We start from the raw sequence: 128,297 nt of genomic DNA, 5'->3' as shown, positions 1-128,297 counted from the left end.
CCCAACCACTTATTTCTCAAGATGAGTACATGCAAGGACCATCGCAGCACGTCTCCGATGATGACGAAACACAGGTGCCAACTGCTGCGGCTCTCAGAATTGTGGAGACCGACAAGGAGGGCAGGGGTGAAGACTGGGTGGAAGATGATGTGGAGGACGATGAGGTCCACGACCCCACATGGAATGAAGGTCATGCAGGTGACCTGAGTAGTTTGGAGGAAGAGGCGGTGGTCGCACAGAGCCACCAGCACAGCAGAAGAGGGAGCAGGGTGTAGAAGCGGAGCGGCCGTGCCCTAGACACTACACCTGCTACTGCCCAACGCAGCAAGGGAACGAGCGCACCAAAGTCAGCTCAAAGGAGTTCTCTAGCGTGGAAGTTCTTTAGAAAATGTGCTGATGACAGGACACGAGTGGTTTGCACCCTGTGCAATCAGAGCCTGAAGCGAGGCATAAACCTTCTCAACCTGAGCACAACCTGCATGATCAGGCATCTAAGTGCAAAGCACGAGCTGCAGTGGAGTAGACACCTTCAAAACCAAGAAACGTCTCTGGCTCATCCTGCTTCCTCTTCTGCTGCAGTTTTAGCCGCTCCATCCACATCTGTAGTGATACCGGTACCTGCCACCCCGCAAACAGACGATCTGTCAGCAACACCACCACCTGGGTCACCAACCATCTCCACAATGTGGAAGCGTTCAGTTTTCCATATCCCAAACACTTGAGAGGAAGAGGAAGTACCCCCCTACCCACCCGCGATCCCTGGCCCTGAATGCCAGCATTTCAAAATTCTTGGCCTTTGAAATGCTGTCATTCCGTCTGGTGGAGACGCACAGTTTTAAAAACCTTATGTCGGTGGCTGTCCAGGGGTAAACGACAGCAGGCAGTTTTAAAACTTGCCTGTTTGGGGGAAAAACCACACACCGCGCAGGAGTTGTGGAGGAGTATGGAACAGCAGACAAATGAGTGGTTGCTGCCAGCGAGCCTCAAGCCCGGCCTGGTGGTGTGCGATAACGGGCGAAATCTCATAGCAGCTCTGGGCCTAGCCGGTTTGACGCACATCCCTTGCCTGGCGCATGTGCTGAATTTGGTGGTGCAGAGGTTCCTTAAAAACTACCCCGATATGTCAGAGCTGCTGCAGAAAGTGCGGGCCGTCTGTGCGCACTTTCGGCGTTCTCACCCTGCTGCTGCTCGCCTGTCAGCGCTGCAACATAACTTCGGCCTTCCCGCTCACCGCCTCATATGTGACGTGCCCACATGGTGGAACTCCATCTTGCACATGCTGGAAAGACTGTGCGAGCAGCAGCAGGCCATAGTGGAGTTTCAGTTGCAGCACGCATGCGTGAGTCGCTCTGCGGAACAGCACCACTTCACCACCAATAACTGGGCCTCCATGCGAGACCTGTGTGCCTTGTTGCGCTGTTTTGAGTACTCCACCAACATGGCCAGTGCCGATGACGCTGTTGTCAGCTTAACTATCCCACTTCTATGCCTCCTTGAAAAAACAATTCGGGCGATGATGGAAGAGGATGTGGCACAGGATGAGGAGGAGGAGGAGGAGGAGGAGGATGAAGAGGTAACATTTCCAAGGCTTTCAGGGCAGTCATTCACAAGGGGCTCCGAGGGTGGGTTCCTGCACACACAAACGCCAGGGACACAATTGTCCAGCAGGGGCACAGTTCTGGAGGATGAGGAGGAGGAGCTGGAGGAGGAGATGGAACCATGTTCACAGCAGGGTGGCACCCAGGCCAGCTCATGGCCATCACTGGTGCGTGGCTGCGGGGATACAGAGGACACAGACGATACACCTCCCACAGAGGACAGCCTTTCGTTGCCTCTGGGCAGCCTGGCACACATGAGCGATTACATGCTGCAGTGTCTCCACAACGACCGCCGAGTTGCCCACATTCTAACTTGTGCTGATTACTGGGTGGCCACGCTGCTGGATCCCCATTACAAGGACAACGTATCGTCCTTAATTCACTCACTGGAGCGCGATCGCAAGATGCGCGAGTACAAGCGCACGCTGGTAGACGCGATGCTGCTGGCATTCCCACCTGACAGCGGGGCCACAGTGGAAGCACAAGGCAGAGGAGGAGGAGGAGGAGGAGGAGGAGGAGGAAGAGGTCGCCAATGTAACCAGGGCACCGCCAGCACCTCAGAAGGCAGGGTTAGCATGGCCGAAATGTGGAAAAGCTTTGTCAGCACGCCACAACAAACAGCAGCACCAGCAGCTCATATGGAACGTCTTAGCAGAAGGCAGCATTTCACCAACATGGTGGAGCAGTATGTGTGCACACGCCTAGACGTACTGAATGACGGGTCTCCCCCCTTCAACTTCTGGGTCTCCAAGTTGGGCACATGGCCTGAGCTTGCCCTTTACGCCTTGGAGGTGCTGGCGTGCCCTGCAGCCAGTGTATTATCTGAACGGGTATTTAGCACGGCTGGGGGCGTTATCACAGACAAGCGCAGCCGCCTGTCCAGAGACAATGTGGACAAGCTCACGTTCATTAAAATGAACCAGGCATGGATCCCACGGGACTTTTCCGTACCTTGTGCAGAATAGCGATGGATACCTTACCCAGCCATTGTTCTATTTTTGCTCTGTCTCACTCTTTTGGGGTGTATCCTCGTTTAAAATTTCTGAAAAAAAGCAGTGTTGGCTACCTCGTCCTCCTCAGGGCCAGATTAACATAGGGGCTATTGGAGCTGCAGCTCCAGGCCCCTACCTTAATATAGGCCCCGGGTTGGCCATATTCACTGTTACCGCTCTTCTGTCACTTGTAAACACAGAAGTCTGGCTTCTATGCTCGCTTCCCCAGGCAGCTCCCTCAGAACCTCCCCACACAGCACGAAGGCCGGACAAGGAGGGACAGTTGCCGATGCATGGATGTGTTTATGGGCTTCAGAGACAGCATCCCATGTTGAATTAGGCATGCATGGCTGCACCCTTCCTCCTCTGGGTGCATGCCAAGGTATGGCCCTTAAGGCCCTTCAAAATCCTCAGCACCAAGCCCATGATGCTCTTAATCCGGCCCTGGTCCTCCTCCACCGCCGCTTCCACCTACACCGCCCATAGGTGTGCGCAGCCTATTGCATTAGGGTGTGCACCCCAAAGTTGAAATACACATGCATGTGTTTGCCTACATGTACATGGCCCCGATACATTACTCTCCCTGTTGGCAAAGAGAAATAGAGCAGAGCAGGTCCGAGGGAGATCTTTCCCATCTCCTTACTGGCAAACAGAGCGATAATGCTATGTGCCCTAGGTGATTAGGGTGTGCCCAGGTACACCCGGCACACCCTGTGCGCACGCCTATGACACCGCCACATCCACCACCACCTCAACCTCCCTCCTACTCCATATGGGCCTCGTCCTTCAGAGATGAAGAACATTGTTTTATTTTTCTGGGTTTTTTTTTGTTGTTTTAAGTTATTTCCCTATCCACATTTGTTTGCAGAGCACTTGCCATGCTCTTAACTATGTTTTGCTGCCATTTGCAGCACTCTAGCCCTTTCCATTGGTGTTTTAGAGCCATTTTAGTGCCTGAAAGTTCGAATCCCCATTGACTTCAATGGGGTTCGGTGTCCGGGAAAAGTTCGGCAAAAGTCCGGGACACGCCGAACACGGACATCCAGGTGTCCGCTCAACTCTATTTGTGAGAAGCCATGTGGGGGACACAGCAAACATGTGGAAGAAGGTGCTCTGGTCAGATGAGACCAAAATTTAACTTTTTGGCCTAAAAGCAAAACACTATGTGTGGCCGAAAACTAACACTGCACATCACCCTGAACACACCATCCCCACCGTGAAACATGGTGGTGGCAGCATCATGGTGTGGGGATGCTTTTCTTCAGCAGGGACAGGGAAGCTGCTCAAACTTGATGGGAAGATGGATGGAACCAAATACAGGGCAATCTTAGAAGTAATCCTGTTAAGAGTCTGCAAAAGACTTTAGACTGGGATGGAGGTTCACCTTCCAGCAGGACAACGACCTGAAACAGTCAGAGCTACAATGGAATGGTTTAGATCAAATCACATTCATGTGTTAGAATGGCCCAGTCAAAGTCCAGACCTAAATCTAATTAAGACTCTGTGGCAAGACTTGAAAATTGCTGTTCACAGACTCTCTCCATCCAATCTGACAGAGCTTGAGATATTTTGCAAAGAAGAATGGGCAAAAATGCATCCTCTCCAGATGTGCAAAGCTGGTAGAGACATCCGCAAAAAGACTTGCAGCTGTAATTGCAGGGAAAGGCGGTTCTACAAAGTATTGACTCAGGGAGGTGAAACCAAAAATGCACACCACACTTTTCACATATTTATTTGTAACAAAGTTTGAGACCCATTTACCATTTTTCTTCCACTTCACAATTATGTGCCCCTTTGTGTTGATCTATCACATAAAATCCCAATAGATAACATTTACGGTTTTGGTTGTAACATGACAAAATGTGGAAAACTTCAAGGGGTATGAATACTTTTTCAAGGCACTGTATGTGTTACCATGCGTGCTGCATGCACATGTAACTGTGTGAATCCAGTCTTGATCTAATTTTAAATGGTAGTTGATGTAATATCAAGCAAAAGGACAGCCGGCAACTCTGTAAATCTTTACTCTGTAAATTCTTTATTATCACGCCTCAGTGAGTAAAAAGACAAGGCGGCTAACGCGTTTCGGCGATGAGCCTTGATTAAGGCTCATCGCCGAGACGCGTCAGCCACCTTGACTTTTTACTCACTGAGGCGTGATAATAAATGAATTGGAAGACATACAGAGTTTCCGGCTGTCCTTTTGCTTGATATTGTATCCTATGGTGTTTGGAGAGATCACCGCAGCCTGTGCACCTGATGGACTTTTCCATTCACCTGATGTTTCCACTATTTTGAACGATGTGGTTTTTGTTTGATGGTAATTGATGTATTAGAGACAAAGAGGCTGTTCACTTTGCAAGGGAAATTGTCCTTTGAAAGAGAATTTGCACCAGGGCTTAGTGAATGTGAATACCTTTCACTTTGCGAAGAATGTCAAATCACATGCAAGTTAACCACTTGCCGACCGCCGCAAGAACATATACTGCGGCGGTCAGCCCCGGCCAGGCAAAGTGACGTACCGGTACGTCACTAGCAATCGCCGCTCTGGCACGCGCGCATGCTCCCGCGGTCCCACCGATGACTCGATTGGGTTCAGAACCGATCAGTCATCAGGTCCAGGCCAATCATTTTTGGCCTGGACCTGTAGATCGGTTCTGCCCAATCAGATCCTGTGCTGAGCCTGTGAAATGTAAACACATCCTTTTTGGATCCAGCGTGAGAGGAGAGCACATCTAACTGTAAGTACTGCACCAAGCACACACTTGTACACTTAGATAGGCACATTTAACCCCCGATCGCCCCCCCCCCCCCCCAGTTAACCCCTAAACCCCCTGTCACAACACACAATGTATACAGCATATAGCATTTTTCCTTTATACCTGTATAAGTGTGATTTGTGACCAGGTGTAGCGCTTGCGACCCCCCCTTTTTCACTAAAAATACCCGCCACCCCCCCAATAAAGATTTAACCCCCTGATCATCCCCTGATCACCCCCAGTTAACCCCTTCTCCCCTGTCACATTGAACACTAATACAAACGTAATATACTGTATTTCTGTATTTTGTATTAGTGTGATTGTGACTTGACTTAGCGCTAGCGACTTCGTTTCTGTCCCAAAGGAGGTTTAGGGTCCCCGCCAACCACCCAATAAAGATTTAACCCCCTGATCCCCCCCTTATCACCCCTACACCCCCTGTCACAACACACAATGTATACAGTATATAGCATTTTCCTATATACCCATATAAGTGTGATTTGTGACCAGGTGTAGCGCTTGCGGCCCTCCCGTTTTCACTTAAAATACCCGCCACCCCCCCAATAAAGATTTAACCCCCTGATCCCCCCTGATCACCCCCAGTTAACCCCTTCCCCCTTGTCACATTACACCCTAATACAAACGTAATATACTGTTTTTCTGTATTTTGTATTAGTGGGTTTGTGACCTGAATTAGCGCTAGCAAGTTAGTTTCTGTCCCAAGGAGGTTTAGGGTCCCCGCCACCTTCCCAATAATGATTTAACCCCCTGATCCCCCCGATCACCCCTACACCCCCTGTCACAACACACACTGTATACAGTATATACCATTTTCTATATACCCGTATAAGTGTTACATATGACCAGGTTTAGCGCTTGCGGTCGTTCCTTTTATCCTTAGGATACCCGCCACCCCCTCCCAATAAAGATTTAACCCCCTGATCCCCCCCTGATCACATCCAGTTAACCCCTTCCCCCCTGTCACATTACCCACTAATACACACGTAATATACTGTTTTTACTGTATTTTGTATTTGTGTGATTGTGACTTGAGGTTGCGCTAGCGAGTTAGTTTCTATCCCACAGGAGGTTTAGGGTCCCCGTCACCCCCCAATAAAGATTTAACCCCCTGACCCCCCCTGATCCCCCCCCCCAGTTAACCCCTTCCATGCCCTGTCACAGTGTCACTTTTATAGCGTACAGTTTTTTTTCCTGATCACTATCATTAGTGACACAGGTGACATTAGCTAGTGTTAGTGTCATAGCTAGAAATAACCCCTTGATTACCACACACACACACACACAAACACACACACATACGCACACATACACTTCCATTACTAGTATAGTGTTTGAACAGATCAATATCTGATCAAAACTATACTGGCGTCCCCATAGTTTAGGGTTTCCAAAACACGGTGTTTGCACGTCTAGCACTGATTACTGCCAGCGCCTGCGTTTAACCCCTCTGCTCAGCCCACCCCACCCCACCCAGGCAAGTGTAGTAATCAATAGATTACTGTCACTTCTAAAAAAACACAACACACAAAACCGCTGCGTTAGCAGAGTCAGGCCTGATCCCTGCTAGCATTAGCAGTTTTTTTGATAGCGCTTGAAATAGTACTTGATAACCAGGTGCTTTTATTACCTGTGAGTCAACACTACTGTACCGGTAAATTTAGTTACCAAAATGAACAAACGTTGGTACAGTGGTGAAGAGGCTTATAGTATGCTGGCTGTGTCAGATGATAGCGACGGGGAAGCTACACTGGCAGAATCAGGGTCAGTATACGAACCTGATGACGGCAGCGGCTCCCTGACAGATAGCTCCGATGACAGATGGGTCCCTGTTAGACCCAGGCGTACCCGACCCCATTCTGGAGTTGTTGAGATGCAGGAATCGCAGGGTGCTCGTATGGAGCAGAGTGTGGTTACTAGTGCCGCTCATCCTTCTGGCGACCTGGCAAGCGCCAGCGGCCTAGTACACCCTGGACCTAGTACAACCAGCACTGCAGTATCACTTGGTGACGTGGCGAGTCCCATGAGTGCAGTTGAAGCTGGTGCGGTGGCTAGCACGAGTAGTGGCCCGCAGCCACCGCATATTCGAAGACAGGCCCGTAGAGCCCATAGTGCCCTCCCTGATGCGCTGGCATATCCCAATTGGCAACCCACTGATTCTAAAGTGCCAGTACTTCCCCATTCACTGCCCAACCTGGAATCCACGTGGAGACAGCTGGTTTTACGCCTCTGAACTTTTTTGAGCTGTTCTTCACGGAAGATCTTTACGGATCTATTGTGGATCAATCGAATTTATACGCACAACAATTCATCGCCGCCAACCCAAATTCGCCCCTTGGCAGACCATTCGGCTGGAAACTTATAATGGTTTCCGATTTAAAAATCTTTCTGGGCCTTTCCCTCCACATGGGCTTAACTAAACAGAGTGAATTGCGGCTATATTGGTCCACTAGCCCACTTCACCATATGCGCATGTACTCTGCCTCCATGTCCAGGGCGAGATATGAGCAAATTCTGTGATTTATGCATTTCAGCGACAATTAAATCTGTCGTCCTCGGGGAGACCCTGAATATCATCGGCTCCACAAAATTCAGCCCCTCATAGACCAGTTCAATCAGCGGTTCTCAGCCTTGTTTACCCCCAAACAAGTTGTCTGCGTTGACAAGTCCCTGATTAAATTTACTGGCCGCCTTGCTATGAAACAGTACCTCCCCAGCAAGCGTGCCAAGTACGGGGTCAAGCTGTATAAACTACTGTGTGACAGGGCCACAGGTTATACAGTTAGTTTCCGGGTCTATGAGGGAAAAGATAGCTGTGTGGTGCCCCCCAACTGCCCAGACTACATTGGGAGCAGCGGCAAGATAGTTTGGGACTTGGTGTCACCCTTATCCGGAAAGGGGTACCATTTGTACGTGGACAACTTTTACACAAGCGTGCCACTATTTATTCATCTTTCTGAATTACAAATTGGCATATGTGGCACTGTGTGACCTAATCATGGGGGTTCCCCCAACGGCTTGTAAATTCCCGTCTTAGTCGGGGGGCAAGAGCCTGCTTGAAAACAGACAAATTGCTTGCAGTGAAGTGGAGGGATACACGGGATGTTTATGTTCTGTCCTCCCTTCACGCAGACACGACGATTCAAATTCCTACGGCAACTGGCGTTATGGAGAAAACCCTCTGTGTCCACGAATATAACCTTAATATGGGAGGGGTGGACCTTAACGACCAGCTTTTGGCGCCATATTTAGTTGCCCGTAAAGCCAGACGCTGGTACAAAAAAGTGTCTGTTTACCTTTACCAATTGGCTATGCTGAACGCCTTTGTCCTATACAGGGCGTCAGGACGAACTGCATCCTTCCGGGAATTCCAGGGTGAGCCGGCTGCATGAGAGACATTTTCCATACAGTGGGTACGGAAAGTATTCAGACCCCCTTAAATTTTTCACTCTTTGTTATATTGCAGCCATTTGCTAAAATCATTTAAGTTCATTCTTCTTCCTCATGAATGTACACATAGCACCCCATACTGACAGAAAAACACAGAATTGTTGACATTGTTGCAGATTTATTAAAAAAGAAAAACTGAAATATCACATGGTCCTAAGTATTCAGACCCTTTGCTCAGTATTTAGTAGAAGCCCCATTTTGATCTAATACAGCCAGGAGTCTTTTTGGGAAAGATGCAACAAGTCTTTCACACCTGGATTTGGGGATCCTCTGCCATTCCTCCTTGCAGATCCTCTCCAGTTCTGTCAGGTTGGATGGTAAACGTTGGTGGACAGCCATTTTTAGGTCTCTCCAGAGATGCTCAATTGGGTTTAAGTCAGGGCTCTGGCTGGGCTATTCAAGAACAGTCACGGAGTTGTTGTGAAGCCACTCCTTCGTTATTTTAGCTGTGTGCTTAGGGTCATTGTCTTGTTGGAAGGTAAACCTTCGGCCCAGTCTGAGGTCCAGAGCACTCTGGAGAAGGTTTTTGTCCAGGATATCCCTGTACTTGGCCGCATTCATCTTTCCCTCGATTGCAACCAGTCGTCCTGTCCCTGCAGCTGAAAAACACCCCCACAGCATAATGCTGCCACCACCATGCTTCACTGTTGGGACTGTATTGGACAGGTGATGAGCAGTGCCTGGTTTTCTCCACACATACCGCTTAGAATTAAGGCCAAAAAGTTCTATTTTGGTCTCATCAGACCAGAGAATCTTATTTCTCACCATCTTGGAGTCCTTCAGGTGTTTTTTAGCAAACTCCATGTGGGCTTTCATGTGTCTTACACTGAGGAGAGGCTTCCGTCGGGCCACTCTGTCATAAAGCCCCGACTGGTGGAGGGCTGCAGTGATGGTTGACTTTCTACAACTTTCTCCCATCTCCTGACTGCATCTCTGGAGCTCAGCCACAGTGATCTTTGGGTTCTTCTTTACCTCTCTCACCAAGGCTCTTCTCCCCCGATAGCTCAGTTTGGCCGGACGGCCAGCTCTAGGACGGGTTCTGGTCGTCCCAAACGTCTTCCATTTGAGGATTATGGAGGCCACTGTGCTCTTAGGAACCTTAAGTGCAGCAGAAATCTTTTTGTAACCTTGGCCAGATCTGTGCCTTGCCACAATTATGTCTCTGAGCTCTTCAGGCAGTTCCTATGACCTCATGATTCTCATTTGCTCTGACATGCATTGTGATCTGGCAGGTCTTATATAGACAGGTGTGTGGCTTTCCTAATCAAGTCCAATCAGTATAATCAAACACAGCTGGACTCAAATGAAGGTGTAGAACCATCTCAAGGATGATCAGAAGAAATGGAAAGCACCTGAGTTAAATATATGAGTGTCACAGCAAAGGGTCTGAATACTTAGGACCATGTGATATTTCAGTTTTTCTTTTTTAATAAATCTGCAACAATGTCAACAATTCTGTGTTTTTCTGTCAGTATGGGGTGCTATGTGTACATTTATGAGGAAGAAGAATGAACTTAAATGATTTTAGCAAATGGCTGCAATATAACAAAGAGTGAAAAATTTAAGGGGGTCTGAATACTTTCCGTACCCACTGTATGTCCTCCCGAGTACCCCTACCCAAAGACGACTCCAAAGAAGATGTCGTGTCTGTAGCAGGCGCGGATGTAGGCGTGACACCCGCTATTATTGTCCCAAATGTCCTGACCAACCTGGTCTCTGCATCGTGGAATGTTTTGAGCGCTACCATACACTAGTGGAGTTTTAGTGTAGGGTACAGCACGACACAGTGTAGGGCACACAAACACAGGGTCTCAAAAGATGTTGGATGGCTATCGACATTTTGAGAGACCCAAGCTGGAAAATCGCAGTCGCAAATCGAGAAAAAACAGTTAGAAAAATAAAAGAATCCAAAAACAGTTGTTGTGTCAGTCATTTTATATGTTCTTCTACTCTTCCTACTGTACTTTTACTGTACTTTGTTTTACATTCTTTTGTGACCTGTTTCTCTTGCAGGTACTCGTCGGCTGCCACATTGATTTTATATATTCTGACACAAACAGCATTTTTGCTGGCAGCAGCTGTGGTGATTTTCTGATTTCAGCACTGCAGTTAAAATACTTTTTAGGTATACGTGGAATATTGTCATGTATACCCGTGATTAAATTAAGTGGGTGGATGTTTGGGCGGTTAATGATGGGTAATACTACAAATTATTCCTGTGCTGATTTCTGATAGGTTCTCTTTTTTTTTTCGTTCAGCCCACAGGCTGCATGAAAAAAACCAAAAAAAAAAACCTATACTATATGCCAAACAAGGACCAGCAATGTACTGGTATGTTGCTGGACTTTGAGTGGTTATACCAGGATGATGCCTGCAGATTTAGGCATCATCTTGGTATCATTTTTTACAGCCAGCGGTCGGCTTACATGTAAAAGCAATCCTAGCAGATAATTGGCCACCAGACTGCTTTTACATGCAGTGGGAGGGGACTCCCCCCCCCCCCCACCGCCGCCTTCCGCTGCTTTCCGTGTTTTTCTCGGGCTCTCCTGTCCCACCGGTTAACCCGAGAGTGCAGCCGGTGGTTCAATTATCTAACCATAGAGCTAATTGGAGATGAGAATAGCTCCAATCATCTCTATGGCCTAAGATACCGGAAGCTTCGAGCATTTCATGACTTCTGTTTTGCCAGAAATAAACAGGGCCATTGGGAAATTGGGAAAGTATTTTATCACACCAATTTTGGTGTGGTCAGATGCGTTAAGGTCAGAGGAGAGATCTAGCGTCTAAAAGACCCCAATTTATTTTTTAAAAGAGTACCTGTCACTACAGATTGCTATCATATGGGATATTTAAATTCACTGTGATAACAATAAAAATTATTAAAAAAAAAAAAAAAAAATTAAAGGAAAGTGTCAAAATAACATAAAAAAGCAAAAAAAAAAAAAAATCAAGCCCCCCCTGTCCCCCCTGTGCCTGCGTGTAATGGCGCTGGTCTAGTGTGATATGTAAACCGCAATTGCAGCATGCATGTGAGGTATCGCCACGAACGCCAGGTCGAGTGCAGTAATTCTTGCAGTAGACCTCCTCTGTAAGTCTAAAGTGGTAACCTGTAAAGACTTTTAAAGTCTTTTAAAAATGTACGTAGTTTGTTGCCGCTGCACAGGCGTGCGCAATTTTTAAAGCATGTCATGTTTGGTATCTATGTACTCGGCGTAAAATCATCTTTTAAATTTTACCAAACAAATTGGAATTAAACTTGGAAAAACTTTGAGAATATAATCTTTGATGAAACTAGTCAGGTCACGGCGTGCTGACGTCACACCTACGCATTTGTCTACGAAGGACGGGCGAGCGGAGCCGTCCGGCCGGCGGCTGTTACCTCCCTTCTACCCACGTATTGTCATCTGATGTTTGTAAGTGTAACCTTTATGTTTTGAATAAATTACCGTTGGATTTTATGCTATGGCTCTCCCCTCCTTATTCCTCGGTTAACCTTCACTACTTCCTGAGCCTTGGTTGGAGGAGTCCTATTGGAGATAGCCCGATGTTACTCTGAACCCCCGCTCATATACCACCTGGAGTCGGTAAGAGTACCCATCCTTACTGGTGCCCTCTTGGTTGCATGATCGGGACCCCCTATCTCTACATGTTTATATACTAGTCCATCTGGTAAGCGGACAATCACACTGGGGAGTCTATCTGATTTTCCTCTTGCTTTATTTGGTAAGGGGTATATACTCAGTTTGGTGGTGGTTGTCACTCATTCACTATTCAATTACCACATTTAGTACTGGTATTCCAGTTTCACAAATTTCGGGTGTTATTACCTATTGTTTTTGGTTTTACGCTATGGCGTTTGCCCTTTTTTTCCTTTTTACATAATACCCATTTCTGGAGATTTGCATCACAAGAGTGCAGGCTTGCTGTTCATTCTTTGAGACCTGGTGGAGTCATCATACTACATTTTGGCTACAAAATCAGTAATTTCTGTAATGTTTCACTGAGGAGAACCATATTGGAGTCCTTTGAAGTTTACCGCGCCTCACTATTTGAAGACACCTGCCTTCACCCATTTGGCTCTTAATTGTTTGGAATCTGGTAAGCGGTACCTGCACAAGTGTCATCACTTTATATTTACACCTATGGACATTCATATGGACTGTTTCAATTTCTAGCGCAGCTTGTTTTTTATATTTTTACTTTTGGGGTGTTGGTCGCACTTGAAGTTGCTGCTTCTGTTTTGAATTAGCGCAGTTGTTTTTTTCCTATATTCTGTCCCACCGGTTAACCCGAGAGTAGGGTTGAGCGAACACCTAGATGTCCGTGTTCGACGGGTTCGGCCGAACTTTAAAAAAAAGTCCGGGTCCGTGTCCCGGACTTTTACCGAACTTTTCCCGGACACCGAACCCCATTGAAGTCAATGGGGACCCGAACTTTAAGGCACTAAAATGGCTCTAAAACACCAAAGGAAAGGGCTAGAGTGCTGCAAATGGCAGCAAAACGTAATTAAGAGCATGGCAAGTGCTCTGCAAACAAATGTGGATAGGGAAATAACTTAAAATAACAAAAAAAAAACAGAAAAATAAAACAATGTTCTTCTTCATCTCTGAAGGACGAGGCCCATATGGAGTAGGAGGGAGGTTGAGGTGGTGGTGGATGTGGCGGTGACATAGGCGTGCGCACAGGGTGTGCTGGGTGTGCCTGGGCACACCCTAATCACCTAGGGCACATAGCATTGCCAGTGAGGAGATGGGAAAGATCTCCCTGGGACCTGCTCTGCTCTATTTCTCCTTGCCTACAGGTACATGGCCCCGATACATTACTCTCCCTGCTGGCAAACACATGCATGTGTATTTCAACTTTGGGGTGCACACCTTAATGCAATAGGCTGCGCACACCTATGGGCGGTGTAGGTGGAAGCGGCGGTGGAGGAGGACCAGGGCCGGATTAACAGCATCATGGGCTTGGTGCTGAGGATTTTGAAGGGCCTTAAGGGCCGTGCCTTGCCATGCACCCAGAGGAGGAAGGGTGCAGCCATGCATGCCTAATTCAACATGGGATGCTGTCTCTGAAGCCCATAAACACATCCATGCATCGCCAACTGTCCCTCCTTGTCCGGCCTTCACGCTGTGTGGGGAGGTTCTGAGGGTGCTGCCTGGGGAAGCGAGCATAGAAGCCAGACTTCTGTGTTTACAAGTGACAGAAGAGCGGTAACAGTGAATATGGCCAACCCGGGGCCTATATAAAAGGTAGGGGCCTGGAGCTGCAGCTCCAATAGCCCCTACATTAATCTGGCCCTGAGGAGGAGGACGAGGTAGCCAACACTGCTTCTTTTCAAAAATTTTAAATGAGGGTACACCCCAAAAGAGTGAGAAAGAGCAAAAATGGAACAATGGGTGGGTAAGGTCGGTATCCATTGCTATTCTGCATAAGGTACGGAAAAGTCCCGTGGGATCCATGCCTGGTTCATTTTAATGAACGTGAGCTTGTCCACATTGTCTCTGGACAGGCGGCTGCGCTTGTCTGTTATAACGCCCCCAGCCGTGCTAAATACCCGTTCAGATAATACACTGGCTGCAGGGCACGCCAGCACCTCCAAGGCGTAAAGGGCAAGCTCAAGCCATGTGCCCAATTTGGAGACCCAGAAGTTGAAGGGGGCAGACCCGTCATTCACTACATGTAGGCGTGTGCACACATACTGCTCCACCATGTTGGTAAAATGCTGCCTCCTGCTAAGACGTTCCATCTGAGCTGCTGGTGCTGCTGTTTGTTGTGGCGTGCTGACAAAGCTTTTCCACATTTCGGCCATGCTAACCCTGCCTTCTGAGGTGCTGGCGGTGCCCTGGTTGCGTTGGCGACCTCCTCCTCCTCCTCCTCTGCCTTGTGCTTCCACTGTGGCCCCGCTGTCAGATGGGAATGCCAGCAGCATGGCGTCTACCAGCGTGCGCTTGTACTCGCGCATCTTGCGATCGCGCTCCAGTGAGTGAATTAAGGACGGTACGTTGTCCTTGTAACGGGGATCCAGCAGCGTGGCCACCCAGTAATCAGCACAAGTTAGAATGTGGGCAACTCGGCGGTCGTTGTGGAGACACTGCAGCATGTAATCGCTCATGTGTGCCAGGCTGCCCAGAGGCAACGAAAGGCTGTCCTCTGTGGGAGGTGTATCGTCCGTGTCCTCTGTATCCCCCCCAGCCACGCACCAGTGATGGCCATGAGCTGGCCTGGGTGCCACCCTGCTGTGAACATGGTTCCATCTCCTCCTCCAGCTCCTCATCCTCCTCATCCTCCAGAACTGTGCCCCTGCTGGACAATTGCGTCCCTGGCGTTTGCGTGTGCAGGAACCCACCCTCGGAGCCCCTTGCGAATGACTGCCCTGAAAGCCTTGGAAATGTTACCTCTTCATCCTCCTCCTCCTCCTCATCCTGTGCCACATCCTCTTCCATCATCGCCCGAATTGTTTTTTCAAGGAGGCATAGAAGTGGGATAGTTAAGCTGAGAACGGCGTCATTGCCACTGGCCATGTTGGTGGAGTACTCAAAACAGCGCAACAAGGCACACAGGTCTCGCATGGAGGCCCAGTTAAATTAAATAGCGGAATAGAAAATATGATCCAAAAAAAGTGTATGTATATCACACGTACACAACCACACTGGGCCCCAATTACTATTGTTTGTACCCCTAAAAGGCTAGATGAGGAGTAGGGGGAGTATGGAACAGGCAGCACCCTCAAACCTTCAGAAGTATGAGATGAACCCCAACAACTTGGAAAGGTGGATCTCTCTCACACGTACCGACACAGACTATCCCGCAATTCAATTGATCCTCAAAGGTTTTTATTGAATAGCGGAATAGGAAATATGATCAAAAAAAGTGTATGTATCTCGCACGTACACAACCACACTAGGCCCCAATTACTATTGTTTGTACCCCTAAAAGGCTAGATGAGGAGTAGGGGGGGTATGGAACAGGCAGCACCCTCAAACCTTCAGAAGTATGAGATGAACCCCAACAACTTGGAAAGGTGGATCTCTCTCACACGTACCGACACAGACTATCCCCCAATTTAACTGATCCCCAAAGGTTTTTGATTAAATAGCGGAATAGAAAATATGATCCCAAAAAAGTGTATGTATATCACACGTACACAACCACACTGGGCCCCAATTACTATTGTTTGTACCCCTAAAAGGCTAGATGAGGAGTAGGGGGAGTATGGAACAGGCAGCACCCTCAAACCTTCAGAAGTATGAGATGAACCCCAACAACTTGGAAAGGTGGATCTCTCTCACACGTACCGACACAGACTATCCCCCAATTTAACTGATCCCCAAAGGTTTTTGATTAAATAGCGGAATAGAAAATATGATCCAAAAAAAGTGTATGTATATCACACGTACACAACCACACTAGGCCCCAATTACTATTGTTTGTACCCCTAAAAGGCTAGATGAGGAGTAGGGGGAGTATGGAACAGGCAGCACCCTCAAACCTTCAGAAGTATGAGATGAACCCCAACAACTTGGAAAGGTGGATCTCTCTCACACGTACCGACACAGACTATCCCGCAATTCAATTGATCCTCAAAGGTTTTTATTGAATAGCGGAATAGGAAATATGATCAAAAAAAGTGTATGTATCTCGCACGTACACAACCACACTAGGCCCCAATTACTATTGTTTGTACCCCTAAAAGGCTAGATGAGGAGTAGGGGGGGTATGGAACAGGCAGCACCCTCAAACCTTCAGAAGTATGAGATGAACCCCAACAACTTGGAAAGGTGGATCTCTCTCACACGTACCGACACAGACTATCCCCCAATTTAACTGATCCCCAAAGGTTTTTGATTAAATAGCGGAATAGAAAATATGATCCAAAAAAAGTGTATGTATATCACACGTACACAACCACACTGGGCCCCAATTACTATTGTTTGTACCCCTAAAAGGCTAGATGAGGAGTAGGGGGAGTATGGAACAGGCAGCACCCTCAAACCTTCAGAAGTATGAGATGAACCCCAACAACTTGGAAAGGTGGATCTCTCTCACACGTACCGACACAGACTATCCCGCAATTCAATTGATCCTCAAAGGTTTTTATTGAATAGCGGAATAGGAAATATGATCAAAAAAAAGTGTATGTATCTCGCACGTACACAACCACACTAGGCCCCAATTACTATTGTTTGTACCCCTAAAAGGCTAGATGAGGAGTAGGGGGGGTATGGAACAGGCAGCACCCTCAAACCTTCAGAAGTATGAGATGAACCCCAACAACTTGGAAAGGTGGATCTCTCTCACACGTACCGACACAGACTATCCCCCAATTTAACTGATCCCCAAAGGTTTTTGATTAAATAGCGGAATAGAAAATATGATCCCAAAAAAGTGTATGTATATCACACGTACACAACCACACTGGGCCCCAATTACTATTGTTTGTACCCCTAAAAGGCTAGATGAGGAGTAGGGGGAGTATGGAACAGGCAGCACCCTCAAACCTTCAGAAGTATGAGATGAACCCCAACAACTTGGAAAGGTGGATCTCTCTCACACGTACCAACACAGACTATCCCCCAATTTAACTGATCCCCAAAGGTTTTTGATTAAATAGCGGAATAGAAAATATGATCCAAAAAAAGTGTATGTATATCACACGTACACAACCACACTAGGCCCCAATTACTATTGTTTGTACCCCTAAAAGGCTAGATGAGGAGTAGGGGGAGTATGGAACAGGCAGCACCCTCAAACCTTCAGAAGTATGAGATGAACCCCAACAACTTGGAAAGGTGGATCTCTCTCACACGTACCGACACAGACTATCCCGCAATTCAATTGATCCTCAAAGGTTTTTATTGAATAGCGGAATAGGAAATATGATCAAAAAAAGTGTATGTATCTCGCACGTACACAACCACACTAGGCCCCAATTACTATTGTTTGTACCCCTAAAAGGCTAGATGAGGAGTAGGGGGGGTATGGAACAGGCAGCACCCTCAAACCTTCAGAAGTATGAGATGAACCCCAACAACTTGGAAAGGTGGATCTCTCTCACACGTACCGACACAGACTATCCCCCAATTTAACTGATCCCCAAAGGTTTTTGATTAAATAGCGGAATAGAAAATATGATCCAAAAAAAGTGTATGTATATCACACGTACACAACCACACTGGGCCCCAATTACTATTGTTTGTACCCCTAAAAGGCTAGGAGTAGGGGGAGTATGGAACAGGCAGCACCCTCAAACCTTCAGAAGTATGAGATGAACCCCAACAACTTGGAAAGGTGGATCTCTCTCACACGTACCAACACAGACTATCCCCCAATTTAACTGATCCCCAAAGGTTTTTGATTAAATAGCGGAATAGAAAATATGATCCAAAAAAAGTGTATGTATATCACACGTACACAACCACACTGGGCCCCAATTACTATTGTTTGTACCCCTAAAAGGCTAGGAGTAGGGGGAGTATGGAACAGGCAGCACCCTCAAACCTTCAGAAGTATGAGATGAACCCCAACAACTTGGAAAGGTGGATCTCTCTCACACGTACCAACACAGACTATCCCCCAATTTAACTGATCCCCAAAGGTTTTTGATTAAATAGCGGAATAGAAAATATGATCCCAAAAAAGTGTATGTATATCACACGTACACAACCACACTAGGCCCCAATTACTATTGTTTGTACCCCTAAAAGGCTAGGAGTAGGGGGAGTATGGAACAGGCAGCACCCTCAAACCTTCAGAAGTATGAGATGAACCCCAACAACTTGGAAAGGTGGATCTCTCTCACACGTACCAACACAGACTATCCCCCAATTTAACTGATCCCCAAAGGTTTTTGATTAAATAGCGGAATAGAAAATATGATCCCAAAAAAGTGTATGTATATCACACGTACACAACCACACTAGGCCCCAATTACTATTGTTTGTACCCCTAAAAGGCTAGGAGTAGGGGGGAGTATGGAACAGGCAGCACCCTCAAACCTTCAGAAGTATGAGATGAACCCCAACAACTTGGAAAGGTGGATCTCTCTCACACGTACCAACACAGACTATCCCCCAATTTAACTGATCCCCAAAGGTTTTTGATTAAATAGCGGAATAGAAAATATGATCCCAAAAAAGTGTATGTATATCACACGTACACAACCACACTAGGCCCCAATTACTATTGTTTGTACCCCTAAAAGGCTAGGAGTAGGGGGAGTATGGAACAGGCAGCACCCTCAAACCTTCAGAAGTATGAGATGAACCCCAACAACTTGGAAAGGTGGATCTCTCTCACACGTACCAACACAGACTATCCCCCAATTTAACTGATCCCCAAAGGTTTTTGATTAAATAGCGGAATAGAAAATATGATCCCAAAAAAGTGTATGTATATCACACGTACACAACCACACTAGGCCCCAATTACTATTGTTTGTACCCCTAAAAGGCTAGGAGTAGGGGGAGTATGGAACAGGCAGCACCCTCAAACCTTCAGAAGTATGAGATTGTGTTCACTGTACCCCACAAAGATTGAGTTCACTGCACCCCACAATGATTGTGTTCACTGCACCCCACAAAGATTGTGTTCACTGCACCTCACAAAGATTGTGTTCACTGTACCCCCCAAAGATTGTGTTCACTGCACCCCACAAAGATTCTGTTCACTGTACCCCACAAAGATTGTGTTCACTGCACCCCAAAAAGATTGTGTTCACTGCACCCCAAAAAGATTGTGTTCACTGCACCCCAAAAAGGATGTTGTTCACTGCACCCCAAAAAGGATGTTGTTCACTCCAGCCCAAAAAGATTGTGTTCACTGCACCCCACAAAGATTGTGTTCACTGCACCCCAAAAAGATTGTGTTCACTGCACCCCAAAAAGATTGTGTTCACTGCACCCCAAAAATGATTTTGTTCACTGCACCCCAAAAAGGATTTTGTTCACTGCACCCCAAAAAGGATGTTGTTCACTCCACCCCAAAAAGATTGTGTTCACTGCACCCCACAAAGGATTTTGTTCACTGCACCCCAAAAAGATTGTGTTCACTGCACCCCAAAAAGGATGTTGTTCACTGCACCCCAAAAAGGATTTTGTTCACTGCACCCCAAAAAGATTGTGTTCACTGCACCCCACAAAGGATTTTGTTCACTGCACCCCACAAAGATTGTGTTCACTGCACACCAAAAAGGATTGTGTTCACTGCACCCCAAAAAGATTTTGTTCACTGCACCCCAAAAAGATTGTGTTCACTGCAGCCCAAAAAGATTGTGTTCACTGCAGCCCAAAAAGATTGTGTTCACTGCAGCCCAAAAAGATTGTGTTCACTGCAGCCCAAAAAGATTGTGTTCACTGCAGCCCAAAAAGATTGTGTTCACTGCAGCTCACACACAGAAAAATGGATGTGGATCACTGACACCTGCCTATCTCCAATCCCACACCACACAGCAATATCGATTGTAGTTTGTAGAACACAGTTTCCCTAAAATTCAGCAGACTCTGTCCCTAACAGGATTGAGAAGAGATCGTAGATCAGGATTGAGTGCAGATTCACCCCACCCCCCACACAGCAATATCGATTGTAGTTTGTAGAAGACACTGACCCTATAATTCAGCAGACTCTATCCCTAAAATGCCTACAACTCGCCCTGCCTAAACACTCCGACCTGTCCCTCAATTCTATCCGGACACAAATGGTTTTTTCCTGCCTATCTTTCCCTAATCAGCAGCCAGCACGTTGATGTGTGCTCTGTCCCTGAATCTAAGCAGCATAATGACGCCGCTGCGGCTGCCTCGAACTTATAAAGACTTGGTCACATGCTTCAGACGGCCAATCACAGCTACTGAGACATTTGCAGGCATGGCTGGGATGGCTTAAGGCACACCAGTTAAACGATTGTTGATTGGCTGTTGAAAGCCCGCCATGAAAAGAGCGCCAAAGCATGCAAAACCCGGAAATAAAACGACCGAACACGGATTTTTACCCGAACATACAGTAAAGTGTCCGTGTCCTTGTTCGGGTACAAAAAATCCAATTATTCGGTACGAACACGAATAATACAGTCCGTGTTCGCTCAACACTACCCGAGAGTGCAGCCGGTGGTTCAATTATCTAACCATAGAGCTAATTGGAGATGAGAATAGCTCCAATCATCTCTATGGCCTAAGATACCGGAAGCTACGAGCATTTCATGACTTCTGTTTTGCCAGAAATAAACAGGGCCATTGGGAAATTGGGAAAGTATTTTATCACACCAATTTTGGTGTGGTCAGATGCGTTAAGGTCAGAGGAGAGATCTAGCGTCTAAAAGACCCCAATTTATTTTTTAAAAGAGTACCTGTCACTACAGATTGCTATCATATGGGATATTTAAATTCACTGTGATAACAATAAAAATTATTAAAAAAAAAAAAAAAATGAAAGGAAAGTGTCAAAATAACATAAAAAAGCAAAAAAAAAAAAAAAAAATCAAGCCCCCCCTGTCCCCCCCGTGCCTGCGCGTAATGGCGCTGGTCTAGTGTGATATGTAAACCGCAATTGCAGCATGCATGTGAGGTATCGCCACGAACGCCAGGTCGAGTGCAGTAATTCTTGCAGTAGACCTCCTCTGCAAGTCTAAAGTGGTAACCTGTAAAGACTTTTAAAAATGTACGTAGTTTGTTGCCGCTGCACAGGCGTGCGCAATTTTTAAAGCATGTCATGTTTGGTATCTATGTACTCGGCATAAAATCATCTTTTAAATTTTACCAAACAAATTGGAATTATATAGTGTATTTTTGCAATAAATTAAAAAAAAAATTTTTTTTTTCGCAGAAATTGCGTTTGGAAAATCTGTGCGCAAATACCGTGTGACAAAAAAATTTGCAATATCCACCATTTTATTCTACAGGGCCCCTGCTTTAAAGAAATATATAATGTTTGGGGGTTCAAAGTAATTTTCTAGTAAAAAAAATAATTTTTTTCGTGTAAACAAAAAGTCACAGAAAAGGCTTGGTTTTCAAGTGGTTAGAAGAGTGGGTGATGTGTGGATACGATTGAGCATAAAATTCCGGGACAGTTCAAACAACCTCCAAATGACCCCTTTTTGAAAAGTAGACACCCAAAGATATTTGTTGATAGGCATATTGAGTCCATGGAGTATTTTATATTTTGCCCTAAGTTTCGGGAAGATGACAATTTGTTTTTTTTACAGAAAGTTGTCACTAAATGATATATTGCTCACGCATGCCATAGGAATATGTGAAATGACACCCCAAAATACATTCTGTTGCTTCTTCTAAGTACAGGGATACCACATGTGTGAGACTTTTTGGGAGCCTAGCTGTGTACGCGACCCCGAAAACCAATCCCCATCTTCAGGTTTTCTAATGGCATAAATTGCTGAATTTACCACTGCGCTACATGTCACAGTTTCAGAGGCCCTGAAATATCAAGATAGCACAAAACCCCCCCAAATGACCCCATTTTGCAAAGTAGACACTCTAAGCTATTTTCTGAGAGGCATGGTGAGTCCATGGAATATTTTATATTTTGCCACAAGTGTCAGGCAAGTTATTATTTCTTTTTTTTGTGTTGTTTTTTTACACAAAGTTGTCACTAAATGATATATTGCTCACGCATGCCATGGGTATATGTGAAATGACACCCCAAAATACATTCTGAAATGTATTGAAATGGCAAGATGGCACAAAACCCCACCAAATGACCCCATTTTGCAAAGTAGACACTCCAATCTATTTGCTGAGAGGCATGGTGAGTATTTTGCAGCTGTCATTTTTTTGGGAAAATGAAGAAAAAACAGGAAAATGCACTTTCCCTCTTTTTTTCAATTTCCAAAACTTTGTGACAAAAAGTGAGATCTGCAAAACACTCAACATGCCTCTCTGCAAATAGCTTAGGGTGTCTACTTTCCGAAAGGGGGTCAATTGGGGGGGGGGGGCGGTGTGTTGTGCTGTCTTGGCATTTCATGGCCTACGAAACTGTGATAGGTAGTCAGGAGTGAAATCAACAATTTACGCCCTTGGAAAGCCTGAAAGTGAGGTTGGTTTTCGGGGTCCTGTACTCGGCTAGACTGCAAAAAAGTCTCACACATGGGGTATCCCTGTACTCAGGAGAAGCAGCAGAATGTATTTTGGGGTGTCATTTCACATATACCCATGGCATGTGTGAGCAATATATCCTTTACTGACAACTTTGTGTAAAAAAAAAAAATATATATATATATATTTCCTGGAAATTGTGGCAAAATATAAAATATTCCATGGACTCACCATGCCTCTCAGCAAACAGCTTGGGGTGTCTACTTTCCAAAGTGGGGTCATTTGGGGGGGGGGGGGTTTGTGCTATCTTGGAGTTTTAGGGCCTCCGAAACTGCAACAGGTAGTGCAGAGGTGACATGCACAATTTACACCATTAGAAAACCTGAGAGTGTTGATTGGTTTTCACGGTCCTGTACACAGCTAGGCTCCCAAAAAGTCTCAGACATGGGGTATCCCTGTACTCAGGGGAAGCAGTAGAATGTATTTTGGGGTGTCATTCCACAGATACCCATGGCATGTGTGAGCAATTTATCATTTAGTGACAACTTTGTGTTAAAAAAAAAAAAATGTAATTTTCCCGAAACTTGTGGCAAAATATAAAAATATTCCATGGACTCACCATGCCTCTCAGCAAATAGCTTGGGGTGTCTACTTTCCAAAATGAGGTCATTTGGGGGGGGGGGGGGTTTGTGTTATCTTGAAATTTCAGGGCCTTCAAAACTGTGAGGGGTAGTGAGGAGTAAAATCCAAAATTTACGCCATTAGAAAACCTGAAGATGTGGATTGCTTTTCGGGGTCCCGTACACAGCTAGGCTCCCAAAAAGTCTCACACATGGGGTATCTCCATACTCAGGAGAAGTGGCAGAATGTATTTTGGGGTGTCATTCCACATATACCCATGTCATGTGTGAGAAATGTAAAATATAAATATGAAAAAAATATAAATATGATAGAATCTTGTGTAAATATGAGATTGGGATTCAATCCTATACCATCAGCAGCCAACTCTAGTATTTTCACAAAATACAGATAGAGAAATAGAACAAAAAATGAATTGGCGCCAGTGGAAGAAATCTCAAAAAGCTCTCAATCAGCTCACTATATGTTTTAAAATCTCAATTAAACGCGTCTAAAGGATAAGATCAATCAAATAAAATACCAATGGTATGTCTGGGGCTTATATATCCAAAGTTGTCCCAAACAGATGCGAGTGAATTATATAACAATTAATAGAATTACCCAGACTTTATATCCGATAATTCGAATTATAAAACTGGATGTGTGTCTGTCTTCAATCCAATCTTTTAAAATCAAATAATTAAAATAAGCAGCAAAAGTCGCATCAGGCGATTCAAATCGCAGGATCAACTGTTTTCAATAAATACTGATCTAATAATCTCTTAATCCATCACAGAAAGTATAAACCAAGTAACTACAATAAACAGCAAAATCGCTTCAGGCGATTCAATTTGCAGGATCAGCTGTTTTCAATAAATATTGATCTAATAATCTCCTAATCCATCACAGGAAATATAAATATCAAAAATAAGTGGCTAGGAATGAGAAAGTCACGTGATCTGTGACGCAACACGTCGGGAGGCATCGGGTGACGTCAACTGCAGGTTTTTTGGCCATAGCCGGAAGTACCCAGAGGATCTACACCGCAATATTGCGGCTGCTTGTAACTGCTCGTATCTTTAATTGCAAATGTGAGTGTTTTCCCTGCGTTTTTCTTAATAAAGTAAGTTGAAGACATACTTCACTATTAGTACCAATATATTTTTTTGAGTGTACTGGGACCCTTGGAGCGTTCCTGGGAGAGGTGGAAGTCAAACAAGTAGTAGAGGTCAGAGATACCTGAATTGGAATATAAGTCCACAAGCCACCGGAGAGACCCAGCATCCCTATCTCAGGGTTAGATATCAGCAAAAGTGCCTTTAATGGTGCAGCGGCCATTGCACTCAAATTATTCCTGCTCACTCCGGATCACATCACTGGAATTGCACAATTGTTTTTTAAGAGCAAAATCACTTTTTGTCATTTTATGTGCACATATGAACTTCACTTGATCACTATATTGCACATGGACTATTAATTGCACAAGGACTATTATTTATTATTATTATTTATTCACCTTATTCATCTATTTATTTATCTATTGGTATATACGCTTTGTGGAGTTTTTATATATATTTATATTTACATCTATTTTATTTATATTTATCCATATATTCACATCATTAAGTAGATTTATTTTTTGTATTTATGAATTCGCTACACTCATATTGCACTTTATATATGACACTTCAATATTTACAATTCATGTTCATTGCTATGCACTTATTTTTTATATTTATATTTTCTGTGATGGATTAGGAGATTATTAGATCAATATTTATTGAAAACAGCTGATCCTGCGGTTTAAATCACCTGAAGCGATTTTGCTGTTTATTGTAGTTACTTGGTTTATACTTTCTGTGATGGATAAAGAGATTATTGGATCAGTATTTATTGAAAACAGTTGATCCTGCGATTTGAATCGCCTGATGCGATTTTTGCTGCTTATTTTAATTATTTGATTTTAAAATATTGGATTGAAGACAGACACACATCCAGTTTTATAATTCAAATTATCGGATATAAAGTCTGGGTAATTCTATTAATTGTTATATAATTCACTTGCATCTGTTTGGGACAACTTTGGATATATTAGCCCCAGACATACCATTGGTATTTTATTGGATTGATCTTATCCTTTAGACGCTTTTAATTGAGATTTTAAAACATACAGAGAGCTTTTTGAGATTTCTTCCACTGGCGCCGATTCATTTTTTGTTCTATATCAAATAATGTACTTCAATGTCTTTGAGTGGCATAACAGAGATGTGCAAGACACAAATACGCAAACAAATAGATTAGAAGTTGTTATCTACTTTATCTTATCAACAAGAAATGTAAAGACATTTTAATTGACCTTGTTCTTTTCTAGACGATTTTTAAATCTAACCTCCAATTTTATTTTTCTTGGTTTTTCAGACTTTCAAAATATCCATGTGCTATGCTGCACTTAGAAACAGAAGGCAAACCCAGAGCCTAGAATCCACATATATTCAGTCCAATGAGAGTGACAAACATATGTCCAGGCGTGTCTCCGTTTTGTGAAGCAGATCTAGTGTGTCCAGTGATAATTCATTTAATCCATTGAAAATTTTTATCCAGCACTTCATTTTCTTTACTAATCTGAAGTAAAGTTGACGCACATTTCTCTTGCTGTTGTTTGGTGGTATTGTTCTTTCACCTGACTGTACTGACTTTTAAATCATTTGCGATGGAAAGAACAAATCTAACCTCCGGCTTTATTCTTCTGGCCTTCTCAGAACTTCACTACAACCATGCTGTTCTTTTCTCTATCATTCTGGTCATATACAGCCTCACATGGACTGCTAACTTACTTTTACTAAGTTCTATTAAACTTTCTTCACAGTTGCATACACCAATGTACTTTTTTTTAGGGAATCTGTCCGCAGTGGACATCTCTTTCTCTACAGTGACTGTTCCCAAGCTTCTGTCCTGCATTCTTCATGGAGAAGCCTCCATCTCGATTGTTGGCTGTTTCGTGCAGCTGTTCTTCTTCCTGTTTTTGGGCAGCACCGAGAGTTTTCTTCTGGCAGTCATGGCTTTTGATCGATATCTGGCTATCTGTAATCCCTTACGATACACCTCATTATTGAGTTATAATGTAGTGCTCATGCTGACTAGTAGCTGTTGGTTTGTATCTTCTCTACATTCATTATTGCATACTTATATTTTCTCACATTTAACGTACTGTGAGGACAGACTGATCCACCACTTCTTCTGTGACCTGACACCCCTTATCAAACTGTCCTGCTCCAGTACTACGCTAGCTGAGCTCCTAATTTACACTGAAGGCTCTCTGGCTGGTAACATTCAGTTCCTTCTAATTTTCATCTCCTATGTGCTCATTGGACGGGCTGTAGTAAAAATGAAGAGCAACAGTAGCCGCAGCAAAGCATTTTCTTCCTGTTCTTCTCATCTCATGGTTATTTTCCTCTTCTATGGTTCCATAATTTTCATTTACCTCCGTCCTCCATCAGACTACTCTTTCCAGTATGATAGCATTGTTAGCATGGCTTACACTGTCATTACTCCTATGTTGAATCCTTTTATTTACAGCCTAAGGAACCAAGATGTGAAAAGGAGTCTGAAAAAACACATAATGCTTTTCTCATTGCTAAATAAATAACTTTTCTGCTATAACGTTGTGATGCTGAGATGAGTATAAGATGGTTAGATGAGTATGTGGCACTGGGTTTGATTTACTGAAGGAGTACACTCTGTTTACTTTGCAAAGTGAATTTCCACGTTGCAAGGGAATATTCCCTTATTCCCTTATTTTCAAGCATTTTTTGCACACGATTGGGTAAATTCTCACAACATTCATAAAAGCTCTCATGTAAAGATACAATTAACTTTGCAAAGTGAACATGCTCTACTTCTTTAGTTAATCAAACCCAACCCAACACCATTGTCTACTTTATTTTATTGAGTAACATCTAGAACTGCATTCCTACTTGTGACACGCCTTCCATAAATTGAGACTACAACTTTCCTGCCCATTCAAACTTCGTCCATCAAGTTACGTTGGACCATGCACATCTCAGGGTTTGCAACTGGACTTCTACTTCCAAAACAGAGCTCTGCCATTACACTGTGCTCTGGAATAAGCATCTAGATCATGGGTGTCCAACCTATTGGCTTCTCTGGCCCACATTGAGTGTAGAGAAAATTTCTCGGGCTGCATATGAAATATAAACTATAGTTAAGGTATATAAGTAATAAAATGCCGCCACGCCCTTCAGTGATTTGAGGCCGTCATGGTGGTAAGAGTCAGAAACACTGCACATGCTCGCCCCCCCCTCCCCTCCAAGGCAGCCTCTGCCTACCGTTAGTTGGAAGCCGCTGTGGTCAGACCCCGACCAGACTTCCTTCCTCACCAGCAAAAAAACAATTGGCAGGAGGCAGTGGGCCACATTGCCTGGGGTTCCGGGCCGCATGTGGCCCCCGGGCCACAGGTTGGACATGCCTGATCTAGATGAAGACATATTTTTCCAGCCAACTGCTTCAAACCATAATGTTCTACACAGGAAATATCTCAGAATTTATTACTTGGATTCCTTTATCATAATGTATTACTCAATTGGCAACTCAGCTCAGCCTGAGATATCCTTCCAAACATCTGCTGTCACATTATTTTCTAGAAATGGTAGCTAAGACAACCAAACTTACCCTTCATAAATACTTGTTTAGGCTTACCACCTAGACCAGTGATGGCAAACCTTGGCACCACAGATGATTTTGAACTACATTTCCCATGATGCTCATGCACTCTGCAGTGTGGTTGAGCACCATAGGAAATGTAGTTCCAAAACATCTGGGGTGCCAAGGTTTGCCATCACTGACCTAGATCATCCTTCCCCAACCAGGGTTACATGGAAACATAGTGTTCCTCCAGAGATTGATTGTGGCTTCTTGTCTGTTTCTCAGTAAACACGGAGATCAATTACCTTTCTATAGGGAAATTAGTCTTCCCTCTTATCTACAGTGTAAAGAAGTCCTTCTCCCACTGACCGCCAATAAGAGGGACCACTACACTGAGCACCAATGTAAGAAAGAGTTTTATACCTAAACATTTGAAAACATTTCATGCAGACTCCTTGAAGCCTTTTTGGTATTCCACTATTCCAGATGGAATAAGCAGGCACATCACATGTTAAAATAGAACATCTGGAGCTATTTTCTAAGTTTGAAGAGTAAATAATGGAACAGTTCCTAAGGACACCTTTTAAGACTTTCTCATATAGGCGGCAATTTCTGAAAAGAGAGAGAGAGAAATCAGATTGCACCTGGAAATTTAAAAATTGCCTCTTTTTTGGAAGACTAAAAATAAAACAAATGTGACTCTTTTGCTGCAAAGCTGTTAGGCCTGTATGGACAGCTTGCAATTTACCAGCAATTGCAATTGAACAGACATCTTTTTTTACAGCGATAATGGAAATAGCATACAGGTTTGCACCATAGCTAGACAGCCTGTTTGGACAGGCTGCAATTTCTGAGAACTTGAGCAGGCATTAGCTGCAAGTACAACATTCAAGTACAACATTTAAGTACAGTGAAGAGATATTGCAGGAGATAGTCGGGAGGTAGGCTGGAAGGTGGAAAAAGAAAGAAAAAAAAGGAGGTAAGATTTGTTTGACTAAAATGTACAATTTTTTTTTTTTTCTCCTCTTTAAAATGGCAGATTTGGTTCAGTGCAGGAATTGTTGTGCATTTATTTCATGTTCCACTCTTTGGAGATTCGGATGCTGTCAGATCTGTAGGCAATTCTCCTTACTGCAGCAGGAAATTGCATTTTTGAAATCAGAGATATTTAAATTATCTGTTAAACTCCAGCTGGGACTGCTGCAATGCCACTGCCACAGAGGACCCCCAGAAATGGCAGATAGGTTACTGTAGGTTCTGGAAGACTTAGAGTGGTGGATAGAAGACAAGTCCCACAGTCGTTTTTTCTCCATAATTCATTTGAAACACTCTCAGAATGTAAGGACAACATGGATATGGACTCAAGCACAGAGGGTGAGAAACCATCGACTCCTATGTCTAATGTATGCAAGACTGCAGCCAAGGACAAAAAAGATAAAGTGAAGTCTCAAAGGAAGCAGCTGTTGCTGGGTGATTCAATCATAAGAAGTGTGGAGCTTAAAGAAAATGGTTTTGTGAGATGTCTCCCTGGTGCTACTGCTAGGCGAGATAGAAGACGTATTATTAATATTGTTAAGCAAGCAAAGCAGGAAGGGGACGTGGATGTTCTTGTCCATCTAGGGACAAATGACCTGGCTTGCAATGAAGTGTCAGAGGTGAAAAAATCTTTTATCACACTTGGAAATGACATACAGGATTTTGCATCCACGATTTCATTTTCTGAAGTTCTGCCTGTGCATAATGTTCAGAATGATAGGCAGAGGCGCATAAAGGAGTTCAACATATGGCTTAGTAAATGGTGTCAAGAGCAAGGATTTGGCTTTGTTTCTCATGATAGCTCTACTTGGAATAGAAAGGAACTGTACAAAAAAGATGGTTTGCATTTCTCTCAAAGGAACAAATGTACTTAGTGAACAACTCCAAGAATTTGCGAAAGAGTATTTAAACTAGGAAGGGGGGGCAAAAGAGTGGAAATACAAGAGTCCAATTGCCCCCCGAAACAATGCCAGAACAGAACAGAAGCCCAGATGTTAAGAAATGATAAGCTCAGAGTCCTGTCTAGAAATGCTCGCAGTTTAGGTAAAAAAAAATCAATGAACTTGGGTCAATAATGGCATCTGAGAATGTAGATTTAGTGGCTGTTACGGAGACATGGTTTAATGAAAGAAATGACTGGGACATAACCATACCAGGGTACTCTTTATACAGAAGAGACAGAGAAGGCAAGAAAGGAGGAGGAGTGGCCCTGTATGTGAAAGATAGCATTAAATCTAACCTAATACAAGTTGGTGAGGCCAACATAGAGTCAGTTTGGGTTACGCTGCAGTTTGCTAATCATGCAGTAACTCGTTTAGGTGTGATATATAGACCACCTGGTCAAGTTAAAGAACTAGATGATCTACTAGTTGAAGAAATAGCTAAAATGACAATGAAAAGGAGAAGTTATCATTATGGGAGATTTCAATCTTCCAGATATAAACTGGAAAACCAAAATAGCAAGTTCTACCAGGAGTACAGATATTCTTAATTCCCTACTGGGGTTGTCTCTGCAACAAGTGGTTGAGGAGCCAACCCGGAGGGAGGCCATTTTGGATTTGGTATTCACAAATGGGGATTCGGTATATGATGTCATTGTAGGCGAAACCTTGGGATCTAGTGATCACCAGTCAGTGTGGTTTAATATAAGAACTGTGAAAGAGTCACACCACACAAAAACAAAAAAGTTTTAGATTTTAGAAAAACAGACTTTTCAAAAATGAAATTAGTCATAAATGAGTCCTTATCAGACTGGAACGAATTACATGGAGTCCAGGAGAAATGGGACTACTTAAAAAGGTGCATTATTGAAGGCAACAGAAAATTGCATTAGACTTGTCAGTAAAAGCAAAAAAAGGAAGAGACCACTGTGGTACTCAGCAGAAGTGGCCCAAATCATTAAAAATAAAAAAGCTAGCATTTTGTAATTATAAAAAAACACAGAGCAATGAAGATAAGGAAAAGATTAGGCAGAAAGAGGCCAAGCAAGTTATAAGAACTTCTAAAGCGCAGGCAGAAGAAAAACTATCTCAGTCTATGAAAAAGGGGGATAAGACATTCTTCAGATATATAAATGAAAAAAGGAAATTAAAACAAGGAATAACAAAATTAAAAACAAAGGACGGAAGGTATGTAGAAGAGAATAAAGGGCTAGCCGACTGCCTTAATGAATACTTCTGTTCAGTTTTTACAGAAGAAAAAGAAGGAGAAGGACCTCCACTTGAAAGGATGACTAATGAATCGTTTGATGCATGTGTCTTTACAGAGGAAGACGTTCTAAGATTGCTGTCTAAAGTGAAGACCAATAAGTCACAGGGTCCAGATGATACACCCAAGATTATTAAAAGAGCTTAGTGGTGAGTTGGCAAAACCATTAACAGATCTATTTAACCAATCATTAGTAACAGGAGTCGTCCCGGAAGATTGGAAATTGGCAAATGTCGTGCCCATCCACAAGAAAGGTAGTAGGGAGGAATCGAGCAACTATAGACCAGTGAGTCTGACATCAAAAGTAGGCAAATTATTGGAAACCCTATTAAAGGATAGGATTGTGGAACATCTTAAATCCCATGGATTGCAAGATGAAAAACAACATGGGTTTACTTCAGGGAGATCATGTCAAACAAATCTTATAGATTTTTTTGACTGGGTGACAAAAATAATAGACGGTGGAGGTGCAGTAGACATTGCATATCTAGATTTTAGTAAGGCTTTTGACACTGTCCCACATAGAAGACTTATCAATAAACTGCAGTCATTGAGCATGGACTCCCATATTGTTGAGTGGATTAGGCAGTGGCTGAGTGACAGACAACAGAGGGTTGTAGTCAATGGAGAACATTCAGAACAAGGTCATGTTACCAGTGGGGTACCTCAGGGATCTGTACTGGGACCAATTTTGTTTAATATCTTCATAAGTGATATAGCAAAAGGCCTCGATGGTAAGGTTTGTCTTTTTGCTGATGACACAAAGATATGTAACAGGGTTGATGTTCCTGGAGGGAAACGCCAAATGGAAAAGGATTTAGGAAAACTAGAAGAATGGTCAGAACTCTGGCAACTGAAATTTAATGTGGATAAGTGCAAGATAATGCACCTGGGGCGTAAAAACCCAAGGGCAGAATATAGAATATTTGACACAGTCCTGACCTCAGTATCTGAGGAAAGGGATTTAGGAGTAATTATTTCAGAAGACTTAAAGGTGGGAAGACAATGTAATAGAGCAGCACGAAATGCCAGCAGAATGCTTGGATGTATAGGGAGAGGTATAAGCAGTAGAAAGAGAGAAGTGCTTATGCCGCTGTACAGAATACTGGTGAGACCTCACTTGGAGTATTGTGCGCAGTACTGGAGGTCATATCTCCAGAAGGATATAGATACTCTAGAGAGAGTTCAGAGAAGAGCTACTAAACTAGTACATGGATTGCAGGAAAAAACTTACCAGGAAAGGTTAAAAGGACCTTAACATGTATAGCTTGGAAGAAAGAAGAAGAGACAGAGGGGATATGATAGAAACTTTTAAATACATAAAGGGAATCAACTCGGTAAAGGAGGAGAGCATATTTAAAAGAAGAAAAACTACCACAAGAGGACACAGTTTTAAATTAGAGGGGCAAAGGTTTAAAAGTAATATGAGGAAGTATTACTTTACTGAGAGAGTAGTGGATGCATGGAATAACCTTCCTGCAGAAGTGGTAGCCGCAAATACAGTGAAGGAGTTTAAGCATGCATGGGATAGGCATAAGGCTATCCTTCATATAAGATAGGGCCAGGGACTATTCATAGGATTCAGATATATTGGGCAGACTAGATGGGCCAAATGGTTCTTATCTGCCGACACATTCTATGTTTCTATGTTTCTATTAGGCATAGAAAAAAAAGTTTGTGTAGGGTTGCACCGATACCATTTTTTTTTATCGGCAAGTACAAGTGCAGATACTTGTGCTCAAGTACTCGCCAATACTGAGTACCGATACCTTTGCGGTATGATTTGAGCCCATACATACAAAAAATGCAAAGAATCGCATGCAATTTGAACAGGAATGTGGTGCGATTCCTGTCTGAATTGCATGCGGTTTCCCGTACTCATGCAAATGCTCAGTATTGGTACCGATACTGGTATCAGTATTGGTGCAACCCTAAAATTGTGTAATTTCTTTTTAACACAGGATGGAAATAGCATACAGGTTTGCACCACACCTTAGAAGGCTTTTTGGACAGGATTTTTAGCTGTGGTCCACAACATTTTGGGACACGTCACAGCTTCCAGGAGTCTGTAAGATAATTCACAAACCACAGCACAACTCGTGCAATTTCAGTGGGGTGCTTGCTGTGAGGCCACATGGAGTCGTAGCCGGCTTCTCTTAGTAAACATGCCGATGTCGGAGACCCAAAGACTGACCAGGTGAAGACAAAGCTGGATTCGTTGACAGGTATGTGTCCTTTTTTCAACCACTTAAAGTGGAGTTCCATCCAAAATTGGAACTTCCGCTTTAAATACTACTGACCTCCTGACATGCCACATTTGGCATGTCATTTTTTTGGGGGGGGGGATCGGGTACCTAGATTTGACAGGTACCCGCTCCCACTTCCGCTCGGGCCGCCTAGGCAGCTCGGGTGGAAGTTCTCCTCTCTCCCTCCCTCTCGGCAATCTTCTGGGACACGTCACAGGTCCCAGAAGATTGCCTGGCCATTCACAACACGCAGCGCAAATCCCACATGCGCAGTGTGCGCCCAGCTGTTAAGCCTCAAGCTATCACAGCCGGGTGCCCACAGTAGAGCTGCCAGCGCTGCCAAGAGGAGAGGGAGAGAGACGAGGGTTTGGATGGCCGATTTATTGCGATAAACTGTGTTACTTTGACAATTGCGCAGTCATGCGACGCTGTAACCAAATAAAATTGATGTCCTTTTTTCCTACTAATTGAGCTTTCTTTTGGTGGTATTTGATCACCCCTGCTATTTTAATTTTTTTGCGCTACAAACAAAAAAACAGCAACAGTTCTGAAAAAATAAATAAATAAATAAATAAATATATTTGTTCTGTGTTTCACCGGCTGCAGGGGACTGCTTCACCCTATCTATCTGGGAAGGTTCTGGAAGATAAAAGCCTGGGAGAAACAAATCAGTAGCTGCATAAGTAGGCAGCCCTGGCCAATCCCTGGGGAGAGTGTGCCCAGATGGTGGCTGGGAGAGTGTATAAATACTCTGAGACTTGGAACAGAGGAGTCTTTTGTCTTGAAGGAGGAGACCACAGCCAGGTGGGCTTCTGCCCTTCTGGGCAGACTCGCCATGTGTTACGAGTGCCGTTTTATGCAGCTTTGTAGGTCAGCTCTCTTAAGGAGAAGAGAGACAATCTACAAACGCGAAGAACGCTGGAGAACTGTAATTACAAGGCTGTAAAGGCTGTGATTACAAGGCTAAGAAATTTGTGAGCCTACAGTTTTGCTAAAACATAAAGCACATATAATACGCTTCCTAATTTAAAATAAATAAATAAATAAATAAAGTCAACCACTCACAAAAATATACACCCCCCTCTACTTACAAAACATAATTATTATTAAAATTCACACAATATTCAGACATGTGCTTTTTTTAATATGAATGTTGTTTAGTGAATTTTTTTAACCTATACCTGTCATGCAGCTATACAGCATTCATAAAATGTAAAAATAAATATAAATAAGTAATTAAAAATAGTATAGAAATAAGTATCAAAGAATAAAACTAAAAAAAAAAAAAAAAATGATTAAAATGAGAAAACCCCATATAATAGAAATAGCACAGTCCATGAGAACCATACCTTGGTTTTATGTATTTATTTTTTTAAAAAGAAGAATATATATAAAAAAAAAAATATATGAAATATTCATTTTGAAAAAAATGCAACTTTTATGAAAATATCATGAAAATTTAAATAACTTATTATAATAGGAACTGATAGCATATTGATCAAATAAATACATATACTGTATGTGCTGTCACTCAAACCCCCAATAATAGAAATATGGTATATCCATCCATTTTTATTCTTATCTGAAATAGAAGAAGGATATATTTTAGATTTTACATTTTTTTTAAATTTTAGGTGTGTATAGATTTCAGTGATCACACTGTCTTCCGGGAGTAGAAAGCTGCCTTCTCTCTGTATCCAAATTTCTGAATTACAATAGTAAGGAATTTAAACAAACCTGAAATAGCGAAACAAAATTTCGGATGAAATTTGAATAGTTTTCAAATCGAATTTGAATAGTCTTTAAATTCAAATTGTTTTATCAAAGTGGAATTACAATTTTTGAAGAGAATTAAATAGAATAGAAAATAAAGGAATAGAATAGAAACGAGTATATTAGAATATAAAAGAATAGAACAGAAATAAAATAAAATGTTAGAACATAATACAATAAAACAGAACAGAATACAAAATAAAAGTATAGAATAGAAAAGAGTAAAATAGAAAAAAATAGAATAGAAAATATTGAAACAAAATAAAATAGAATAGAAAAAAATGAATACAATAGAATAAAAAATAGAATAAATTAGAAGGAATATAACATCTTCTGAAATTCAAATTTCAAATATAAGAAATTTGAATAAAATAGAGAAGAATAGAAAAAAAGAATAGAATAAAATAGAATAAAAAAAGAAAAGAATTGAATAAATTAGAAAGATTATCACCTTCTTCCGAAATTCGAATAGAAGTAATTTAAACTCGAATGGAATAGAAAAGAATAGAATAGAAAATACAATAATAGACTAGAAAATAATAAAATAGAATAAACAATAAAGCAAGGTCCATAAAGACATGGATGAGTGAGTTTGATGTGCAGGAACTTGACTGGCCTGCACAGAGTCCTGACCTCAACCTAATAGAACACCTTTGAGATGAATTAGAGCGAAAGAATGGTCAAACATTCCCATAGACACACTCCTAAACCTTGTGGACAGCCTTCCCTGGACAGTTAAAGTGGTTATAGCTGCAAAGGGTGGGCCAACTCAACATTGAACCCTACAAACTAAGACTGGGATGCCGTTAAAGTTCACTTGTGTGTTAAGGCAGGTGTCCCAATACTTTTGACAAAATAGTGTATAAATGTATTCTGCTTCTAATCTGCTCTACCGGTTTTGGGGGTTTGGGAAAGGCAAAAGGGTTTTTTCATGGCAGCTCTGATTGAGGAAGAAGGAAGTCTATAAACGTCCTCCTTTCTCCTCAGTTCTCCGGCAATTCTCTCTTCTCTCCCTGATTCTCCATTTCTGGGCAGGGGAAGCTGGGAGAGAGAGGTCACCATTGATGTTCTGAGATTGCGTCTTCCTAAACTGGACATTTCTGTAACAGTCAATGTCAGCTTCTCTTTGCGTTGAGTTGATCACTGGAGAACATGTTCTCTGCTGATCAGCTCACTTTCATAACTGGTTGATGGTTCGAAAGGAGCTACGATCATCAGGACCCCAGCTCATCCCAGTTTCATAAAAGGACCCCATAATCTGGGCAATGTAAAATCATGTTGTCTATGACTAATACACAATCTGATCTTTCCTTCATTGTACAATGTAGGAACTGAGCATCCTTGGAGAATAGAAAATGCAGGAATTAATTTCCTGCTGACGTACTGTGCTTCAAATTCCTTAGAAACTATACCTACTGGTCACAAATGTCACAAATCCAAGTCTTTCTCAGCAACCAGACTGCTGCCTCCATGTACTGTATGTCTCCGTACATTGTTTGCCTTGTTCCTCCTCCCAGGAACGAGGCTTTCATCTTAATACATGTCTAAATCATTTTGTGCCTACCCCACTCTGTAGCTAGGGGGAGCCCTGTGTAGTTAGTACCACCCTTATTCATCTTCATGCTTTGTGTGCGAAGTAGATGAAAGGTTTATCTTGGGGATGAGCTTTAGGTTTGAGTAGTTCACATCAAATCCAGACTGTTCCCAGTTTACCACACAAGCTAGCAATATTTGTCTAGTTTATCCGCCCAAAATCTCAAATGGTGCGGCAGTAGCACTGTTGGCATAATGGCAATGCTAATGGCATGAGAGATTCCAGGGGGCAAGGGGCTAACTCCTACACATCCTGTTCCCTGAGAGGAGTATAGGGGGTCTGTGTGGAGGTGGGAGGACCTATCAGAATCTGGTCCACTTTAGGAATAATTGGAGGGATCCTGAGGGCAACTTCAAATTGGAGGGGTAATTAGCATGATGGCTTCAGTTACAAGTTAAAGGCATTTTCCACCTTTTGTAAAAATTGAATTCATGCACCCATATCACAAATAGAAAAAAAAGTGTGCTTTTATTAATATTTTGCATTAAAGCCTGTGAAGCATTGCAACCATGATCAATGGATGGTGGGTGCAATGCACAGGCTCCAGCAGACTCTTCCATCTGCCCCAGGTCTGTACTAAGGTAAGGTTATGGAGCTGTGGGAAGTAAAGGTTGGACTTCCAGTGTGGGTGATGCCATTGCTCCTTGGAGGAATTCGTAAGATTTCACAAATCTGCAGTTTGGTCTACAGAGCCATGCAAAATCCAAAAGTCAACAGACACTTGCAAAAACAAGTGATTCAGGTATAAGGGGGAGATCATTTTGGGAGGCAGGCGCAGAAGGGCGCCATGTTATATGTCATACCCTAAATATGAGTGTAGCATAAAACATGGTCAGAAAGGCTGAATTAGACTTTAATATGTGGCTGTTTTGCAGCCCATTGGCTTTTCATGTGATAGGAAAGAAGTGCGCTGGAAAATCAGAAAAGCTGCAACCTTAGAAAATTAATGTGCTGTGAAAAATGTGTATCAGGTGCTAAACTGTTCAATAATATGTCCAATATATACATATATTAACAAATCAACAAAAAATGTTGATATGTATAGACAAACCTTTCCATAGATTAGGTAAACAAATTAACAATCAATTAGGTTTGAAAACAAAGTGACAAACAATCTATTGATCAAAAAGGGAGTCCATAAATGCAAAGTAAATGTCCAAAAACATATTCAAAACGACATGCATGTGAAAAACTCCAAAAGTGCAAAATCCAAAAAAGATGTGAGCAGTGAAGCCTCCACCGTGATCGGATATGCCCCTTACCAGATGGAGAGAACACAAGGGTGTATGTGTTTATCAGATCCAAAATAACATCAGGAAAGGCAGAAACGCCCACCAATTTTTCTTTCCAAAAAAGAATAGATCAGCCTCTTAGCAGATGGTAAATAATTGCAGGCAAGGAAAGGTGTATGATGTCTGCATTAGCAGCTGGTCGTATTCCCTGGGATGGATGGATCTCTTAAGTTCTGGTCCTTTGGATGTAGTCCCCCTAGTGGCCAAGAAAAGAAAACCACTGATAGTGTAGTACTTCCAGCAATCATTTAATAAAAGAATAAGTATGCACTTACAGTATGTCAGCTTGTATTTGGCATCAATGACGAAAATACCGGGGAGAAATAATTCCCATTTTAAATTTTAAATTTTAGTTGCGGAATACATGCTGATCTGTAGTTTTTAACATTCAGCAATATGTCACAGTTATTGGTTTTATCCCAGCAATAGGATACAGATACTCTTTCAACAAGTGTCTTTGTGATTTACACTTGCAATATTTTCTGTGCAGACACCGGAAGCGCTTCCTTTAGCCTTCAATTTAAGGGCGGAAGTGACGATGCGTGCCATCTCCTGTCTCAGTTGACGTCCGTCGAGGAGGAAACGCGTCAGGGTGGAGTGCCGCAACGTCATGATCCATCGCCACAGACCGCATTGCAGGCGGCCACGGCTCACCAGCATTTCTCCCCGGTATTTTCGTCATTGATGCCAAATACAAGCTGACATACTGTAAGTGCATACTTATTCCTTTATTAAGTGATTGTTGGAAGTACTACACTATCAGTGGTTTTCTTTTCTTAGCCATTGGGGGGACTACATCCAAAGGACCAGAGCTTAAGAGATCCATCCATCCCAGGGAATACGACCAGCTGCTAATGCAGACATCATACACCTTTCCTTGCCCGCAATTATTTATCATCTGGTAAGAGGCTGATCTATTCTTTTTTGGAAAGAAAACTTGGTGGGTGTTTCTGCCTTTCCTGGTGTTATTTTGGATCTGATAAACACATACGCCCTTGTGTTATCTCCATCTGGTAAGAGGCATATCCGATTACGGTGGAGGCTTCACTGCTCACATCTATTTTGGATTTTGCAATTTTGGAGTTTTTCGCATGCATGTCGTTTTGAATATGTTTTTGGACATTTACTTTGCATTTATGGACTCACTTTTTAATCAATAGATTGTTTGTCACTTTGTTTTCAAACCTAATTGATTGTTAATTTGTTTACCTAATCTATGGAAAGGTTTGTCTTTATACATATCACCATTTTTTGTTGATTTGTTAATATATGTATATATTGGACATATTATTGAACAGTTTAGCGCACCTGATACACATTTTTCATTGGCTTTTCAAGCTGTATTATAGGGGTCTCCAAACTTTCTAAACAAAGAGCCGGGTTATTATCCTTCAGACTTTAGAGGTTTCAGACTGAGGCCAGTAGGAGTAGAAAATGTCCAGGCATCTGTAAAAATGCTCCATCATTTGTGTCAGTGTGAGGAACAGTGCGCCATCCTTGGTGTCTGGGGGAGGAATTGTGTCCCATCCTTGGTGCCAGGTGGAGGAATTGTGCCCTGTCGTTGGTGTCAGGGGAAGGAATTGTGCCCCATCATTGGTGTCAGGGGGAGGAATTGTTCCCCATCGTTGTTGTCAGAGAGAAGGAATTGTGCCCCATCGTTGGTGTCAGGGGGAGCAATTGTGCCCCATCGTTGGTGTCAGGGGGAGCAATTGTGCCCCATCGTTGGTGTCAGGGGGAGCAATTGTGCCCCATCGTTGGTGTCAGGGGGAGCAATTGTGCCCCATCCTTGGTGTCAGGGGGAGCAATTGTGCCCCATCCTTGGTGTCAGGGGGGAGGAATTGTGCCCCATCATTTGTGTGAGGGGGAGGAATTGTGCCCCATTGTAGGTGTCAGAGGGAGGAATATTACCCTATAGTTAGCTATCTCAGAGCTACCACTGGCTCTTTCACTTAAGGTAATATAGCACACAGTCACTTGGACCCTGAGCTCAGGTCAGTACTCATAATGTCACAATCATCAGATGCCTCCTTCCAGTATTCACTGGAAACTCTTCAGTGAGGGAAAGATTAATGCTCACAATTAGAGTTGAGCGGACACCTGGATGTCCGTGTTCGGCGGGTTCGGCCGCACTTGAAAAAAAAGTCCGGGTCCGTGTCCCGGACTTTTTCCGAACTTTACCCGGACACCGAACCCCTTTGAAGTCAATGGGGACCCGAACTTTCAGGCACTAAAATGGCTCTAAAAACACCAATGGAAAGGGCTAGAGTGCTGGAAATGGCAGCAAAACGTAGTTAAGAGTATGGCAAGTGCTCTGCAAACAAATGTGGATAGGGAAATAACTTAAAACAACAAAAAAAAAAAAGAAAGAAAAACAATTTTCTTCATCTGTGAAAGGACGAGGCCCATATGGAGTAGGAGGGAGGTTGAGGTGGCGGTGTAGGTGGAAGCGGCAGTGGAGGGGGGCGAGGTAGCCAACACTGCTTTTTTTCAGTCATTTTAAATTAGGGTACACCCCAAAAGAGTGAGAAAGATCAAAAATATAACAATGGCTGGGTAAGGTCCGTATCCATCTCTATTCTGCACAAGGTACGGAAAAGTCCTGTGGGATCCATGCCTGGTTCATTTTAATGAACGTGAGCTTGTCCACATTGTCTCTGGACAGGCGGCTGCGCTTATCTGTGATAGCGCCCCCAGCCATGCTAAATACACGTTCAGATAATACACTGGCTGCAGGGCACGCCAGCACCTCCAAGGCGTAAAGGGCAAGCTCAGGCCGTGTGCCCAATTTGGAGACCCAGAAGTTGAAGGGGGCAGACCCGTCATTCACTACATGTAGACGTGTGAACACATACTGCTCCACCATGTTGCTGAAATGCTGCCTCCTGCTAAGACGTTCCATATGAGCTGCTGGTGCTGCTGTTTGTTGTGGCGTGCTGACAAAGCTTTTCCACATTTCGGCCATTCTAACCCTGCCTTCTGAGGTGCTGGCGGTGCCCTGGTTGCGTTGGCGACCTCTTCCTCCTCCTCCTCTGCCTTGGCCTTGTGCTTCCACTGTGGCCCCGCTGTCAGGTGGGAATGCCAGCAGCATCGCGTCTACCAGCGTGCGCTTGTATTCGCGCATCTTGCGATCACGCTCCAGTGAGTGAATTAAGGACGGTACGTTGTCCAACTTGTAACGGGGATCCAGCAGCGTGGCCACCCAGTAATCAGCACAAGTTAGAATGTGGGCAACTCGGCGGTCGTTGTGGAGACACTGCAGCATGTAATCGCTCATGTGTGCCAGGCTGCCCAGAGGCAACGAAAGGCTGTCCTCTGTGGGAGGTGTATCGTCTGTGTCCTCTGTATCCCCCCAGCCACGCACCAGTGATGGCCATGAGCTGGCCTGGGTGCCACCCTGCTGTGAACATGGTTCCATCTCCTCCTCCATCTCCTCCTCCTCATCCTCCAGAACTGTGCCCCTGCTGGACAATTGTGTCCCTGGAGTTTGTGTGTGCAGGAACCCACCCTCGGAGCCACTTGCGAATGACTGTCCTGAAAGCCTTGGAAATGTTACCTCTTCATCCTCCTCCTCCTCCTCCTCATCCTGTGCCACATCCTCTTCCATCATTGCCCGAATAGTTTTTTGAAGGAGGCATAGAAGTGGGATAGTTAAGCTGACAACGGCGTCATCGGCACTGGCCATGTTGGTGGAGTACTCAAAACAGCGCAACAAGGCACACAGGTCTCGCATGGAGGCCCAGTTATTGGTGGTGAAGTGGTGCTGTTCCGCAGAGCGACTCACGCGTGCGTGCTGCAGCTGAAACTCCACTATGGCCTGCTGTTGCTCGCACAGTCTTTCCAGCATGTGCAAGGTGGAGTTCCACCTTGTGGGCACATCACATATGAGGCGGTGAGCAGGAAGGCCGAAGTTAAGCTGCCGCGCTGACAGACGAGCAGCAGCAGGGTGAGAACGCCGAAAGTGCGCACAGACGGCCCACACTTTCTGCAGCAGCTCTGACATATCGGGGTAGTTTTTAAGGAACCTCTGCACCACCAAATTCAGCACATGCGCCAGGCAAGGGATGTGCGCCAAACCGGCTAGGCCCAGAGCTGCTATGAGATTTCGCCCGTTATCGCACACCACCAGACCGAGCTCACTGGCAGCAACCACTCATTTGTCTGCTGTTCCATGCTCCTCCACAACTCCTGCGCGGTGTGTGGTTTTTCCCCCAAACAGGCAAGTTTTAAAACTGCCTGCTGTTGTTTACCCCTGGCTGTGCTGAAGTTGGTGGTGAAGGTGTTACGCTGACCGGATGAGGAGGCGGTAGAGGATGAGGAAGCGAAGTAGGAGGAGTTAGGAACAGGAGGCAAACTGAAGCGCCCTGCAATCCTCGGTGGTGAAAGGACATGCGCCAAATTGCTATGCGCCAAATTGCTATCCGCCTCAGGCCCATCCGCCACTGCATTTACCCAGTGTGCCACTAGGGAGATATAACGCCCCTGACCGTGCTTACTGGTCCACGTATCGGTAGTTAGGTGGACCTTGGCACAGATGGCATTGCGCAGTGCATACCTGATTTTTTTCCCCCACTTGGTTGTGCAGGGAAGGGATGGCTTGCCTGGAAAAGTAGTGGCGGCTGGGCACGACGTACTGTGGGACAGCCACCGACATAAGGCTTTTAAAACTGTGCGTCTTCACCAGACGGAATGACAGCATTTCAAAGGCCAAGAATTTTGAAATGCTGGCATTCAGGGCCAGGGATCGCAGGTGGGTAGGGGGGTACTTCCTCTTCCTCTGAAGTGTTTGGGAGATGGAAAGCTGAACGCTTTCACGGGACATTGTGGAGATGGTTGGTGACCCAGGTGGTGGTGTTGCTGACAGATCGTCTGTTTGTGGGGTGGCAGGTGCCGGTATCACTACAGAGGTGGATGAAGAGTCCGAGACTGCAGCAGAAGAGGAAGCAGGAGGAGCCAGAGACGTTTCTTGGTTTTGAAGGTGTCTACTCCACTGCAGCTCGTGCTTTGCACTTAGATGCCTGATCATGCAGGTTGTGCTCAGGTTGAGAAGGTTTATGCCTCCCTTCAGGCTCTGATTGCACAGGGTACAAACCACTCGTGTCCTGTCATCAGCACATTTTCTGAAGAACTTCCACGCTAGAGAACTCCTTTGAGCTGGCTTTGGTGCGCTCGGTCCCTTGCTGCGTTGGGCAGTAGCAGGCGTAGTGTCTAGGGCACGGCCGCTCCACTTCTGCACCCTGCTCCCTCTTCTGCTGTGCTGGTGGCTCTGTGCGACCACCGCCTCTTCCTCCAAACTACTCAGGTCACCTGCCTGACCTTCATTCCATGTGGGGTCAAGGACCTCATCATCCTCCACATCATCTTCCACCCAGTCTTCACCCCTGCCTTCCTTGTCGGTCTCCACAATTATGAGTGCCACAGCAGTTGACACCTGCGTTTCGTCATCATCGGAGATGTGCTGCAATGGTCCTTCCATGTACTCATCTTGAGAAATAAGTGGTTGGGCATCGCTGTACTCAATCTCTTCCACTTCTGGGGCAGGGCTAGGTGGATGGCCCTGGGAAACCCTGCTGACAGAGTCCTCAAAAAGAATAAGAGACTGCTGCATGACTTGGGGCTCAGACTGCTTGCCTGATTTGCAAGGGGGTGAGGTGAAAGACGGTTGGACATCGGCTGCAGGTGCCAACTCTGACCTTTCTGCAGTAGACTGGGTGGGAGACAATTTGAAGGAACTGGAGGCACTGTCAGCAGCAAACCAATCTACTATCGCCTCTACTTGTTCTGGCCTCATTACTTCTAGAGGCGCATGATGCCCTACCAAATACTGCTGCAGGTTCTGTCGCCTACTCACACTTGAGGAAGGTGTTTCACTTGTGCAACAGGAGCTCTACCAGCAGCACCACGACCCAGGCCACGGCCCCTATTTGACGGTCTCCTCATATTTCTGTAATTTATGATCTTGACCTAGAAAGGTGTTTATTGAATAGCGGAACAAAACAACAACAGTATCGCACGGGTGTATCTCACAGTCAAATATGCAAACTATGCCACAATTTAATTTTTTTTACCCCAAAAGGGTGTTTATTAGTGTTGAGCGAACACGGCCTGTATTATTCGTGTTCGTACCGAATAATTGGATTTTTGTTACCCGAACACGGACCCGAAAACTTTACTGTATGTTCGGGTTTAAATCCGTGTTCGGTCATTTTATTTCCTGTTTTGTATGTAATGGCGCGCTTTTAATGGCGGGCTTTCAACAGCCAATCAAGCGTTTAACTGGTGTGCCTTAAGCCATCCCTGTCATGCCCACAAATGTATTAGTAGCTGTGATTGGCCATCTGAAGCATGTGACCATGTCTTTATAAGTTCGAGAGCCCCCAGCGCGCCGCATCATTCTGCTGTAGTTTAGGTACAGAGCACATATCATACGTGCTGGCTGCTGATTAGGGACAGACAGTGATTCTGTGAAAAATTGTGTCCGAAAAGAATGCAGGGACAGGTCGGAGTGCAGGCAGGGAAAGTTATTAGAGCATTTTAGGGCCAGGCTGGAGATTAGGCAGGGTCAGTATTTTACATCGATTTTGCTGTGTGGGGGGTGGTACAGTGAACGATCTTATTGAGCATATTAGGGCCAGGCTGGAGATTAGGCAGGGACAGTATACATCAATTTTGCTGTGTGGGGGGTGGTGCAGTGAACAATCTTTTTGCCCTCACTTGAGCCCACTGAGGAGGAGGGAGAAAAAAAAAAATCTATTTTTATCAGTCAGTTGTATGCAGCGTTCACCTTAGATCTATTTTACTACAAGTTAAAAGTGATTTTTTTTTCCCCCTTCATAGCCTTTTTGCTGCAGTGCTGACTCTGAGCTGACTGTGACATAAGACACTGCTGTGTTCACATGTGCTATTGAGTGATTTTCAATTTTATACACTTTTTTCTATTCCACTATTCAATATACACCCTTTTGAGTTAAAAAAAATTAAATTGTGGCATAGTCTGTACTAATCTATTTAAAAATTACAAACTTAAAGGGGAATTTACTTTTTTTTTCCCTTCATAGCCTGCTGCAGAGCTGACTGTGACATAAGACACCAATTTTATATCATTGCTGAAGCAGGGTGCTTCAGTTTGCCTCCTGCCTGTTCCAAACTCCTCCTACTCCTCATCCTGCCTTTAGGGTACAAAAAATAGTAATCGGGGCCTAGTCTGGGTCTGTACGTGTGAGATAGATACACCTTTTTGATATCATATTTTCTATTCCGCTATTCAATCTACACCCTTGGGGTAAAAAGAATTAAATTGCGGCATAGTCTGTATCGGTACGTGTGAGATACACCTTTCCAATTTTTGGGGCGCATCTTCCACCGCCGAAGATTGCAGGGTGCTTCAGTTTGCCTCCTGCCTGTTCCAAACTCCTCCTACTCCTCATCCTGCCTTTAGGGTACAAAAAATAGTAATCGGGGCCTAGTCTGGGTCTGTACGTGTGAGATAGATACACCTTTTTGATATCATATTTTCTATTCCGCTATTCAATCTACACCCTTGGGGTAAAAAGAATTAAATTGCGGCATAGTCTGTATCGGTACGTGTGAGATACACCTTCCAAATTTTTGGGGCGCATCTTCCACCGCCGAGGATTGCAGGGTGCTTCAGTTTGCCTCCTGCCTGTTCCGAACTCCTCCTAATCCATATCCTGCCTTTAGGGTACAAAAAATAGTAATCAGGGCCTATTCTGGGTCTGTACGTGTGAGATAGATACACCTTTTGATATCATATTTTCTATTCCGCTATTCAATCTACATCCTTGGGGTAAAAAGAATTAAATTGCGGCATAGTCTGTATCAGTACGTGTGAGATACACCTTTCCAATTTTTTGGGCGCATCTTCCACCGCCGAGGATTGCAGGGTGTTTCAGTTTGCATCCTGCCTGTTCCGAACTCCTCCTACTCCTCATCCTGCCTTTAGGGTACAAAAAATATTAATCGGGGCCTATTTTCCTATTCCGCTATTCAATATACACCCTTTTGGAGTGTAAAAAATTAAATTACGGCATAGTCTGTATCGGTATGTGTGAGATACACCTTTTAAATTTGTTTGGCGCATCTCCTTCCACCGCCGAGGATTGCAGGGCGCTTCAGTTTGCCTCCTGTTCCGAACTTCTCCTACTCCTCTTCCTCATCCTCCCTTTAGGGTACAAAAAATTGTAATCGGGGCCTAGTCTGTGTTTGTACGTGTGAGATAAACCGTTTTATAAAAATGTTTCTATTCCGCTATTCAATATACACCCTTTTGGAGTGTAAAAAATTTAATTACGGCATAGTCTGTATCGGTACGTGTGAGATACACCTTTTAAATTTGTTGGCGCATCTCCTTCCACCGCCAAGGATTGCAGGGCACTTCAGTTTGCCTCCTGTTCCGAATTCCTCCTACTCCTCTTCCTCATTCTCCCCTTAGGGTACAAAAAAATTGTAATCATGGCCTAGTCTGTGTTTGTACGTGTGAGATAAACCGTTTTATATCCTTTTTTCTATTCCGCTATTCAATATACACCCTTTTGGGATGAAAAAAATTAAATTTGCGGCATACTTTGCATATTTGACTGTGAGATACACCCGTGCGATATTGTTGTTGTTTTGTTCCACTATTCGATACTGTTGTTGTTTTGTTCCGCTATTCAATAAACACCTTTCTAGGGCAAGATCATAAATTACAGAAATATGAGGAGACCGTCAAATAGGGGCCATGGCCTGGGTCGTGGTGCTGCTGGTAGAGCTCCTGTTGCAAGGAGAGGACGTGGTCAATCTGTGCCCGCTACACGCACAAGTGAAACACCTTCTTCAAGTGTGAGTAGGCGACAGAACCTGCAGCAGAATTTGGTAAGGCATCATGCGCCTCTAGAAGTGATGAGGCCAGAACAAGTAGAGGCGATAGTAGATTGGTTTGCTGCTGACAGTGCCTCCAGTTCCTTCACATTGTCTCCCACCCAGTCTACTGCAGAAAGGTCAAAGTTGGCACCTGCAGCCGATGTCCAACCGTCTTTCACCTCACCCCCTTGCAAATCAGGCAAGCAGTCTGAGCCCCAAGTCATGCAGCAGTCTCTTATTCTTTTTGATGACTCTGTCAGCAGGGTTTCCCACGGCCATCCACCTAGCCCTGCCCCAGAAGTGGAAGAGATTGAGTGCAGCGATGCCCAACCACTTATTTCTCAAGAGGAGTACATGGAAGGACCATCGCAGCACGTCTCCGATGATGCCGAAACACAGGTGCCAACTGCTGCGGCACTCAGAATTGTGGAGACCAACAAGGAGGGCAGGGGTGAAGACTGGGTGGAAGATGATGTGGAGCACGATGAGGTCCTCGACCCCACATGGAATGAAGGTCAGGCAGGTGACCTGAGTAGTTTGGAGGAAGAGGCGGTGGTCGCACAGAGCCACCAGCACAGCAGAAGAGGGAGAAGGGTGCAGAAGCAGAGCGGCCGTGCCCTAGACACTACGCCTGCTACTGCCAAATGCAGCAAGGGACCGAGCGCACCAAAGCCAGCTCAAAGGAGTTCTCTAGCGTGGAAGTTCTTCAGAAAATGTGCTGATGACAAGACACGAGTGGTGTGCACCCTGTGCAGTCAGAGCCTGAAGCTGGGTCACCAACCATCTCCACAATGTCCCGTGGAAGCGTTCAGCTTTCCATCTCCCAAACACTTCAGAGAAAGAGGAAGTACCCCCCTACCCACCCGCGATCCCTGGCCATGAATGCCAGCATTTCAAAATTCTTGGCCTTTGAAATGCTGTCATTCCGTCTGGTGGAGACGCACAGTTTTAAAAGCCTTATGTCGGTGGCTGTCCCACAGTACGTCGTGCCCAGCCGCCACTACTTTTCCAGGCAAGCCATCACTTCCCTGCACAACCAAGTGGGGGAAAAAAAATCAGGTGTGCACTGCGCAACGCCATCTTTGCCAAGGTCCACCTAACTACCGATACGTGGACCAGTAAGCACGGTCAGGGGCATTATAGCTCCCTAATGGCACACTGGGTAAATGCAGTGGCGGATGGGCCTGAGGCGGATAGCAATTTGGCGCATGTCGTTCCACCACCGAGGATTGCAGGGCGCTTCAGTTTGCCTCCTGTTCCTAACTCCTCCTACTCCGCTTCCTCATCCTCTACCGCCTCCTCATCCGGTCAGTGTAACACCTTCACCACCAACTTCAGCACAGCCAGGGGTAAAAGACAGCAGGCAGTTTTAAAACTTGCCTGTTTGGGGGAAAAAAAACACACACCGCGCAGGAGTTGTGGAGGAGCATGGAACAGCAGACAAATGAGTGGTTGCTGCCAGCGAGTCTCAAGCCCGGCCTGGTGGTGTGCGATAATGGGCGAAATCTTATAGCAGCTCTGGGCCTAGCCGTTTTGACGCACATCCCTTGCCTAGCGCATGTGCTGAATTTGGTGGTGCAGAGGTTCCTTAAAAATTACCCCGATATGTCAGAGCTGCTGAAGAAAGTGCGGGCCGTCTGTGCGCACTTTCGGCGTTCTCACCCTGCTGCTACTCGCCTGTCAGCGCTGCAGCGCAACTTCGGCCTTCCCGCTCACCGCCTTATATGTGACGTGCCCACAAGGTGGAACTCCACCTTGCACATGCTGGAAAGACTGTGCGAGCAGCAGCAGGCCATAGTGGAGTTTCAGCTGCAGCACGCACGCGTGAGTCGCTCTGCGGAACAGCACCACTTCACCACCAATAACTGGGCCTCCATGCGAGACCTGTGTTCCTTGTTGCGCTGTTTTGAGTACTCCACCAACATGGCCAGTGCCGATGACGCCGATGTCAGCTTAACTATCCCACTTCTATGCCTCCTTCAAAAAACGATTCGGGCGATGATGGAAGAGGATGTGGCACAGGATGAGGAGGAGGAGGATGAAGAGGTAACATTTCCAAGGCTTTCAGGGCAGTCATTCGCAAGGGGCTCCGAGGGTGGGTTCCTGCACACACAAACACCAGGGACACAATTGTCCAGCAGGGGCACAGTTCTGGAGGATGAGGAGGAGGAGATGGAGGAGGAGATGGAACCATGTTCACAGCAGGGTGGCACCCAGGCCAGCTCATGGCCATCACTGGTGCGTGGCTGGGGGGATACAGAGGACACAGACGATACACCTCCCACAGAGGACAGCCTTTCGTTGCCTCTGGGCAGCCTGGCACACATGAGCGATTACATGCTGCAGTGTCTCCACAACAACCGCCGAGTTGCCCACATTCTAACTTGTGCTGATTACTGGATGGCCATGCTGCTGGATCCCCGTTACAAGGACAACGTACCGTCCTTAATTCACTCACTGGAGCGTGATCGCAAGATGCGCGAGTACAAGCGCATGCTGGTAGACGCGATGCTGCTGGCATTCCCACCTGACAGCGGGGCCACAGTGGAAGCACAAGGCCAAGGCAGAGGAGGAGGAGGAAGAGGTCGCCAACGTAACCAGGGCACTGCCAGCACCTCAGAAGGCAGGGTTAGCATGGCCGAAATGTGGAAAAGCTTTGTCAACACGCCACAACAAACAGCAGCACCAGCAGCTCATATGGAACGTCTTAGCAGGAGGCAGCATTTCAGCAACATGGTGGAGCAGTATATGTGCACACGCCTACATGTAGTGAATGACGGGTCTGCCCCCTTCAACTTCTGGGTCTCCAAATTGGGCACATGGCCTGAGCTTGCCCTTTACACCTTGGAGGTGCTGGCGTGCCCTGCAGCCAGTGTATTATCGTAACGTGTATTTAGCACAGCTGGGGGCGTTATCACAGACAAGCGCAGCCGCCTGTCCAGAGACAATGTAGACAAGCTCACGTTCATTAAAATGAACCAGGCATGGATCCCACAGGACTTTTCCGTACCTTGTAAACCTATAGTCATAAAACAAAACATATAAGGGACCCCAAAATACACTTGTGATATAACCAGCATTCCTACTGTGAGAACAGACTGATCCCCCAGTTCTTCTGTTATGATACACCCCTCATCAAACTGTCCTGCTCCAGTACTACATTAGTTGAGTTCCTAATATACACCGAAGGTTCTATTGCTATTATTATTACATTTCTTTTCATTCTTATTTCATATGTGCTCATTGCAAGGGCTATTTGGAAAATTAAGACCAGCACCAGCCGAAGTAAAGCTTTTTCCTCTTGTTCTTCTCATCTCATGGTAATTTGTATGTTCTACGGCACCATCATTTTTATTTACTTCCGCCCTCCTTCAGATTATTCCTCCCAGTATGATCGCATTGTTAGCATGGCTTACGCCATCATTACACCTTTGCTAAATCCTTTTATTTACAGCCTAAGGAACCAAGATGTGAGGCAGGCTCTGAAGAAACTCATCATCAGTGCACAGAGCAAGGTCCATTAAGACATGGATGAGCGAGTTTGGGGTGGAGGAACTTGACTGGCCTTGACCCCAACCTGATAAAATTCCTTTAGGATGAATAACACTGTCCAATATTCCCCTTCCCATTGGACCAGTGTGAAACAGGCAGACAACATGAGCAGCATTTGATCACATCGAGCAGACCCTATCAGTGGATCACGGCTCCCAGTTAGGCAGAGAGTACTTCAATTTGCCTGACAGTCCCCCTGGTAAGCAGGGAAACCCAAAAACGATGTACTCTCTAGCACCTACCTAGGAGAGTGCTACAAACACAAAGAGCACGGTAAGGGGGGGGGGGGGTAAAAGGGCTAGTACAGGGGGAGTCAGGAGAGTACAATACTGGGATCAGGAAGGCACAGTACAGGTTCTTGGATGTTGCCTGGGACACGACCATCCTGGGACAGCTTAGTAAAAAGCGTGACTGCCCCAACAAATCTAGGAAAGTTAGAAAGTATGATGTAATGCAAGATTATCATGGGTAGTACCCTGGGGTGCCCATGCATTAAGAAAGCAGTGATCGTTCATCGTACGGCCAGGCAGTTTTACAAAGACAAGAAGAATTAATGAACTATCAGAGCGTTCACCGTCACCGTAATAGTTCACTGAGAACTATAAGCTGACAGATGCCCTACAGCCTTGCTCTTTTCGAATTGTGCCAGTGAATAAGGGGAGAAAATCCCTGGCTTGCTGCCACAAGGAAAGGGGGATATCGGGTGGAGAGGGATCTGATGCTGAACATGTTACACCCTAAACATGTTCAGAAAGGTGAATGTAGCCTTTAAAAACAATAAAAAAAAAACACAAAAATAGCAATTTCACCTCAAAGAATCAAGGTGTGGTCAAAAAACCCCACAGACAGAACAATCTATGAAATGGCCACACCTGGAATCATTACACAAATTCCAAATCCCTTATCTAGACCTTATACTATAGGTAGAGTAGAATGAATTCTTGTAAAAGTTAAAGTAATAGAAAATGTTATATTCCAAAAAAAGCAAAAATAGAAAAAAAAAGAAATACGTACAAGGCACCCATATATGTAGGGCCGGTGCTGGACTATTTTGCGCCCTGGGCAAGACCAGCTACTTGCAACCCCCCCAAAAAAAATAACTGTACACATTGCCCCCTTTCCTGCACATAATGCCCCCCTCTTTAACCATACACTCCCCTTCCTGTATACACTGCCCCCTTTAATCCTACACCCCCCTTCCTTTACACACTGCCCCCTTTTAACGCTACTCTCCCTTCCTTCACAACCCCCCCTTAACGCTACACCCCCTTCCTGCACCCACTGTCCCCTTTAATGCTACACCCCCTTTAATCCTACACCCTCTTCCAATACACACTGCCCCCCTTTAACCCTACCCCCCTTCCTATACTCACTGCCCCCCTTTAACCCTGCAACCCCTTCCTGTACACACTGCCCCCGTCTCTAGGAGATGACACCTACGGGGTATGAGGAGGTGACAGGAGAGGATATGGCACTTGCCATGGCTGCGCCCTAGTGGCAGTGCATAATATCAAATTTATAAGGTTTACCATTTGCAATATATGTTTAATCCTTGATGATATATGCAGCAGGTGTAGCAACAGTGTAATTAGAATGCTGATCAATTCATATAGAAAATATCCAGAAAGGGCTCCAGGAAATATTTGCATGTTCAAGGTTTCTCAATTTATTATTATTTTTTTTTTCAAAATGTATTTTATTTAGAATAATTCAGTACAAGCAAAAAGTACATCATATTGAGATTTTAACTAAACTATTTAAAAAGTCTCTGAACTTCGCAAACATACCCTTGTAATTAAACTTTTCATTGACCGGTATGGGTAGGAGAAGATTTACATCCAGCACCATATCCTATTTAATGTTAGACACAATATAGAAAAAAGGGGACTTTAAAGGTGCTAATCAATACACAATTTTTTTTTTTTATTAACCACTTCCCATCCAGGCCAGTTCTGACACTTTGCTCCTACATGTAACAATCTACTTTTTTTTCTAGAAAATTACTTAATACCCCCAAATATTATATATAATTATTTTTTAGCAGAGACCCTATAGAATAAAATGGAGTGTGTTGCAATTTTTTATGTCACACTGCATTTAAAAAAACCGCTGCACAAATACAATTTGTTTGGAAAAAAAACAACACTTTCATGAATTAAAAAAAAAAAAAAAAAAAAACCAACAGTAAAGTAAGACCAATGTTTTTGTATAATGTGAAAGATGATGCTATGCCGAGTAAATAGATACATAACATGTCACACTTGCGTCTGCCCATGGAATGGCAGTAAACTACGGTGCTTAAAATTCTCTATGGGCGATGCTTTAAATGCATTTACAGGTTACCAGTTTAGAGTGAACTCTAGGGCAGCCTTACTCAACCTTTTCAACACAGAGGAACCCTTGAAATAAATTTCCGGTCTCAGGAAACCCCTGCTAAAAATTAAAAATCTACAACTCATGACTAGAGTTGAGCGGACACCTGGATGTCCGTGTCCCGGACTTTTGCCGAACCTTTCCCGGACACCGAACCCCATTGAATTCAATGGGGACCCGAACTTTCAGGCACCAAAATGGCTCTAAAACACCAAAGGAAAGGGCTAGAGTGCGGCAAATGGCAGCAAAACGTAATTAAGAAAACTTAAAAACAACAAAAAAAAAAAAAACAGAAAAATAAAACAATGTTCTTCATCTCTGAAGGACGAGGCCCATATGGAGTAGGAGGGAGGTTGAGGTGGTGGTGGATGTGGCGGTGTCATAGGCGTGCGCACAGGGTGTGCCGGGTGTGCCTGGGCACACCCTAATCACCTAGGGCACATTAGCATTATCGCTCTGTTTGCCAGTGAGGAGATGGGAAAGATCTCCCTCGGACCTGCTCTGCTCTATTTCTCTTTGCCAGCAGGGAGAGTAATGTATCGGGGCCATGTACATGTAGGCAAACACATGCATGTGTATTTCAACTTTGGAGTGCACACCCTAATGCAATAGGCTGTGCACATCTATAGGCGGTGTAGGTGGAAGCGGCGGTGGAGGAGGACCAGGGCCGGATTAAGAGCATCATGGGCTTGGTGCTGAGGATTTTGAAGGGCCTTAAGGGCCGTGCCTTGGCATGCACCCAGAGGAGGAAGGGTGCAGCCATGCATGCCTAATTCAACATAGGATGCTGTCTCTGAAGCCCATAAACACATCCATGCATCGGCAACTGTCCCTCCTTGTCCGGCCTTCGCGCTGTGTGAGGAGGTTCTGAGGGTGCTGCCTGGGGAAGCGAGCATAGAAGCCAGACTTCTGTGTTTACAAGTGACAGAAGAGCGGTAACAGTGAATATGGCCAACCCGGGGCCTATATAAAAAAGGTAGGGGCCTGGAGCTGCAGCTCCAATAGCCCCTACGTTAATCTGGTCCTGAGGAGGAGGACGAGGTAGCCAACACTGCTTCTTTTCACAAATTTAAAATGAGGGTACACCCCAAAAGAGTGAGAAAGAGCAAAAATGGAAAAATGGGTGGGTAAGGTTGGTATCCATTGCTATTCTGCACAAGGTACGGAAAAGTCCTGTGGGATCCATGCCTGGTTCATTTTAATGAACGTGAGCTTGTCCACATTGTCTCTAGACAGGCGGCTGCGCTTGACTGTGATTAACGCCCCCAGCCGTGCTAAATACCCGTTCAGATAAAACACTGGCTGCAGGGCACGTCAGCACCTCCAAGGCGTAAAGGGTAAGTTCAGGCCATGTGCCCAACTTGGAGACCCAGAAGTTGAAGAAGGGGGCAGACCCCTCATTCAGTACGTCTAGGCGTGTGCACACATACTGCTCCACCATGTTGGTAAAATGCTGCCTCCTGCTAAGACGTTCCATCTGAGCTGCTGGTGCTGCTGTTTGTTGTGGCGTGCTGACAAAGCTTTTCCACATTTCGGCCATGCTAACCCTGCCTTCTGAGGTGCTGGCAGTGCCCTGGTTGCGTTGGCGACCTCCTCCTCTGCCTTGTGCTTCCACTATGGCCCCGCTGTCAGATGGGAATGCCAGCAGCATCGCGTCTACCAGCGTGCGCTTGTACTCGCGCATCTTGCGATCGCGCTCCAGTGAGTGAATTAAGGACGGTACGTTGTCCTTGTAACGGGGATACAGCAGCGTGGCCACCCAGTAATCAGCACAAGTTAGAATGTGGGCAACTCGGCGGTCGTTGTGGAGACACTGCAGCATGTAATCGCTCATGTGTGCCAGGCTGCCCAGAGGCAACGAAAGGCTGTCCTCTGTGGGAGGTGTATCGTCCGTGTCCTCTGTATCCCCCCAGCCACGCACCAGTGATGGCCATGAGCTGGCCTGGGTGCCACCCTGCTGTGAACATGGTTCCATCTCCTCCTCCAGCTCCTCCTCCTCCTCATCCTCCTCCTCATCCTCCAGAACTGTGCCCCTGCTGGACAATTGTGTCCCTGGCGTTTGTGTGTGCAGGAACCCACCCTCGGAGCCCCTTGCGAATGACTGCCCTGAAAGCCTTGGAAATGTTACCTCTTCATCCTCCTCCTCCTCCTCCTCATCCTGTGCCACATCCTCTTCCATCATCGCCCGAATTGTTTTTTCAAGGAGGCATAGAAGTGGGATAGTTAAGCTGAGAACAGCGTCATTGCCACTGGCCATGTTGGTGGAGTACTCAAAACAGCGCAACAAGGCACACAGGTCTCGCATGGAGGCCCAGTTATTGGTGGTGAAGTGGTGCTGTTCCGCAGAGCGACTCACGCGTGCGTGCTGCAGCTGAAACTCCACTATGGCCTGCTGCTGCTCGCACAGTCTTTGCAGCATGTGCAAGGTGGAGTTCCACCTTGTGGGCACGTCACATATGAGGCGGTGAGCGGGAAGGCCGAAGTTACGCTGCAGCGCTGACAGGCGAGCACGCACTTTCTGAAGCAGCTCTGACATATCGGAGTAGTTTTTAAGGAACCTCTGCACCACCAAATTCAGCACATGCGCCAGGCAAGGGATGTGCGTTATCGCACACCACCAGGCCGGGCTTGAGGCTCGCTGGCAGCAACCACTCATTTGTCTGCTGTTCCATGCTCTGCCACAACTCCTGCGCGGTGTGTGGTTTGTCCCCCAAACAGGCAAGTTGTAAAACTGCCTGCTGTCGTTTACCCCTGGCCGTGCTGAAGTTGGTGGTGAAGGTGTTACGCTGTCCGGATGAGGAGGCGGTAGAGGATGAGGAAGCGGAGTAGGAGGAGTTAGGAACGGGAGGCAAACTGAAGCGCCCTGCAATCCTCGGTGGTGGAAGGACATGCGCCAAATTGCTATCCGCCTCAGGCCCATCCGCCACTGCATTTACCCAGTGTGCCGTTAGGGAGATATAACGCCCCTGACCGTGCTTACTGGTCCACGTATCGGTAGTTAGGTGGACCTTGGCACAGATGGTGTTGCCCAGTGCACACCTGATTTTTTCCCCCACTTGGTTGTGCAGGGAAGGGATGGCTTGCCTGGAAAAGTAGTGGCGGCTGGGCACGACGTACTGTGGGACAGCCACCGAAATAAGGCTTTTAAAACTGTGCGTCTCCACCAGACGGAATGACAGCATTTCAAAGGCCAATCATTTTCAAATGCTGGCATTCAGGGCCAGGGATCGCGGGTGGGTAGGGGGGGTACTTCCTCTTCCTCTCAAGTGTTTGGGAGATGGAAAGCTGAACGCTTCCACGGGACATTGTGGAGATGGTTGGTGACCCAGGTGGTGGTGTTGCTGACAGATCGTCTGTTTGCGGGGTGGCAGGTGCCGGTATCACTACAGATGTGGCTGGAGCGGCCGAGACTGCAGCAGAAGAGGAAGCAGGATAAGCCAGAGACGTTTCTTGGTTTTGAAGGTGTGTACTCCACTGCAGCTCGTGCTTTGCACTTAGATGCCTGATCATGCAGGTTGTGCTCAGGTTGAGAAGGTTTATGCCTCGCTTCAGGCTCTGATTGCACAGGGTGCAAACCACTCGTGTCCTGTCATCAGCACATTTTCTAAAGAACTTCCACACTAGAGAACTCCTTTGAGCTGACTTTGGTGCGCTCGTTCCCTTGCTGCATTGGGCAGTAGCAGGCGTAGTGTCTAAGCACGGTCTCTCCGCTTCCGCACCCTGCTCCCTCTTCTGCTGTGCTGGTGGCTCTGTGCGACCACCGCCTCTTCCTCCAAACTACTCAGGTCACCTGCATGACGTTCATTCCATGTGGGGTCGAGGACCTCATCGTCCTCCACATCATCTTCCACCCAGTCTTCACCCCTGCCCTCCTTGTCGGTCTCCACAATGCTGAACGCCGCAGCAGTTGGCACCTGCGTTTCGTCATCATCGGAGACGTGCTGCGATGGTCCTTGCATGTACTCATCTTGAGAAATAAGTGGTTGGGCATCGCTGCACTCCATCTCTTCAACTTCTGGGGCAGGGCTAGGTGGATGGCCCTGGGAAACCCTGCTGACAGAGTCCTCAAAAAGAAGAAGAGACTGCTGTATGGATTGGGGCTCAGACTGCTTGCCTGATTTCCAAGGGGGTGTGGTGAAAGACGGTTGGACATTGGCTGCAGGTGCCAACTCTGACCTTTCTGCAGTAGACTGGGTGGGAGACAATGTGAAGGAACCGGAGGCACTGTCAGCAACCCAATCTACTATCGCCTGTACTTCTTCAGGCCTCATCATGTCTAGAGGCGCATGATGCCCTACCAAATACTGATGCAGGTTCTGTCGCCTACTCACGCTTGAGGAAGGTGTTTGACTTGTGCGTGTAGCTGGCACAGATCGACCACGTCCTCTCCTTGCAACAGGAGCTCTACCAGCAGCACCACGACCCAGGCCACGGCCCTTATTTGACGGTCTCCTCATATTTCTGTAAATTTAAGATCTTGCCCTAGAAAGGTGTTTATTGAATAGCGGAACAAAACAACAACAGTATCGCACGGGTGTATCGCACAGTCAAATATGCAAACTATGCCGCAATTTAATGTTTTTTTACACCAAAAGGGTGTATATTGAATAGCGGAATAGGATAAAAAACTGTATCTCACACGTACAAACACAGACTAGGCCCGATTAAATTTTTTTCTACCCTAAAGGGAGGATGAGGAAGAGGAGTTGGGAACAGGAGGCAAACTGAAGCGCCCTGCAATCCTTGGCGGGGGAAGGAGATGCGCCAAACTAATTTAAAAGGTGTATCTCACACGTACTGATACAGACTATGCCGTAATTTAATTTTTTACACTCCAAAAGGGTGTCTATTGAATAGCGGAATAGGAAAAATTTTATAATACGGTGTATCTCACACGTACAAACACAGACTAGGCCCCGCCGTTTACAATTTTTTGTACCCTAAAGGCAGGATGAGGAAGAGGAGTAGGAGGAGCAGGCAGGAGGCAGACTGAAGCACCCTCAAAACCTCGGCAATATGAGATGCGCCTCAAAAATTGGAAAGGTTGATCTCACACGTACCGACACAGACTATCCCGCAATTTAATTGATCCCCAAAGGGTTTTATTGAATAGCGGAATAGGAAATATGATCAAAAAAAGTGTATGTATCTCACACGTACACAACCACACTAGGCCCCAATTACTATTGTTTGTACCCCTAAAAGGATGGATGAGGAGTAGGAGGAGTATGGAACAGGCAGCACCCTCAAATCTTCAGAAGTATGAGATTGTGTTCACTGTATCCCACAAAGATTGTGTTCACTGCACCCCACAAAGATTGTGTTCACTGTACCCCACAAAGATTGTGTTCACTGTACCCCACAAAGATTGTGTTCACTGCACCCCACAAAGATTGTGTTCACTGTACCCCACAAAGATTGTGTTCACTGCACCCCAAAAAGATTGTGTTCACTGCACCCCACAAAGATTGTGTTCACTGCACCCCACAAAGATTGTGTTCACTGCACCCCACAAAGATTGTGTTCAATGCAGCCCACACACAGCAAAATGGATGTGGATCACTGACACCTGCCTATCTCCTATCCCACACCACACAGCAATATCGATTGTAGTTTGTAGAACACACTTTCCCTAAAAATCAGCAGACTCTATCCCTAACAGGATTGATAAGAGTTCGTAGATCAGGACTAAGTGCAGACCCCACCCCACACAGCAATATCAATTGTAGTTTGTAGAACACACTTTCCCTAAAATTCAGCAGCAGCCTCTCCCTAAAATGCCTACAACTCGCCCTGCCTAAAACACTCCGACCTGTTCCTCAATTCTATCCGGACACAAATGTTTTTTTCCTGCCTGTCTTTCCCTAATCAGCAGACAGCACGTTGATGTGTGCTCTCTCCCTGATCTAAGCAGCAGAATGACGCCGCTGCGGCGCTGCCTCGAACTTATAAAGACTTGGTCACATGCTTCAGACGGCCAATCACAGCTACTGATACATTTGCAGGCATGGCTGGGATGGCTAAGGCACACCAGTTAAACGCTTGTTGATTGGCTGTTGAAAGCCCGCCATGAAAAGTGCGCCAAAGCATGCAAAACCCGAAAATAAAACGACCGAACACAGATTTTTACCCGAATATACAGTTAAGTGTCCGTGTTCGGGTAACAAAAATCCAATTATTCGGTACGAACACAAATAATACAGTCTGTGTTCGCTCAACACTACTCATGACACATTAGTGTGACAGTCAGTAGGAAGAATGCTCCTTACTCTTGTTATCATTGGGAAGAATTACCCCCTTACAGATAGCTAAAAGGAACAATGGTGTCATTGGAAACTTATCTGAGAGGCAGAAATTGCCCATTGCTCAAGGAACTCCTAGCAACCTCAGGAGGAACCCTGGTTGAGAAACCCTGGTCTAGAGGTTTGGCACTGTAACTCTCCAAACCGACCAACCCCCCTAGGTAATTTATGGACTCTGGTGGCACTGCTGTGATTCTCTGGGCTTATTTCCTCTCTGTCTGTACAGGGCAGCTAATTGGCTACTCAGATCAATTCTGCATTACTGGGTATCGCTGGCTGAAAATATTGATATTGAAATGATACCTGTAGGTGCAGGCTTCATACTGGAATAACCACTGAAACCCATGGATGTCCATGGATGTCCTACGGGTGGGAAGTGGGTAATTCATTAAAATCAGGTTAAAAACAAAAACCGTATTGAGATTTCATTCCACAGTTATAGACTGAATATTACATATTCTGTATTACAGCAGATGCAATAATCTCAACATGTTTGGTCAATTATTACGGCTTCTTTCTGAGTTTATGAAGCAAACTGGACTGTATAGTGAACTGTGTACAAACTGCTTTACAGAGTATCTAGTCTGAGTATAACCATAATGATGGAATTAGGAAAAAGGGGGAAGATGGAATGTAACTGTTATAGTATACAGATGGAAATACCAGTAGTTGTTTTGACGACCATGCATGACAAGGGGTAGTATGAGTTCCTGGTCCAGTGGGACTAGTCAGATGATGATGAGTCCTAACCATTTAGTCTTAAAGTTAGCCAGTTACTCGAAACAAGATATCAGGTTCATCCAGGAAAACTTCAAGATAACATAGTCCAAAGCAGAGACATCAAAGGGTTTAGCCAGCAAGAGGAGATGATGAATGTTAAGGACTGAAGAAATGCATATATAAAAATCTCTATTTGACCGATACTGAGAATTAGGGTCATATTTATCAGAAGATTGGCACCATCCTTGTTCAGTCATCATCCAAGGAGTCGATTACATCTCATGGAAGTACCTCCTGGTTATAGCTGATGCCGATCTTCCCTTACTACTGTGGCTGGTGTGCCGGTATACACACAAGCTTTTGTTGACCACTTTTATACAGGGTGTAAGCTGGGGAACAGGTAGCAGGTGCAAAGCTTCCTGGGATGAGCAGTCTTTCAGGCACAGATACCCAAATCCAGTGAAATAGTGACAAACAGTGCGGTGTTTATTGGTGCTAAGTACAAGTTCATAAACAGGTGCTGTACAGTGCTTTAAGGAAAATAAGCAAGAAATAATAATAAACAAAAGCCTAGCCGTGTCCCGGCGCTGACTACACACAATGCAGTCCCTAACTAACCCAGACTGAGCAAGCCTACAGCTTGTCAGCTTCCAAACACACACACTGACAGGGTTACCAACCTTCTGCTCTCATAGACAAAACGTTGTCTGTGTTCCCAGGCTGAGAGAGCCCTGCTGTTTGTCTCAGGTGAGATTAAATTGGCCTGGTGAAGAGGGCCAAGATCCGAACTGGATCCTTCTCAGAGATCCCTAAAAGGTATACGAGAGATGCCTGGGTGATGTATAAACCCCAAACAGGACTTTTCCTGGCTCTCTCTGGGACACTCTGCTACATATCCCCCCCCCCCCCCTGTTTCAACCCCAGGGTTGGAACACCTGTGGCCAAACAGGAGTGAACACGGGACAGGGCATCTACATTCCCCATCTCAACACCTGGCCTGTGTTTTACAGTGAAGGAGTAATCCTGTAGAGCCAAAAACCACCGGTTCACCCATCTATTAGTCTCCTTCTTTTGGGCCATCCACTTCAGAGGAGCATGGTCAGTTATCAAATCAAACTGACGCCCTAACAGATAGTACCTTAGTGCGTCCAAGGCCCACTTTATGGCTAAACATTCCTTTTCAATGACTGCATACTTTCTCTCGTGTTCATTAAGCTTTCTGCTCAGGTATACCACAGGGTGTTCTTCCCCATTGTGTACCTGTGACAATACGGCCCCAATACCTACATCAGACGCATCAGTCTGAACCAAGAAATCCTTGGAGAAATCAGGGGAGTACAATACTGGCTGTGCACAAAGAGCCTTCTTTAAGACTTGGAAAGACTCCTCTGCTATTGGGGACCATTTCACCATTACTGATTCTTTCCCTTTCGTAAGGTCGGTCAGTGGGGCAGCTAGAGTTGCAAAATTCGGGATAAACCTCCTATAGTACCCTGCAATTCCAAGAAAGGCTCTGACCTGCTTCTTGTTTGCAGGACGTGGCCATTCCTGGATGGCTTCTACTTTGTTTAACTGAGGTTTAATGACTCCACGACCAATAGTGTAGCCCAAATACCTGGCTTCCTCTAAACCAATGGCACATTTTTTTGGGTTTGCTGTAAAACCTTCCTTGAAGAGGGAATCCAGAACAGCCTGTACACAGGGCAAGTGAGACTCCCAGTCAGTGCTATGTACCACTATATCATCCAGATAGGCAGCTGCATACTGTCGGTGAGGTCTTAGGGTCCTGTCCATGGCCCTCTGAAATGTCGCAGGGGCATTTTGTAACCCAAAAGGTATTTTTTTATACTGAAATGAACCCTCTTGGGTAACAAATGCCGTCTTTTCTTTGGCGCTACCAGTCAGGGGTATTTGCCAATATCCTTTGGTCAAGTCTAAAGTAGTTAGATAGCGGGCTTTGCCAAGTCTGTCTAGAAGTTCGTCCACTCTGGGCATTGGGTACGTGTCAAACTTTGTCACTGCATTGAGTTTTCTGAAGTCGTTACAGAATCTCCAAGTACCATCCGGTTTTGGGACTAAAACGATGGGGCTTGACCAGTCACTATTGGATTCCTCAATGACATCTAGCTCAAGCATCCTTTTTACTTCGTCACTTATGTCCTTTCTCCTAGCTTCGGGAATTCGGTATGGTTTTAGCTTGACACGGACCCCAGGTTCAGTAACAATATCATGCTGAACCGTGGAAGTCGTACCAGGTAACTCTGAAAACTTCTCTCTATTCCTTATCAGGAACTCTCTAGCTTCTTGCTGTTGGGAATAAGACAGGGTGTCTGGAATCGTGACCTCAGGGACCAGAAGGGACTCAGTACCCCTAGATGTTACAGGGACGGACTTCGCAGTTAAGGCCAGCCTATCCTTCCAGGGCTTTAACAGATTAATATGGTAAATCTGCTCTGGCTTCCTTTTCCCTGGTTGATGCACTTTATAATTGACCTCCCCAACTCTTTCCAATACTTCAAAGGGACCCTGCCACTTAGCTAGGAACTTGCTCTCAACAGTGGGAACTAACACCAGGACCCTGTCACCAGGTGAGAAGACACAGAGTCGGGCTCCCCTGTTGTATATTCTCTGTTGGGCTGCCTGGGCCTGCAGTAAGTGTTCCTTTACCATAGGCATGATCGCTGCAATCCTGTCCTGCATTTGAGCGGTGTGCTCAATGACACTTTTGTGGGGTGTCTGCTCCCCCTCCCAGGTTTCCTTGGCTATGTCTAAGAGTCCCCGAGGGTGCCTCCCATAAAGCAATTCAAAAGGAGAGTATCCCGTAGAGGACTGGGGTACTTCCCTGATGGCGAACATCAAGTACGGAATCAAGAAGTCCCAGTTTTTTCCATCCTTGTCCACAACCTTTTTTAACATACTCTTTAATGTTTTATTGAAGCGTTCTACAAGGCCATCAGTTTGAGGGTGGTATACGGAGGTTCTCAACTGGGTCACCTTAAATAACTTGCACAACTCTTTAGTTATTCGTGACATAAATGGAGTGCCCTGGTCCGTAAGGATCTCCTTAGTGACCCCAACGCGACTGAACACCATGAACAATTCTTTAGCAATGTTCTTAGCGGATGCAGTGCGTAAGGGAACTGCCTCGGGGTAACGGGTAGCATAATCCATGATTAAAAGAATGTGTTGATGACCCCGGGCAGACTTGGGGAGTGGACCTGCGAGGTCCATGGCGATCCTCTCAAAGGGCACTTCAATAATGGGTAAGGGCACTAAAGGACTTCGGAAGTGGGGTAGTGGGGCTGACATCTGACATACAGGACAAGATTGACAAAAATTGTCAATATCTTTCTGTATCCCAGGCCAGTAAAACCTGCGTAACACCCTTTCAGTGTTTTTTTCAACCCCTAAATGACCTCCTAGTAAGTGTCCATGAGCCAATTCCAGCACCACTCGTCTGTAAGGCTTAGGGACCACCAACTGTTCAACAATTTCATCGTTCTTTTTATATACACGATACAATAAATCCTCATTGCTGCTGAAAAAAGGAAAACAGGGCCTGTCCCCTGGTTCGCTAGGTACATCATTAATCATTACTACATTCTCCCAGGCCCTGGCAAGGGTAGGGTCTTTTCTCTGCTCGGTACCAAAGTTTTCCTTGTGTACATTAAGATCAGCAAACTCCAATGTAGCCTCAGGGTTAGCAGATGGTTGTCCACCTGAACTGGCTGTGGGGACTTCCTCAGGCTCCTCCAGTTCTCCTGCCATAACAGAGAAAGGAAGATCTGGGGAACCTTTAGAGGGATCCCTTAAACCCACATTGTCGGTGATAGCCAGGGGTTCTGGCTCCACCACTGAGTCAGTTACAGTGACCGAGTCAGGACCGTCCCACAGTTCCCAAAACTTAGGGAAGTCTCTACCAATGATGGCCTCATGCACTAAGTGGGGCACAAGTCCGACCGGATGGGTCACCGTACCTAAATCAGTTTCAAAGCGAACAGTAGCTATAGGATACTCCCGAGTATCACCATGTACACAGATCACAGCAACTTTTTTTGCATTTAAATTCACATTATCAACCATTTCTGCTTTATCCAAAGTCACCAGACTTCCCGAGTCCAGCAAGGCTGCAATAGGCTTATCATTAACAGTCATTTGGCATATGTGTTTTCCTACACCTGGCGCCGCAGCGCATGAAACAGCAGCAAACATAGACTGCCTTCTAAGAGACATGTCACACTGCATGGGTTCGTCTGTCAATGGACAGTTTGCTGCCACATGTCCCAGTTCTTGGCAACGGAAACACCTGATGTTACCCCAGTTAGGTTTGTTGACAGGCAATGGCTTCCCTTGTTTGGGACGCCAAACTTCAGCTCGGACACCAAAAGTCCTCCCCCCTGTCTCCTTGCCATGCTGACCCCCCACTTCCCCTGGAACAGTCTTACGGGTTGCCTGGGGAGACCGTGGCTTTGGATGGAAAGTCCGGGCGGCTGTGGGGGTGGTGACCAGGTTCTCTGCAGCATAATACATCTCAACGAGCTCCACCAGGTTGTCCGCCGACTTGGGGTCTCCTTGACTCACCCACTTCTGCAGATGTTTTGGTAATGACCTCAGGAAGCGGTCCATGACCACACGCTCCACAATTTGTGGTCCAGACAAGGACTCCGGCTGTAGCCATTTTCGCGCCAGGTGGATTAGGTCAAGCATCTGTGATCTTGGGGGCCTCTCATCTCGGAAGGACCAGCTGTTGACCCGCTGAGCTCGAACGGCCAAGTTGACACCGAGACGTGCCAGGATTTCCTGCTTGACTTTCTCATACTCTCCTGCATCCTGGGACTCCAAATCATAATAGGCCTTCTGCGATTCCCCAGTAAGTAAGGGAGAGATCAATCCTGCCCACTGGGTTTTGGGCCAGCCTTCCCTCTCAGCGGTTCTCTCAAACGTAACCAGAAAGGCCTCTGGGTCATCATCAGCAGTCATCTTGGACAGGAAGCGACCAACATGGATGGCTGAGGAGTGGTCTCTAACTGTTTCTGATTTTACAGCAGGCTCCTGTCTAAGTGTCTGCACCATCTCAACCAGCAACTTTCTGTCTGCTTCTGCAGCACTTGCCAGTTTTTCAAACATCAACTGGGTTTGATTTTGTACAGCACCAATCTGTTGTTGAATCAAAGAGTTTGCTTGCTGCGTTTTTTCCTGTACAACACCAATCTGTTGTTGAATAGTGATGTCGCGAACCTAAAATTCGCCGTTCGCGAACGGCGAACATCGGCAAATGTTCGCGAACCGGCGAACCGGGCGAACCGCCATAGACTTCAATAGGCAGGCGAATTTTAAAACACACAGGGACTCTTTCTGGCTACAATAGTGATGGAAAAGTTGTTTCAAGGGGACTAACACCTGGACTGTGGCATGCCGGAGAGGGATCACGCAAAAAAAAGTTCTTAAAAATTATAATTTTTTGATAGAGAGCCAATTATTGGAAAAATTAAAAAAAAATAAAAATAAAAAAATTTCTTTGGATTTAGCATCTGGGGGGTCTAAAAAGTGTACCTGTGAAGTTTCAGCTCTGTAGCATGTCCAGAACCCCTAAAAAACAGCATTTGTCTTATATTTTCAGGAATATGGCTTCTCTGCGGCTGGCTTTTTCTCTTGCAGGCATTTATCGGGCATTTTTTTAGGCAGGCATGTAATTTTTTGTATTTAGTGTCTGGGGGGTCTAAAAAGTGTACCTGTCAAGTTTCAGCTCTGTAGCATGTCCAGAACCCCTAAAAAACAGCATTTTTATTATATTTTCAGTAATACGGCTTCTCTGCGGCTGGCTTTTTCTCTTGCAGGCATTTATCGGGCATTTTTTTAGGCAGGCATGTCATTTTTTGTATTTAGTGTCTGGGGGGTCTAAAAAGTGTACCTGTCAAGTTTCAGCTCTGTAGCATGTCCAGAACCCCTAAAAAACAGCATTTTTCTTATATTTTCAGGAATACGGCTTCTCTGCGGCTGGCTTTTTCTCTTGCAGGCATTTAGCGGGCATTTTTTTAGGCAGGCATGTCATTTTTTGTATTTAGTGTCTGGGGGGTCTAAAAAGTGTACCTGTCAAGTTTCAGCTCTGTAGCATGTCCAGAACCCCTAAAAAACAGCATTTTTCTTATATTTTCAGGAATACGGCTTCTCTGCGGCTGGCTTTTTCTCTTGCAGGCATATATATCAGTGGTGGGTGGGCAGTGGCACAGTACACTCTCTGTGGACCTGACAGCAGTCACTGGCACCCAGGCAACTGCAATTTTAAAAAATATATTTTATTTTACTTTGCAAGCTGCTGTGCCACCTTATATATCAGTGGTGGGTGGGCAGTGGCACAGTACACTCTCTGTGGACCTGACAGCAGTCACTGGCACCCAGGCAACTGCAATTTAAAAAAAATATATTTTATTTTACTTTGCAAGCTGCTGTGCCACCTTATATATCAGTGGTGGGTGGGCAGTGGCACAGTACACTCTCTGTGGACCTGACAGCAGTCACTGGCACCCAGGCAACTGCAATTAAAAAATATATATTTTTTTTTTTTACTTTGCAAGCTGCTGTGCCACCTTATATATCAGTGGTGGGTGGGCACACAGTGGCACTGCAGTGGGCACAGTACACTCTGTGGACCTGACAGTAACTGGCAGCCCAGGCAACTGCAATAATAAAAAATATTTTTTTTTTTCAATTTATTGCAACAAGATGCTGTGCCACCGTATATATATCAGTGGTGGGCAGTGCACTGCAGTGGGTACAGTGCACTCTGTGGACCTGACACAGCACTCACTGCAATTATGACAGAGGAAAAAAAATATTTTTTAAAATGCAAGGTACTGTGCCTGTGCCACCCGAAATGAGTGTGGTGTGCACACAGTACAGTCTGTGGTAGGTCTGTGGCCTCTCACACACAGCGGGCAGGCAACTGCAGTGTACAATAGATATATATAGATATATATATAAAGAAAAAACTCTATTACCTTACCAGCCCTTAAAAGGGCTTTTGGGGACACTATATATATATATATATATATATGTGTATATATATATAAATAAAAAAAATCCTCAATTACCAGCCCTTAAAAGGGCTTTTGGGGACACTAGATAGATATAGATATATATATATATATATATATATAAGAAGAAACAACTCAATTACCAGCCCTTAAAAGGGCTTTTGGGGACGCTAGGTATATATATATATATATATATATATATATATATATATATATATAAAAAAAAAAAAAACCACAAATACCAGCCCTTAGAAGGGCTTTTTGGGGTGCTGATATTACAGCAGTAGTGGACCAAGAACACTGCAAGACCAGGAACACTGACTAACTGTCCCTAGCTTAACAGCAGCAGCAGCAGCAGCTCTCTCCCTACTCTCACTACACACACTGCTTCAGAATGATCTAAGATGGATGCTGCCCTTGCTTATTTATAGGAGGTGGGAGGGTGGTATGCTGATTGGCTGGAAATGTGTCTGCTGACTGTAAAGTTCAGGGTCAAAGTTTGCCTCAATGATGTCTTATGGGGGGCGGACCAAACATCGCATATGTTCGCCGGCAGCGGCGAACGCGAACATGCTAAGTTCGCCGGGAACTGTTCGCCAGGCGAACAGTTCTATACATCTCTATTGTTGAAGCAAAAAGTTTGCTTGCTGTGTTTTTTCCTGTATAACACCAATCTGTTGTTGAAGCAAAGAGTTTGCTTGTTGTTGTGCAGCGTTTGCTCGTTGCTGTGCAGCGTTGGAGACCACCAACTGTTTGAGGATTTCCTCCATGTTTAGTCACTCCAGGTACTGGCCCTTTAAGTAGTAACTCACTACCATTGCCCGCAGGCCTCCACCATATGTAAGCTGGGGAACAGGTAGCAGGTGCAAAGCTTCCTGGGATGAGCAGTCTTTCAGGCACAGATACCCAAATCCAGTGAAATAGTGACAAACAATGCGGTGTTTATTGGTGCTATGTACAAGTTCATAAACATGTGCTGTACAGTGCTTTAAGGAAAATAAGCAAGAAATAATAATAAACATAAGCCTAGCCGTGTCCGGGCGCTGACTACACACAATGCAGTCCCTAACTAACCCAGACTGAGCAAGCCTACAGCTTGTCAGCTTCCAAACACACACACTGACAGTGTTACCAACCTTCTGCTCTCATAGACAAACGTCGTCTGTGTTCCCAGGCTGAGAGAGAGCACTGCTGTTTGTCTCAGGTGAGATTAAATTGGCCTGGTGAAGAGGGCCAAGATCCGAACTGGATCCTTCTCAGAGATCCCTAAAGGTATAGGAGAGATGCCTGGGTGATGTATAAACCCCGAACAGGACTTTTCCTGGCTCTCTCTGGGACACTCTGCTACAGGGGTCACACGAGATCTGGTAAGCAGGATTTGCGTATGAGAGGCATCACTGGGTCTACATCAGGATCTCCTACCTATCACAATGGTTGTGGGACTATCATCTTCATTGGACTTTTGTATATGATTATTGGATTCATTTTTTGCTATAATCACAGTGCTGCACTTTTTTTGTTTTATATGTGTTGAGTATTTGTATCATAAACACAGTGTCCAGCAGCTTTTCGAATTGTATTATGGTGCAGATTTGTTTTGATTTATTTAAGTATTCTAATTAGGGCTGTGCATCTTCACTTACCTCACGATTCGATGCGATTACGATTATTAGGGTCGCGATTTGATACGATTCGATTCCGCGATGCATCACGATGCATCACGATTACTATGGGGACCCTTTTCTAAAGGGGGATCTATGGTGACCCTGCTCTAAAGGCCGATCTATGGGGACCCTTCTCTAAAGGGGGATCTATGGGGACCCTGCTCTAAAGGAGATCTATGGGGAGCCTGGGCCTGTCCTAAAGGGGATCCAGGGGAACTGAGCTCTAAAGGGGAATCTATGGGGACCCTGCTCTAAAGGGGGATCTATGGAATAGATCCCCTTTAGTGCAGGGTCGCCATAGATTCCCCTTTAGAGCAGGCCAGCATCCCCAGAGATCCTCCTTTAGTAGAGCAGGTCCCCCCATAGATCCCCCTTTAGTAGAGCAGGTCCCCTCATAGATCCCCCTTTAGAGCAGGCCACATCAGGTTAGAAGAGTTACCTGATGCTAGTTGTAGTACCGTAGGCCCTGGTAAGGAGGAATGCTGGGCTCTGTAGTCCCCCTAGTTGTAGTATAGCAGGCTCTGGTAAGGAGGAATGCTGGGCTCTGTAGTCCCCCTAGTTGTATTATAACAGGCTCTGGTAAGGAGGAATGCTTGGCTCTGTACAGAGCCCAGCATTCCTCCTTACCAGGGCCTACTGTACTACAACTAGGGGGGCTACAGAGCCCAGCATTCCTCCTTACCAGGTCCTACTGTACTACAACTAGGGGCACTACAGAGCCCAGCATTCCTCCTTACCAGGGCCTGTTATACAACAACTAGGGGGACTACTGAGTCTGTAGTAGTTCCCCTAGTTGTAGTATAACAGGCCCTGGTAAGGAGGAATGCTGGGCCCTGTAGTGCCCCGACTTACCAGGAAGCAGAGCTGCAGCCAGTTGTGGATGAAGTAGCGGTAGGTGTATGGAGTAGGGCTCGGACAGGTCCTGGGTGATGAGCCTCATGTCGGGAATTTGGAGCTCGGACTAGTGCAGTGCACGGTACAGGCGGAAAGCAGGGCCTACTCGCTCCCCTGCGGTCAACTCTGGCTGTCTGCCGAGAACCGCACCGCTACCAGAAGTGTTCCGAGCTGGGAAGGCCGTGACTTCGGGCGGCCGGGCTGTCAGAGTGGGCGGTCGGACAGCAGCGTGCTAAGTGGGCGTGCCGTGTGTATCCCGTGGCCAGAGAGAGCACTGATAGCTCCGCTCTCCTCCTCTCCTCTCCCGCGCCGCGAGGAGGAGCTCTGTATCCCACAAGCCCGGCCAGTGCCGCCATGTCACTTCTGTCCCCGCCCCCGGAAGTGACGTCATTAGGTAATCGATTATTCAACCCCCCCGAATCGATGCAGAATCGCGAAGGGTCGCATCGCGATGCATCGATTCGGCGATTATATTCAGCAGCCCTAATTCTAATGGTGTTGGGAGCGATGAAATGGGTGGTCAAAGAAAACTAGTGAAACAGTACAAGTTATAATAATAAATTCCCCTAGTCAGTGCCATAAAAGAGCCCAAACATAATAAAAGAAGAAATAGGGGGGATATCTCGTCCCAATTGTAAACATATCCAAAAACAAAAAGTGAATTCAGATGGACTTTCTTGGTACCCCATGAACAAGACCATACATACCATACAGTAGTATAAAAAGACAATTTTATTACAACCATAAAAACATGTCCAGGTGGACTAAAACATACATCATAACTTCTCATTTATGTACTGGAAATTGTTGTTCTGCACTCCAAAGATATACACTATCTCAAAACAATGAGTAAACGCATATCATTAGTAGATCATGAACAACCAACTCTAGATATGGCGTTTTCCTCGACATGTTTGGCAGTGCAAACCACTTCTTCAGGAGATGGAGGAGACCAATTAATCTAAGCAAAAAAAAAAACAACACAGTATAAACATCCTGCATTATACATAATATACACAGGCATAGTAAACACTAGGCAGAGCACCCAATACTCACCCACTGTAAACTGCAGAAGGGAACCAACATGAAGCACACCCAGAGCCTGGGCCCTAGCACCTCCTGGGAGGCGGGTGTGGGGGCAGACCAGGAATGGACATTTTATCTACAAAGCATCCAAATTTGCTTTCTACCACTTGCCAACCGGGCCATAGACAAAAGGAGAGGAAGAAGAAGAACCAAGGAGAAGAAAGAAAAGTGAGACCTAGGATATACACTCAGCGGCCACTTTATTAGGTACACCTGTTCAATTGCTTGGTAACACAAATTGCTAATCAGCCAATCACATGGCAGCAACTTAATGCATTTAGGCATCTAGAGTAGACGTGGTGAAGATGACCTCGGTTGGAAGTGGAATAAAGGGGTTATGGCTGCAGCAATATGCCATAACACCAGTATTGTTTTTTTCAGCCAGCAATTTGGATTCACCACTGAATCACTTTCAAAATCGGCAGGAGTGGTTGACACCCCCCCCCCTCCGCCGATTATCGGTAGTTCTCAGGCCTACCTGGATGATCCGTATTCCCGAGAACTGATCCGGCAGTTGCGGCGGATGGAAATAGGGATGAATGGAGGAAAGATGTCCTCCGATCAGCTCTATTGTCTAGGACAGTGGTCTCCAAACTGCGGCCTGGGGGCCGAATGTGGCCCCTTTGACTTTATCTGGCCCTTGGGCACTATTCTGCCAACTGAAACCAATGAGGGCACTATTTTTCTCATTGATCTTAACAATGGGGCACTACTCCTGCCATTAATACCAAAAATAGGTCACCGATGACAGCATTTGATGACAAAACGCGTAGGAAGGAGTTGGAGATGTACAATGCCATTGTATGCTGGGACATGGTGGCCATCTTGCTGATAAGAAATGCTGGTTGTTTTACACAGAGATGCAAATTGTTTACTGCTACCATGTGAGTGTTATTCCTATTCCTATTGCTTAATAAATTTGTTTTGGGACCTCTACACTATGAGGAGTGTTTCCTTTGTTTCCATGTGAGATATATAAGTGCTGGTGGAGAACGATTGATTGAGTTGAAAAACTGGATTTTTGACTTACCGTAAAATCCTTTTCTCTTAAGCTCATTGACAGACGCAGGACTGATATCTTGATATCCGTAGGGTTATACTGCCCCCTACAGGAGTAGGACACTAGGCAGGAAAAAAGTTCTGGCCACACCCATGGGCAGTCCCAGGGGGTATATCCTCTCTCTCCCTGCCACAGGATGTCAGTTATGTAACAAAGCAGTGCCAGAGACTCATACCAACCCAACTCAAAATAGAGGGGCGGGTACTGCGTCTGTCAATGAGCTTAAGAGAAAAGGATTTTACGGTAAGTCAAAAATCCAGTTTTCTCTGTCGCTCATTGACAGACGCAGGACTGATATCTTGATATCCGTAGGGACATCCCAAAGCAGTGCCATAAATGAGGGGTGGGATAACAGAAATAAAATCCAAACCAGAAGGCCAAAACAGAGCCAACCAGAAAACCAGAGGACTCATCGAAACAAGCAGATGAGACCTACCTGAAAAAAACAAAACCCCCGAGGTAGACCAAAGGTCCCCTCAAACAGCAGCCTGCAAAACCTTGCGGCCAACAGAGGCATCCGCCGATGCCAGCACATCAACCTTATAAAATTTTGTAATGGTATGAACCGACGACCAGGTAGCCGCCTTGCAAACCTGAAGCACCGACGCCTGATGGCGGAAGGCCCAGGAAGCACTAAGAGCCCGAGTAGAGTGCGCCTTAACAGGGAACGGAGGAACCCGACCCTTAATAGAATAAGACTGCACCACCGTCTGTCTGATCCATCTGGAGATAGTCGCGGCAGACGCAGGCAACCCCTTTCTAGGGTCATCCGTGATCACAAAAAGTGAATCAGCCTTACGAAAAGAGTCAGTAGTAGCCAAGTACACCCTGATCGCCCAAACCACATCCAAGGAGTGTAACGCAAACTCCCGAGGATGACTGGGCTTAGGACACAGGGAAGGTAACACAATATCCTCATTCAAGTGAAATTCGGAAACCACCTTATCCCTATGAACCACCAGATAGGGGGAATGACAGGACAACGCAGCCAGTTCCGACACCCTGCGTGCAGAAGTGATAGTCACCAAAAAGGCCACCTTCTGGGATAAGGTAAGCAAGGGAATCTCCCTAATATTTTCAAAGGGAGGTTTCTGGAGAACCGACAACACCAAATTAAGATCCCAGGGCGGCAAGGGCGCGCGCACCGGAGGAGCCAGGTGCCGCACCCCCTGGATGAAGTTCCGCACCAAAGAATGAGTAGCCAGTGGCCTCTGGAAGAAGATCGCCAATGCTGAAACCTGACCCTTGATAGTGCTCAAGGCCAGCTTCTGCTCAACCCCCCATTGCAGGAAGGCCAATATCCGAGCCACCGAGTAAGAACGTGGAGGAACCCCGAGGGACTCACACCACGCGATATAAGACTTCCATGTGCGATGATAGATCTTTCTGGAAGTCGCTTTCCTCGCTTTAATCAGAGTAGGAATAACTGAAACAGACAAACCCCTGTCCTTCAGCACCTGGCTCTCAACAGCCAAGCCGTCAAAGCCAGCGATCATAAAGCAGGATGGAAGATCGGTCCCTGAGACAGCAGATCCTCCCTGAGAGGAAGTCGCCAAGGAGCGTCCGCGACCAGCCTGACCAAGTCGGCGTACCAGGCCCGACGAGGACAGTCCGGAGCTACAAGGATGACTAGAATTCCCTCCACCTCTATCCTGCGAAGAAGTTTCGGCAGCAACTTGAGAGGAGGAAAGGCATACAGCAGTTGATACTGCCCCCACGGAGCAACCAGCGCGTCTGCGGCCTCCGCCCGAGGATCGCGGGAGCGGGCTGCAAACCTCTGCACCTTCCTGTTGAGCCGAGATGCCAACAGATCCACGTCCGGGGTGCCCCAATGAAGGCACAACTGGTGAAACACCTCTGGATGAAGAGACCATTCCCCTTGATCCAAGGTCTGACGGCTGAGAAAGTCCGCCTGACAATTTTCCATGCCCGGAATGTGAACTGCGGAAAGAGCCGGAACAAACCGTTCCGCCCAATGAAGAATGCCGGCCACTTCTACGGCCGCCAGAACACTCTTGGTGCCCCCCTGGTGATGGACATAAGCCACGGCCGTGGCATTGTCCGACTGAATCCGAACCGGGTAGCCCCGAAGATGCTCGATCCAGTGAACCAGGCAAAACCTGATCGCTCTCAGTTCCAACACATTTATCGGCCACCTGGATTCTTCCAGGGACCAGAGCCCCTGAGCAGCCAGAGACTCCCTGGTCCGCTCGCTCAGCCGCATCTGATTGTCCAGGGAATCGGGATTCCGGTTCCATTTGAGAAGAATCTCCTTTTGGAGAGTCCGCGTATGAAACTGAGCCTGCGGAGACTCCGTATTGAGGAGGAGGTCGTCCAGGTAGCCCAGGACGGATATGCCCCGCTGCCGCAACAGCACCAGAACTGGGGCCAAAACCTTTGTGAAAACCCGGGGAGCAGAAGCGAGACCAAAGGGTAACGCCACAATCTGATAATGGTCCTCTCCCACAGCAAAGCGCAGAAACCGCTGGTGTCCTACGTAAATGGGAGCATGAAGATAGGCATCCTTGATGTCTATGGACGCCAGAAAATCCCCCTGATGCAGGGAGGCCACCACTGTGCGAATGGACTCCACTCCTTGTTGCATGAAGTCCTGCACTGCCCCCAACAAAGCCGTTAGGCGATTCGGGAACAGTCGCATATTGGAAGGGAAGAACCGCACCGGTGGAAGCGATCGAAACTCGATCTTGTATCCCGACCGTATGACCTCGTGAACCCATTTGTCTTGAATCCTGGAGAGCCACGGGTCTGGGAACCAGGGAAGACACCCCCCACCCCTGATATGGGTGGGGGCACACCTTCAGGCTGAAGCGGTTTTATCCTCAGGTCTGGAAGGACCGTATTTTTGCTTACCAGACAAGGGTCTCTTGAAACCCCCCCGGGGGGGCTTTGGAGAGCTTCGCCTTGTCGCCCGCCCCGGAAGAGCGAAAAAACTTCTTGTGAGCTGAAAAGGAAGGTCCCTGTCTGCGACGAGGTTCCTTACCCTTATTAGCCTGTGGTAGAAAGGTGCTCTTGCCCCAAGTGAGATCCGTGATAATCTCATCCAAGGTAGCACCAAACAGGCGATCCCCCTGAAAAGGGAGATCAGTCAAGGCTTTTTTGGAAGCCTGATCCACCGACCAGCACTTCAACCATAGCATGCGCCGGAGGACCACCGCCGAGATCGACACATGCCCCAGCAATGGAGCAGCGTCCAGTGTGGCGTCACAAACAAACTATAGCCCCTGCACCATTTGCTCCAGCAACTCCGCCATGGCAGGGGGGAGACTTCTCCCCTCCAGATCATGGCATAACAGCTTGGCCCATTCCGTCAACATCTGTGAATCCAGAGCAATGGTAGGAAACCAGCGGATCCACCGAAGGTGGCACCGTCCATTTTTTAACGAGGGACTCTTCAAACGGGTAGCGCCTAGCAATCCGTTTGGGCATCCCAGGGGGTCATTTTGGATGGACTCACTCCTTCTTAATGATATCGTCAAAGCATTTGGGAAAGGGAAACACCTTTGCCACCCTGGAGGGCTGGCGAGTGCCAAAGGCAATTTCCGTATGAGCTGCATCCGCAGGTGCAACCTCCAGTTTTAGGGTCTCCCAGACAGACACAATCAGTGCGTCCACTAGTGCCTTGTCTTGCGCTATGGTGGAGGCAGAGAGGTCATCTTCACTATCAGAGGAGATGGGGCGCGAGTCAGCAGCCCCAGAGGAGGAACCCGCAGCAGCAGCGACTGGCTCAGGATCAGAATCTGAGGCATCAGACAAGATAGGGGTAGGCGGGGGTCACTTTTTAGCCCCCCGTCCCTGACAGGCCACCTCCACCCGGGACACAAATGACTCCAGGACCGCAGAAAGCGCATCAATGGCGAGCGGAGAATCGGAGGGCCCTGCGGCCACCTCGAGGGGATCAGGTGGGGACACATGTGCAGCAGGGTCCATGGCAACACCAGGGGAACCCGTCAGCAAAGTATGACAAAATGGAAAAAAAAAACAGATTAGTGTGGATCCGACCGTCCCAGGGAGGGGCCCGGGTCCACCCCAGAGTCAGCCATGAGGAGCAGGGGGGAAACATTTACTCACCATACTGGAACAGAGCGGGCGCCACTCCAGACAAAAACCCCTCACAGCCCAGTGGGGGGGGGGTGTCGGCCAAAGGAGAAGCTGCGACTCGGCCGTCGACCGGATCGTATGCGACTGGGCGGGACGTTTAACCCGCGGGCCAGTCCCCGTCGAGCGGGACTATGTCGCGGCCGACCCAGCATGGAGCTGGGTCTGCACGCGCTCGTAGGCCGGCTGGGGGGACCACTGGATCTCAACATCCAGCCCGTCGCCCAGATCCGGCATAATTGCTTGAAGATCTCACAGGAACAACTGGAGAAAAAAGCTAACTAAAAAAAAGATTTATCTAAAAAAGCTTGCCAGGACCAGAGATCCCAGCAAGGAACTTAGGTCCTTACTCCTGACTAGGCAGAAAAAAACTGACATCCTGTGGCAGGGAGAGAGAGGATATACCCCCTGAGACTGCCCATGGGTGTGGCCAGAACTTTTTTCCTGCCTAGTGTCCTACTCCTGTAGAGGATAGTATAACCCTACAGATATCACGATATCAGTCCTGCGTCTGTCAATGAGCGACAGAGAAAGGAGGTTACTGTTGTTTAAGAGCCCACTGGATTGCTGACCACTGCACATCTCGACCTTTGTACTGAGGGTCTAGAGTGGAGGGTAAGAGGCAGTGTGATTGGGTGTTGCACTTAAATACCGTATATGAATTTCTTTGGACTTCTTCCATGGATGTGGATGTCTTAATGACCCCAGATCTCTCCATAAAGAGGACCTGTCACTGCTTATTTCTATTACAAGGGATATTTACATTCCTTGTGATAGGAATACAAGTGATCAAAAAACATTTTTTTTTTAAAGGGAAAGTGTAAAAAAAAAAAAAAAAAAAATTAATCAAATAAAAAATAAATTAAATTTACCACTTAACGACCAGGCCTATTTCTGACACTTGTTGTTTACAAGTTTAAATCAGTATTTTTTGCTAGAAAATTACTTAGAACCTCCAAACACTTATGATATTGATATATATATATATATATATATATGTATATGTATATGTATATGTATATATATATATATATATATATATATATATATATATATATATATATATATATATATATATATACAGTATATATATATATATTTTTTTTTAGCAGAGACCCTAGAGAATAAAATGGAGATTGTTGCAATACTTTCTGTCACACCATATTTGGGCAGCGGTCTTACAAATGCAATTTTTTTTGGAAAAAAATGCCCTTTTTTTTAATTAAAAAATTTTAAAAATGTAAAGTTAGCTCAATTTTTTTTCTTGAATGTGAAAGATAATGTTACACCGAGTAAATAGATACCCAACATGGCATGCTTCAAAATTTTGCATGCTGGTGGAATGGCGAAAAACATTGGTACTCAAAAATCTCCATAGGCTACACTTTCAAAATGTCTACAGGTTACCCGTTTAGAGTTACAGAGGAGGTCTAGAGCTAGAATTATTTCTCTCGCTCTAACGATCCCTCACATGTGTGGTTTGAACACGGTTTACATATGTGGGCATGACTTGCGTATGCATTGGCTTCTGCGCGCAAGCTCGGAGGGACGGGGCGCTTTAATTTTTTTTTTTTTTCTTATTTATTTTATCTTTTATTTTTACACTTTCCCTTTGAAAAAAAAATTGGCTTTTGCCTTTTTTTGGTGTATTAGGTCTATGAATGGTGAAAATATTCCCAATGATCCTGCATTGGATAATATAAATTAAATGAAAAGCAGAAAATATTATAGAAAAGTTGATCAGTATTATTTTTAGTATTCATAACAATTCTCCCTATTAAAACTGGAACAAAAACGCAAGAGAATTCTGAAAATATAATTAAGAATTGCAACATTCCCTGGTGACACCCAGCTCTCGGAAAGAAAGGAAGGCACACAATATCATATATATGGAGAGCTGCCTTTGTCTGGTAGATCTCGGTCTTCTTTGATTAAATGGTAAGTGACATGTGATGTGGAATCCATTCTGGGTTTAAAGACTAATAAACTCATTAGTGAAGTATGATAGATAGCTTGTGGGATTGCACTGGAGGTATGCCAACAGGATGAAAATATATAAACCTATGACTGTGGTACGTTGTAGCATAATAATAAAAATAATATTTAAAAAAATAAAAATAAATAATAATAAATGAGATTTTAACATTATGCTACTTTTTTTGAACATTTACCACTTCTGGACCGGAAGGATTTCCCCCCCTTAATGACCAGGCCATTTTTTGAGATTCGGCACTGCGTTATTTCAACAGGCAATTGCGCGGTCGTGCGACGCTGTACCCAAATAAAATGTATGTCCCTTTTCCCACAAATAGAGATTTGTTTTTGTGGTATTTGATCAACTCTGCGATTTTTTTTTTTTGCGTTCTAAACAAAAAAAGAGCGACAATTCTGAAAAAAAAAAAAAAAAAACAATATTTTTCACTTTCTGCTATATAACATTCACAAAAAAATAAAAAAAAAGTTTAAAAATCAATTGCTTTCATCCTTTTAGACTAATTTGTATTCTGCTACAAAAAAAAAAAAAATCCCAATAAGTATATATTGATTGGTTTGCGCAAAAGTTATCGTGTCTACAAACTAGGGGAAAGATTTATGTCTTGGTGTATTTTTAAATGCAGACAAAATTAAAAAGTACCTAAATGTGTTTTGGTTTCAGCCTACAGAGTACTTTGAGACATGGTAGTTGATGTAATATCAAGCAAAAGGACAGCCGGCAACTCTGTAAATCTTTGCTCTGTAAATTCTTTATTATCACGCCTCAGTGAGTAAAAAGACAAGGCGGCTAACGCGTTTCGGCGACGAGCCTGGATTAAGGCTCATCGCCGAAACACGTCAACCACCTTGTCTTTTTACTCACTGAGGCGTGATAATAAAGGATTGGAAGACATACAGAGTTGCCGGCTGTCCTTTTGCTTGGTATTGTATCCTATGGTGTTTGGAGAGATCACCGCAGCCTGTGCACCTGATGGACGTTTCCATTCACCTGATGTTTCCGCTATTTTGAGCGATGTGGTTTTTGTTTGATGGTAGTTGATGTATTAGAGACAAATAGGCTGTTCACTTTGCAAGGGAAATTGTCCTTTGAAAGAGAATTTGCACCAGGGCCAGGGGAGGGCTGGCAGCCTTAGGCCTGGGGGGCAAGTCCAGTCAAGTGGCCCATTGAACCACCGAATCAACTCACCATCCATGCCCACCTGGTTTTAAAAGGGATATTCATGTTATATAGCAAGACAAATTTGATACAATGTGGTATCATAATTAAATTTTAATAGCAACAAGGACAGCAGGCATCCCAACCTCAAAAAACTCATTTCAGGGAGGTGGCACTCCGTGTAATGCTGGCAATTACTGCTGGCGGGTAATGCTGTTGTTTGGATACTGCTGGCAGGTAGTGTTGGTGGGTAATGATGGCAGTTACTGCTGGCGGGCAGTGTTGGTGGGTAATCCTGGCAGTTACTGCTGGCTGGTAATGTGGGTGGGTAATACTTGTAGTTACTGCTGGCTGGTAGTGTTGGCGGGTAATGGTGGTGGGTAATGCTGGTTGTTACTGCTGGCAGGTAGTTTTGATGGGTAATGCTGGCGGGTACATCTGGTGGGTAATGCTGGTGGGTAGTGCTGGTGGATAGTGCTGGCACTGCTGGCGGGTAATGCTGGTGGGTAGTGCTGGCACTGCTGGCGGGTAATGCTGGTCATGCAGGTACTGCTGGAGGAAGCAGCGGCTGCAGTAGAGAGCAGAGCCGATGCTTCCTGTGTGGCTCCTGTCACAGGTGAAGTGCATTTCTTATCACTCTGTCTGTGACAGAGCCGGAACTATACAGGAAGCAGCGGCTCTGTCACTGACATCCTAAGTCTCCCACAGCAGCCGGGAGATTGCACGGCACTTGCAGGTGTCCATGAGCCGCCGGCCAAAGGCGGGAGACTCCTGCAAATCGCAGGAGACTTGGGATGTCTGGGACAGATGCCTCAAGCTGGTATAGAATGTAAACATTCAAATTAGCTAAACAAGCTTGTACAAGGGCATACATCCCAACTTTGGGACTTGAAAATGAGGGACAACTAGGGTAAGAAAAGACATGTAAGAAAAGACATGCACCAGGCTTTCTACTGTCTATAGTGCCACAGTGCCCTGCAGGGCTGCTGGCATGGTACAGGAGAATGCAGTGCTGCAGGCATGGTACAGGAGAATGCAGTGCTGCGGGCATGGTACAGAAGAATGCAGGGCTGTAGGCATGGTACAGGAGAATGCAGTGCTGCGGGCATGGTACTGGAGAATGCAGGGCTGTGGGCATGGTACAGAAGAATGCAGGGCTGCGGGCATGGTACAGAAGAATGTGGGGCTGCGGGCATGGTACAGAAGAATGCGGGGCTGTGGGCATGGTACAGGAGAATGCAGGCCTGCGGGCATGGTACAGGAGAATGCAAGGCTGCGGGCATGGTACAGGAGAATGCAAGGCTGCGGGCATGGTACAGGAGAATGCAAGGCTGCGGGCATGGTACAGGAGAATGCAGGGCTGTGGGCATGGTACAGGAGAATGCGGGGCTGCGGGCATGGTACAGGAGAATGCGGGTCTGCGGGCATGGTACAGGAGAATGCAGTGCTGCGGGCATGGTACAAGAGAATGTGGGGATGCGGGCATACTACAGGAGATGCAGTGCTGCGGGCATATACCATGCCCGCAGCACTGCATCTTCTGTAGTATGCCTGCAGCCCCGCATAATGGCAGCTGCAGCCTTCTTCCATCACCACCCACCATGCCTGGACTCCTCATCCCACACTATAGACCATTCCTAGTCCCACCTTCCCTCACCACCTACCATGCCTGCAGCCCCCTTTACTTACCACCCACCAAGCCTGCACCTCCCTTCCCTCACCATCTACCATGTCTGCGCCCTTCTTCCCTTAGCGCCCACCAAGCCTGCAGCTCCCCTCAAAGCTGCACTGCACATATCACTGCTCTTTTTTTTTTTTTTTTTTTCTTTACCTTACCACCACAGCTGGGCCACCCCTTTGCCACCATTTCTGTTCCCCTTATCTCACCAAGACTGTACATGCTTTCCTCTGCTCTCACTCTATATCTCCATGTCCCCCAACTTTTGCCCCCCTTTGAGACACAATGCCCTGCAACATTACCTTCCGCCTGCTCTCACAACTGTTCCTGCAAATTCCCCCTCCACCACCCTTCCCAACCACACACACTGATACTTTCACTACCCCAACATTGATAAATCTGGAACAAATACACTTTTGCTACTTGCCACCTAAAATGTAAAAAAAACAAAAAAAAAAATCTAGGTGACCTTTAGGTGTGGAAAATTTTTACTTTTGGACCTGATGCCCAACCTGCATTGGCGTGCGTGGGGCTCCCTGAGGTGACTTGGAAGGGCACAGCCGTACAGGCCTAACACTGCCCGCCCGGCGCCCATTAATAATCCCCCCACAGGCATAGGAAGGACATGCAAATGCCATGCAGACAGTGTCCTGACCAAGTATCGAACTATGGATTCCAGTGCCGCAAGGCAGAAGTAATATAAATAGCTACATTCTCCATCATTTAATATTGTTTATAAAATAATATTTTTCCTAAAAAAAAAAAAAAAGTTTAGAAAATATAGAAAGTGAGACATGCAAAAAACAATAAGGAAATAATTTCTTGCATTTGAGTAAAGAGCCAGGAATCAGTGATGGGTAAGTGACTAGAGAAGTGTATGTCAGGGGCAGCTGGCAGTAAGTGTAATGGAGTAGCCTGGGAACAGCTGGCAGGAGGTGCAGTTGGCAGTATATGCATTGAAGCTAAAAGGTAGGTACAATTAGCAGTAGGCACATTATTGAGGAACATCTGGGGTACAGTTGGAAGTAGGTGCAGTGACGGTGAAAGGGGGGTACAACTGGCAGGTCAGAAAGACCATGAGATCAGTAAGTCAGAGGCACACAGAACAGTAGGTGCAGTGATGGGTAGGCTGGAGATATGGTAGTGTGGCTGTGTGGAGCAGTCTCACTTACCTCTTTCTAAGGCGCCTTAGGATTTAAAAATGGCGCCGCCCGATGCCAACACGTCTGCGGCCGGCCTGACAAGCACACTGCGCATGTGCCGCCACTGCTGGGTAAAGCCCGTACATGTTCGGCTATTCCCGGAAATAGCCGAACGTTTATGGGCTTTCCCGAGCGGCGGCGGCGGCGGCACATGCGCAGCGTGCATGTCAGGCCGGCCGCGGACCTTTTTTTTTTGCGCAAAAGCCGAAGAAGAGAAGTGGCGGCCCCTCTCTAAGTGCCGCCTTGGTCCCATGGTCCCACCGGGACCCATGGTAGGGCTGGCCCTGCATCCATATGTATATAGTGCCAGGGGTAGCAGAGTACAGGAAAATTATGCTCCATACACACATGACTTTTATTTTATTTTTTTACTCACTGTTCTCTTCTCCCGAGTCCCGACCACTTCCTCACCGCAGCAGCTTGAGAGGTGCACTGCTTTGGATGGTGGAGCCGTGGATCTGCTCTGCGGCTGCACCTGCTGGCTGTCCTCAATTCTGGATTGAATTTCCCAGACAATTTACCAGTTCCTCTCTTCTCTTGTGCAGCGGCCCCACAGTAAAAGATGTATGGAGGGAGGAGCCGGTCCGGAGGTGGGTGGGGCCAGTAATGGGTGGAGGACAAAGCTGTGCAGCGGCCCCACAATAGAAGACGGATGGAGGGAGGAGCCGGTCCGGAGGTGGGTGGGGCCAGTAATCGGCGGCGGCGGCGCGGAGGACAAAGTTGTGCAGCGGCCCCACAATAGAAGATAGATGGAGGGAGGAGCCGGTCCGGAGGTGGGTGGGGCCAGTAATCGGCGGCGGCGGCGCGGAAGACAAAGTTGTGCAGCGGCCCCACAATAGAAGATAGATGGAGGGAGGAGCCGGTCCGGAGGTGGGTGGGGCCAGTAATCGGCGGCGGCGCAGAGGACAAGGATGACTAGATCCTCCTCGCTTACGTCCTCTGGAGTGGAGAGAGAGAGAGAGAGAGAGACCGTGACGTCACTGGTTGCTAGACGCCAGGCGGCTGGTGATCTAGCAACCCGGTCTCTGGAGCATTCGCCGGCCAGCCAGTGTGAGTCACTCCTCACTGATGTACAATGAAAATAATGCATACGCAGCATACCATACTGAGTCTGACTGACCGGCCTTTTCTGGGGGGGATCAGAGCGGCCCAGGGGGAAATTGCCACCCTGCCCCCTGGCCCAGCCCGCCCCTGACCAGGGCTTAGTGAATGTGAATAAGTTTCAATTTGCGAAGAATGTCAAATCACATGCAAGTTAAAAAAAAAAAGCATATGTTTGGGTGATGGAAGTCTGTAGAGCTTCACCTCATTCGCTAAGCTCGGGGGCAAATTCCTCTACAAAGTGCAACTCCCCTTGCAAAGTGAAACGGCCTATTTTCCTTTAGTAAATCAACCCCATTGTCCAATGACAGGGTGTAAGCCCGAAGGTGACCAAGTTGTTTTGCTTAGCTCCAATATACAAAGTGAGGTCACCAACCTGTATACAATGAGGATGTAGACATCTTAGAACTGGCTGAACAGAATTATAAATGCTTTGACAGGTACAACATATTTATATACTGTATGTATTTCAGAGGTTCTTGCTTGCATTGAGTTCAGCTTCAGAGAAAGTAAGACAGCACTAAAAACTCTAAAACGCATTTATGGTTTTGGTTGCTTTTTTGCTTCAGCTCACAGTCATTGAGTCTGCTATGAATTCTTCATCATATCAAAGTGTGCTTTTCAGTATGTGAGGCCCTCTATCCAAAGTTTAACCCCTTGCTTTAAGGGCACTTATACCCCCTTCCTGACCACTTTGACCCTTCCTGTCGCACTTTGAATGACAATTGTGCGGTCATGTAACACTGTAACCAAACTAAATTTATATAATTTTTTTCACACAAATAGAGCTTTCTTTTGGTGATATATAATCACAAGTGAGTTTTTTATTTTTTTGCTAAAGAAAAAAAAAAGACTGAAAATTTTGGGGAAAAAATGTTATAAGATTTTGGAAACAGGTCATTGTTCTCCTTCACTGATGAGGCTGCACTGGTAGCCACTGGTGAGGTGGCACTGATGGGCACTGAGAGATGGCATTGATAGGCATTGATAGGTGGCACTGATGGGCACTGGTTAGGCGGCACTTGTGGGCACTGATGAGGATGCACTGATGAAGATGCACTGAGGGGAACTGATAGGTGGCACTAATACGTGGCACTTAAAGGCACTGAGAGGCAGCACTGATAGGCGGCACTAGTGGACACTGATCGGTGGCACCAGGCCCATCGCGTCAAGGCCCCAGCCTAGGCGGCCTAAAGCGCGCGCGGGAGTGGCGCCACCCCACCAGGCCCGCGAACTTCGCCAGAGAGAGACACACCACGAGTCATCACATCCTCCTCACACACGTGGACCGGACCAGGCCAGCAACAGGTATGATCACACTGACAGTCTGTCACTCCATTTTTTCATGCAAAAATTGGACCAATTGTCCAATTGGGAACAATACCTACCCAGCTGGATAGTCCCATAGTCCCCTTGAAATATCAAATTTCAAATATTTTTTCAAGCAGCATTTGCACTGTACTCATTTTTTATTTATATAAAGTGTGGGTGAACTTAAACTCGATGGCTATGCTGTGGTTCCTGTAGGCTTTGCGTGTGTGCTGGGGGCCTCCATGTCGATTTTGCTTGGGGCCCCCAAATTCCTTCAAACGGCCCTGGGTGGCACTGATGGGCACTGATAGGCACTGGTATGCTGCACTGATAGGTGATACTGATGATGAGGCACTGATGGCCACTGACTGGCAGCACTGTTAGGTGACACTGATAGGCACTGATTAGCAGAACTGATGGGCTGTCAGGCCACAAACACTAGGAGAAGGGCTCTAGGACCCAGCAGCGCTATCAGCACTTTGGCAGGAGAAGGACTTTAGGACCCAGCAGCACTACCAGCAATTTACCTGGGCCTTTAAAAGTAAGCCTGCCAGTGATTTTAGTTGCTGGTTGATCTTCGGCTCCTCCAGTGTGTTATCCTTGTGATATTCCAGTTCCTGTCTCCTGTTACCGACTCGGCTTGTCCTTGACCTGTCTCCTGATTGCTTCCTGTGTTCGACCTCGGCTATCCACCTGACCACGCTTGCTCTGATATCCACCTGGCTCCTGATCTTGGCTATCCATCTGACCACGCTTGGTCTGATATCCACCTGGCTCCTGATCTTGGCTATCCACCTGAGCACGTTCCAGTCTCAGCATTATCCAAGTCCTGCAAACACCTCACGGGCGCCACCTGTCTGCTGATTCCACTCCAGCAGTCCAGCTGTACTCTGGATCCTCCTGCACACAGTCCAGCAGGCAACCCGTGCTACTTTGGGCCTGACCTCTCCTGTTCTCATCCTCAGGGGGGCTCTGGAACTTAGCCGCAAGGGAAGCCCTCTCTCTCCATTGGCCTCCAGCACCAGGTACGTGATATGGCCACTTATAGTTGGCAGTGGTGGGCACTGATTAGCAGCACTGGTGGGCACTGATTAGCAGCACTGGTGGGCAGTCCAATGTCCCTGTAACAGAAGCCAGTTATAACTGGCTTCTATTTACTTCCGTGATCAGCTATCAGCCAATGTTAGACTGTCGGCCTGCTGTGATTGGCCCTTTACCCTGTTCTGTGATCAGCTGGGTCCGAAGGACTTGGCGATCTCAGAGCACGCCACCTGCGTGCCGCAGGAGGTGCGTGAGCAGCGTGATCACAGGAGGATGTCTATTGATGCCCTACTGGCACTGGCACTGGAAGCCAAAGTTGTAGCCGTCTTTTGGCTATAGCTCGGGTGGAAAATTAGGTAGTTCAACTTGTTTCAACACAATGAATTCCAACCACACTAGCATGTAGCCCCCATTGCTGTAAGTTTGTCTAAGCCTCAGAACCCATACAGGCCTACTTCACATTTCTAGGTGTTGGGTCCGATACTCCAGAGGCACCACTTTGACTCACCTCTCCACAACCTTCAGGCTATACTGGGAAATATTCTTGCACATATCTGTTAGAGGCCATGCTGATGAGAGAAATTTCCCTTACCCCTTCTGTCCTGTTTTCTTCCTGGGGTTGATAACAGGGTAGCATAGGACACAGAGTGGCATGGGCGCATGCAGTAGAGGTACTGGATCACGCAGCGAGTGCGGAGCTGGAGAGCAGGGACTTTTGCTGAATGCCATCACAGGACTTGCAAATATAGAAGACAGAACCATGTTCAGATGAGCAAGAGTTGGAAACAAAGATGCAGATTCAGTGAAAAAAGAATGTAAATGGAAGCCATACTGAGGTCAGTATCACACAAGCTGGAGACAGTACCAACAATAGGCAGGGTGTTAAGTAAGGTAACAGGCTAGAGGTCAGATGACAAAGGGATCAAAATCAAGCAGCGTCAGAAGGCAAACTAGGTTAAATACAGAAGCAAGCAGGGTCTGGTCTCAGGAGCTAACAATTATACAAAGATCTTGAGTTTTGCAGTGCTTTGAATAGGACACCGGGCACCAAAAGTCAATTTCAATGTGAATGCTAATTGGCACACAACTCAGCACAGATGCACTGATGTGCGCAAGCTGCCTCCGCCCAACCCCCCAATACTTAACTGAGCTCCCTCCGATCCAGCAATGTTTACGATAGCCTTGGCTGTCTCAGAACTCTCCCTCTTCATTGGCTCCCACTGCTGTCAACCACAGCCAGTAAGCTAATAAGGAGAGAGTGGGGGAGGGGCCTAGCCATGGCTCTTTGTGTATTATGGATGCATAGAGCAGCAGGTCGGGAGCGAGCATGCAGTGGTGCCCCCATGCCAAGCAGCTTTCTTTGGTAACACTGCTAAAAAGGGGAAGGATCAAGGATTCTTCGAGTTTCAGAGAGCAGAACGGTCAGCTGTGTTTACAACAGCAGATTGTCGAGTTCACTCTATATGGATAGCTGTGTGCCTTTGTTTGGCCTCTGGCTAATAGTTATTAAGGTAAAGTCCCTGTGAAGCATCTAGTTGGTAGGCAGTTCTTAGTGCTAAACCTTCACCTGGCTAATGGTGGGGCCCAGTGTTTGAGGTGGTACACATGAGTACAGTCCCTCCAAACTCTGAATGCAGTGATAGGAGCCACTAAGCGCATACCTCACAACTTTTAAACTTGAAAATGAGGGACACTTTAGGGAGATAGTGACCTCGCACTGCAGAAAAAAAGTAGATGTGGCCAAACATGATCATGGGAGGGGCTTAAGGGCCATGGTTAAACATAACCAGGGCTTCCTTGTGCCTATAAAATATGCTTTAATTGATGTGCCACAAGCTGGAGTCTCGGGGATACCTAAAAACCTCAACACAATCTTTTAGAAAATTACTCACAATCTGGTTTTTTATACACTAAAAAACAGGCAGAAAGCTTATAACAGAGGATTATGAAGGACCTGAGGAACCCCAGGATAGAGCCAAAGAATAAGTACTGAAGTATGAACCAACCCTGAGGGAGAGAGAGAGAGAGGGAAGGATTACTATGGTATATAGAAAAAAAGGAAGGGGGGATCACTATGGTACATGGAAGGAAGGATCACTATGGTACATGGAAGAAAAGGAGGGGTCACTATTGTACATGGAAGGTGGGAAGGATCACTATGGTGCAAAGAAGAAAATAAGGATCACTATGACACATGGAAGGCAGGAAGGATCACTATGACACCTGAAAGGCAGGAAGAATAACTATGGCACATGGAAAGCAGGAAGAATCACTATGGCACATGGAAGGCAGGAATGATCTATATGGCACATGGAAGGCAGGGAGGATCACTATGGCACATGGAAAGCAGGAAAGAAGGATCACTATGGCACATGGAAGGCAGGAAGGAAGGATCACTATGGCATCTGGAAGGCAGGAAGGATAACTATAGCCCCTGGAAGGCAGGAAGGATCACTATAGCACCAGGAAGGCAGGAAGGATCACTATGGGATTTGGAAGGCAGAAAGGATCACTATGGCACATAGAAGGCAGGAAGACTATGGCACATGGAAGGAAGAGAGAGAGGGGAGAGTTCACTCACCCCAGACTGCATTGTCTTAAGAGGCTCAGGAAGACATCAGGACAGGAGCACTGGCTACTTCGCTTCGGGACTTAGCCCAGATTTGCAGGACACCAGGATTTACTTTTAATTCCAAGACAGTGCCACGGTTGGGAGGTATATAAGTGGATGGACAGTCTTTCTGTAGTCTCAGTCTCTGCTAAATAAAACTAAAACAATCACAGCAGTGGCCTCTCTCCAGTCCCAATGATAAAGCAAGCCTTGACCCAGATCCTCAGCTATCTGCAATCCTCTCAGCTCTGTAGTCAGGGCACTCCATCACAGGTTGTAGCAGGCAACATATCTACTGTATAATATATACAGTATAGGTTATATATTGTATTTATGCCATTAACCAAGTGTAGATTGTATGTGTTATTCCATTAAAAGTTTTTGATTTTTTGTAATATATGACTCATGGTTTATTGAGAATAATTTTGGGAAGGTTTTGAAAATACAGGGTCCTTGAGTCCATACTGTTGGTATCTTCTTGGATGTATACCACAAGAACTATGTTCCTTTGCATTTAAGGCTTTGAGACAACTTCTACCAGTAAAAGCTTTATTGTAACGGGGTATAATAAAAAGAAAATGCTCTCTTGCAGTAAAACAAAAATATGGACTCATTGAACGCTGATATAATTCTTCCCCCAGACTAAGCATTATTACAAGTGTTCGGCCGCAGGCCGGTGTTTGTGGGAGGAGCTAGCGGGCTTTATAGCGCCGCCCCTCCCCTACACCGGCCTGCTGCTCGCTCAAGTCAGGTGTCCTAGTTCGTCACCTGACGCCGCCTGGAACTTCCGCCTCGAGGACCGAACTTCCGGTCGAGCCAAGGAACGCTGAGGACACCGCAGCACCTCCGCCGCCGCTGCATCTCCCCTCTTCACCCGCTGTACAGCCGGGTCAGGTACCTGCGGGGATCGGCGTGGGGGGGGGCGGCTTGATTGCACCACATTGCCTGCCTCTCAGTCAAGGCCATGCCTCGCTGGGGACTCCAGTCTCTTTGGGCTTCACACTGGGATGTTTTTTGCACTGACCTGGCAGAGGCATTACTCATTTTAGTCAATTTGGCACAGGTCATTTGGCTCAGGTTGCTTACTTCTATCCAATTCATAGTGTGGGCTTGGACTCCTTCAGGGGGAGGGGGGTTGGTCTGCCGTCTCACCTGCCTGCCTGCCCCTCAAATCGGGCCACGGCTCCCCCTCGCGGGGGTCACCAGTCGCCCCCAGGCCACGGCTCTCATCACTGGCTTTGTTCATCAGGTTCGAAAAAAAAAAAAAAAAAAAGGGGGGGGGGGAATTATTAAACCTACCCCCTCTGTCAGGAGGGGGGGAGGCTTGGTGTCTGGGGTTCAGGTGGGGGGGGGGGGCTCACTAGCATATCACACGGGTACATGTGTTCCCTGCTCCCTGGCACCCATGACATGCCGTTCTACACTTGGGGGGTCATTTGTTGCTGCTTCAGTTTTTTTTTTTTCCTTCTCTTTTTTTCCTCCATTTACTGATTGCCTTATCTCTCCAGGATCACGACATGTCCTTCAATGCCGGTATCAGGTACTACTGCCAGGTTGCAGGTTCTTCCTTGTGTTACTCCATGGCTCCGCCATTTATGTTGTCATCACAGACGCCACCCCAGCGTTGCCCATAGGCACTACTGGCCAGTCATTACATTTATCTCCACTGGCCCTCCACATACGTCCTTAAATCACCTCGGTATGTTATGTACCGGTTGTCTTGGTCCCTTCCGATCATGCATCAGGCACACATCACACCTTTCAGTATGTCACCAGCAGGTTCCACCCGGTTCCAGTTGCTTTTTATCACTGCTTCGCCACCTCCGTGCCACGTTATGACACTTGCATATCATTTCTTGTCCTTCCTCATGGGTATTGTTATTCGCTGGTTGCACTATCAACTGTGTTGTACTATTGTCATGTGTTGTCCCCCCGGTCAAGCCCCCCCTCCCTGTAGGGTAAGTAACTGGCTGTTAGGGTTCAGGTGCTGGCCTTATACTTCCCCTTCATAGCTGGTCCCGCGAGGCCAACTTCCCAATCTCAACACGGAGATTCTTTGCCCCTCGGGCCAAACCATAGTTAGTGCCTCGCTTCACCCTTATCATGGGTTTATAGTTAGGGCCTCACCTGTCACGGCCAAACGTTTTTGGTTCTTTACTGTCACCGAGAGGCCAACCTTCCCGCCACCACGCTAGTGGCTCATGCCCCACGTCCAAATCATAGGTAGAGCCTCTCACCTGCCGCTTGGCATCTAGCAGGGCCTCACCTGTCACGGGGTAGTTACGTTTTTCGCCTCGGGCACTAGCTAGCCAGCCAGTTTTGTTCTTGGGGCTCTCTCGGTTGTTAATTGGACTTTGGTGTTCTGTGTGTTTCTTTCTACAGCGTGCCTCAAGGAGCCATCCTGGACGAAGGATCTTCCCCCCCTTCAACACCAGCCAGGCCTGGCACCCCCGTCAGATCTGGTACTCCCAGGGTCACCGGAATCCATCCCGCTGGGCTTCTAGATCTTGGACCATCCCAAAAATCTCAGCGGTCCTATGCCAGAGGGGTATCCCTTTCCCAGCCACGAAGGCCGAACTGTTTAGAATCCTGTCGGAGCATCCAGAAGATCCTGGGCTGGGTACCAGCTCTCAGGGATGTGGATCAGTCATGCAAGGGACTCTGGACTCTATCCTGTCTTCCCTGCAGTCCATCGGTGATAGACTGACCAAACTGGAGGATGCCAGTCCAGCTCACGGGGTTCCTCCTCCTTCCTTACCGTTGCAGGCTCCCGCTCCCGTTAGTGGACAGGGTAGGCCCCCAGTTCCCCTCTTTCCCTCTTCTGCAGCATCTCCCATCATTACCCCGGCACACATGGTCCCCCCAGCCCTCCGCAAGGATATCCTGGAGGGGAAGGACGTAAACCTGGTGGCTCTCCTTATTGCCTCCCAAGATGTGATAGAGAACAAGGTTTACAACTACGGGGATTTGTCCGCAATGATGAAGGCCAGAGACCCCAGGCTCAATAAGAAGCTGACCATTCCAGAGTTTGTCCTGGCCTTTGGGATTTACAGGGATGTGTTATGTTCTGTTTACCCACATCGTCGGGAGGAGTTGGATCTATATCTCCATAAGGTTGTGGATCTGGGCCACAAGTACGGGGGTTTTACTTTTTTGATTTTCACAAGTCAGTTTCAGCCAAAGCAGCGGCTACCTTGGCACAATTTAATGTGCGGTTCGATTGGAGCCTCTTGGACACTGAGCTTTTCTGTAGGCACTTTGCAGGCTTGGTGCCACCCTCTTGCGCCACATGCTCCTCCACCTCGCACTCTGCCAACCTTTGCCCCATGGAGGCCGAGTCCTCCACGTACGGGGTCTTGGGGGGGGGGCTGGCAGATCAGAGCAGCGTGGCCTTAGAGACAAACTGGGTCGCCCGATCATTTATTTAGGCAAGGCCCAGGTCTGCAACAATTTCAACAGGGGGGGGGGGCCTGTAGTTTTAGTGCTTGCAGGCTGCTCCACGTTTGCTCAATTTGCTTAAGGGCTCATACCAAGTCCATGTGTCCGTCAAGGATTAATCCGAAGCAATGACTGGCCGGGGTCAAGATCGAGGTGCTGGCCTTTTACCTACAGTCTCACCCGTCTCCGCACCTGGTTGAGTATTTGGTGCAGGGGTTCTCGGGGGGGTTCCACACGGGGTTGGTGTCTCTACCCATAGGGTCATTAGAATGTCCCAACCTGCTGTCTGCCAGGGAGTATCCGCAGTCAGTGGATCTTCTGCTCACGAAGGAAGTTCAGGAAGGGTTCATGTTAGGCCCCTTTCCCGACCCCCCCCCCCTTCACCTCCTGGTGTACTAACCCCATTGGTATCACCACAAGCAAATACTCGAATAAAAAACGTTTAATCATTGACATGTCAGCTCCTCATTCTTCTGCTAACCCTAGCCTGAATTCCCTTATCCCTTCAGCTGAGTTCTCTCTCCGCTATACCACCATGGACAACGCCATCCAAGCCATTGTGGGGGCAGGTAGGGCTGCATGGCTCAGCAAGACAGACATAGCCAATGCCTTCAAGCTGTTGCCCATTCACCCCTCTTTATGGCATGTTCACGGTGTTAAGTGGAGAGAGGAATATTATTTCGCCATCAGGCTCACGTTCAGGTCCAAGAGCAGCCCAAGGATTTTTGATACCTTCGCAGAGACGCTCTGCTGGCTTCTTCTTAACATCACCAGGTGCCCCACAGCTTTGCATTACTTGGATGTCTTCTTATTGATTGAACAGGGCAACTGCAGTCCCGTCAGTTTGAGGAGCACCATGGCCTTGTTTTCAACCCTAGGGGTCCCTCTGTCACCAGGCAAGACGATTGGTCCTGTCACCAGGTTAGATTTTTTGGGTATCACCTTGGATTCTATCTCCATGCAATCCAGCCTTCCCGAGGACAAGCTTCGGGTGCATTCGAGAGGTGGTAGGCAGGTTCCTTGAATTGGGGACCTTCACGAGGAAAGATCTGCAGTCATTAATAGGGTCTTTGAATTTTGCCATGCGCATCATCCCCCAGGACAGGTCCTTCATTTCTCGGTTGCTGTGTTTATTGCCAGGTCTTCCGGAGGGCGTTGTCACCCACTTGGATTCCCCAGCCAGGGCGGACCTGGCCATGTGGGTGGAATTCCTGGAGAATTGGAACAACATATCCATATTTATCCCGCCTATCTCCACCCAGTCCCCTGTTTTCTGGACGGATGCGGCCGCTAATACTGGGTTCGCAGCCATCTATGGGAACTCGTGGTCCAGGGATCATTGGCCGGCTGAGTCACTTTCCTTACCCGCTTTCCGCGAGACCTCGGCTTTGTTCGAGATCTATCCTATAGTGGAGGCAGCTTTCACTTGGGGTAGGTGCTGGTCAGGGATGGCAGTCAAGTGTTTCAGTGACAATAGGGCAGCCTGCGACATCATTAACAAGGGCCGGTCGTCATCCCTGACTATCATGAGGCTGGTTCGCAGGCTGACATTGTTAGCAGCCACCTTCCAGTTTTTTCTTTTTTGTGAACATATCCCAGGCCACTCCAACTCAGCTGCTGACGCTCTTTCCCGGTCTAAATTACAGGTGTTCTTCAGCCTCCACCCGACGGCCGACAGATGCCCCACTCGGACCCCGGAGTTCAAAGAATTAGTCCTGGACTAGCCCGGATTTTGGCGCGTGGTCAGGAATTGGCCCGAATGGCCCTGTCGTCAAACACCAGGATGGCTTATGACAGAGCCATGTCCATCTTCCGGAGGTTTTCAGTGGAATTTGGGATGCTCGGCCACTCAGTCCAGACGATGGTCTCTTTTGCAGCTTTTTGCCACCTCCAGCTCAAACTGTCTGCCAGTACCATCAAGCTGTATCTGTCTGGCGTACAACATCATGTCCTGACGTGCCAGCCAAACTCGTCTCCCTTTCTCAGGGCATATCCAAAAAAAAACCTTTTAAAGGGTATTGGCAAAGTGGACCGCCATACCCCGGTCAGGCGGTTGCCAATAGATGGGGAGAAATTCTGGGCTCTCTCGGATTTGTTGGACACTGCCCCTTTTGAACCCTTCACAAATTTAGTTGTCAAAGCCGCCATGTACCTGGCCTTTTATGGTTTTCTCAGACCCGGGGAGTTCAGGGTGGCTTCCCTTTCAGAGGGTCGTTCTTGCCTCCTCAAACGGGATTTGGTGAAATTTGGGGATCACTATGTCCTGACACTGCGGTGTTCTAAGACCAGGCAGGTGGGACACCCTTTGTCCATCCCTTTGTACCCATCGGGGAATAATTGGTGCCCTGTCAAGGTCCTGGACATTTACGTGGCTCAGACCCGGAGCTCTCCCAGCTACTCGCCACTTTTCACGTTGCTGGGCTACCCCCTCACCACGCCTAAGTTTATATTTTATATCCGCACTCTGTGTATCAGACTGGGTTGGGACCCCGCTGCTCACTCTGGTCACTCCTTTAGAAAAGGCGCAGCGTCAGCTGCCTCCGGCAACAACACGCCAGGCCACATCATCAAAAGGCTTGGTCGGTGGGAATCTGACGCTTTTCAAGTATGCATTCCTCACCCGGAGAAGGAGTTGAGGTTAGCTTTTAGTAGGCTTGTGACATGAATTGTTTGTGAATAAAGTGTGTTCTTTTGCTTCCTTTTTTGCCCTCTTTATTTACAGGCCTACCCCCTTACGTCGGTTCTGGCACACCACACCGACTTTTTCCATACTAAGGTTATCCATAATTAATTTACCGACCACAAGTGTTCGGCAGCAGGCCGGTGTTTGTGGGAGGAGCTAGCGGGCTTTATAGCGCCGCCCCTCCCCTACACAGGCCTGCTGCTCGCTCAAGCCACCCCACCCACCTTCACCCTTTTTTCTTGACCTCTAACCTTTGGGGGGCCCTCTTTATTTACAGGCCTACCCCCTCACATCGGTTCTGGCACACCACACCGACTTTTCCCATACTAAGGTTATCCATAATTAATTTACCAACCACAACATAATTTTCAATTAGTAGTACAGCTGTAATGGATGTAATCAATCACGTATAGTGAAATGCCTATTTCACCTTATGATACATACCTTATGCCTTATACAATATATATATATATATATATATATATATATATATATATATATACAGGGCTTTTTTTCAGCGGGAACGTGGGGGAATGCAGTTCCGGCACCTCCAGCCCTGAATGTATGCAATGGCAAGGAGTGCTGTCTTGTGCTACACTGTCTATTGATGCTGGCTGCTGAGGAACCTATTGTTGCTGGAGGGGATCTATTCCTGCCGGAGGATTTATTGCTGCTGGGAATATCTAATGTGGCTGCTGGGGGATCGATTGTCTCTGGAAGAGATCTCGTTTTGCAGGGGGGTCTATTGTTGCTGGGGTGGGTCTTATGTTGCTGAGGGGGTTAGTTGTTGCTGGGAGGGATCTACTGTTTAGGCAGCAGTCTATTGATGCTGGCTCCTGGGAGATCTGTTGTTGCTGCTGAGGGCCCATTGTTTCTGGCTGGATCTATTGTTGCTGGCTGATCTATTGTTGTTGGCTGCATGGGATCTATTTTACTGCTTTTTTTTATCATTAACAAATTCCTCACAAATTACTTAGTACCACAAATGCTACTTTGTTCTGTATTTTCTAAAAGGGATGGTACTGGGAGGTGGGTAGTGTGTGGAACCAAGGAACAGCTCACAGAGGTAGGTAGGGGCAGAGACAAGAGGTAAGTCCAAAAGAGGGTGTTCCTGCACCTATTCTCTGAGATATATATATATATATATATATATATGCTACTGTTACTGCTCTTATTTGCTAAACTACCTTATTCAAAATGGCTTCATGGAATCCAGGATGGTGACTCCAGAGAAACTACACCCAAAATAGAGGTTGTCAATATCCTGGAAGAAAATCATAGACACATAGATACATCCAATCATGAACTTATACGTGTTTATAAATGAGTATTTCCTGGAATTAATTTCTTTATGCTTTATAAGCTTAAAAGAGGAACAAAATAAAGCAGAACTATTCTATCTCTGACAAGTGTGTCGGTGTATGATTTTCTTTCCTGTGTGCACACACCGAAGTTGAGATTAGGCCAGGGGCAGATATAATCTCGGACTGTTTTGGTCCCGATCTAAAACACAGTTCTGTGGCCAAAAAATAAAAAAGACAAATTGGAACTTGATCAAGTACAGAAAAGGCAATTTAATAATAGAAAAAAAAAAAGTTCAGTTAGTAAAGCCTAGTTGAACTGATTAGACTCACACTTAAGAAAAGGAGATGTAATGACCTAATAGAAATACATAAAGAGTGTGTATAGAAGATTTGGTGGGAAGTTGCACACTTTAAAGTGAACCCCAAAGAAAAAAGCAAACTGCCATTAATCTCAAAGTGTTGTCAACTCCAGGGTTCCTCAGGATGCTGTGTCTCTTTGTAAGGAACCCAGTAGCCACCTTCTACAACCCAGTACTGCAACAGGTAATTTGCCTAGCCAACAGAAAGGCAGAAAACGGGGGATGAACAGTCCAGTCAGTGAAAGAAACCGACTGCTGGTTTCATTTCAGAGCATCTAAGGTTTCCCAAGCACCCAGGCACTTTGCTGGACACCAGAACTTGCACATTCCTGTATTATTGGTTGAGTAGTTTTACTTTTTTTTTGTTTTGGGACCACAGGTTTAGCCTAAGACCACTTAAACTAGGCCATTGGTGCTTGGTGATGCCGCTCCAGGATGAGATGTAGGGCCCTGTTTAGGGTTTCCAGTGTAAAAAAAAACCCATCCAGTAAGCAATCCTCTATGATTAAGCCTGGGTGGCCAGGGCGAAACATGTCAGGATACTTCACAGTCAAAAAAGAAAATGGCCGCACTCAGGAACTAAATGAAAATATTGAAGTATTTAATTCCTCACTAAGGATAAATACAGACAGTACATCACAGGGACATGCGGCAGGTTGACGCGTTTCACGATACTAGGGATACTAGAGATACTAGAGATTGCTGTGGTTATGAGTAAGTGATCTCTAGTATCGTGAAACGCATTAACCTGTCGCATGTCCCTTTGATGTACTGTCTGTATTTATCCTTGGTGAGGAATTAAATACTTTGATATTTTCATTTAGTTCCTGAGTGCGGTCATTTTCTTTTTTGACTGTGAAGTATCTGGATGGCGAATCCGACTGGCACCGGAGCCAGTGGCGGATCCAGGGGGGGGCATCGAGTCAATTGCCCCCCCCGAGAAAATAGTACCAGGTTTAAGTTTACAGAGGCATTCTATAAATGCATTGCAGGTACTTTATTTCTGCTTCCACGGCTCCCAGGAGACCTAAAATATAATCCCTAAGCCCCATCAGTTCAGAGGGGCCCAGGATGCTGTTTCATAGAGAGAGTTTTTTTTTTTTTATTTCCCTGCTCAGGTGGATTAATACCACCAGGAGCCGCATTTTGCGACATTAAAATGAAAGTTCCGGCCAGGCGGAGTGATATCAGTCAGCAGCCTCATCACTGCCTGACTCCTGCAGCCAATGGGTGCAGAGAGGAGAGGGCGGGCTCAGGCTGAGGGGGAAGCCTGAGACACAGCAGCGTGCGTCTGTGTGTGTGAACACACTGAGAGGGACAGATCTTCATAGCAGACAGGGGCAGTAAGGAAAACGTCTAGACTGCAATTAATTCATTTGTCTCCAAAAAGGTACAGTAACACACCCATCCCCCTTCACCTATGCCATGTCCTTGCTGCTGGCCAGCCACCATGAGGAATTATACAGCAGCTAAATGCTATCATCATCATTATCATCATGATAATCACACAGTACAGATGCATTGAGCCACAGCACATGTATTGTGTGATTGTCATGATGATAATGATGATATAGACTGACAGTGAAAATAATCTTCCTGCCTCCTTTACACAGGGTGTGCTGCAGACATGAGTCTAACATGCAGGGCTGTCATTTAATGGCTTTAGGATGCATAAAGTGTTGCATATATCCTTGTGCCAGCATCCCATTTTTTTCTACTGAGACACACAGCCACTGTGTCCCAATATGTCATGCTTCCTGGTGTGCATGCAGGGTGCTTTCATGGACCTGCCACCAGCATGTCATATCAGGACAGTGCACAGCCATGTGTCGGAATACAAATAAATGGCATGCAGGCATGGGGATAAATGGAACACTTTAAAACATTGTCACTGTTTTAACCACCTGCCGACCAGCCGCCACAGTTATATGGCGGCAGGCTCTCGCAAATCATCGTACCTGTACGGTGGTGTGTAGGAGTGATCCTGGGGGTGCGCGTGCCCACTTGCCAGCGGGGAAGCGGAGGCACAGGGCCAGCAGCCGCGATTGGCGCCGGGCACCTGCAATCGCTCCCTGTGAAGAGAGAACGACGGTCTGCAGTTGGAAACGCAGCAGACCGTTGTTGTCTCAGGAATCACTGCAGAGCTCCTGTGTTCCTCCTATTTAGGAACACAGGTCTCTGTGTTGGTATTACAAGCCCACCCCCACAGTTAGAAAGCACCCCCCAGGCTCACACTTAACCCTTTGATCGCCCCTGGGTAAACGCCTTCCCTGCCAGTGTCATTATTACAGTGACAGTGCATATTTTTAGCACTGATTACTGTTGTAATGTCACTGGTCCTCCCAAAAATGTCAGTTAGGGGTCCGATCTGTCTGCTGCAATGTCGCAGTCCCGCTAAAAATTGCCGCCATTACTAGTAAAAAAAATAAAAATGACAGTGCCCCTCCCGAGATTAGACTCTGGATCCGCCCCTGACCGGAGCGCTTTGCCTCACCTGAGCGGCTTTTTTTGTCAGTATCATGTATCTTCGAAACATGTCAGGAGGCATGACCTGAGGAGCTGCATTGACTGAGATTTTGACATGTATATATTCATACCAGGATTTGCTATGGTGAGCGGAGGTCCTATGCTAAGACCACGTTTCAAATACACATTGGCTCCCCTTCGAGCTGTATACAGCTTTTGTACCATACAAAATGTGAAATAGTCTTATGAAGGATTTACCTCTGGCTGAATAGGTTTATAGGAAATAAGTTTATTCCCTTCTAAAAGAGGAAAATATAAAATGTCATATCAAATAATGTACTTCAATGTCTTGAGTGGCATAACAGAGATGTGCAAGACACATATACGCAAACAAATAGATTAGAAGTTGTTATCTACTTTATCTTATCAAGAAGAAAAGTAAAGACATTTTAATTGACCTTGTTCTTTTCTAGACAATGTTTAAATCTAACCTCCAATTTTATTTTTCTTGGTTTTTCAGACTTTGACTGTAATCATGTGCTATGCTGCACTTAGAAACAGAAGGTAAACCCAGAGCCTAGAATCCACATATATTCAGTCCAATGAGAGTGACAAACATATGTCCAGGCGTGTCTCCGTTTTGTGAAGCAGATCTAGTGTGCCCAGTGATAATTCATTTAATCCATTGAAAATCTTTATCCAGCACCTCATTTTCTTTACTAATCTGAAGTAAAGTTTGACGCACATTTCTCTTGCTGTTGTTTGTTGGTATTGTTCTTTCACCTGATTGTGCTGACTTTTAAATAATTTGCGATGGAAAGAACAAATCTAACCTCCGGCTTTATTCTTCTGGCCTTCTCAGAACTTCACTACAACCATGCTGTTCTTTTCTCTATCATTCTGGTCATATACACCCTCACATGGACTGCTAACTTACTTTTACTAAGTTCTATTAAACTTTCTTCACAGTTGCACACACCAATGTACTTATTTTTAGGGAATCTGTCCGCAGTGGACATCTCTTTCTCTACAGTGACCGTTCCCAAGCTTCTGTCCAGCATTCTTCAGGGTGAAACCTCAATCTCGTTTGTTGGCTGTTTTGTGCAGATATTCTTCTTCCTGTTTTTGGCCTGTACCGAGAGTTTTCTTCTGGCAGTCATGGCTTTTGATCGATATCTGGCTATTTGTAATCCCTTACGATACACCTCATTATTGAGTTATAATGTAATGGTCATGCTGGCTAGTAGCTGTTGGCTTGTATCTTCCCTACATTCATTTTTGCACACTTATATTTTCTCACATTTAACGTACTGTGAGGACAGACTGATCCACCACTTCTACTGTGACCTGACACCCCTTATCAAACTGTCCTGCTCCAGTACTACACTAGCTGAGCTTCTAATTTACACTGAAGGCTCTCTGGCTGCTAACATTCCATTCCTTCTAATTTTCATCTCCTATGTGCTCATTGGACGGGCTGTAGTAAAAATGAAAAGCAACAGTAGCCGCAGCAAAGCATTTTCTTCCTGTTCTTCTCATCTCATGGTTATTTTCTTCTTCTATGGTTCCATAATTTTCATTTATCTCCGCCCTTCATCAGACTACTCTTCCCAGTATGATAGCATTGTTAGCATGGCTTACACCATCATTATTCCTATGCTGAATCCTTTTATTTACAGCCTAAGGAACCAAGATGTGAAAAGGAGTCTGAAAAAACACATAATGCTTTTCTCATGGCTAAATAAATAACTTTTCTGCTACAACGTTGTGATGCTGAGATGAGTATAAGATGGTTAGATGAGTATGTGGCACTTACACACTGGGTTTGATTTACTGAAGGAGTACACTCTGTTTATTTTGCACATGAATTTGCAAGTGAATTTCCACGTTGCAAGGGAATATTCCCTTATTACCTTATTTTCAAGCATTCTTTGCACACGATTGGGCAAATTTTCACAACATTCATAAAAGCTCTCATGTAAAGATAAAATTAACTTTGCAAAGTGAACATGCTCTACTTCTTTAGTTAATCAAACCCAACCCCAAAACCATTGTCTAGTTTATTTTATTGAGTAACATCTAGAACTGCATTCCTACTTGTGATATGCCTTCCATAAATTGAGACTACAACTTTCCTGCCCATTCAAACTTCTTCCATCAAGTTACGTTGGACCATGCACATCTCAGAGTTTGCAACTGGACTTCTACTTCCAAACAGAGCTCTGCCATTACACTGTGCTTTGGAATAAGCATCTAGATCATGGGTGTCCAACCTATTGGCTTCTCTGGGCCACATTGAGTGTAGAGAAAATTTCTCGGGCTGCATATAAAATATAAACTATAGTTAAGGTATATAAGTAATAAAATGCCGCCACGCCCTTCAGTGATTTGAGGCCATCATGGTGGTAAGAGTCAGAAACACTGCACATGCTCGCCCCCCCCCCCCCTCCCCTCCAAGGCAGCCTCTGCCTACCGTTAGTTGGAAGCCGCTGTGGCAAACCCCGACCCGACTTCCTTCCTCCCCAGCAAAAAAACAATTGGCAGGGGGCAGTGGGCCGCATTGCCTGGGGTTCCGGGCCGCATGTGGCTCCCGGGCCACAGGTTGGACATGCCTGATCTAGATGAAGACATATTTTTCCAGCCAACTGCTTCAAACCATAATGTTCTACACAGGAAATATCTCAGAATTTATTACTTGGATTCCTTTATCATAATGTATTACTCAATTGGCAACTCAGCTCAGCCTGAGATATCCTTCCAAACATCTGCTGTCACATTATTTTCTAGAAATGGTAGCTAAGACAACCAAACTTACCCTTCATAAATACTTGTTTAGGCTTACCACCTAGACCAGTGATGGCAAACCTTGGCACCCCAGATGTTTTGGAACTACATTTCCCATGATGCTCATGCACTCTGCAGTGTAGTTGAGCACCATAGGAAATGTGGTTCCAAAACATCTGGGGTGCCAAGGTTTGCCATCACTGACCTAGATCATCCTTCCCCAACCAGGGTTACATGGAAACATAGTGTTCCTCCAAAGATTGATTGTGGCTTCTTGTCTGTTTCTCAGTAAACACAGAGATCAATTACCTCTCTATAGGGAAATTAGTCTTCCCTCTGATCTACAGTGTAAAGAAGTCCTTCTCCCACTGACCGCCAATAAGAGGGACCACTACACTGAGCACCAATGTAAGAAAGAGTTTTATACCTAAACATTTGAAAACATTTCATGCAGACTCCTTGAAGCCTTTTTGGTATTCCATTATTCCAGATGGAATGAGCAGGCACATCACATGTTAAAATAGAACATCTGGAGCTATTTTCTAAGTTTGAAGAGTAAATAATGGAACAGTTCCTAAGGACACCTTTTAAGACTTTCTCATATAGGCGGCAATTTCTGAAAAGAGAGAGAGAGAAATCAGATTGCACCTGGAAATTTAAAATTTGCCTCTTTTTTGGAAGACTAAAAATAGAACAAATGTGACTCTTTTGCTGCAAAGTTGTTAGGCCTGTATGGACAGCTTGCAATTTACCAGCAATTGCAATTGAACAGACAATGGAAATAGCATACAGGTTTGCACCATAGCTAGATAGCCTGTTTGGAGAACTTGAGCAGGCATTAGGCATAGAAAAAAAGATTGTGTAGGGTTGCACCGATACCGTTTTTTTTATCGGCGAGTACAAGTGCAGATACTCGCCAATACTGAGTACCGATACCTTTGCGGTATGATTTGAGCCCATACATACAAAAAATGCAAAGAATCGCATGCAATTTGAACAGGAATGTGGTGCCATTCCTGTCTGAATTGCATGCGGTTTCCCGTACTCATGCAAATGCTCAGTATTGGTACCGATACTGGTATCAGTATTGGTGCAACCCTAAAATTGTGCAATTTTTTTTTAACACAGAATGGAAATAGCATACAGGTTTGCACCACAGCTTAAAAGCCTTTTTGGACAGGATTTTTAGCTGTGGTCCACGACCTTTTTGGACACGTCACAGCTCCCAGGAGTCTGTGAGATCATTCACAAAGCACAGCACAACTCGTGCAATTTCAGTGGGGAGCTGACTGTGAAGCCACATAAAGTCACAGCTGGCTTCTCTTAGTAAACATGCCGGTGCCAGGGACCCAAAGACTGACCAGGTGAAGACAAAGCTGGATTTGTGGACAGGTATGTGTCCTTTTGTTAACCACTTGAAGCGGAGTTCCACCCAAAAGTGGAACTTCCGCTTTAAATACTGCTGACCTCCTGACATGCCACATTTGGCATGTCATTTTTTTTTTTTGTGGGGGGAGCGGGTACCTAGATTTGACAGGTACCCACTTCCACTTCCGCTCGGGCCGCCTAGGCGGCTCGGGCGGAAGTTCTCTCCCCCTCCCTGTCGGCAATCTTCTGGGACGCGTCACAGGTCCCAGAAGATTGCCTGGCCATTTACAATGCGCAGCAAGACTCACGCATGTGCAGTGCGCACCCAGCTGCGAAGCCTCAAGCTGTCCCAGCCGGGTGCCCACAGTAGAGATGCCAGAACTGTCGAGAGGAGAAGGAGAGAGACGAGGGTTTGGATGGCCGCATCGCTGGATCATGGGATAGGTGAATGTGTGTTTTTTAAAAGTCAGCAGCTACACTTTTTGTAGCTGCTGACTTTTAATAAAAACAAAATTGATTGTAACTCCGCTTTAAGGACCGGAAGGTTTTACCCCCTTAATGACCAGGCTATTTTTATTGCGATACAACACTGTGACTATTGAGTGATTGTGCAACGCTGTACCCAAATAAAATTGATGTCCTTTTTTCCTACAATTGAGCTTTCTTTTGGTGGTATTTGATCACCCCTGCTATTTTAATTATTTAGTGCTATAAACAAAAAAAGAGCAACAGTTCTGAAAAAATATATATATATCTATGTTTTACTTTCTGCCATAAAACATTCCCAATAAAAAAAAAAAATAAAAATATTTTTTTTTCATCATTTTAGGCCAATTTGTATTCTGCTACATATTTTTGGTAAAAACAAATCCCAATAAGTGTATATTAATTGGTTTGCACAAAAGTTATCATGTCTACAACCTAGGGGAAAGAAGTATGTCATTTTATTTATTTATTTATTTATTATAAATATTTTTTTACTAGTAATGGCGGCGATCAGCGACTGGGACATTGCGGCGGACAGATCGGACACCTAACTGTCATTTTTGGGGGGACCGGTGACATTACTACAGTAATCAGTGCTAAAACTATGCACTGTCACTGTACTAATGACACTGGCAGGGATGAGGTTAACATCAGGGCCGTTTAAAGGGTTAAATGTGTCCCTAGGGGTTGCTTTCTAACTATGTGGGGGATGGGCTCACTTGATGAACACAGAGACCTGTGTTCTTTAATACAAGAAACACAGGACCTCTGTGTTCATCACTGACAGAACAGCGGTCTGCCCTGTTTGCATCAGCAGACCGCCGTTCTGTCTCCATGGGGAGCGATCCTGGGTGCCCGGCGGACATCGCGGGTGCTGAACCCACTGATTGGCTCACCTTCTAGCCAATCGGCACGTGCCTCCGGTGGCGCGCGTGCGTGCCCACACTAACTACTACACGAAGAGGAGTACATGTACATCGTTTTGCGTAACAGTGCCGACTTGCCACCGTATAACTATGGCGGCTGGTCGGCAAGTGGATAAAGTCAGCACTACAGTATTTGAAGCTGTTTTTTTTTTTTTTTTTTTAAGACTGTAGATCCTTCTTTGAAGGAGGTAAAGTTTGAGACTTAATAGTTTTCATGTAAGGTATCAATGTTAGGCCACAATACTTTATAAAGAGTGCGTATTCCAAATTTCAAAACTGGGGAGCAGGAAACATATTGTGTTGTGCATTTGCTAACAATGATGCACTGCAATGTTACCCTAAAATTAATGGCCAATACAGTATTCACCCAAGCCTAAAAATTAAACAATTTCTACCTCCCTAAAGTAAGCAATTTAAACATTTTATGTATTTCACATGGAAACAAACGCTATAACCTTACATGAAAACTCTTGCAGAGGAGAGGATTGACTCTGGCCAAACATTGAGTGTTTTGTGCTACAAAAGCAGCAAAAATATTGGCTGATGGGTGTGTTGATGGTGCTCAAACATCATATGCCCACAGCAAAATTTCTGCAGCGCACAGGATGGGCCCTCCTTTGCAAACCATTTATTAAATAGCTGCAAAAAAAATTGGGTTTTAGGTGAGGATGGTGCCCAAACACTGTAAAATTCAAGCAGAGCACAGGGAAGTTTTTAAAGTCATCTCTTAGGCAACCACCTTTACAACTGCTCCCCCTCCTCTTTATTATATATTTTTTGCTCTCTAGCAGCTGTCTTGTCTGCTCAGTGCTATGGCTAGTGGTGTGGGGTTGGCAGAATCCGAGCCAGGTGGCAGCCTAGACTTGCCCCTGCTCTGCATGGCCCCATGCAGATGTTCTTTCCTGATGAAGGAGCCATACAGCAGACCTCTGACACCCCTTGATATACAATTAGCCCTATTACTAGAGGCTGCTTTGAGGGGATCATGTATACTGGAGTAGGGTTGGAAAGGGAGGAAATGGAAGAAGGAAGAGGAGGAGGATTGCAGCCATTTTCTTGAAGAACATTCTACTGTAGTCCTGTTCCCACTGGCCTGCATGGTGAGGAGTCAGATCTCTCTTCATACTCTTCATGTTTCTACATACCCAAATGGCTGATGGTATGCACAGATTTGATATCCTGGAGACAGAGATTGCAAATCTGCTGCAAACATGTTAAAAAAGGCCCACACAGGTGAGCTCTGGGGAGCAGACCAGGTGACAACAGTCCCTGCATCTACCATGCTCTGCCATCCAGCTTCCTCCTCCTCTTCTCTGAGAACTGTACCTTAATGACATCCAGCCTCGCTGGGGTTGTCCTTCTCTGGACACTGGACACTGAGGTATGGTCAGATACCTCATCATTATCCCCTCCCTCTTCGTCGATTGAGCCAACTTGGGCAGTATACTGTGGCTGTAAGAACATAATGTCCATTCACTCCTTAATCAGAAACCGCAAGCTCATTAATAGCCGTGCATCATCTTGCAGCAAGTTGCTCACGCTGTGCTCAAATAATTCTGCAGACTCCTCTGCAACAACTGGTGGGGTAACAGCAAGAGTAGTTGTAGATGAGGACTCTGAATAGGACACTTTGGCAGCTGTGGTGGACTTTGAGCAAGTTTGTACTTGGGTGACAGAAGAGGAGGATGATGAAGGCTTGGTTTTCCACTCCGCCACCTCCTCCAAGTGCTCTGATGCGTCCAGCACCTGAAAGAAATGGCAAATATATCTACCGCTTCCACGGCCACTACTTTGGCTTGTGGACACACAGGCTGCTCATCCCCTTATAGCTGCATGGCAACTTCTGCCTCTCTTGTCGCTATTGGAGGAGCTGAGAGAAGTGATTCTTGAGTGCACTATAAACTGTGGTGCTTGGGTCCACTGTGAACTGTGGTGCTTGGGTGCACTGTAAACTGTGGTTCTTGGGTGCGCTATAAACTGTGGTGCTTGGGTGCTCTATAAACTGGGGTTCTTGGGTGCACTGTAAACTGTGGTGCTTGGGTGCTCTATAAACTGGGGTTCTTGGGTGCACTGTAAACTGTGGTTCTTGGGTGCACTATAAACTGTGGTTCTTGGGTGCACTATAAACTGTGGTGCTTGGGTGCACTATAAACTTTGGTGCTTGGGTGCATTATAAATTGTGGTGCTTGGGTTCGCTATAAAGCTCGGAGCTTGGATTCGCTATAAAGCTCGGTGCTTGGGTGCGCTATAAACTGTGGTTCTTGCGTGCACTGTAAACTGTGGTACTTGTGTGCACTATACACTGTGGTGCTTGGGTGCACTGTAAACTATGATACTTGCGTGCACTATACACTGTGGTGCTTGGGTGCACTGTAAACTGTGGTGCTTGGGTGCACTGTAAACTGTGGTGCTTGCGTGCACTATACACTGTGGTGCTTGGGTGCACTGTAAACTGTGGTTCTTGGGTGCTCTGTAAACTGTGGTGCTTGGGTGCTCTGTAAACTGTGGTGCTTGGGTGCACTGTAAACTGTGGTGCTTGCGTGCAATGTAAACTGTGGTGCTTGGGTGCACTATACACTGTGGTGCTTGGGTGCACTGTAAACTGTGGTGTTTGCGTGCACTGTAAACTGTGATGCTTGGCTGCACTATAAAATGTGGTGCTTGGGTGCATTATAAATTGTGGTGCTTGGGTTCGCTATAAACTGTGGTGCTTGGGTGCACTGTAAACTGTGGTGCTTGCGTGCACTGTAAACGGTGGTGCTTGTGTGCACTGTAAACTGTGGTTCTTGGGTGCTCTGTAAACTGTGGTTCTTGGGTGCTCTGTAAACTGTGGTGCTTGGGTGCTCTGTAAACTGTGGTACTTGCGTGCACTATACACTGTGGTACTTGCGTGCACTATACACTGTGGTGCGTGGGTGCACTGTAAACTGTGGTGCTTGCATGCACTGTAAACTGTGGTACTTGCGTGCACTATACATTGTGGTGCGTGGGTGCACTGTAAACTGTGGTGCTTGCATGCACTGTAAACTGTGGTACTTGCGTGCACTATACATTGTGGTGCTTGGGTGCACTGTAAACTGTGGTGCTTGGGTGCACTGTAAACTGTGGTGCTTGGGTGCACTATAAACTGTGGTGCTTGGGTGCACTGTAAACTGTGGTGCTTGCGTGCACTATACACTGTGGTTCTTGGGTGCACTATACACTGTGGTACTTGGGTGCACTGTAAACTGTGGTGCTTGCATGCACTATACACTGTGGTGCTTGCGTGCACTATACACTGTGGTGCTTGCGTGCACTGTAAACTGTGGTGCTTGCGTGCACTGTAAACTGTGGTGCTTTGGTGGACTAAGCAGCACCTCAATAATGGGTGGTGCTCTGCTGCAATAGATTTAAGCTGCTGTTGCCGCTGCTGACCCCATAAAAATAAATAAATTAAATAAATAAATAAATAAATAAATAAAAGACCCTCACAAAACAAAAGCCAAATACAATAATGTGAAACAAAAAGGTTAATGCTGCGCTATGGTGATGTGTACAGTGCCTCCAAAAGTACTCAAATACAATAATGCCCAAATGCAAAGAATACAAAAAGAAAAAAAGAAATAAATCGCAAACACCCACCCAAAAGCACTACAAGCAAAATTAAACCCTTTTCAATTTTTTTTTTTTTTTTTGCTTAAGTTAACTACTTGCCTACTGTGCACTTAAACCCCCTTCCCATCCAGACCAATTTTTAGCTTTCAGCGCTCTCACATTTTGACTGACAATTGCGCGGTCATGCTACACTGTACCCATATGAAATTTTTATCATTTTTTCCACACAAATAGAGCTTTCTTTTGGTGGTATGTAATCACCTCTGGGTTTTTTATTTTTTACAAAAAAAAAAAGAAAAAAGACACAAAACTTTTGAAAAAAAAAAAAAGTTTTTCTTATTTTCTGCGAGTAAATTTTGAAAATAAATTTTTCTCCTTCACTGATGTGCGCTGATGAGGCGGCACTGATAGGCTGCACTGATGGGCACTGATAGGCTGCACTGATGGGCACTGATGAGGTGGCACTTATGGGCACTGATGAGGTGGCACTTATGGGCACTGATGAGGAGGTACTAATATGCCGCACTGATGAGCACTGATAGGCGGCACTGATAGGCGTCACTGCTGGGCACTGAGAGGTGGCACTGCTGGGCACTGAGAGGTGGCACTGCTGGGCACTGAGAGGCGGCACTGACGGACGGCACTGATGGGCACTGATAGGCGGCACTGATGGGCACTGGCGGATGGCACTGATGGACACTGACGGGTGGCACTGATGAGCACTGATGGGTGGCACTGATGAGCACTGATGGGCAGCACCATCAGTGCCCACACTCAGTGCCCATAGTGCTGCCAGTCAGTGTTCATCAGTGCCTAGATGAGCAGGCACTGATGGGCACTGACTGACAGCACTATGGGCACTGATTGTGGGCATTGATGGGAGGCACTGATGGCGGGCACTGTGGGCACTGTGTGTATGTTTTTTTACCTCTAGTAATCAGGGCACTGGTGATCGGTGCCCTGATTACATTTGTTCTGTGTCCCCGGCGCTGTGCAGCTCTCCCTCCTTCCTCACACTGCAGGCTCCGTGTGAGGAAGGAGGGCTGGCGATGAGAGATGATCTCATATGTTTACATATGAGATCATCTCTCATTGGACAGTCCGATCACGTGGTGAATGGCCGCTGTGATTGGCCATTCACCGCGATCTGTGATCGGCTGTGTCCAAGGGACACGGCCGACACAGATTTTCCCTGAAGCGCGCTCGCGGGAGCGTGCGGGGAGACTGTTTCTGGGAGGCCTCCCGAAAATGTGAGTCCGCGCTGCAGTCGTATATAGGCTGTAGCGCGGATGGGAAGTAGTTAAAAAGCGAAAGAGACTCCCGAGGTCAAGTGCTTCCCACTAATTCAAACCCACCATGGAAATTTAAATCAGACTAGTGATACATCAATCTCATCGCATACTAGGACATTATGAAATACTTACCTTAGAACAAAGTCCTCCAGTGGTGCGCTGTCACTGCTGACTGGGCTTCCATCTTCCCCCCACTCTTTCTTCCTTCAGTTCCGGTACGGTGCTTGGCAGATCTGGAAGCACCGTTGGCGTCACCGGCTGTATCTAGTGTGAATATCTCTGGAACCGTAACTGTTTAGGAGATATTCATTTTACCTACAGGTAATCCCTATTATAGGCCTATCTGTAGTTAAAAAAAATTACAAAGTGGGCTTTACTAACATTTCATACAGATACATTGGTTGCTTTTTAACTTTAATTTATAATTTCAGATATACGTTTTCTAAATTTCATCAATCTATCCTATAATTTAACCAGTTGCTGCCTGCCCACTGACAAATGACAGCGGAGGGGTGCGGCTCTCGTTCTGGGGCGACGTCATATGATGGCACCCAGTTTAGCCGCAGTCACTTGCCCCGTGGAGGCGCGTGGTGTGGTGAGGCGATCACAGGCACCCCCGAACCCCCGAGCATGGCAAAGAGCTCGAGCTCTTTACCCATGTGATCAGCTGTGTCCAATCACAGCGAATCAAATGTAAAGAAGGAAGTGCCATTTATCGGCTTTGTCCAATCACATGTAAAGAAGTAAGTGCTGTTTATCGGCTTTTCCTCCCTCACACTGACAGAGTGTGAGGTGAGGAGAGCTGATAAGTGGCATCTCCTCACAGTGGATAGGTGTACAGGTAATCAGTATGGAAGACGCCCAAAGTGCTGATGTAGATCACAACATTGAAACGTTTGGAAACATTCATGAAGTGCAGCAAAGGTCCATTTGGAGTTGATTCCAGCAGAGCCATCTTACCGAATGGGCACGCTGGGCAGTTGCCCGGGGGCCTCACTTGCCTGGGGGGCCCCACTTGCCCAGCAACCCAGCCAAGAATTAGTCCACATTCCCGTGTGCATCCCGCCGATGAACTTAGCAGGTTGCAAGCACCTGTTGGCCCTGCGCTTCTGTCAGGCCACTTGGGATGTGGAGGGGGGAGCCCACATATGCAGGAATGCCTGTCTGCCTCCACGGGAACAGGCACACACAGGACAGTCGAGTCCGACTCCCATCAATGTGTGTGTTCACCGCACCCAGCTGCCCAACTTGGAAGCTGCCATTAGCCTGGCACTGCTGTACCAATAAATATAGAATTATCGATAATTTGCATTTTTATTCTTGTGGGCGATTGTGCAGGCGGGGCCCCAATGCACGGCATTGCCCGGGGCCTATAATGCTCTTAAGATGGCACTGGATTCCAGTCCGCAGCAGCAGGAGGTGTTTGGGGCTATTGGATCCTACCTGTTGTGATCTACATCAGCACTTTGGGCGTTGTGTGACCCTGGTGGGTCTGAGTAGCTGGTAAGAGTATTCAGTGACTCTGTTTGGTGGTGGATCCTCCTCTCTCTGCACCTCTTTGGATTGATTTGGACTTTTGTTGCACATGGGACTCATGCTGTCAGTTAAACTTTTATGCTGTGATTAGCGCGACACCATCTTCCATATTGTTACCTGAAGATATTGTTTTCATGTCTTTTTGTGTCAGCTGCTTTTCACTTACGTATTTAAACCTTTAATTTAGGTTTTATTTATATGCTTATAGCGCAGCAATTTTATCTAATTATAGGTAATCAGTGCCCTGATTACAATGCAGCCCCAACTGTGCCCATCAGTGATACCAGTCTGTGCCCATCAGTGAGGCCAATCTGTTCCCATCAGTTATGCCAATCAGCGCTGCCTTTCAGTGCCCATCAGTGCCTGTCCATCAGTGCCCTGATGGGACGGCATTCATGGGCACTGATATATGACACTGATGGGCACTGAAAGGCAGCGCTGATTGGCATATCTGATGGGCACTGAAAGGCAGCGCTGATTGACATAACTGATGGGAAGAGGTTGGCCTCACTGATGGGCACAGACTGGTATCACTGACGGGCGCTGTTGGGGCGGCACTGATGGGTACTATTGGGGTGGTACTGATGAGGAGGCACTAATATGCAGCACTGATAGGCACTGATAGGTGGCACTGATATGCAGCACTGATGAACACTGATAGACGGCACTGATGGGTACTAACAGGCAGCACTGATGGGCATTAATAGGTGGCACTGATAGACACTGATAGATGGAACTGATGAGCACTGATAGGCAGTACTGATGGGCACTGATAGACAGTACTGATTTGCGCTGATGGGCAATGAAAGGCAGTGCCGATTGGCATAACCGATGGGAACAGATTGGCCTCAATGATGGGCACACACTGGTATCACTGATTGGCACTGTTGGGGCTGCATTGTAATCAGGGCACTGATTACCTGTACACCTATTCATGCTCATCAGTTCCGTCTATCAGTGTCTATCAGTGCCGCCTATAAGTGCCCATAAGTGCTGCCTATTAGTGCCCATCAGTGCTGCCTATCAGTGCTGCATATCGGGGCCACCTATCAGTGACGGGCGCTGTTGGGGCGGCACTGATGGGTACTATTGGGGTGGTACTGATGAGGAGGCACTAATATGCAGCACTGATAGGCACTGATAGGTGGCACTGATATGCAGCACTGGTGAACACTGATAGACGGCACTGATGGGTACTAACAGGCAGCACTGATGGGCATTAATAGGCGGCACTGATAGACACTGATAGACGGAACTGATGAGCACTGATAGGCAGTACTGATGGGCACGGATAGACAGTACTGATTTGCGCTGATGGGCAATGAAAGGCAGCGCCGATTGGCATAACTGATGGGAACAGATTGGCCTCAATGATGGGCACACACTGGTATCACTGATTGGCACTGTTGGGGCTGCATTGTAATCAGGGCACTGATTACCTGTACACCTATTCATGCTTATCAGTTCCGTCTATCAGTGTCTATCAGTGTCGCCTATAAGTGCCCATAAGTGCTGACTATTAGTGCCCATCAGTGCTGCCTATCAGTGCTGCATATCAGGGCCACCTATCAGTGCCCATCAGTGGTGCATATTAGTGCCTCCTCATCAGTCCCATCCCATCAGTACCCATCAGTGCCGCCCCATCAGTTCCCATCAAGGATGCCAGTCTGTGCCCATCAGAGAGGCCAACTTGTTCCCATCAGTTATGAAAATCAGCGCTGCCTTTCAGTGCCCATCAGTGCCTGTCCATCAGTGCTGCCCATAGGTGCCCATGAGTGCCAGCCATCAGTGCTAGCTATCAGTGCCGTCTATCAGTGCCCACCATGCAGCCTATCGATGCCAATCAGTGCTGTCTATCAGTGCCCATCAGTGCTGTCTATCAGTGCCAATCAGTGATACATATTAAAGCCTTCTCAGCAGTCCCACCCCATCAGTGCCCATCAGTGCCCCCTCATCAGTGCCCATCAGTGCAGCCAATAAGTGCAGCCTCAAAATGCACATCAGTGAAAGATAAAAATTACTTATTTACAAAATATTCTGACAAACTTTTTTTTCCCCAAAAAATTTTTGGTCTTCTTTTTGTTTTTTTTTTAGCAAAAAAAAAAACAGTGGTGATTAAATACCACCAAAAGAAAGATCTATTTGTGTAAAGAAAATGATAAAAATGTATTGTATTGTATGCAATTGTCATTCAAAGTGTGACAGCGCTGAAAGCTGAAAATTGGCCTCGGGCAGGAAGGGGGTGAAAGTGCCCAGTATTGAAGTAGGTAAACAAGTTTAAATAAACAATAAAAGACTAAATAAACTTTATGCAGTTCTCAAAATTGGATCATTATTACTTTTGTTGTTTAGAAAAAAAAAAGTTTTCTTGTTAAACACAAGAGAATTTTGGAAACATAATTCATTCAAAAAAGTCGCATTCCCTGGTGCGCCCAGTTCTCTAAAAGAAAAGGAACCATGTACTGGATTATATATGGAGAGCTGCCCGTGTCTGGCAGATCTATTTCTTCCTTCACAATATTGTCACATGATATGCAATATGGGTTTGTAGCTCCCTCCTAGATAGGTACTGGGTTCAGTAAATTTAGTTCTGGGCTCACTGCAGTCAGTTGAGCTGTGTGTGATTATTTCGGTCTGTTCTTTCGGTCTGTGTTTCAGCGGCTGCAGGGGACTGCTTCGCCCTATCTATCTGGGAAGGTTCTGGAAGATAAAAGCCTGGGAGAAACAAATCAGTAGCTGCATAAGTAGACAGCCCTGGCCAATCCCTGGGGAGAGTGTGCCCAGATGGTGGCTGGGAGAGTGTATAAATACTCTGAGACTTGGAACAGAGGAGTATTTTGTCTTGAAGGAGGAGACCACAGCCAGGAGGGCTGCTGCCCTTCTGGGCAGACTCGCCATGTGTTATGAGTGCCGTTTTATGCAGCTTTGTAGATCACCTCTCTTAAGGAGAAGAGAGACAATCTACAAACAGTGAGAACGCTGGAGAACTGTGATTACAAGGCTGTGAAGGCTGTGATTACAAGGCTGAGAAATTGTGAGTCTACAGTTTTGCTGAAACATAAAGCACATATAATACACTTCCTAGTTTAAAAAAAAAAATTCAACCACTCACAAAAATATACACCCCCCTATTTACAAAACATAATTATTATTAAAATTTACACAATATTCAGACATGTGCTTTTTTAATGTGAATGCTGTTTAGTGAAATTTTTTAACCTATACCTGTCATGCAGCTATACAGCATTCAGAAAATGTAAAAATAAATATAAATAAATCATTAAAAATAGTATAGAATTAAGTATCATAAAGAAGAAAACTAAATAATTAAAAAAAACATTTATTAAAATGAGATACCCCCATATAATAGATATAGAACAGTCCATGAGAACCATACCTTGGTTTTATGTATTTTTTTTTAAGAAGAATATATTAAAAACAATATGTTAAATATTAATTTTGAAAAAATTCAACTTTTATGAAAATATCATGAAAATGTAAATAACTTATTATAATAGGAACTGATAGCATATTAATCAAATAAATACATATACTGTATGTGCTGTCACTCAAACCCCTAATAATAGAAACATGGTATATCCATCCATTTTTATTCTTATCTGAAATAGAAGAAGGATATATTTTAGATTTTACATTTTTTGTTAATTTTAGGTGTGTATAAATTTGAGTGATCACACTGTCTTCCGGGAGTAGAAAGCTGCCTTCTCTCTATATCCAAATTTCTGAATTACAATAGTAAGGAATGTAAACAAACCTGAAATAGCGAAACAAAATTTCAGATTAAATTTGAATAGTTTTCAAATTTAATTTGAATAGTCTTTAAATTCAAATCATTTTATCAAACTTGAATTAAAATGTAGTAATGCATACTGTTTGACTTTTCCATTTTTGAATAAAGTTTAAAATTGTGAAAAAAAAAAAATGTTTGAAGATAATTAAATAGAATAGAAAATAAAGGAATAGAATATAAAATAATATATTAGAATAGAAAAGAATAGAACAGAAAATAAAATGTTAGAATATAATAGAATAAAACAGAACAGAATACAATATAAAAGAATAGAATAGAAAAGAGTAAAATAGAACAAAATAGAATAGAAAATATTGGAACAAAATAAAATAGAATAGAAAAAAAAAAGGAATTGAATAGAATAAAAAATAGAATAAAATAGAAAAAATATAACATCTTCTGAAATTCGAATTTCAAAAATAAGAAATTTAAATTAGAAAAGAATAGAAAAAAAGAATAGAATAAAATAGAATAAAAAAGAATAGAATTGAATAAATTAGAAAGACTATCACCTTCTTCCGAAATTTGAATAGAATTAATTCAAACTCGAATGGAATAGAAAAAAAATGGAATAGAAAATAAAATAATAGAATAGAAAATAATAAAATAGAATAAACAATAAAGCAAGGTCCATAAAGACATGGATGAGTGAGTTTGATGTGGAGGCACTTGACACCTTTGAGATGAATTAGAGCGAAAGAATGGTCAAACATTCCTATAGACACACTCCTAAACCTTGTGGACAGCTTTCCCTGGACAGTTAAAGTTGTTATAGCTGCAAAGGGTGGGCCAACTCAACATTGAACCCTATGAACTAAGACTGGGATGCCGTTAAAGTTCACTTGTGTGTTAAGGCAGGTGTCCCAATACTTTTGACAAAATAGTTTATAAATGTATTCTGCTTCTAACCTGCTCCACCAGTTTTGGGGGTTTGGGAAAGGCAAAAGGGTTTTTTCACTGTCTTGGCAGCTCTGATTTAGGAAGAAGGAAGTCTATAAACTTCCTCCTTTCTCCTCAGTTCTCCAGCAATTCTCTCTTCTCTCCCTGATTCTCCATTTCTGGGCAGGGGAAGCTGGGAGAGAGAGGTCGCCATTGAGGTGCTGAGATTGCGTCTTCCTAAACTGGCCATTTCTGTAACAGTTAATGTCAGCTTCTCTTTGTGCTGAGGTGATCACTGGAGAACATGTTCTCTGCTGATCAGCTCACTTTCATAACTGGTTGATGGTTCGAAAGGAGCTACGATCATCAGGATCCCAGCTCATCCCAGTTTCATAAAAGCACCCCATAATCTGGGCAATGTAAAATCATGTTGTCTATGACTAATACACAATCTGAACTTTCCTTCATTGTACAATGTAGGAACTGAGCATCCTTGGAGAATAGAAAACGCAGGAATTAAATTTCCTGCTGACGTACTGTGCTTCAAATTCCTTAGAAACTATACCTACTGGTCACAAATGTCACAAATCCAAATCTTTCTCAACAACCAGACTGCTGCCTCCATGTACATTGTTTGCCATGTTCCTCCTTCCAGGAACGAGGCTTTCATCCTAATCCATGTCTAAATCATTTTGTGCCTACCCCACTCTGTAGCTAGGGGAAGCCCTGTGTAGTTAGTACCACCCTTATTCATCTTCATGCTTTGTGTGCGAAGTAGAAGAAAGGTGTGGGCCACCGGATATCTTGGGGATGAGCTTTAGGTTTGAGTAGTTCACATCAAATCCAGACTGTTCCCAGTTTACCACACAAACTAGCAATATTTGTCTAGTTTATCCGCCCAAAATCTGAAATGTTGCGGCAGTAGCACTGTTGGCATAATGGCAATGCTAATGGCATGAGAGATTCCAGGGGGCAAGGGGCTAACTCCTACAAAAAAAATGAAAGTTGAAAAGGATTAAATGAGGTGCATGGAAGCCAGCCAGCCCCCAGTCTGATGTACTCACCCTCCAGTCTGCCACCAACCAAGTAGACCTGTCTCATTATATAAATAAAGAACAGGGGTTTGGTTGACACGCATTTGCAAAGGCATATGTAAGCTGCAGGGCCACTACACAGCACCCTGTTTTACCTGCAGTCCTAACACTTTTAATCTGAGTGTCTCCACAATGGGAGCACATGGCTGCTAATGGATAGATAAGAGGCAGGTGAGAGGGAGCAGCCAGAACCTCCCCCAACCCATCCCCATCCATGACTGGTCTAGTATCTCAAAACTCTAATAACAATGTTATTGCGATGGTACAAACTGAAAACAACCAGATGAGAAGCATACTGCTCCCTCCCACCTGCCTCCTATCCATCCATTAGCAGCCATGTGCTCCCATTGTGGAGACACTCAAATTAAAAGTGTTAGGACTGCAGATAAAACAGGGTGCTGTGTAGTGGCCCTGCAGCTTACACATGCGTTTGCAAATGCATGTCAACTAAACCCCTGTTCTTTATTTATATCATGAGACAGGTCTACTTGGTTGGTGGCAGACTGGAGGGTGAGTACATCAGACTGGGGGCTGGCTGGCTTCCATGCACCTATTTTAATCCTTTTAACCTCGGTTCACATTTATGCGATGCGGGAAGGCTGCGAATCCGCAGCCTGTTCCCGCATCGCACACGCACCCCCGGCAGTTCACACTGCCATATGCGATACGCTGGGGGTGTCAATGTAATCTTAACGACACCCCCAGTTTGATCGCATATCGCAGTGCGATCGTGCAGTTCGCACAGGATCGGATTGCACAAGTGTGAACCGCTGTGCGATCCGATCCTGATGCGGCTGCCAAAAAGGGTCCCTGTGCCTGTTTGGTGCGGCTGCGGTGAGAATTTAGCCATACAAACTGTATGGCTAAACTCGCACCGCACAGCCGATCGCATGTAATGTCAGAGCAGTGCGCTCCGACATTACATGCGAACCCCGCACACGCACAAGTGTGAACCGGGGCTTAAACTTTAGTTTTTTCTGATACAGGGATGGAGATGCTGGGCATTACCTGCTGGTGTCTCACCTAAAGTCCCACGTAGCCTACATTGTTCAGGGGCTAACTCCTACATCCTGTTCCCTGAGAGGAGTATAGGAGGTCTGTGTGGAGGTGGGAGGACCTATCAGAATCTGGTCCTCTTTAGGAATAATTGGAGGGATCCTGAGGGCAACTTCAAATTGGGGGGGGGGGGGGTAATTGGCATGATGGCTTCAGTTACCAGTTAAAGGCATTTTCCCCCTTTTGTAAAAATTGAATTCATGCACACATATCACAAATAGAAAAAAAAAATGTGCTTTGACTAATATTTTGCATTAAAGCCTGTGAAGTATTGCAACCATGATCAATGGATGATATGTGGTGCAATGCACAGGCTCCAGCAGACTCTTCCATCTGCCCCAGGTCTGTACTAAGGTAAGGTTATGGAGCTGTGGGAAGTAAAGGTTGGACTTCCAGTGTGGTGATGCCATTGCTCCTTTGAGGAATTTGTAAGATTTCACAAATCTGCAGTTTGGTCTACAGAGCCATGCAAAATCCAAAAGTCAACAGACGCTTGCAAAAAGAAGTGATTCAGGTATGAGGGGGAGATAGTTTTGGGAGGCGGGCGCAGAAGGGCACCATGTTATATGTCATACCCTAAATATGAGTGTAGCATAAAACATGGTCAGAAAGGCTGAATTAGACTTTAATGTCGCTGGCTTGCAGCCCATTGGCTTTCCATGCTGTATTATAGGGGTCTCCAAACTTTCTAAACAAAGAGCCAGGTTAGTATCCTTCAGACTTTAGAGGGTCCAGACTGAGGCCAGTAGGAGTAGAAAATGTCCAGGCATCTGTAAAAATGCTCCATCATTTTTGTCAGTGTGAGGAACAGTGCGCCATCCTTGGTGTCTGGGGGAGGAATTGTGCCCCGTCGTTGGTGTCAGGGGAAGGAATTGTGCCCCATCATTGGTGTCAGGGGGAGGAATTGTGCCCCATCCTTGGTGTCATGGGGAGAAAATGTGCCCCATCATTTGTGTCAGGGGGAGGAATTGTGCCCCATTGTAGGTGTCAGAGGGAGGAATAGTACCCCATAGTTGGTGACAGGGGGACTAATAGTGCCCCATCATTTGTGTCAGGGGGAGGAATTGTGCCCCATCATTGGTCTCAGTGTGAGGAATAGTGCCCCATCATTAGTGTCAGTGTGAGGTCAGGTGCCCCCTCGTTTGTGTCAGTGGCAGGAATTTTGCCAAATTCTTAATGTCAGTGGGAAAAATAGTGTCCAAAGGGCCGCAGTTTGGAGACCACTGCTGTATTAAGTCTATAAAGGGTGAACATATTCCTAATAATCTTGCAAAGGACAATGTAAATTACATGAAAAGCAGAAAATATCATATGAAGATGAGATCAGTATTATTTTTAGTATTCATAACAAAACTGGAACACGCAAGAGAATTCTAAAATTATAATGAATTGAAATGCAACATTCCCTGGTGACACCCAGCGCTCTGAAAGGAAGGAAGTCATACATTATATATGGAGAGCTCAGTTTGTCTGGCAGATCTCTGTCTTCCTTCAGGAAATGGTGGGTGACATACAGAACCAAATCTAGTTTTAAAGACTAGTAAGTGCATTGGTGAAGTATGATAGAGTCCCCCTATTATCCATGAGAAGGGATAGACTCAACTCCTTACACCAATAGAAAAAGCAGCACAGGCAGGCATAGGGGAGTGATGGGGATCCTGGTTTCCCTGAGCTGGTTGGATGGCACTAATGGTATTCCAAAAAGATGAAAATCTATAAACCCATGACCGTGGCATTATGTATGTTGTAATATGACTGTGTAGTATTACCCCCGAAGGAGCCTCTGTAATTTAGCTGGTTCTTTCCTAAATTTAGTGCAGAAGCAGCCAGACACACAGGCTGCTTATTAAACAGATGGCCAGAACGGAGTCGTTGTAAAAGCTATCTCAGAGCTACCACTGGCTCGTTCACTTAAGGTAAGATAGCACACAGTCACTTGGACCCTGAGCTCAGGTCAGTACTCATAATGTCACATGATCATCAGATGCCTCCTTCCAGTATTCACCGGAAGCTCTTCAGTGAGGGAAAGATTAATGCTCACAATGCCACAGGACAGCCAGACCCTTTCCAACTTCCACCAGGCACTCTTCAGTGAACTTTCCAGACCAAGTCCTTAGATGAAATTCCCTTGATTAGTGCCAGAAAATGATTTTAGAAATAGGCCCCCCAGCTGGGACCTCGAACATGCAGCAAAACTCTAGCAATCTGCCCAAAGGGGCAATGCCCCTTAGGTTAGGGCCTCCTCCAGCAGAACTAGATTCAGAACTAGAACAGGGCTGCACCAGGGCCCAGTCTATTTATGTGTTCCTCAGCCACCTACTGGGCACACCTCTCCAGGGAATGGTTGAAGCTCCATAAATATTCAGACTTCTCATTTGACTTTAAAGCCCATTATGATACTAGAATCCTTTAGAATGCAGGGAGAAACAATCAAACCTGCAGCCTATGAAACAAAGAACAGCCCAAAGTAGTCGACGACTACTTCACTGTTCACAAAGGAGCCAAAAAGAACTAAAATTGCCTAACATCTAAGCAACCTAATTAGAGGGTGCCACAACAGGAATAATATTAATAATAATAAAAACAAAAAGATTCAAAATAATAAATTCAAAAAGAGACGGGGGGTGCCATCTAAGTGTGGTATGAAACATATCCTTTATTGGGCACACAAATTGGCAACTCACATGTTAAAAGTCATAACTGGCTCATCAATATGGAAACATTTCTCTCATCCCTGTCTCAAGATCCTGTTGTGTGGGAGACTGCAGCCACTGACTTGGTGTATCGAGTAGGAGGCGCTGTCTGGGGACCCTTTAAGCCCTGTGAAACCAGCCTAGAGCGCACAGACATTCTGAAGGCAGAAGTATTGTCAGTCCAGGAGGATATGGCAGTGCAGGTGTGGCTACACATTATGGGGCATGCATGGGCCGTCCTCAGGATGGTCAGTGGCTGCAGTGTCCCACAAAGCGGGATCCTAGGACCAGGATGATAGTGGTGTTTCCATACTGATGAGCCAATTATGACTTTTACCGTGTGAGTAGCCAATTTGTGTGCCCAATAAAGGATATGCTTTCCTACTACACTTAGATGGCGCTTCCCTTTGTTTTTTGTTTTTTTATTTCCATGTCCACTGCTTCTATCTCTTGGGTCCAATAGCCACAAGTATTGAGAACATCTCCTATTTCTTATTACAGTGAATTTTATGTTTGGACTGTCATACTCGCTATACTATGGTGTCTGTTCTTCAATGCTCCATACACACCTTTTAAATTAATTAATTAAAATATATAAATATGTTGCCATTTTTATGGAACATTTATGGAAGCAAGATAATGGTGTACTGGATCTGTTGGTCAGAGCTTCGTACAATAAGTGATCACAGGACTGTTTATATATAATAAACATATTACATAAAATGTACATAAGACTACAAATCAAACCCACTGCAAACAAAAAGCAATTAAAAAAAAAATTACTTAAAAAAATAAATAATAAATAGATAAGCATTGCAAAAAGATAGCTATAAATGAGCATTTCAACTATCTGAAATGTAACCACGTCCCATCTGATATACATATATATATATACAGTATCTCAAATAAGTGAGTACACCCCTCACATTTTTGTAAATATTTTATTATATATTTTATGTTACAACACTGAAGAAATTACACTTTGCTACAATGTAAAGTAGTGAGTGTACAGCTTGTATAACAGTGTAAATTTGCTGTCCCATCAAAATAACTCAACACACAGCCATTAATGCCTAAACCGCTGGCAACAAAAGTGAGTACACTCCTAAGTGAAAATGTCCAAATTGGGCCTAGTTAGCCAATTTCCCTCCCCGGTGTCATGTGACTCATTAGTGTTACAAGGTCTCAGGTGTGAATGGGGAGCAGGTGTGTTCAATTTGGTGTTATCGCTCTCACTCTCTCATACTGATCCCTGGAAGTTCAACATGGCATCTCATGGCAAAGAACTCTCTGAGGATCTGAAAAAATAATTGTTGCTCTACATAAAGATGGCCTAGGCTATAAAAAGATTGCTAAGACCCTGAAACTGAGCTGCAGCACGGTGGCCAAGATCATACAGCAGTTTACCAGGATAGGTTCCACTCAGAACAGGCCTCACCATGGTCGACCAAAGAAGTTGAGTGCAGGGTCATATCCAGAGGTTGTCTTTGGGAAATAGCTGTTTGAGTGCTTCCAGCATTGCTGCAGAGGTTGAAGGGGTGGGGGGGTCAGCCTGTCAGTGCTCAGACCATACGCTGCACACTGCATCAAATTGGTCTGCATGGCTGTTGTCCCAGAAGGAAGCCTCTTCTAAAGATGTGTAATGTTCTGGTACCTCTGGTACCCTTGTTCCATATTTCTCCTTTGCTAATTGCGTCCCATCTTGTGTAACAAGAGACGCATATACCTTTAAGACCGGATGACATCATTGCCGAGCGCCGCTATGAGCGGCTATTTCAATCGCCGGCTTTCTCTCACTCATCACTCGTTCAAACCACATGTTCACCGCACCTTCTCCTGTGAAGTCGGAGCTGCTGACATTTCCTTTTCTGAACTGACGCCGGAACCTCGCCGCTGATCCGTATCTCGCTACGGGATCACCTCTCTATCTATGGACATTGTTACTACTAACCTATCTAAGTGATAAGTACCCCACAGGGGATTCCTTACTAACCAATCTCCTACTGTCATCTACTGCAATTACCAGGACTATCTATCTATCTATTCGATACCATCTGCATAGACTGTTAGCTCTTGGGACTACCTTCAACTATCCTTGCACTAGGTTACTCTGTCTAAGTATACTCCATCTGTGTCCTCTTACCATCTGCACTATACTAGACATCAGAACCTATCTGCTTTACCATCACCTGCAACTCTCCTAATATTACTCCTAGTAATCACCATACAACCTGTCTCTCATCTATACATTCTCATATGTTCTATCCCTCCAGTAAAACATCTGATTGAGTATATGTATATTGCATAACAGGCTGTACACCGTGATGAAGTCCTGAGAGTTGGATAGGTTTATTCAACAGTATCTCTACAAGGCTACTGAGTGTAATAATTCTGCAGCTGAAAATCCATCCATTAACAAAAACGCATGAACGTTACAGATTGAACGAGCCTTAAAAAAAATATGGATTCAGCAGAATTACCCACTCATGTACTACAATTAAAACAGCAAGTAGATGCATTGATCCTTGCGCTTACAGAGGTACAAAACGAAAATCAGACCTTGAGACAGCAGGTTGGCCGTCTCACACAGCTTTCTGCTACTCAGCCCCGTGAGCCTAAGATAAACCCTCCTCTAGTGTTTTCTGGTGATCGGAGCAAATTTCGTGAATTTAAAAACGCATGTCGTTTACTTTTTTTGTTAAAACCTCTAACCTACACCACTGACCAAATTAAGGTTTGTACCATCATCTCCTATTTAACAGGTGAACCCCGGGCCTGGGCAGACGCTCTCTTTGAAAAGGATGATCCACTCCTTAATTCTTACCCTCTATTCCTAGCACAACTCGCTAGTTTATATGAAGACCCCAATAAGCAGAGTACCGCTGATACCGGGCCTTGAAACAAGGAAGGAGACCTGTTGAAGATTTTGTGGCAAATTTTAAAAGATGGTCCCCTGATTCAGGGTGGAACGACACATCTTTGAGAACGCAGTTTAGACTCGGCCTATCTGAGGCCGTAAAAGACGAGCTCGCCCGAGCGGATTTACCTGGCACTCTGGAGGGACTGATACAGACCAGTATCAATATTGACAGACGACTACGAGAAAGAAAGGCTGAGAAGATGGGCTCACCATTTTCCAGTCCTTCTCGGATGTTGCCTGCTGACCCTACTCCTATGGAGGTAGGAATGATACGCCCACCTCTGACCCTTTCTGAACGTGCCAAAAGGAAGACCGAACATCTCTGCATGTACTGCGCATCCCCAAATCATTTGATAAGCGGCTGTCCCCTTTTCCGCAGAAAAGAGGGTGAGTGTTCAAATGTCTTGCTAGGCGGACTCACAACTTCCTTTTCTAATCCTTATCTTTTTGTTCATTTAACATTGCAGTGGGACCAAACTAGGATCACCACCAAGGCTATGATCGACACAGGATCTTGTGGAAACTACATTGATACTTGTTTTGTCTCCCTTAATAAAATACCTATTGTTTCAAAACCCAAACCTGTCTCCGTTAGTTTTATTAACGGTACCCCCCTATCCTCTGGTCCTATCACCAGTCAGACACAGGCACTGCTTGTAACTGCTGACGAGTCTCATGTGGAGACCACCACCTTTGATGTGTTAACATTACCACATTTCCCAATCATTTTGGGACTTCCCTGGTTACACATGCATCAACCAATCATCGATTGGAAAACAAGAACGCTAGCGTTCTCTTCTCACTATTGTGAAACGACGTGTAATCTCCCCACATATGATAGGATCCTGTCTGTAGTGCCGGATGACATTATACCCAAGTGTTATCAGGACTTATCGGAGGTTTTCCTTGAAAAAAACGCTCAAATGCTACCTCCTCATAGGGACTATGATTGTTGTATCGATCTACTCCCTAATAGCAAGTTGCCCTTCGGACATGTTTATCCTCTCTCACAGGATGAACTCTCTCATCTTAAGGAGTATCTGGATGAGAACTTGGCAAAAGGATTCATCCGACCTTCTACTTCCTCCACTGCTGCTGGACTCTTATTTGTCCGCAATAAGGATTCTAGCCTTAGGCCTATCATTGATTTCAGACAATTAAATGCCATTACAATAAAGGATCGTTATCCTTTACCTCTTATTCCTGAACTTATCGAACAGGTGCGTGGAGCTTCTCTCTTTTCAAAATTGGACCTAAAAGGGGCATACAATTTAATTCGAATCCGTAAAGGGGATGAATGGAAGACGGCATTCAGAACCAGATACGGACTGTTTGAGTACCTTGTAATGCCATTTGGGCTATGTAATGCTCCCGCAGCCTTCCAACGGTTTATAAATGAGATATTCAGAGACTTGCTTGACGTTTGTGTTGTAGTATATTTGGACGATATACTTATCTATTCTCATTCCTTACCTGAGCACTTAAAACATGTGAGACTTGTGTTGTCAAGACTACTTGCACATAACTTATATGTTAAATCAAAAAAATGTTTGTTTCATAAAGAGGAAGTACTATTCCTAGGATATATTATATCAAAAAATGGAATCAAGATGGACATGAGCAAAATATCCTGCATTCTAGATTGGCCTGTGCCAACCACTCGCAAAGCATTGCAAAGGTTCCTAGGATTCTCTAACTACTATAGGAAATTCATTAAGAACTTCTCTGCGATTGTGAAACCTCTCACACAACTCACAAGCACGAAGAAGCCATTTAATTGGTCAAAAGAAGCAGATGGAGCATTCTGTCTGCTGAAATCAAGCTTCACTACTGCCCCCATACTATGCCATCCAGACCCATCCCTTCAATACATCTTGGAGGTAGATGCGTCAAATATGGCAGTAGGAGCAGTTCTCTCACAACGACCAACAAACACCTCACCTCTTCACCCAGTTGCTTTCTTCTCAAAGTCATTAAGCAGCCCCGAGGTGAACTACCCAGCAGGAGAGAAGGAGTTATTAGCCATAAAACTGGCATTAGAGAATTGGCGACATCTACTTGAGGGCACTCAATTGCCAATCCTGATATATACTGATCACAAAAACCTTCAATACCTTCAGACTAATAGAACTCTTTCCCACCGGCAGGTTCGGTGGTCGTTATTCTTTCTGAGGTTTAATTTTTTAGTGACTTATACGCCCGCAGACAAAAATAAAAAAGCGGATGCACTTTCACGACTAGCCGAGAAAGATTCTACCGAGGTTCCCTCAGTTCCTATAATACCACTTGAACGTATTATCGGTGTCATTCGCTCCCTGAAGGAAGAGATTTTGCACAGCATAGGACTGGACTCACCTCCACCACAACTAACTACTGACGCAGAAGGCTTCCTCTATTACAACGATAAATTATACATACCCCCTACTATGCGAACCAAGATCTTGGAATTGTCGCATGATGTACCTATGGCAGGACATATGGGTATGACTAAAACTTTAAATCTACTTACTAGGCAGTTTTGGTGGCCAGACATGAAGACAACCGTAAAAAAGTTTGTTTCATCTTGTGATATCTGTGCAAGGTCTAAAATCGACAACACGAAACCATCGGGGTTACTTTGTAGTTTACCGATACCCCAGGTTCCGTGGGAAGTGGTATCCTTAGACTTCATAGTGGAACTACCACCTTCCAAAGGATTCAACACCATCTTGGTATCAGTGGACCATCTGACCAAGATGGCACATTTTACTCCTATCCGAAGACTACCTTCGTCCAAACAAACAGCGGAATTACTTGTGAAACATGTCTTTAAGTTACATGGTATTCCAAAAACACTGCTGTCTGACCGTGGTTCACAATTCATCTCAAAGTTTTGGCTAGCTCTATGTCAGATACTACGAATAGAGCGTAAACTTACTTCTCCATACCACCCTCAGACCAACGGACAGACAGAGAGAGTTAACCAGTGCATTGAACAGTATCTGCGTTGCTATACTTCGTATCTACAGGACGATTGGGCAGATCTCCTCCCACTGGCGGAATTCGCCTATAACAACGCGACTCATAGCACTACTAAACAAAGTCCATTTTACCTAAATTACGGGTTTCATCCCACACTCCTTCCACCACGTATCTTGCCATCAAGTAATCCAGTGGCATCTGATTATCTTGCCCAGATAAAGGATACTCTGGGATTACTCAACAATACCATATCACATGCTCATAGCCAACAAAAGAGGTACTACGACCTTCGTAGGAAACCCTCTCCCCAATATGCCATTGGGGATCTTGTTTGGCTTTCTACAAAAAATCTGAGATTAAAAATCCCTAGTAAAAAACTTGGACCTCTATTTCTGGGACCTTTCCCAATAGAGAAGCTTATTGGAAAAGCTGCAGTACAACTCACATTACCAGCAGACCTCAAGATACATCCTATCTTCCATGTGTCTCTACTGAAGCCCCATGTTCCTAACCAAGGAATAAGGCCTACTATCTCACCTCCACCTCCTGTACAAGTGGAAGGTGGAGAAGAATTTGAGATAAAAGAAATTTTGGATTCCCGTTTCAATAGAAGAAGACTCCAGTATCTTGTACGATGGAAGAACTATGGGCCCCAAGATGACACCTGGCTGGATACCTCCGATATACATGCCCCTAGACTGATTCGCAATTTCCACTCGAAATATCCAGAAAAACCAGTTCTAGAGGCCTTCCGGAGCCGGCCTTAAGGGGGGGGGGGTACTGTAATGTTCTGGTACCTCTGGTACCCTTGTTCCATATTTCTCCTTTGCTAATTGCATCCCATCTTGTGTAACAAGAGACGCATATACCTTTAAGACCGGATGACATCATTGCCGAGCGCCGCTATGAGCGGCTATTTCAATCGCCGGCTTTCTCTCACTCATCGCTCGTTCAAACCACATGTTCACCGCACCTTCTCCTGTGAAGTCGGAGCTGCTGACATTTCCTTTTCTGAACTGACGCCGGAACCTCACCGCTGATCCGTATCTCACTACGGGATCACCTCTCTATCTATGGACATTGTTACTACTAACCTATCTAATTGATAAGTACCCCACAGGGGATTCCTTACTAACCAATCTCCTACTGTCATCTACTGCAATTACCAGGACTATCTATCTATCTATTCGATACCATCTGCATAGACTGTTAGCTCTTGGGACTACCTTCAACTATCCTTGCACTAGGTTACTCTGTCTAAGTATACTCCATCTGTGTCCTCTTACCATCTGCACTATACTAGACATCAGAACCTATCTGCTTTACCATCACCTGCAACTCTCCTAATATTACTCCTAGTAATCACCATACAACCTGTCTCTCATCTATACATTCTCATATGTTCTATCCCTCCAGTAAAACATCTGATTGAGTATATGTATATTGCATAACAGGCTGTACACCGTGATGAAGTCCTGAGAGTTGGATAGGTTTATTCAACAGTATCTCTACAAGGCTACTGAGTGTGATAATTCTGCAGCTGAAAATCCATCCATTAACAAAAACGCATGAACGTTACAAGATGATGAACAAGAAAGCCTGCAAACAGTTTGCTGAAGACAAGCAGACTAAGGACATGGATTACTGGAACCATGTCCTGTGGTCTGATGGGACCAAGATAAACTTATTTGGTTCAGGTGGTGTCAAGCGTGTGTGGCGGCAACCAGGTGAGGAGTACAAAGACAAGTGTGTCTTGCCTGCAGTCAAGCATGGTGGTGGGAGTGTCATGGTCTGGGGCTGCATGAGTGCTGCCGGAACTGGGAGCTACAGTTCATTGAGGGAACCATGAATGCCAACATGTACTGTGACATACTGAAGCAGAGCATGATCCCCTCCCTTCGGAGACTGGGCCGCGGGGCAGTATTCCAACATGATAACAACCCCAAACACACGTCAAAGATGACCACTTCATTGCTAAAGATTAGTAAAGAAGCTGAGTGTAAAGGTGATGGACTGGCCAAGCATGTATCCAGAACTAAAACCTATTGAGCATCTGTGGGGCATCCTCAAACAGAAGGTGGAGGAGTGCAAGGTCTCTAACATCCACCAGCTCCGTGATGTCATCATGGAGGAGTGGAAGAGGACTCGAGTGGCAACCTGTGAAGCTCTGGTGAACTCCATGCCCAAGAGAGTTAAGTCAGTGCTTGAAAATAATGGTGACCATACAAAATATTGACACTTTGGGCCCAATTTGGACATTTTGACTTAGGGGTTTACTCACTTTTGTTGCCAGTGGTTTAGACCTTAATGGCTGTGTGTTGAGTTATTTTGAGGGGACAGCAAATTTACACTGTTATACAAGCTGTACACTCACTACTTTACATTGTAGCAAAGTGTCATTTCTTCAGTGTTGTCACATGAAAAGATATAATAAAATATTTACAAAAATGTGAGGGTTGTACTCATTTTGTGAGATACTGTAGGTTCTGGTGAGAAATGGTTAATACCAGAGTCATGACTGCAGCTGCAGCCATAATCCTGGTGCTGTTTTTTCAGCTGTGATCAGCTGTCATGTAAAAGTGATCCAGGAGGCTTCACAGCCACTTGA

At 45.6% G+C, this 128,297-nt stretch overlaps 2 protein-coding genes across 2 annotated transcripts; both read left to right on the top strand.

Annotated features, from left to right (window-relative positions):
- Window positions 1–26,184: 26,184 nt before the first annotated feature.
- Window positions 26,185–92,325, top strand: LOC309548309 (olfactory receptor 1f45-like; the record flags this gene model as incomplete). Its single annotated transcript, XM_082248248.1, has 4 exons — window positions 26,185–26,797; window positions 50,333–50,658; window positions 90,422–91,173; window positions 92,301–92,325. 4 exons carry the CDS (start codon window positions 26,185–26,187, stop codon window positions 92,323–92,325), a joined length of 1,716 nt encoding a protein of 571 aa, XP_082104374.1.
- Window positions 92,326–99,102: 6,777 nt separating this feature from the next.
- LOC309548307 (olfactory receptor 1468-like) lies at window positions 99,103–100,038 on the top strand (the record flags this gene model as incomplete). Its single annotated transcript, XM_082248246.1, has 1 exon — window positions 99,103–100,038. The coding sequence occupies one exon, from the start codon at window positions 99,103–99,105 to the stop codon at window positions 100,036–100,038; it is 936 nt and encodes a 311-aa protein (XP_082104372.1).
- Window positions 100,039–128,297: the final 28,259 nt, after the last annotated feature.

This window comes from Pelophylax lessonae (assembly GCF_965119305.1).
Source record: "Pelophylax lessonae genome assembly, chromosome: 2".
Classification (NCBI taxonomy): Eukaryota; Metazoa; Chordata; class Amphibia; order Anura; family Ranidae; genus Pelophylax; species Pelophylax lessonae.
This window is presented reverse-complemented; position numbering and strand designations above follow the sequence as displayed.